This window comes from Pelophylax lessonae (genome assembly GCF_965119305.1).
Source record: "Pelophylax lessonae genome assembly, chromosome: 11".
Taxonomy (NCBI): Eukaryota; Metazoa; Chordata; class Amphibia; order Anura; family Ranidae; genus Pelophylax; species Pelophylax lessonae.
Window position 1 is genome coordinate 20,163,771 of NC_138778.1, and position 144,179 is coordinate 20,307,949.

A 144,179-nucleotide genomic window follows, 5' to 3' on the forward strand; every position below is an offset into this window, starting at 1 on the left:
TCACACTGTATATTGTAACTTTGTAGAAGGAGGAGGAAGCATTTCCTCAGTCTCCCCCTCCCCCAGTGATCAGACTGTACATTGTAACTTTGTATAAGGCAGAAGGAAGCATTTCTTAAGTCTCCCCGCCCCCAGTGATCAGACTGTTCATTAAAGAAGGAGGAGGAAGCATTTCTTCAGTCTCCCCTCTCCCAGTGATCAGATTGTACATTGTAACTTTGTAGAAGGAGGAGGAAGCATTTCCTCATTCTACCCTCCCCCAGTGATCAGACTGTACATTGTAACTTTGTATAAGGCAGAAGGAAGCATTTCTTCAGTCTCCCCTCCCCAGTGATCAGACTGATCATTGTAACTTTGTAGAAGGAGGATGAAGCATTTCCTCAGTCTCCCCTCCCCTAGAGATCAGACTGTACATTGTAACTTTGTAGAAGGAGAAGAAAGCATTTCCTCATTCTCCCCTCCCCCAGTGATCAGACTGTACATTGTAACTTTGTATAAGGCAGAAGGAAGCATTTCTTCAGTCTCCCCTCCCCAGTGATCAGACTGATCATTGTAACTTTGTAGCAAGCCAAAAGGTGGGAGAGGCTGATCTGTGTCAGACCTGTGGGAACACAGCCAAGAATTTCACAGACACCAAGAGTTAAATGACGGTGCCATCTCTGAGCCGACATTTCATCCAGGAAGTAGATGGTGACCCTATATGATGCCTGAACAAAGGTGGTGTCGTCCTTCAAGAGAGAAAAGCAGATGAAGGCGTTGTCAGGGGCAGTACTGTGATCTCTGTGAGATGTAATGAATACCTGTAAGAGCCGGTTCACACTGGGGGGCGACTCAAAGTCTCCCCGACTTTGAGCCGCCCCCGTGCAGCACGACTTCTATAATAGAAGTCAATGCAAGCCGGTCCGATGTCGCCCCGAAGTAGTGCAGGAACCTTTTCTAAGTCGGAGCGACAAGTCGTGGCAGTGTGAACCGGGACTTAGTGCCGGTTCACACTAATACGACTTGTCGGGCGACTTGGTCAGCCTGGCAAGTCGCGCACCGTCGCGGTCTATTGAGTAGTACAGGACCGGTTCTAATAGGAGCGACTGTCCTGTACTACTCAATGGACCGCGACGGTGCGCGACTTGCCAGGCTGACCAAGTCGCCCGACAAGTCGTATTAGTGTGAACCGGCACTAAGTCCCGGTTCACACTGCCACGACTTGTCGCTCCGACTTAGAAAAAGGGTCCTGTACTACTTCGGGGCGACTTGCATAGACATTCATTTTATGAAGTCCGTGCAAGTCGCGGTGCACGCGACTTCACAGGTCGCCCCTAAGTTTGAGCGACGTAGTGTGAAGCGGCACTAGTCTTGAACTGGAACATTACTTAGAATGCATGCGTATACCATGAAAAAAATATATCTGATACCAGGCCTACTTTAAGCAACAGGAACGACCATTGCACTCTTTGTACATTGTATCATATTTATTGCGAAAAACAAATAATACACAAGAAGATAAAGTTTAAACAAAGACAGAAAATAACAATAGAAAAACAAAAAAACAAAAAGCACATCATTGAGATGAAGATCCACAGACTCCAGAGGTCCGCTTTGTGTACTCTTTTTTTTTTTTTTTTAATTTAAGTTAAAAGGAAAATTTTTAAGGCCCGTTCTTTTATTTTTATGCCTTAAAAGTCATTGATTTTGGAGTGCTGAATGCCGTATTCACAAATAAAAATCACATTTCTGACAAACAAAAAATGTTCACTTTGTTTTAAGCAAAAAGTTAAACAACCATTTGCTAAAGTCGTAGATTTCCTCTGCGTTTGAGAAAAGACCCAATCCATGATTTTGTTTCCACGCGTCCTCAATAAAAAAAAATATATATATATCTTAAGAGTTATAAGCTTAAGAAAAGTTGAAAAAACACATTTTCTGGGACTCTGGTAAAAAAAAAAAAAAAGAAAAAAAAAAAAGTAATTCTCAGTATATGCTTTGCTATATTTTATGGAAATTTGTGAATCTTTAACAGTTAGATAATAGACCTTAGAACACAAAGGAAACAGTAGAGAAAAGAAAAAATAAAAGCAAAAAAACCCATAATTTAACAAACAAAAATAGAAAAAAAAAAAAAAAAGCGCATTTTCCAAAGATGGAATCAGCAGCATGCTAATAATATATAACTTTTTTTGTACAAAAAAATTAGAAGTTCGGGAGTTTTAAGTATCTTTTACAATATTATTATTTTTTTATTATAAAATAAATAATTTATGAACGTCATCTCTGGTACCATCTGCTGTTAGCAATTATTTAATCCAACTGTTTTTTTCTTTTTGATTTTTTTTTTGCTGCTGGAGACAAAAGTCTTAAAGGGCACTTGTATACAGGCTGGCACGAAACATTTTGACAGGCATCTTGTGACCGGTCATCTTCGACCGTAATGCTTAACAACTGGCACTTGGGAATGGATGTGGAAATAAAATTCCTACTTCAACGCATAACAGTAAATCTCGTTGCAGTTTATTGACCTTCTGACCATATGGCCAAAAAAAAACTTTTTTTTTTTTTTTTTTATCACGTAAGTCTAAAGTTTTTCAATTAAATTTTGTTTTTACAAAAATACTTTCAGTTGAATGAAAAGTCAAAGATATAAAACTACTCGAGCAGTTGAAGCATCAAAGAAGCAAAAAAAAAAAAAAAATTTTTTTTTTTTTAACTTTTATCCTTACAATGTATTTGTTTTTCTCTAATATATAAATGTATAAACCCCCAATAAAAATGTAATAAAACATACACAGTACATACTAAAAAATATATCTGATAGAGTCTAGTCCTCACAGAGGATGTAGAGTTTTTTTTTTTTTTTAAAAAAAAGTCTCTTTGAGAATCAAGTTGACGGTTTTTCAAAAGTATCTCCTTGTTTTATCTGTTGAGACAGGAGAGGAGGAAGTACCTTTACGGAAGAGTGACACCTATTTTGCTGGCTGCCAGCAGAGGGCGTTGCGCCATGCCTCAGAAGAGGGCACTGCTTGACCGGTGGTAGGTGAACTGTCCTTTTTCAGTAGTCTATAGTCATTAGTCTACGGTCTGGTCAGCTGTGTGTAGACCGGCTGCTCCCAGTGTTGGGGGCTGTGGGTCTGGGGGATAGATGGGACCCCTGTTGTGTCTGCAATGGGTGTGTACATGGGACGCTGAGTGGGGTTCATGTAGCTGAACGTTGAGTAGAGGCTTGAGCTTTGGCCCGCAGCATGACTGTAATAGGAGTTTGAGCCTTGGTGTTCGGTGTAGTCATACTGTGAGCGGGTAATGGTTGGGTAGGAGGACCCGTAATGCTGGAGGTTGAAGGAGGTGTAGTTGAGTTGCTGCGGGGAATGCTGTTGCTGCTGGTCGCTGTAGTGACTTGGGCTAAGCTGCTCAGTTTTGATGTGTGTCCTCTGTTGAGACTGGCTCTGCTCGTTGGTCAGAGTCGATAAACCATGCTGTTGCTGGGGCTGTTGAGGTTGCTGTTGCGGCTGCTTGGACATCCATGTGTGCCCAGCTCCGGCCGGACCGCTGGTGGCGCTGCTAATGCCATAGCTGCCCGTGTAGGTAACCTGCGTGGAGGCCACTCCGGGATGGCCGTTGGGCGGCAGGTACTGGTCAAACTCGTTGACGTCAAAGGTCTCAATGTTGGAGATGACCTCGCTGCTGAGCTCTCCAATGTCCACGTCACGGAAATCGATGTGGGGTGGCTGGCGGCCACTCTCCTGCAATGGGCGACCTTCACGTTTTAGATCCGGCTTGCCGGGCTGCACATCTGTTTTAGGGGTTGTCGGCGGGGTTGGTGGACCTTGGGACTGTCCTGAAATAAAGAAAAAAGGAACATGAGCTTTGTTGGCTTTCATGAGATGGAAAAAAACACCTAAAATTTTAATTTATGAACATCATGACCATGAACATTCTGAGATCAACCCATGAAGCTTAAGTTTTGCAGCAATCAAATGGGTTCTGGCTACAGTTGCTTGCACATTCATCAAACAGTAGTATAAAAAATATGTAGTAGTAGAGTTTGTCAGCCAGAAACTTGGGAGTTAAAGGGTTAGGAACGGTTCTTATGCTACAAGCGCCTTAACTATCTTATATCTCAGATCCTCAAACCCAACTCCAGGTCTCCTGCAAACAGGTGCCATATAACTGTAATGATAACAATGCTAATGATTAACTACATCTGCAGTTGGGTTAAGGTGTACACTGAGCAGATGGATGTTTAACAGGAAATTTCACATACAGTATAAAATATGTTTGGAGAGAGGGAGAGAGATTTATGTAGGCCTGGGCTGATATATTAAAGACGTTGAGGATCTGCACTCAGAAAACTGTGCAAATATTCACGTCAATTATCCAATCATGAGAAATACAATCTCTAGTTCACTTTGAATACCCAATCAAGTGCAGTTGCTTTTCACACAATTAGATAACTGAAGTGAACATTCACACAACTGTTTGAATGAAGAAGCTCCACTCATTTGGTAAGTCAGCCTTTATGTGCTAAACCTAGAACCCCATAGAATTTCATTAGAATAAGTACAGAGGCCAATAATAAGTTATTTACTTGACGGGTTGCTAAGAATTAGGTGACTTCACAGCTGGCTTTTCGCCTTCCTGTTGGATTTACTGAAACTAAATCCTGGACTAGTACAGTGAAAACAAATTTTGCTTTATACCCCCCAGGCCATATTCTAAATAAAGCAAAGTATATAAAGAGGCGGTTTGCTGTAGGGCATAAACTGTACACCGTCCCACATGCCTGGATGAGGATTTTTAGTGGGTGTTAAAATGAACAAAGAGCAAAAACTGGCCCAGGTTCAAGAGATTGGGAGACTCTTTAAAATTCATTAGAGTTAGGACTGCAGGTAACAGGGAGCCTTGACATGGCCCTGCAGCTTTCACATGCGTTTGCAAATGTGTGCTAACTAAACCCCTGTATTGACGCAAACTGTTAGACAGTCCAATTTGGTTGGTAAGCAAACTGGTTGGCAAATTGAACTGGGAATTTTATCTTTGTTTGTTTCAAGCACAACTGGCATTCCCTAGAATCCCTCCTGCTTGAACTTTCTTACAAAGAAAAAACAAAAACTACTGCATAGACTGGACTCATGGGAGAGGACAAGAACAAGGATGTGATCTGTGCTTTGATTGTAATGAAATCAATTCACAGTATTTTAGGGGTCAGTACCTGAGTGTTCTCCAGGAGAGTGCACTTCGCTCATGCTGGAAGCAGAGTGTGGTGATTCGGCCTGCAGAGCCTTGAAGATGGCGTTGGGGGAGATGTGGGTCTGGTCGGAGCCGTCCTCTTGCTCAGCCTGCCCATTCTTCACAGACTTTCTACGGCGGGGCTGGTACTTGTAGTCAGGGTGGTCCTTCTTGTGCTGGATTCTCAGACGCTCTGCTTCCTCCACAAAAGGGCGCTTCTCAGTTTCATTCAGAAGCCTTAAAATTAAGCAAAAATAATATGATTAGATATTTCAAGTAACTGATGTATTACCAATACAATAAAAGTTTTCTTTCTTTCTTTATTTCTCTTTCTTCCTCTCTCTCTCTCTCTGTTTACCTACTGCTCTATTTGTCTATGGATCCAGTTTCCTTTTAGACTCTATTCATACATAAATTATATTACAGACATGCTAATAACACATACACTGCAAACTCTGCATGCTACATGTACAGTACAGGAGGTTTGGAACTAATATTTTAGGTTTTTTTTTCTTCTTAATAATACATTTCTACAGTTGGTTGTCTGAGGGTAACATAGGCTTGCTCAATGAGTATACATTATATATATATATATATATATATATATATATATATATAAAAATCTACATATATATATATTTATCTATCTATCCATATATATATATATATATATATATATATATTGTACCTCTCTCTCCCTCCCTCTCTCTCTATGTATATATATATATATATATATATTGTAAGCTCTAACGAGCAGGGCCCTCTAGTTCCTCCTGTTCTGAATTGTATTGTAACTGTATTGTCTTCCCTCAAGTTGTAAAGCGCTGCGCAAACTGTTGGCGCTATATAAATCCTGTATAATAATAATAATATATATATATATATATATATATATATATATATATATACATATCTATCTATCTATCTATCTATCTATCTATCTATCTATCTATCTATCTATCTATCTATCTATCTATCTATCTATCTATCTATCTATATAAAAAAAAAAAAAAATATATATATATATATATATATATATATATATATATATATATATATATATACATGCAATGATATTACACATTGTGGAGAGTGGGACATCTGGTGCAGCTCTGCATAGAAACCACTCAGCTTCTAACCTCATCTTCTTCAGTTAAGCTTTGACAATAAATCCTGGAAGCTGGTTGCTTTCTATGCAAAGCTGCACCAGATTTTGCACTCTCCAGCCTTGGTGAAACAACCGCTAAAGCTACATATTTTAGTAAATGGGCCCTTTATGTTGGATCAGGTTGCCATAACACATACCCCCCCCCCCCCCAACACCACCACCACCATCACTTTTCTCCTAGAGCTGATATAAAGGGTTAACAGCTAACTGTGGAACTGTGGTTCTGGTCAGCATTCCCCAACCCCGCAAATTCAGCACAAACTGGACCAGTAGTAGAATCAGTGGGAAACCTTGCAGAATGCAATCAAACCAGATACCAGAAGAGAACAACCTTCCAGCACACCTAAAATCTCATTTAATGACAGCGCCGGCAATCAGATAAAGCCATAAAGAAAGTCCTTTGAAGTTCAGATGAGTAATTCCTATAGAGCCAGCAGGAATAAACCTCAGGCTATGCACACACCAGGGTCTGCTTGAGCCCTCCAGTGGTGTATTACAGAGATTAGAAGAAGAATCTGAGACAGCAGAGCTGAGAATACCAATGCAGGGCTTCAGAATACCAGTACAAAGCTATACTACTCATCTGAGCAATGCAATGCAGAGAGCCTGCAACACACGTTTTATGTATGAAAAATATATATATTATTATTACTATTTTTTTTTTAAAGAAAATAGATATTTTGGAGTGCAGTAACCTTGGATATATATATATATATTTATATATATATATATTTTTTTTTTTTTCCTAAAAAAACTTGCTAAATATCTGCTTTACACCTACATTATCTGCATCTACTGGGCTAATGCTGCCTGCAATATCTGGAACACACACACACACACATATATATATATATATATATATATATATATATATATATATATATATATATATATATATATATATATATATATATATATATAGAGAGAGAGAGAGAGAGAGAGAGAGAGAGAGAGAGAGAGAGAGAGTAACATATGCTCTCTAAAATGACCGTTTTCCAACATTGTGCCATCTGGTATATGATAAAAACACCGGAGTAACCTAGAACCCATGTCACCCAATTCATTTTTATCAGAAATAAATCTCTGAAAGCGATGATTCTGTTTTTGCGCCTTTCCTTGCAAATCCCGACAATTGCGCAGCAAAGCAATGTGCGGTACTCAGCAGCAACAGCAGCCGGAAAAATGGCAATTAACCCCTGAAATGCCCGCAAAATACTACCCAGGAAATGCCCACGTTGGCACTATACGCCTGCACCTAGCCTACTTTGATAGGAACAGATGGCAGAAACCTAAGACAGAGCTCACTGCTTGCACAAGGACATATAATAAATGCGCAGTGCCCATATTAAATGGCATGGGTGGCAGGCTGGCAATGGGAAGGTGGTATTTTGGGAATAGGAAGGTGGCATGCTGGCAATTGGAAGATGGCATGCTGGCAATGGGAAGGTAGTATATTGGCAATGGGAATGTGGCATGCTGGCAATTAAAAAGGTGGCATGCTGGCAATGGAAAGGTGGCATGTTGATAATGTGAAGGTAGCATGCCGTCAATTGGAAGGTGGCATTCTGACAATGGGAAGGTGGCATGGCACTTACCTCCACAGCTTGCCCAGGGTCTTGCTGAGCTCCGCGTTGTGCAGATGGGGGTACTGGTCTGCCAGCTTCCTCCGGGCAGCCTGTGCCCACACCATGAAGGCGTTCATGGGCCTCTTGACATGCGGTTTGTTCTTGCTGGATCCGTTCACCCTGACTGGCATGGGCACCAGGGTCCAGTCATATCCCTTCAGCACCTGGCTGACCGCCTCTCTGATGCAGACCGGGAACTTCTCATCCTCTGTCTCCTTCTTCATGTCCTGGTCCCCCTTGGGGAAGGTGTTCTCTTGGGGTCTGGTGTTCTCTGTGTCTGATCCAGACCCAGAGGGGCAGGGGGAGCCAGCTGAGTCCTCAGACATGCTAGGGCTGGGGGCCCCAGACAGGCACTTCTCTTGCTCTTCTGTCATCTTCAAGAAAGGATCCAACAGATTCATGCGAATCAGATGGGGAGTGGGGTGCAAGGAGAAAAAAATATATATGTATATATATGAAAAATGTGCAGCTATAGGCTGCTCACAGAGGTGGGGGTGTGCAGAGTCTCTTGGAGAAGGAAGGATAAACCATAGATAGGTGTCTGGGTGATCTTCCAGGCTTCTCTCCACATGCAGCACAGTCCTTCCAGCGCAGCACTCACACTAACCCAACTTCACAGTCTGCTCTGCAAGCCACTGGGCTGCTGCAATAAATACCATCCTCCTTTGTAACTTTCTGCCAATCACAGGCAGGCACTCCCACCTGACTGGGCGGAGCCTGGAGCTTTTCTAGAATTAGAAGAAAAAAGTCAGAGAGAGAGAGAGAGAAAAAAAACTCTAACTGCTGTCAGTGCTGAACCATCTAACTGCAGTCCTGCCTTTGTTTGCCTAGACAGTTTTTAAACAAACGTTGTATATTTATCACAGAGCTGTATAATGTATGGCACTGCCCACATTTCCTTACATGGCATGCAGATGACTGGTGGGTAGTCTAGTGCGCACATCTCCTAGCATATCATACAGAGGACTGTGGGTAGTCCAGTGCCCACATCTCCTAACATATCATACAGAAGACTGGTGGGTAGTCCAGTGCCCACATCTCCTAACATATCATACAGAGGTCTGGTGGGTAGTCCAGTGCCCACATCTCCTGACATGGCATACAGAGGACTGGCCCGCAGTCCAGTGCCCACATCTCCTTACATATCATACAGAGGACTGGTGGGTAGTCCAGTGCCCACATGTCCTTACATGTCATACAGAGGACCGGTGGGTAGTCCAGTGCCCACACCACCTAACATATAATACAGAGGACTAGTGGGTAGTCCAGTGCCCACATCTCCTTACATGTCATAAGGAAAGCTGGTGGGTAGTCCAGTGCCCATATCTCCTAACATATCACACAGAGGACTGGTGGATAGTCCAGTGCCCACATCCCCTAACATGGCATAGAGAGGACTGATAGGTAGTCCAGTGCCCACATCTCCTAACATAACATACAGAGGACTGGTGGGCAGTTCAGTGCCCTCATTTCCTACCATGTCATAAAGAGGACTGATGAATGGTCCAGTGCCCTAATTTCCTAATTGTTATACAGAGGATTGGTGGGTCGTCCAGTGCCCTCCTCTCCTAACATGCCATAAGGAAACTGGTGGGTAGCCCAGTGCCCTCATCTCCAAACATGTCATAAAGAGGACTGGTAAATGGTCCAGTGCCCTAATTTCCTTATATGCTATATAGAGGACTCGTGGGTCCTGTGCCCTCATTTCCCAACATGTCATACAGAGGATACAGAGAGTGCCATCCTCTCCTGTCATAGAGAGGACTGGTGAGTAGTCCGGTGCCCTCATCTCTTAACATGTCATTACGACTACTGGTGAGTAGTCCAGTGCCTTCATCTGCTAGCATGTCATAAAGAGGACTGGTAAATAGTCTAGTGCCCTCCACCCCTAACATGTCATAAGGATGACTGATGGGTAGTCCAGTGCCCTCATCTCCGAACATGTTATAAGGAGGACTGGTGGGTAGTCCAGTGCCCTCATCTCCTAACATGTCATAAGAAGGACTGATGGGTAGCCTGTGCCCACATCTCCAATGTAGCCTGTGCCAACATCTCCAATATGTCATAAAATGTCATTGCTTCCTAGTGGGTAGTCCAATGCCCCCCATCTTCAAACATGTCATAAGGAGGACTGGTGGAAAGCTCAGGAGGTGTCCCGAAAGCTGAAAATTTCAACAGAATTCTTGCTGGACTCCAAATTAATGGAAAAGGGATTAAAACATTTTATTATTATTATAAATGAACTTTCTTGGATTGCTAGTGTATTGCAAAAAAAAAATAAAAAATAATAAAATTATTGTCCAATCTAAATACATGTGCAGATGCTTTACACACGATTGGATAATTGATGTGAATATCCATGTTTGGATTGAAGACTCTACTCCTTTAATAAATCAGCCCAATATATGAAGTGATCTTACCTTGCAGCACTGGATTCAAGTCCCATCAGGGACACTATCAGCATGTTTGTTAGGTACAATAGATTGTAATCTCCAAGGACTAATGGTTGCATGCACTCTGTAACATGCTGCGTGAATTGTTGATGTTCTATAAATACAGCAAATACATAGCTGAACCCCCATTATTGCTCATACTAGCACTTTTCTTTACAACCCTCCAACCACCTAATATTTTTCATAGCACCCCTACCTTACCCAATCATTCTTTTTTGCAACAGAAGAATGCAGAGCAGTTTACTTTGCTGCAAAAGGCATTTGCTCAGATTGCAATACCTCCTTTCGCCTATAGGGGGCAGCAACGCTCCAGAAAACTGTTCCAGGCTCTCTATCAGTCTCTGGTTCTCCAGTACAGTTTTGGGGGAGGTGAAGCAGAAGAAGCTTTTTTTTTTTTTTTGTCTCAGCATTAATAAACGTTGCATAGTAACTTTGCAGAGAATAGGTAGCAATGTTTGACCACTGATTGCTGCTAATTACACCTATCTCTGGCAAACAACAAGGACACTTCTGTTGGCTTTTGCTCATCAGGCATTTGGTGGACATGGGGCTAGTATTAGCAATTCTCTGTCCTTATCTACATCGCTCACTCTGCATGGAGTTCATACATCCAATGTACTCATTATTGGTTTCTACAAGGCTTATTTTACATATGTGATACAGTTTAAAAAAAATAATATTGCATTTATTTTTTATATTTTAATAATGAAAAAAAAAAAAAAAAGCACAGTCCATTGCAGTAAACATGGAATTAAATATTTGCTCGGATCACCAGCATTTATCAAGGACTTTCTGGGCTCCCTTCACACCAATGAGCGCCTTCAAACCCTGTTTATTTCATCCGATTTTGTTTTTATATTTCTGTTCTCTGAAGATATCGGTTTAGGATATTTCCAGGCAGGATCGGGGCAAAGTTTATTTATTTTATCCGTTTTTTTTTTACAAACTTTTTTCTTAATTACAAAACGATATTAATAATATTAATATTAATAATAAACAAATAGAATAAATTCTGATGTATCAAACTTCCGATTAGACATCCGAATGTCCTTGCAGACATTAGAAAACGGATGTAGGATTTGCAGAATTCTTTATTCCATCTCCGATTCTGCACTGAAACAGTTACAAAGTTAAAAACTTAGTGTCGGGTTATTGAAGGGTTAACAGGCAGAAGGAGAAAATACAGATAGAGCATCAAGAAGGATTTAAAAATATATAAAATATATTATATAAAATGCAAAATTACACACACACACACACACATATATATATATATATATATATATATATATATATATATATATATATATATATATATATATATATATATATCAAAACCATAAAATAAATTTAACAATCTTGCAAAAAATAAGTTCAAATAAAAGTTTTAAAGCTGCAAACCTCAAACAGGAATATCTGAAACACACAAGGAGAGTTGCAGTCAGTCCTTTGTTGCCTCTCCACATGTACCAAAGTCATCTATTATACTAAATTGCCTCTCCAAATGTGCTAATTTCAATTACTGGAATCATTTTGCAATCAGAGCCGCATCAAACTGCCTTACAGCAAACTGCTAACTTTTCTTCCTAACATCAAATGCACGCAAGAAAAAAAAAAAAAAAGGGGGGGGGGGTTAAAAACAGTGCTGGGACATCGAAAATACAAACACAATTACAGCTATTAATAAATAAATATTGCAAATCAGATTTTTTATTACATTTTATATTGCATGCTTTTGAAAATCTTCCTTTTTGACTGTTTGTTATCTATTTTATGTGGACCTGTATCAAGCTTTTGGTAAATGTATAATGATCAAGAATAGATACAACTATCAACTCTTATTATAATATATAATAATCATGAAGAGATACAACTTGACATTTTTTTATTAAATATATAATGATCACGAAGAGATACAACTATAAACTTTTATCAAATATATAATGATCACGAAGAGATACAACTATGAATACTTCTAATATTTGTAAAGATCTACACACACTGTGCAGATAAATGAAACACAATAGCAACATGACAAAATTCATTGTTTTTAAAGATTTCATGGCAAATTTACAAAACTCACTCACAGTGCAACAAGTTTCCTAATAACAATAATTTTTTTTTTCTTTTTTTTTAAATTTGGTGTCAAATTTTTTTTTTTTGCTACTTAAATTTCACTTGATCAATTAGTGTGTTATGCCATTTTTAAAATTGTTTCTACTGCAGTGGAGTCTCTCCATGCAGAATGTTTAGTACAGGAAAGTGCTGCTTTTTTTAGTGCACAGTCAATAGTTGTAGTAGAAAAAAAAAAAAGTGAAGGATCTCAATGGGAGAGAGTAAAACTTATCTGGTGTACTGATGGCTCTTAAGCTTGGCAAATATTTGATGTAGTTAGAGAGACAGTGAATGCTGTTTATTGAAGGCTGCTTGCTTGTGGCACTTCACTTTCCTGCACTGATAAATCACACTGCGTGCTTGAGAAGATCAACAGATTTCCAGCCCTTTAATGTACTACAGCTCACATCATTAAAGGAGCAGGATGGGCATTGCAATCCACAAATGAATGAAGAGATGGGGTTTGCTGAAACTCTTCCTGACACGAAATTAGAGCATTTTTTATTTTAAACATAAGAATAAAAATTTAATATATTGCAGCTCACCAATGCTTTCATGCATATTATATTATTTTATTTTATTTTTTTTTCCCTTTTCTTTTTTTCTCTTTTCTCTTTTTTCCCCCCTACCTAGTAACCCTGCCAGTGTAAAACACTCTGGGGTTGATTCACAAAAGGCAAATAGATTGTACACTTTGTAAAGTGCAGTTGCTCCAGAGCTTAATAAATTAGGGGGAGCTCTGATGAATTTCATCATCCAATCATATGCAAGCAAAAATGCCATTTTGTAAAAAAATTTCCTTGCGTGTGATTTGGTATTCTTAAAATGAAGCTTTACCTCATTTACTAAGCCCTGGAGCAACTGCACTTGCAGAGTGCACAGTCTATTTGCCTTTAGTAAATCAACCCCATTTCCTGCCCTAGGGTGACAACAATCAACTGCATCTATGGAGGAAGAATATTGTCACCTTAGGACAGTGGCAGGGCCACCAGTTGAAAATAAAGGAAAAAAAAAAGAAACATAAATATATACAGTGTAATACAATTTTTGTTTCTATTTTAGAAGGGGGAGGTGTACTGTGGTACACACAAGGATTGATTTACTAAAGGAAAATAGGCTGCACACTCTGCAAGTGCAGTTGCTCCAGATCTTAGTAAATGAGGTAAAGATTCACTTTTGCAAAGAATGCCCAATCACATGCAAGGAAAATGAAAAAAAAAAAAAAAAGGCAGCATTTTTTGCTTGCACATGATTGGATGATGGAAGTCCACAGAGCTTCTGCTCATTTACTAAGTTCTGGAGCAACTGCAATTGCAGAGTGCACAGTCTATTTGCCTTTAGTAAATCAACCCTGCAGTGTTGCTGACAATACTACTAATAAGAGCAAGAACAGGCAGAGAGAACATGAAGTTGTCAGTTGACTGGACTTCTGGCAGGATCAACATAATTTTTCTTGCATCTATTGAACAGATATGACAAAACACTTCTAACTGTATATTTAAGGCTGGGTTCACACTGGCATTAAAAGCATGCGTTTGAGAGGCGTTAAAAAGGCCCCTCAAATGCCTATGCACAAGATACAATACTATACAATATACACATTGTGCTGTTCACACTATCAAAACTTGAAGCGTTAGCGTTGCGTCGCTTCAAAATGAAAGCCTCGTGTCGAGTCAGGAGGTGTTTGAAGCCTTTCAATGGCTCCCATACCAAGTCTATGGTAAAGCTTCGCAAATGCTCTGGTAGGAAGTAGTGATCGACCCACATTGGTTTTTCATTGCCGATACCGATATCAATATTTTGGTCAATGCATATCGGTATCGGCCAATATCAGCCGATATTTTTGTACATTTAAAAATATTTTTTTTTTTTTTTTTGTTGACAGTTACTTTTGAGGAGGGATCCCAAACCCCTCCTCTGCACTTTAAATCATTCGAAATGGCAAGTTTGGCTGTTTTGAATGCTGTAATTTTTTTTTTAATCTGGCGCCGAATACTCGGAAGTGATGTCACTCATGACATCACTTCTGGGTTTTTGCATGGAGACCCGATCAGAGCCGAATGTGGCTTTGATTGGGTCTTCAGCGGTCGTGCAGGTAGGATGCCCGGGTCTCCCGGTGGGACGGGAGACTCGGGCGAGCTGTGGAAGGCGGCAGGAGGGGGGGGGGGGCGTCCCCTCCCGCTCCTTATAATGACAGCCGAGCAGCTTCTCAGCCGCATCGGTTGTCATTACAAGACAGCCGACCGTCGGCTATGGACGCCGGTACCGGGGTGATGCTTCTAGCTGCAGGCATCACTCCAGTACAAGCACTTTCCGAAATATCGGTAACCCCAGGGGCCGATTCCAAAAAGTGCATATCGGCCCTCGATATATCGGCTTTGCTGATAATCGGTCGATCCCTAGTAGGCAGTTGTGGGGCATTAAGATCAGCTTATTAACTGTAATGGAATAGGCTTTGTTGAGCCGTTTTATGGTAACGCTCGTCAAATGCTTCAGAACTGCCCATAGGGCGTTTGGGGAGAATTTTTAACTCCTCACTAACGCTCGTAAAATGCCTGTCTAACGCTCATACTAACGCTCATTAGTAGTCTAATGCCCATACCAACACTTTAGGAGCGTTTGTTAAGCGTTAGAAATTTAGTCAAGTGTGAACAACCCTAAGAGACCAAAAGGGAGAAAAACAAGAGAAGGTTCTTGTTGGGGTTTACATAAATTTTAAGACAGGTGTTTCTGGGTCATAGGAGCTTACATTTCATTTTAAAATAAATAGTGGGCAGAGCCATGCAGATCCTCCCTTGGTACCCCAGTGACCAGCCATGCACCCAGAACCTCCAGTGTACAGCGCAGATACGCCCTCAGATTATATTTTTATTGCAACTTGTTTGGGCTGTTTCAGGCTTATTGATCATCATCAGTGGCAGGTATGGATAACACCATATCTGTAAGAAGGCAAAGTGCGGATATCTATTAACCACTTGCCAACCAGCCACCGGCGGCAGGTCGGAAGGTTTCCACGAATCTTTGTACCCGTACAGCGGTTCGCAGGGAGCGATCCTGTGGGCGCGCCGGCGCCCACTCGCTCATGGGGTAGCCGAGGCGTGGGGCCGCCGACCGCGATTGCCGCCGACCGCGATTGCCGCCGGGCACCTGCGATCACTCCCCGTGAAGAGAGAACAGCGGTCTGCTGTTGTAAACACATCAGATCGTTGTTCTCTCTGCTATCAACACAGAGCCCCTGTGTTCCTGCTATTTAGGAACACAGGTCTCTGTTTCGATATTACAAGCCCACCCCCCTCACAGTTAGAAAACACTCCCTAGGCTCACACTTAACCCTTTGATCAACCCCTGGGTTAACCCCTTCCCTGCCAGTGTCATTATTACAGTAACAGTGCATATTTTTAGCACTGATTACTGTAGTAATGTTACTGGTCCCCCCAAAAGTGTCAAAAATGTCAGTTAGGAGTCCGATCTGTCCGCCGCAATGTTACAGTCCCGCTAAAAATCGCTGATCGCCACCATTACTAGTAAGAAAAATAAATAAATAAAAATTACATAAATCTTTCCCCTAGTTTGTAGACGTGATAATTTTTGCGCAAACCAATCAAAATTCACTGGCATTGGGATTTTCTTTACCAAAAATATGTAGCAGAATACAAATTGGCCTAAAATGATGAAAATATTTTATTTTGAATTTTTTTTTTTTTTGTGAATGTTTTATAGCAGAAAGTAAAAAAATATAGTTTTTTTTTTCAAATTTGTCGCTCTTTTTTTGGTTATAGCGCAAAAAATAAAAATCGCACAGGTGATCAAATACCACCAAAAGAAAGCTCTGTTTGTGGTGAAAAAAAGGACATCAATTTCATTTGGGCACAGTGTCGCACGACCGCTAAATTGTCCGCAAAATATGGCGTGGTCATTAAGGGGGTAAAATCTTTCCATCCAGAAGTGGTTAAAGCCTTGACCAGCAGAAGGTCCATTTGTATGCCAGCACCCTTCCCCTCCCCCATATACAAATTAGTTTGAAAAAGCTATTTATAAGTAAACTGCCAGCATGCCCCCCCCCCCCCCCCAAAAAAAAAAAAAAAAAAAATTACCTTTACTCCAGCCTCTAATGCTTTAATCGAATGCACAATCCTGCCAGAATACACTCTTGCAGTGGGCTAGAGACCTGACACTAAGCGCTGTTCACACCTGAGCATAATGGAAACCTGTGCAAAAATGCGCGTTTCTGCGCACGGTTCTGATATGCACCAAAAATGCACTAAAACATGCAGTGCGCATTTGTAATAGCAGAGACATTTTTTGTTGCAGAACAATATGGCACAAAAATGTGCTAAAACACACAAATTAAAAACATGCCAAAGAAGCCTCCAAAAAAGGTACAGGAGCTAAGTAACTCCTGTACCTTTTTTGGAGGCTTATTTGGCATGTTTTTAATTTGTGTGTTTTAGCACATTTTTGTGCCATATTGTCCTGCAAAAAAAAATGTTGCACATTTTTGGAGTGTAAAAAAAAAATGCAAAAAAAGTGAAAAATTGATGCAGGAGCATTGCTAAATAATAGTGGTATTATATGCAGTCACTAGGCAGGAGGGCAGATCAAGCTGCCTAACTACCATAGTTGAAGTCTTCAGTTGACTGTCTCCTATGCTGAGGCCTCTATCCTTTTGTATTGATAGACCAGGAGCTCTGATTCACTTGCTGCATGCTTATTGCAGTTCAGTGACCCAAACCACTGAAGCCAGAGGCAGCCAGGCGAATAGTATGTTCAGAAGGAGGTCATTAACAACAGACCCAGTATTCATTTCAGTGCAGATTTCCTTTCAAATCTTTTTTATAAAAGAAAAATAATACTTATCTGTGACTTGCATTTAAAGTATTAAACCCCAAAGCAAACATGTATTGTATTGATTATTGATTATTTTAGCACCCTTTATATTTATTCTTTTTATTAATATTATATTTAGATTTATACACTCAAAAAAATGATATGTTGGGTTTAATTAACTTTTTTTTTTTTTTTCCATAAGAAGTTTTTATTGAAAAAGCAACTAATACAAAGAGAAAAAACAGTATGATAGCACTTGAAACAAATTTTTCTATCACAAGAACAGCAAATGAAATGTTTAGCGATATAGGCCATACTACATAACATACATGTATGTTCCTCATAGACGGTTCCAGAGACCTAGCTAACTTTTTTATGTCAACAAGTTGCACGTAACTGGGCTACATTGAATTTAAGTAAGAGCCGGTTCACACTGGGGTGACTTGGTCGCCTGACAAGTCGCCGTGGGTCGCCTGCCATAGATTAGCACAGGACCCGTTCTAATAGGAGCGACACAAGTCGCTCCGACTTAGGAAAAGGGTCCTGTACTACTTTGGGGCGACCTGGAGCGACCTGCATTGACTTCAATGATATGAAGTCCGTGCATGTCGCTCCGAGGTCGCGGTGCACGATGTGCACCGCGACTTCACAGGTCGCCCCGGCAAGTCGGGTCGCCTGTATGTGAACCGGCTCTAACATGGTCTATTTCAGTAAGTTACTTAAATTCAACGTAACCCAGTTATGTGCAACTTTGTTGACATAAAATAGTTAATTAAATCCAACATATCATTTTTTTAAGGCCCCGTTCACATTGCCGCGATCCGACTTGGGGGGGCGACCTCCGAGGTCGCGGTGTGAGCAGCGCGCCGCGACCTCGGAGCGGCCGCCACGGACTTCATAACATTGAAGTCTATGACGGTCGCCTCCGGGTCGCCCCAAAGAAGCTCCGGACCATTTTTCTAAGTCGGAGCGACTTGTGTCGCTCCTATTAGAACGGGTCCGCAGCTTCCCTATGGAAGGCGACCTACGGCGACCTGTGAGGCGACCAGGTCGCCTCACAGGTCGCCTTAGTGTGAACGGGGCCTGAGTGTACAATGATCAGCTTTTATTTATTTATGTAAAAACTTTATCCCAAAAATAAACTAAAAAACTGTTGCTGTGACTGCTTATAAAGTGTGAGCTGGAGTTGTGGCTTCAATTCATTAGTGTATTTAAATCAGCCAGTGCATCTAACACCCCCCCCCCCCAAGACTGATAGTGCTGCTGCCCAAAGTTGCCACCTGTGCTCCTTCATCCAGAGTGTGTGTGGGAGGGGGGGAGGGGGGGTAGTTCTTATACAGGTGGTGTGTTACTGGCCAGATCACCAGGTGAAAACAGGAGGGAAAAAAGCCTAAAAAAAAAAAATAAAAGAAAAAAAGAAAAGAAATGCAGCCGCCACATCTAATGATTGGTAAGCTGCAATATATGACATTTTTGGTTTTGAATTTATTACTGCTTTAAAACATGTCTACATTAAGACATTTAGCATTTATTTGTGGAGGCACTTCAAAGGACATGACCTTCATAAAGAGCCGAAAATGAAGATCCATGAAAGATCTGCTGAAAACATTTAAAACTCGGTCCAATTTCCTGACATGGATGAGCACTCAATGTCTGTGCTGATTTGCTGTACAGTCTATTGGTCTGTGTAAAGGCTCGTACACACGTACCGATTGTCGGCCGAAAATGTTCGGCCGCTGAACGAACGGCCGGCTTGTTAGTATGATGCTTCCGACAGCCGACAGCGCACTTTCGGCCGAACAGAATCTGTCGTGCAAGCATTAAAATTTTTGTATGCCGACACCATAACGGCCGATTGTTCGCCAGTCAGTACAGATTTCGGCCGACAGACAGCAGATTTGCAAGACTGGGCATGCTCAGAAAAGAAAAAAGACAAGGAAAGTTAACCATCACATGACATCACTTCTGCAGTCGGCTGTTGTTGGCCGACAAAATTAGTGTGCAGTCTTTTGCAGTTTTCAACAGACAGGACAGCCCTGGACAAAAGACGGCCGATCGTTCGGCCGACGATCGGTACGTGTGTACGGGGCTTTAGCTGCCATTTGGGGCTGAAGAAGGCTAAAAGGAAATCATCACCTGAGAACAAATAGGAGAGAGCGAGTGAACATGCAACAAATCACTCAACAAAGAAAAGAGGCTGCAACACTTCTAAAGTGCTTTATTAAAGTAAAAAGAAAATGTGATAGCTGAGTGCTGGACAGGATCCATTAAGAGGGACTGGATCCATAAAGAAGGATCAGATCTTTAAAGAGGGACTGGATCCATGAAAAGGGACTGGATCCTTAAAGAGGGATTGGATCCATGAAAGGGACTGGATCCTTGAAAAGGGGCTGGATCTTTGACGAGGGATTAGATCCTTGAAAAGAAATTGGATCCTTGAAGGGGGATCAGATCCTTAAAAAGGGACTGGATCCTTGAAGAAGCATTGGATGCTTGAAAAACGATTGAATCCAATAAAATGGGATTGGATCCTTGTAAAGGAATTGGATCCTTGAAGTTGGATCGGATCCTTGAAAAGGGACTGGATTCTTAAAGAGGGATTGGATCAATGAAAGGGACTGGATCCTTAAAAAGGGGCTGGATCCTTGAAGAGGGATTGGATCCTTGAAAAGGGACTGGATCCTTAAAGAGGGATTGGATCCTTGAAAAGGAATTGGATCCTTGAAAAGGGGCTGGATCCTTAAAGAGGGATTGGATCCTTGAAAAGGAATTGGATCCTTGAAAAGGGGCTGGATCCTTGAAGAGGGATTGGATCCATGAAAAGGGATTGGATCCTTAAAAAAGGGATTGGATCCTTGAAAAGGAACTGGATTCTCAAAATGGGATTGAATCCTTGAAAAGGGTTTGGATCATTAAAGAGGGAATGGATCCTTGAAGGGGGATCAGATCCTTGAAAAGGGACTGGATCCTTGAAAAAAGATTGTATCCAATAAAATGGGATTGAATCCTTGAAAATGAATCAGATCCTTGAAAAGGGACTGGATCCTTTAAAAGGGAGTGGATCATTGAAGAGGGATTGGATCTTTGAAGGGGGAACAGATCCTTGAAAAGGGACTGGATCCTTGAAGAAGGATTGGATCCTTGAAAAACGATTGAATCCAATAAAATGGGATTGGATCCTTGAAAAGGGACTGGATCATTGAAGAGGGATTGGATCCTTGAAGAGAAATCAGATCAGACAGCATCATGTATAGAAATATTGTCGAATTCAACCATGCAGATAGTATGGCTGAATTCGCATCACATTCGCACCAAAGTCGCACTGTACCCTTTTTTTGGTCCACACCAGAATCGGATCGCATGGGTGTTCACACCCATGCGTTCCAATTTATGTCCGAATTGACAGTTCACACGCGATATGCGAACCGATCTGGGGGTGTTGTTAACTTTGTATTGACACCCCCAGCGATTTGCATATGGCAGTGTGAACTGTCTGCGAGTCGAGTGCAATGCGGGAACCCACAGTGGATTCGCAGGGTTCCTGCATCGCATATGTGTGAACCGGCACTCACTGGAACTAAGGGGCCAAGTCCAACCCCTGAAAAGCATCCCCACATCATAATCCCCCCTCCACCAACTAATTTGGACCAGAGCACAAAGCATAAAAATTATAAAAACTTTGCTTGGGCGCAGTGTTGCATGACCGCGCAATTGTCATTCAAAGTGTGACAGCGCTGAAAACTGAATATTGGCCTGGGCAGCAAGGGGGGAAAAGTGCCCAGCAGGCAAGTGGTTAAGGGCCCTGCAACAATGCATCAAAAGAATAATGATTTGATTTATGAAAATTAAGAATTTCTTACTTTTTGTTTAATAATATTAGTAATATTGTTAAACCGGTTCAGAACCGCCCACTGCAGTTTTACTCTATGTAGCTCTATGTCGGTCGCAAGCAGGGTGCTGGGGGGAGCTGATTCATGGGGCCGGTGGCCGCGATTGCCGCCGGGCACCCGCGATCGTTCCCCGCTGACAGAGAAGGACGGTTGGATGTTGTAAACACATCCGACCGTTCTTCTCCCTGGAATGATCACAGAGCGCCTGTGATCCTTCTATTTAGGATCACATGTCTCTTTGATCATTTCACAAGCCACGCCCCCATACAGTTAGAAAACACCCCCCTAGGCTCACACTTAATCGTTTGATCACCCCATGGGTTAACCCCTTCCCTGCCAGTGTCATTATTACAGCAGCAGTGCATAATGTTAGCACTGATTACTGTAGTAATGTCACTGGTCCCCCCAAAAATGTCAGCCAGGGGTCCGATCTGTCCGCCGCAATGTCGCAGCCCCGCTAAAAATCGCAGATCGCCGCCATTACTAATAAAAAATAAATTAAAAAAAAAACATAAATAAATCTTTACACTAGTTTGTAGAAGTGATAACTTTTGCGCAAACCAATCAAAATACACTTATTGTTTTTTTTGTTTTTTTTACCAAAAATATGTAGCAGAATACAAATTGGCCTAAGGATGAAAAAAAATATTTTTTTGGGGGGAATGTTATATAGCAGAATGTAAAATTTTTTTTTTTTTTTTATTTTTATTCAGAATTGTCGTTTTTTTTGTTTATAGCGCAAAAAAATTAAAATCACACAGGTGATCAAATACCACCAAAAGAAAGCTCTAGAAAAAAGAATATCAATTTTATTTGGGTACAGCATCGCACGACCGTGCAATTTTCCATTAACCACTTACCGCATACTAACGTAGGTCTACGTCGGTAAACTTTGCGGTAGTGTACCGGGAAGATGCCTCTAGCTAGAGGCACCATCCCGGTACCGTGGTTTAGAGCCGACGGTTGGCTTTCCGTCGGTACCGACCGATGCGGCTCGGGAGCCGCTCGATCGGTACCTGGGGGGGCGGGAGGGGACGTCCCCCCCCCCTCCCGCCGCCTTCCGTGGCTTTGCCCGGGGCTCCCGTTCCACCGGGAGCCCCGAGCACCCAGCCGGCACGTCCGCCGGCTGGACGGAGTCCCGATGAATGCCGGAAACAGCATCGATCGGGTCTCCGATGACGTAACCCGGAGGCGGCGTCCATGACGTCACTTCTGGGTTACTGTGCTGCAAAAGGCGGCAAATTTGAAAAATGGCTGTATGCAAAAATGCAGTTTTCGTCGTTTTGCATACAGGGAAGTGTAGTGGAGGGGTTTGGGGTCTTTTAGACCCTCGATCCCTCCATAAAGTGTACCTGTCACTACATATTGGTGTCACAAGGGATGTTTACATTGCTTGTGACAGCAATAAAAGTGATCAGATTTTTTTTTTTTTTAAAACTTTAATAAAGCTAAAAAAATAAATAAAATAAATGGGAAAAAAAAAAAATTTAGCCGCCCCCGTCACCGTTAGCTCGCGCACAAAAAAAAACGTATACGGAAGTCGAGCCGCAAATGAAATCGCTGTTCAAACCACACATGTGAGGTATCGCCGCGATCGCCAGAGCGTGAGCAATAATTTAAAAAAAAGAGCTACACTCTAACTCAAAACTGGTAACCGTTAAATAAATTTAAAGTGTCGCAGATTGAGATCTCTATTGACCGTAGTTTGTCGCGATCCCACGGGGGGGCTCAATTTTAAACCGTAACATGTTGGGTATCTATTTACTCGGCGTGACATGTTCTTTCACAATATACAAAAAAAAATGGGCTAACTTTACTGTTTAGTATTTTTTAAAATTAGTGAAATGTGATTTTTCAAAAATTTTCCAAAAAAATGGCGCTTTAAAGACCGCTGCGCAAATACCGCGTGATAAAAAATATTACAATGACCGAAATTTTATTCTCCAGAGTCTTTGCTAAAAAAATATATATAATGTTTGGGGGTTCTAAGTAGTTTTCTAGGAAAAAATACTGATTTAAACTTGTAAACAAAAAGTGTCCGAAATAAGGCTGGGGCTTAAGTGGTTAAAATAACGCAGTGCCGAATCGTAAAAAATGGCCTGGCCATTAAGGGGGCAAATCCTGGTCCAAAACTGGTTAATAAATATGCCATAGTACTACATCACTTCATCAGCTGTATGCCACTTGCATCATTCAAAGTCCCAACCTCTTCCTTTTTTATCAGTCCCGCTATAAGGGGCTAATTGCCACCATTACTAATAAAAAATAAATAAATAGAAATTCCATTAATCTATCCCGTAGTTTGTAGATGCGATAGCTTTTGCGCAAACCAATCAATATACAATTAATGGGATTTTTTTTTTTTTTTAACCAAAAACATGTAGCAGAAAATATATTAGCCTAAATTGATGAAGAAATTAGATTTTATATATATATATATATATTTTTTTTTTTTTTATAGCAGAAAGTAAAAATAATGTTTTGTTTTTTTTTTTTTTCAAAATTATCGGTTCTTTTTTATTTATAGAATAAAAAATAAAAAACCGCAGAGGTGATCAAATACCACCAAAAGAAATTTTTTTGTGGGAAAAAAAAAGAACATTTGTTTGGGTAGCATAATAGCTTTAGGCTCGGTACACACATCTGCGATGACAGACATCGCATGTGATTCGGAGCGCACTGCTCTGAAAATCACATGCGATGTCTGTGCGATGCGAATTCAGCCATACAGATTGTATGGCTGAATTCGCATCTGATTCGGCACAAACACGCACAGGACCCTTTTTTTTCGGATCGCATGGTGGTTCGCATGTCCGAATGTCAGATCGCATTGCGATATGTGAACTGATCTGGGGGGGGGGGGGGGTGTCCTTAACTGTGAATTGACACCCCCAGCGATTCGCATATGGCAGTGTGAACTGCCTGTGCTGGGAATGCGATGTGGGAACCCGCAGCAGATTCGCAGGGTTCCCGCATCGCATAAGTGTGAACCGCGACTTCTAGAATAAAGTAAAAAATATTGTCTTTTTTTTTTTGTTTCTTTTTTGCTAGTTTTAGTGCCGGTTCACATTTGTGCGATCACAGAGATCGCATGTAATTCGGAGCGCACTGCTCCTAAAACTGCTTCTAAAATTACGTGCGATCTCTGTGCGGTGCAAATTTCAGCCATACAGTTTGTATGGCTGAATTTGCACCGCAGTCGCACTAAAACACTCACAGGACCCTTTTTTTGGTACGCAGCAGAATCGGATCGCATGGTGGTTCACACTAGTTCGATCCGATTCTGTGCGAACTTGCGCACTGCAATATACGATCCGATCTGGGGGTGTTGTTAACTTTTAATTGACACCCCCAGCTATCGCATATGGCAGTGTGAACTGCAAAGGGGTGCAGATGCGATGAGGGAACACGCTGCATATTCGCAGCGTTCCCGCATCGCACAAATGTGAACCGGGACTTAGGGGTGCGGATGCGATGCGTGAACACGCTGCATATTCGCAGCGTTCCCACATCGCACAAATGTGAACCGGGACTTAGGGGTGCGGATGCGATGCGGGAACACGCTGCATATTCGCAGCGTTCCTGCATCGCACAAATGTGAACCGGGACTTAGGGGTGCGGATGCGATGCGGGAACACGCTGCATATTCGCAGCGTTTCCACATCGCACAAATGTGAACTGGGACTTATTTGGGTGCATTGTCACACGACCGCGCATTTGTCAGTTAGAGTAATGCAGTGCTGTATCGCAAAAAATGGCCTGGTCATGAAGGGGAGGAGGGGGGGGTAAATCTTCCGGAGCTGAAGTGGATAAAGCAAGATAAAAGGGATGTGCAGGAAGGATTAAGAGCCGGTTCACACTGGGGCGACTTCAAAGCTGCCCGACTCTGAAGCTCCCCGTGCAGCGCAACTTCAGCATGACTTGCAAATGACTTCTTTAATAGAAGTCAATGCAAGCCCCTCCGAAGTCGCCCCCAAATAGTGCAGGAACCTTTTTCTAAGTCGGAGCGACTTGAGTCGCTCTGATTAGAAAGATTCCATTGCACTAAATGGAGCACGACTTGTCAGGCGACTTAGTCGCCTGACAAGTTGCGCTCCATTCAGTGCAATGGAAACATTCTAATCAGAGCGACTCAAGTCGCTCCGACTTAGAAAAAGGTTCCTGCACTACTTTGGGGGAGACTTGCATTGACTTCTATTACAGAAGTCGTTTGCAAGCCATGCTGAAGTCGCGCTGCACGGGGCGCTTCAGAGTCGGGCGGCTTTGAAGTCGCCCCAGTGTGAACCGGCTCTAACAGGTAATAGAACCGTTGCATTATTTTCCGTGTAATAGTGGCGGGCGGCGTCACGTTCGTCATCTTAGATTTTCCGGCGGATCCACTGGAAGTATTTCTGTCCAGATAAATTCGTTATATTCTAGACAGATTAAACGGCGATTATTATTTTTTAGAGATCCCGCATGAACTGACGCGTGTTTTACGTTTCGGGGGTCCTCGGTGACAGGCGTATCACAGGCCGGCTGCCACTCACCATCAGAGCCCGTATCTCGGTGTGTGCCTTTGCCATAAATATTATTTCAGCGCGGTATTCCCAGCGGATCCCGGGAGCGAAGGATTGAGTATCTGTCTCTGCTTCCAAAACACAGAGAACAATGACGCAGTCATGGCTGCCAGCGGCCGTACACAAGAAGGCTTTGCATGGCCGTGAAACGCACGCAGACTGCTGGGCTATCGCCTGCTGTTTACACTAAAAACATAGGGCTATGGAGGGGCTCCGCATCCACGCCACTCACCTGTCTGTAATGGTGGAGAGTATAAAGGTACTCCACTCAAACATGGGCGTTCCATGCCAACCCCACTGAGCAGCACTGCCCAACGCAGTCCCAGATGTCCACAGAGGTCACATCAATACATTCAATAAAAGTAAGAGGGGCGCATTTTACACACCGATCAGCCCCTGCTGCGACCTCTCACCTTGCCACTTGCTACAAAGTTACAATGTACAGTCTGATCACTGAGGGAGGGGAGACTGAGAAAATGCTCCCTCCTCCTTCTACAAAGTTACAATGTACAGTCTGATCACTGAGGGAGGGGAGACTGAGGAAATGCTCCCTCCTCCTTCTACAAAGTTACAATGTACAGTCTGATCACTGGGGGAGGGGAGACTGAGGAAATGCTTTCTCCTCCTTCAAAGTTACAATGTACAGTCCGATCACTAGGGGAGGGGAGACTGAGGAAATGCTTTCTCCTCCTTTTACAAAATTACAATGTACAGTCTGATTACTGGGGGAGGGGAGACTGAGGAAATGCTTCCTCCTCCTTCTAAAAAAGTTACAATGTACAGTCTGATCACTGGGGAAAGAGGAGACTGAGGAAATGCTTCCTTGTCCTTCTACAATGTTACAGTGTACAGTCTGATCACTGGGGGAGGGGAGACTGAGGAAATGCTTCCTCCTCCTACAAAGTTACAATGTACAGTCTGATCACTGGGGGAGGGGAGACTGAGGAAATGCTTCCTCCTCCTACAAAGTTACAATGTACAATCTGAACATCTGGGCGAGTCAGCTGCAGGGAGACCATAGACAATGCTGGTGAGTAGTCATGGTCAGATTTCCCAATAGGCGCTGTAGGCATGTGCCTACGGGCACACTTCCTAGAGGGGCGCCCATCTGTATGTTTTTTGCTTTTTCTTTTTCTCCTCCTCTTTTTGCTTCGACCCAGAAAGCGACTTGTATGACATCACTTCCTGTCACTTTTCCCGTCTAGCATAGCATGATGGGATTTGTATTGCATTACATTCAATGGAGCCCAGAGGAGACCCTGGATGTCTCATTAAAGAGAATCTGCCTTCTAAAAATCATCACATTTTGTCTCCTATGTGATGAGAAAAAAAAAAAAAGGTTAAGCAAAAATATTTTTTTTGCCAAAAAGTTACACCCAAGCATATAAAATCCACCCCCCCCCCCCAAATTTTTTTTTTTGAGGCCCTCACCCCCCCACATATACGCACTTATGAACATAAACGCTTGTGTTGATGGCGCTGATTGCGATACACATGTTGCATATCGCCGCGCACGCCAGAGTGAGAACAATATTTCTAGCACCAGATCTCCTTTGTAACACTAAACTGATGACCTATAGGGGGCTTTTGAAGCGCCCCCTATAGAATATATAGGGTACTGAACTTTGTCACCATTTCACGGGTGCACACAAATTTAAAGTTTGGCATGTTGGGTGTCTATTTACTCGATGCAACCTCGTCTTTTATATTTTACCAAAAATGTGGGTTGTTTATTGCATTTTTTTTGCCCTAAAAATCAAATTAATTACATTTATGCATATGTGGTTCGTTTTGTTCTGAATAAATGTTTGGACAGATTTTTTGGTATTTGGACATTCGGGTATGTCTGAATACCAGAATTACAGTATAAATGAAGTTTACCGAATGCTCCGAATAAGGAAACAAAATTTGTTTGAATTTCCGAAATTCAAATTCTTCCACCAGATCTCCTCCGTAACACTAAACTGATGACCTATGGGGGGCTTTTGAAGCGCCACCTATAGAATATATAGGGTACTGAAGTTTGACGCTTTTTCACGGGCGCATGCAAATTTAAGATTTGTCACGTTGGGTGTCTATTTACTCGATGAAACCTTGTCTTTTATATTTTACCAAAAATGTGGGTTGTTTATTGCATTTGTTTGCCCTAAAAATCACTTTAATTAAATTTAGACATGTGTGGTTTGTTTGTTCCGAACAAATGTTCAGACAGATATTTTGGTATTTGGACATTTGGATATGTCCGAATATCTGAATTACAGTATAAATAAAGTTTACTGAATGCTCCGAATAAGGAAACAAAATTCGTCCAAATTTCCGAAATTCGTCCGAATCTCCGAAATTCTATTTGAAATTTCAATAGAATTTTGCATTGAATTCCAGTCAAATTGGAACTGTAAATATATTTCTGAAATCTAAGCCTGTGTGTGTTATTAGAGTACCATTTGGAAATAATGTTGTTTTTGTTAAGCCAAAGATGATTAAGTGCCCATTCAGACTGGCGCGACAGGATTTTGTGGGGCGACCTGTGAAGTGCACCTGCGACCTGTGAAGTCGCGGTGCACAGCGTGCACCACGACCTTGGCGCGACTTGTACGGACCTCATATAATTGAAGTCAACGCAAGTCGCCTCCAGGTCGCCCCAAAGTAGTACAGGACCCTTTTTCTAAGTCGGAGCGACTTGTGTCGCTCCTATTAGAACGGGTCCTGTAATATTCAATGGCGACCGACCGACCGCGACTTGTCGCCTGCCAAGTCGCGCTAGTGTGAATGGACCCTTAAAGAGCCATCATTTGATGAAGATTTTTCTTACGTTTGTTCATTTTGTCGCATTTTAATCGAAAAAAATCTAAAATTTTCGATTCAACCAATTCAAACGTTTCGAATTGAAAATATCGGTAAATTCAAAGAAAATTTGAAAAAGTCATAAAACGAATTCTGAATACGAATCCCAAATACGGATTGAACAAATCCGGCTGGTCGGCAAGTGGTTAAAGGAGATTTTTAAGTACCTTAGTTTGTCGCCATTCCACAGGTGTGCGCAATTTTAAAGCGTGACATGTTGGGTATCTATTTACTCGGGGTAACATCATCTTTCACATTATAAAAAAAAAAAAATGGGCTAACTTTACTGTTTTTTTTTTCTTTTTTATTCATGAAAAATTTGTGTTTGAAAGACCGCTGTGCAAATACAGTGTAACATAAAATGTCGCAATGGCCGCCATTTTATTCTCTAGGGCCTCTGCCTATATATAAACATATATATATAATGTTTGGAGTTTGAAGTAATATTCAAGCAAAAAAGGCTTAGTCTCCAAGGGGAAATCTTTTTACTGTGACCCCACAGGGGACATATGCACTCACTTCCTATCTTGGTGACACCTTCATTGTCAAGGTATGATGGTGTCACTGGGGCAGGAAGTGGGTGGAACTCTTCAAAACCGGAACGCATAAAACTAAGCAAAAAAAAAGTTTTGTTCTCTCGGTTTCAGCCATTGTTTATCGGCATCTTCAGAACGATCTGCAGCATTAAAAAAAAAAAAATCCACAGAGGGCTCTGGACGCATGAATAGTTTAAAGGGATCTGTTTGTTTTCGAGTCGATTGTTTTCCTTGCGGTGAACATGTTTCTCGCTCTTGTTTTATCCCCCCCCCGAAGCTTGTTTTGTAAATAGGGACTTGTGCTCTTCTCCTGGTTCAATAATAAATACGCCGGCTACAGGATCGCACAGGGGAAGCTTTGTACTCCGCCTGGCAGGCGTGTTTATACCGTATCATCACCGAACAATGACACGAATAATCCAAATACCGCCAGCAGGTTCCATTCAGCAAATAATCCCCGCGTACCCCGGACCGGCACGCCACAGCTCTGTTTTTGGATAACAACTTGCCAAACATAAAAATCTCATCTTTAAAGGGAAAGGCAAATCTTTTCCAGCCCAGAGAAAGATAAAAATACAAAATATAACTAAATTAATATTAATAACAACAATAATAACCACTTAAGGACCCCCTGCCTGCAATGTGCTGCAGACGGACGATCCGTATAGGCAAAGCAACATTTTGGTACTTCGCTGCCTGTTTCCGGGGATAGGGCAGGGGTAGGGCGCCGTACAGGCAAAGCAACATACTAATATGTCCCTGCCTGTTTCCAGGGTTAGGGCGCGCGCATGCACGCACCTCCTGCTGACAATGCTGTGATTGTCCAAAGCGGGAGTCTGTCAGCAGATCTCGACCAATGATTTAAGTCCAGAACCTGCTGACCTGCAATGTACTGCAGACGGGCTGCCGTACAGGCAAAAAGACGTACTGGTACATTGCTGCCTGTTTCTGAGGTTAGGGCGCGTGCATGCGCACCCCCTGCTGACGCCCGCTGTGATTGTCTGTCAGCAGGTCTCGACCAATGATTTAAGGCCGGAACCTGCTGTGCTGCAATGTACTGCAGACGGACCACCGTGCAGGCAAAGCAACATACTAGTATGTCCCTGGCTGTTTTTTCCGGGGTTAGGGTGCGCGCATGCACGCACCTCCTGCTGACACCCGCTGTGATTGTCCAAAGCGGGAGTCTGTCAGCAGGTCTCGACCAATGATTTAAAGCCAGAACCTGCTGACCTGCAATGTACTGCAGATGGATGCCCATACAGGAAAAGTAACATACTGTTATGTCCCTGCCTGTTTCCGGGGGTTAGGGCGCGCGCATGCACGCACCCCCTGCTGACAATGGCTGTGATTGTCCAAAGCGGGAGTCTGTCAGCAGGTCTCAACCAGTGATTTAAGGCCGGGACCTGCTGGCCTACAATGTACTGCAGACGGCCTGCCGGTAAAGGCAAAGAGACATATTGGTACATTGCTGCCTGTTTCCGGGGTTAGGTTGCATGCACGCACCCCCTGCTGACACCCGCTGTGATTGTACAAAGCGGGAGTCTGTCAGCAGGTCTCGGACAATAAATCACGGCCTGGACCTGCTGATCGGCTGTGTCCAATCACAGCCCAGAGCCAGTGCTGTATCTTGGCCTAGGCCAACAAGGCCTAGGCCTAGGGCAGCACTTTGCAGATGGGAAGCATAAAAGCTGCACTACGCACGAGAAAAAAAAAAAACAGCCTCCTCCCGGCTCACCCACTAAAAAGGGTCCCTGCTGGCTTGCGCTACACACTTTTAGTATAGTGCCAGTCTTATAGGGCAAATTGGGCTGGAGGGCAGGGTCCAGGAGGCAAATCAGTCTGGCACCCCCCATAAAGCGGTCATACTGCTACCTCCTGGTATGATATGATGGTATGATGATGGGCACTGCTGAGGCTGACCTTATGGGAACTGATGAGGCACTGATAGACTGTGGCTGTGGTTTACAGATGACAGGGCGGGTCATAAACAGGAAGAGGTGTGGCCTTTACAGGAAGGGGTGCGTCATATTTAAATTAGGGGGTGCACCAGTTTAGTCTGGCCTAGGGATGCACAAAACCTAAATACACCACAGCCCAGAGCCCTGTGTTGACAATCAACACAGGGCTCTGTACAGAGGGAACAATCTCTACCTGCCAAGCAGGGATAAGAAACAAAGAGATCTTTAGTAAAAGCAGCACACATTACACATTATTAGGCTCACAGTTAACCCCTTGATCGCGCCTAGATGTTAACCCTTCCCAACCAGTGTCATTAGTACAGTGACAGTGCTTTTTATTAGCACTGATCACTGTATTAGTGTCACTGGTGTTGTCAGTGTCAGTAAGGCCGGGCATAGACAGAGCCATAAAAATTTGCTCGATTCCCCCATCAACACAGATAGTGTTGATGCGTAAATCCTTCCTGCCCGGGCCCAGCGGGGGACGCTGTCCTCCCTGGGAGAAGACAGTGATTTTCGCTAGCAGCTATAGCAGCCTCTAGCGATAATCGCAGGATAATCCAGCAGGCTGGTTGTACCCAAGTTGATCAATCGATCTCTTTGGTACATTCTGCCTGCCCATTAATGGTTCGAATCTCGGCCAGTTCCTGCTGAACCGGCCGGGATTTGAACTGTGTATGGCCGGCCTTAGTTCCCATGCAGTGTCAATTATTGTCAGATTTCCTGCCGCATTATCACATTCCCACTATAAGTCGCTGATCAGCACCATTACAGTATAGCGTCTCTAGCTGTGTGAATTCCAGTATATACCCCATAGTTTGTAGACGCTATAACACAAACCAAAGACATGGAGCAGAATACATTTTGGCCAAAATTTAGGAGGACATTTTATTTTATTTTTCTGTTGGTTATGTTTTATAGCAGTAAGCAAAACATGTTGTTTTTTTTTTTTGTTATTTAATTTTTGGTCTTTTTTCATTTATATTATAATTAAAAAAAAAAACACCCAATGATGATCAAATACTACCAAAAGAAAGCTTTAAATGTGTGAAAAAAAAGTGATAAAAAGTTTGTTTGGGTACAGCGTTGCATGACTGCGCAATTGCCAATTAAAATAGCGCAGTGCTCCTGATTTTGCAGGCACCGCCACTGAACAAAGGTTGATCATTGCTGCCCTAGATCATAATAGATTGGAATGTCCTTTAGTTTTTTTTTTTAATTAATTGTAGTAAGTATATATGGGTGACGGTTTGCTGTTGGATATGATCATCATATAAAACCAATAACTTACTGTGCCAAAAAAAAAGTCAACTCTCTTTATTGTGATTTAATTTTTTTTATTGGGATTTTTTTATTTTTATTTTATTCAACCAAAGACATGGAGCAGAATACATTTTTGGCCAAAATTTAGGAGGGAATTTTATTTTATTTTTCTATTGGATATGTTTTTATAGCAGAAAGCAAAACATGTTATTTTTTTTAATTTTTGGTCTTTTTTCGTTCATATAATAATAAAAAAAAAAAAATACCCAATGATGATCAAATATTACCAAAAGAAAGCTTTATATGTGAGAAAAAAATGATAAAAGGTTGTTTGGGTACAGCGTTGCATGACTGCGCAATTGCCAGTTAAAATAGCACAGTGCTCCTGGACGTCCTTTAGTTTTTTTTTTTTAATTAGTTGTAGCCAGTATATATGGGTGACGGTTTGCTGTTGGATATGATAATCATATAAAACCAATAAATTACTGTGCCAAATCTCTTTATTGTGATTTAATTTTTTTTATTGGGATTTTTTTTTTTTTCCAACCAAAGACATGGAGCAGAATACGTTTTGGCCAAAATTTAGGAGGGAATTGTATTTTATTTTTCTATTGGATATGTTTTTATAGCAGAAAGCAAAACATGTTTTTTTTTTTTTTTTTTTAATTTTTGCTCTTTTTTCGTTCATATAATAATTTAAAAAAAAAAATTACCCAATGATGATGAAATATTACCAAAAGAAAGCTTTATATGTGAGAAAAAAATGATAAAAATGTTTGTTTGGGAACAGCGTTGCATGACCGCGCAATTGCCAGTTAAAATAGCGCAGTGCTGAATAGCAAAAAATGGCCTGGTCATGAAGGGGGTAAAACCTCCCAGAGCTGAGGTGGTTAATAATAATAATAATAATAAAAATAATCATAATAATAATAATAATACTAATAATATGTAGTAATAATAATAATACTAATAATAATAATAATAATAATATGTAGTAATAATAATAATAATAATAATAATAATATTGGTTGATTTGCATAGGAAAACTCTATACAATGAGACGAGATGTCAAAACATGTAAAACAGATTTTGGATCAACAAACACATTAACCAATCTGAATATATCCCCAATGTAGGATCTCTCTGTATAAATCTATAAATTGGTCCGTAAAGGAAACTTGGTGAAATGTTTTTCATTTTAAGGGTTTTGCAAATAATAGGAAGGGAAGGGGTTTAATCTCGAAATAATTCTTTACTGTAAGAGCTGTGCAAATGTTCAGCAGGAGGTAATTCTATCCAACTCTATAGATTGTTTCCATAAAATCCTGAATATGTTTCTAAATACACAGAGTATAACTAGCTAGTAATATTTATAGGGCTGACATCAGATGGGGGATTCATTCTCCCCTGCCTATAAATTATTGCTCAGATTAAGATTTATCGTGTTTTGTGTTGGTGGAAAAATCGCTAATGATGACTGCTCTTTATTCATCTCTATGGGCATTTCAGCAAATCACTAGGCTTAGCTAAAGATTGCAGTTAGATAGCAATCACTTCCCTAGATCAGTGTTTCTTAACCAGGAGGGACGCTGATATTATAAAGAGCTTCTGATGTGATAGGGATACTCTGATGTGATGGGGGACCTCTGATGTGATGGGAGGTCTTCTGATGTGATGGGGGACCTTTGATGTGATGGGGAAGTTTAATGTGATGGGAGGACTTCTGCAGAGATGGGGGACCTCTGATGTGATGGGGATCTTTGATATGATGAGCGGGTTCTGATGTGATTGGGGATTCTGATGTGATGGAGATCTCTGATTCACCTGTCATGTGAAGGGGCTCTGATGTGATGGGGGGACTTCTAATGTGATGGAGGGCGACCTCTTATGTAAAGGGGGACTTCTGATGGGATGGAGGACCTCTGATGGGATGGGGGACCTCAGATGTAAAGGGGGGTCTCTGATGTGATGGGGGACTCTGATGTGATGGGGGACCTCTGATATGATGATGGGTCCCTGATGTGAAGGGAGAACTTCTGATGTGATGGAGGACCTCTGATGTGATGAGGGACCTCTGATGTGAAGGGGGTATCTGACATGAAGGGAGGATTTCTGATGTGATGAGGTTCTCTGATGTGATGGGGGACCTCTGATGTAATGGAGGGACCTCTGATGTGATGAAGGAACCTTTGATGTGATGGGGACCTATGATGTGATGGGAAGATCTCTGATGTGATGGGAAGACCTCTGATGTGATGGGGAGACCTCTGATGTGGTGGGGAGACCTCTGATGTGATGGAGGGGACCTCTATTATTATGGGGGGGGGACCTCTGATGTGATGGGAGACCTCTGATGTGGTGGGGACACCTCTGATGTGGTGGGGAGACCTCTGATGTGATGGAGGGGACCTCTATTATTATGGGGGGGGGGACCTCTGATGTGATGGGAGACCTCTGATGTGGTGGGGACACCTCTGATGTGATAAAGGGGACCTCTGATATTATGGGGGGACCTCTGATGTGATGGGGACCTATGATGTGATGGGGGTCCTCTGATGTGACGGGAAGATCTCTGATGTGATGGGAAGACCTCTGATGTGATGGGAGACCTCTGATGTGGTGGGGACACCTCTGATGTGATAAAGGGGACCTCTGATATTATGGGGGGACCTCTGATGTGATGGGGGACCTCTGATGTGATGGGAGGACCTCTGATGTGATGGGGAGACCTCTGATGTAATGGGGAGACCTCTGATGTGATGGGGAGACCTCTGATGTGATGGGGAGACCTCTGATGTGAGGGGGGACCTCTGATGTGATGGGAAGACCTCGGATGTTGTGGGGAGACCTCTGATGTGATGGGAGGACCTCTGATATTATGGGGGGGAAGACCTCTGATGTGGTTGGGAGACCTCTGATGTGATGGGGGACCTTTGATGTGATGGGGAGACCTCTGATGGGAGGGGGAATTTTGGTCTGATCAAATAAGCACTTCCATTTTTTACATATTAGACTGGTGGTGGGGGGCTCCAGATTTTGCATACTTTTAAAGGGCACCGCCACTGAACAAAGGTTTATAAATGCTGCCCTAGATCATAATATAGAAGATTGGACGTCTCTTATTTCTTTTTAAATTATTCGTAGCCAGTACATACGGGTGATGGTTGCCATTTGATATGCTCATCATATAAACCAGCAACTTACTGTGCCAAAAAAACGTCAAATCTCTTCATTGAGCAAGAAGAAGAGATGACACCAGGAAAGTCAAACAATAGTTTTGTAGCAACAAATCTCTTATGAATGATAAATCACTAGCGATTCCGATGATTAGGTTGCTGCCTACAAGTGACAAGCGATTGCTGACATTAATGATTTGTGTCGGTTATTATCTCTGTTATGAACGTCTGACATCAGCTGAACTCTTTAGGTTGATCAGGGGTAGATCTGTCAAGTCTTTTATATTTGAGTGCTGACAGGACCTCTTTATTAATATTGTTTTACTTGTTGGACCTCATTGGGAAGGTGAACACATCATCCAGGACGTAACAATTTTGGGACGGCAGATAAGCGGCGTCCTCTGACACTGATAATAAGTAACACGCTGGAATGTCATAGACGCGGGACGCAGAGGACACGATTGGATACAATACACGTCTCCGCTGTCCTTGTGGACAAAGTAACAGATCTGTTTTTTTTTTTTACCTATTAACATATTAACTTTTCTCCCAGCAAATTAACCAGCGCTGAATGATTTATGGCCGGGTTCGGTTCTAAAGGCCGCGTCCCGTGTTTAAATATCAGAGATGGAATTTGTCAAAGGTAACAATGTACTAATCACCCAGAGCAAACCTGGGCAGTTCTCTGATACATCCAGGAGCACAAAGCAGCTTGGCTGTCCTAAGCTCTTATCTCTGATTTCTGCTTGTTGGTGCTTTGAGAGCTGTCTGCACAGACCTGGCTATTGCAAACAAAGCATTATTTACTTTGATTAATACAGGAAAAAAAAACAAACTGCGCTATAGTGTACAGTTCAAAGCAGCAACTCAAAAGTGAGGTATACACCAATAAACAATAAAAAAAAAAAAAAATGAGTTGCGCTATGTGCAAAATATAAAAGTGATAATAGCATAGGTTAAAAATGTAGTGACATAAAACCGTAATTCATGACATTTATAAAACAACGTGATTAATGACATTTAAAAACCAAAAAGTGGTCCATTTGCTTATTAATGTGAACACCTGTGCAAGTCCAACAAATATTAAACACGTATGTCTCCAAGCATGTGATTATTATCAACACATGGATATCCCCCCGTGAGAAAAAAACCTTCCACCAATTGTGATATCCACCACCAAGACAGGATGACCTGCTTACCAGAAATATTGACCTCAATGGGTTCATAGCACATCCCAACCGAGGCCTCTATCTCCAAAGGAGTATGTAAATGGAAGGAGTCTCCTTGTATACTTGCAACCATAAATCCAGCTTGCCTGTCCTGGTGCCCCAGGGTGGCATCATCTGTGACGAAACGCGTCAGTTTCTGCAAAGTGCTGACGTCACCACGCTGGATGGGTGATAATTGATAGGGCACTATTCCACCCACTGATACCAACACAATAGGGCACTATTCCTTCCACTGTAACCAATGATGGATTACTATTCCTTCCAATGTAACCAATGATTAGGCACTATTCCTTCCAATGTAACCAATGATGAGGTACTATTCCTCCCACTGATACAAATGAAGGACCACTATTCCTCCCACTGATACCAATGATGGGCCACTATTCCTGCCACTGACACCAATGGTGGGGCACTATTCCTCCACTGATACCAATGATGGGCCACTATTCCTGCCACTGACACCAATGGTGGGGCACTATTCCTTCCACTGACACCAATGATGGGGTACTATTCCTCCCACTGATACAAATGAAGGACCACTATTCCTCTCACTGATACCAATGATGGGCCACTATTCCTGCCACTGACACCAATGGTGGGGCACTATTCCTCCCACTGATACCAATGATGGGCCACTATTCCTGCCACTGACACCAATGGTGGGGCACTATTCCTCCCACTGATACTAATGATGGGGCACTGATCCTCCCACTGAAACCAACACAATGGGGCACTATTCCTTTCAATGGAACTAATGATGGGGGTCCTATATCTCCCACTGAAACCAATAATGGGACACTATTCCTCCCACGGACACCAGTGATGGAGAACTATCCCTTCCATTTACACCAATGATGGGGCACTATTCCTCCCACTGACACCAATGATGGGGAACTATTCCTCCTTCTACTGACCATAGGCGCTACATATTTTTTTTATTCACACTGACCACCAAGCCTGAGGTATTGTTTACTCCCGCAGATGACGGGACATTTTCTACTCCCACTGGCCACAGTCCGGCCCCCTATAGTATGAAGGAGCGTAAACTGGCCCTTTGTTTGGAAAGTTTGGAGACTCCTGATGAACAGTACAGAAATCAACATGATAACTGGAAGAAGGCAACCATTGCACAAGTTTAGGTAGGTGCTGGAAATCTCCACTTCCCATGTGATTCCAAGCTGCCGATTGTGACGTCAAAAGCTATGGGATCTGTGAAGCCTTGTATTGTTCTCAGTCCTGGTCTGCAGGCATGCGTCTCTCTACACAGTATGATGCAGACTGAGAACAGTGAAATGTAAACAAAGCCATGTTTACATTGTCATGTCAGGACAACTGTCAAGTGAGAGTTAAATGGTCATTTTTAGTGTTCCTGTTATTCTCTCCCATCTCACTGTCCTTCTCCCTTCTCCAACAGTCCTCTCTCCTTCCTCTGTCTTCTCTCCTTCTTTGCATTCCCTCCTTTTCTTTTCCTACTGTTATCCCTCACTCCTTCTCTTTTTCTTCTCATTTCCTCTCATCCTTCGTCCCTATCCCCTTCCCCACTGTACCCCCCCCTCCGCCCCCTTCTTTGTCCCACTGTCTGCTTTCTTCCTCTCTCCCTACTCCCCCCTTATCATTGTCCACTATCACCCCCTTTGTGCCCCCCTACTCCCCCCTTCCCACTATCCCCCCATCTTTACCCCCTTCTCTACCCCCCCACTGTCCTCTCCTCTCTTCCTCGCCCCCCTTCCCTTGCTTCTCTTACACTCTGCACTACCCCTCCCCCCACTTTCCACCCCGCTTCTCCCCCACTCTATCCCTATTCCCTACTACTGTCCTCTCCCTCTTTCTCACCCCCTTCCCCCTACTCCTGCTACTTACCTCCTCTTCCACTGTCCATTATTCCCCCATTCCTTACCCCCTTTTCTATCCTCTCTCTCCTTTCCCCTCTTCCTCACTTCCTTTTCTCCACTCTCCCACTGTCTGCCATTCCCCCCCCCCCGCTTCAGCTCCCTCCCCCCCCCCCCCCACTGTCCACTATCACCCCATATCTCAACCCCTCATTCTTTCCTCTCTCCTCCCTCTACTTTCCTACTATCCCCCCATTCCTCACCCCCCTTTTCTCTTCCCTCTCTATCCCCCTACTGTCCTTGTCCTCTCCCCTTATTCCTCACCCCCTTTTCTTCACCCTCCCACTGTATGCTACCCCCCCCTGCTTCAGCCCCCTTTTCTCACCCCCCCCCTACTGTCCACCATTACCCCCATATCTCAACACCTTGAGTTCCCCTCTCTCCTCCCTCTACTCTCCCACTGTCCTCTCCTCTCTCCCACTGTGGCCCCTCTTTTCTCTCCTCTCCTCCACTGTCCACTACCCCCCCCCCCCCTCATTCTTCATCCCACTTCTCTCTCCCTTCCACTCCCACCCCCCCATCTCACACCTCCACTCTCCTACTATACTCTCCCACCACCCACTACCCACCACTCTCACTATCCACGATTCCCCCATCCCTAATGCCCCTTCTCTATTCCTTCTCCCCCTTCCCCCACTGTTCTCTCCCCTCTTCCTCAACCCCCCTCCCTCTCCCCTCTTCTACTCTGAACTACCCTTCCCCCCATTCTTCACCCCACTTTCTTCCCTCTCACATCCCCACTCTACTCCTCCTACTGTCCTCCCCCTACTCCCGCCACTTACCCCCTCTCCCACTATCCCTCCATTCCTCACCCCCTTTTCTATCCACTCTCTCCCCCTACTGTCCCTTGTCCTCTCCCATCTCCCTCACCACCTTTTCTTCACTCTCCCACTGTCTGCTATCCTCCTTCTTCAACCTCCTTTTCTCTCTCCCTACCCCATCCCCCTTTCTACTGTCCGCCATTACCCCTATTTCTCAACCCCTTGTTCTCCCCTCTCTCCTCCTGCTACTCTTCCATCGTCCCCTCCTGTCTCCCACTGTGGCCCCTCTTTTCTCTCCTCTTCTCCACTGTTCACTACGCCCCCCTATTCTTCATCCCACCTCTCTCTCTCTTCAACTCCCACCCCCCACCCTACACCTCCCCTCTCCTATTGTACTCTCAACCCCCCCCCCCCACTACCCACCTCTCCCACTATCCACTATCCCCCCATTTCTCCTCCCCCTTCTTTATCCCTTCTCCCCCCTGTCCTTTCCCCTCTTCCTCAACCCATTCCACTCTGAGCTACCCTTCCCCCGTTATTCACCCAGCTTCTCCCCCCCCCCCCTCTCTCTACCCCTCCTACTGTCCTTCCCCGCTGCCCACTCTATGCTAGCCACTTATCCCCTCTCCCACTGTCCACTATCACCTCATTCCTCACTCCCCTTTTCAATCCCTTCTCTCTCCCCCTACTGTCCTTTGTCCTCTCCCATCTCCCTCACCCTTTTTTTCTCCACTCTCCCACTGTCTGCACTCTCCCTGCTTCAGCCCCCCTTTCTCTCTCCCTCTACCCTCCCTCCCATGCTGTCCACTATCACCCCCATATCTTGACCCTTTTTTATCCCCTCTCTCCTCCCTCTACTCTCCCACTGTCCTCTCTTCTCTCCCACTGTGGCCCCTCTTTTCTCTACTGTACCCCCCCACTACCCACCTATCCCACTGTCCACTATTCCCCTATTCCTCATCCCCCATCTCTATCCCTTCTCCCCCCTCCTCCCACTGTCCTCTTCCCTCTTCCTTACCACCTTTTCACTCCACTTTTTCCTTCTTCTACGCTCCCCTCTTTCCCTGTCCTCTCCCCCCAATTTGCTCCCATCCCCCAAGTCTCTCCAGTGATATTTTCATTTTCCTACATTCATTTACATTAAGGTTTTTTGCTCCACAGTTGCTACGTGTTACAGAACTTTTCATATCTTCTTTTCCTTTCTTCTATCAATGAATTTTCATGTTCATCAGGTGAGTCATGTTATTCCAGCAGCCACAATGATGTCAGATACATGCGGTTTTCATGTACAGCGCTGATAAAAATATTACTAATAATGTGATAATATTTTCTGCTAACATGGGGCAATTCATTATTAGGGATGATCGAACTTTTGAAAAGTTTGGTTCGACCAGAACACCCGAATTTCCCAAAAGTTTGGTTCGGATTCCAGAACCCCATTGAAATCAATGGGACCCGAACTTCTGGAATCAAAAAACACAATTTTGAAGCCCTAAAACCCAATAAATGCCCCTAAAAAGTGCCTAGGGTTCTGGTTCATGCCCCAGGGACTATGAATCAGGCAAAAAAAAGTTCTTAAAAATTTTTGATATGTATATATGTATACCCCTAACCCAGAATCTGCATAGTGGGGTCACCCTGACATGGCAGAGTTCGGTCACCCTGACATGGCAGCGTTAGTTCACCCTTAACTACACTACGGTCACCCTGACATGGCAGCGTCAGTTCACCCGTAACTACACTACGGTCTCCCTGGCATGGCAGAGTCAGTTCACCCTGAACTACACTACGGTCACCCCGACATGGCAGCGTCAGTTCACCCTTAACTACACTACGGTCACCCTGACATGGCAGAGTTCGGTCACCCTGACATGACAGCTTAAGTTCACCCTTAACTACACTACGGTCACCCTGGCATGGCAGAGTCAGTTCACCCTAAACTACACTACGGTCACCCTGGCATGGCAGAGTCAGTTCACCCTGAACTACACTACGGTCACCCTGGCATGGCAGAGTCAGTTCACCCTTAACTACACTACGGTCACCCTGACATGGCAGCAACAGTTCACCCTTAACTACACTACGGTCACCCTGGCATGGCAGAGTCAGTTCACCCTTAACTACACTACGGTCACCCTGACATGGCAGCAACAGTTCACCCTTAACTACACTACGGTCACCCTGACATGGCAGAGTCAGTTCACCCTAAACTACACTACGGTCACCCTGACACTTAAAGCTATCCCTACAAAAGCTAGATTTTTGAATCTAACTATAGTGGTATATAGTACCCTAACTACACTGCATATCCCTTTCCTCACACTAATAATTGCAAAATGACACTGGAGCAACACAAATGCTTCCACTCTCTTCCACAGGCTCTGTATTACAGTGCTAGAGTTTAGGCGGGGCTATGTTATATACTGGGGGGTGTATGGGGGGGTATTCACTCCTCATTGGGCTCTGGATCCCGTAGTCACTCCAATCACATTTTACTGATGTTTCTGGGCCAATCATGAGCTTTTAAAGCCCAGTTCCTGTCCCATTGCATTTTGGGTGGTTCTGGTGGCCGAATTCCGAACTTTTACCGCAAAAAGTTTGGAATTCAGCTGAATTTCGAACACCCAATGTTCGGGTCGAACCGATGGTCAACCCGAACCGCTCGATCATCCCTATTCATTATCATCATTATAGAGGAGATATGAATCCAACATCTTCTGTACAACCCTACAATGTATAGAGTCACTCCTCATTATGGGGGAGATATGAATCCCGACATCTTCTGTACAACCCTACAATGTATAGAGTCACTCCTCGTTATAGAGGAGATATGAATCCCGACATCTTCTGTACAATGCTACAATGTATAGAGTCACTCCTCATTATAGAGGAGATATGAATCCCGACATCTTCTGTACAATGCTACAATGTATAGAGTCACTCCTAATTATAGAGGAGATATGAATCCCGACATCTTCTGTACAATGCTACAATGTATAGAGTCACTCCTCATTATAGAGGAGATATGAATCCCGACATCTTCTGTACAATGTATAGAGTCACTCCTCGTTATAGAGGAGATATGAATCCTGACATCTTCTGTACAATGCTACAATATATAGAGTCACTCCTCATTATAGAGGAGATATGAATCCCGACATCTTCTGCAGAACCCTACAATATATAGAGTCACTCCTCATTGTAGAGGATATATGAATCCCGACATCTTCTGTACAACGCTACAATGTATAGAGTCACTCCTCATTATAGAGGATATATGAATCCTGACATCCTCTGTACAATGTATAGAGTCACTCCTCGTTATAGAGGAGATATGAATCCCGACATCTTCTGTACAACCCTACAATGTATAGAGTCACTCCTCATTATAGAGGGGATATGAATCCCGACATCTTCTGTACAATGTATAGAGTCACTCCTCATTATAGAGGAGATATGAATCCCGACATCTTCTGTACAATGCTACAATGTATAGAGTCACTCCTCATTATAGAGGAGATATGAATCCCGACATCTTCTGTACAATGTATAGAGTCACTCCTCGTTATAGAGGAGATATGAATCCCGACATCTTCTATACAACATTACAATGTATAGAGTCACTCCTCATTATGGGGGGGATATGAATCCTGACATCTTCTGTACAATGTATAGAGTCACTCCTCATTGTAGAGGAGATATGAATCCCGACATCTTCTGTACAATGCTACAATGTATAGAGTCACTCCTCATTATAGAGGAGATATGAATCCCGACATCTTCTGTACAATGTATAGAGTCACTCCTCATTATAGAGGAGATATGAATCCTGATATCTTCTGTACAACCCTTCTGTATAGTCACTCCTCATTATAGGGGAGTAATGAATCCCGACATCTTCTGTACAATGTATAGAGTCACTCCTCATTATAGAGGAGATATGAATCCCGACATCCTCTGTACAATGTATAGAGTCACTCCTCGTTATAGAGGAAATATGAATCCCGACATCTTCTGTACAACCCTACAATGTATAGAGTCACTCCTCATTATAGAGGAGATATGAATCCCGACATCTTCTGTACAACGCTACAATGTATAGAGTCACTCCTCATTAACCGACAACAAGACAGAAAAAGTCAAACTGTCCTGAGGTTTTATACCAGGTACTGATTGGGTGGGCCGTTTGGGCAAACCGCTGCCACATAATTCTACGCTGCCCGGTGTTATTTTCAATTGATTTATTTTTTATGCAATGTACAAATAAAACGATTTGCTGACCATTTTACAGCCAAAAAAAACTTCAAATGGTTCCATGTTTGCAGTAAACCGCGTTTCACTAAGATACTTTTCGGGGGGGGGGAGATGGGGGGTTATTTTCATTATTTTTTTAAATATATAATTCTTTTTAAATTGCTTATTTATAAAGATTTAAAAAAAAAATACCAAAGACACACGAGAATACAAAATAAACAATTATTAGTCCTTTAAACTAAAATTAAATAGTAAATCATTAAACCCATGGGGACAATTTTGAAAGAAATTGTGAGCTTGATTGAATTAAAAACCCAGTTATCCTTTTTCCCACATAGCAGGCAGGAGGAAGCATTTCCTTTTTATCATTAGAAAGTCATCCATGAACTCCAGTCGGTGAAATCATTCATTTGCTGCAGGCAGAAGGAAGCATTTCCTCAGTCTCCTTTCCCCCAGTGATCAGACTGTACATTGTAACTTTGTAGAAGGAGGAGGAAGCATTTCCTCAGTCTCCCCTAGGATGATATCTGAGGAAGCTAGCTTTGTTAAGGGAACTTCCAGATTCTGATAAGCCCCCTGCACACAGACCCCCACAAACACCGGGCCAGGGTTGTGGGGAAGATGTCCTTGTCCTCATCAACACAGGGACAAGATGCTTTGCCAGAGGAGTCCCCATGTTGCAAGGGCCCCTCCCCTCATGTTCCCCAGGGCAGTGCCTCCCGATCACATGATTAAATATTTGGGGGTACACATGTGGAAGTGTCACAGTCCTGATTCAATGTATGACTTCTGATATGCAGCACTGATGGGCACTGGTGAGGCTGCATTGATGAGGCTGTAATGATATGCAGCACTGATGGGCACTGATAGGCGGCACTGATGGGCACTGATAGATGACACTTATATTCTGCACTGATAGGCAGCACAGATGGGTAATGATAGGTGGCACTGATAGACCTCACTAATAGGCACTTACAGGCAGCACTGATGGGCACTGATAGGCGGCACTCATAGGCGTGCGCACAGGGTATGCCGGGTGTGCCTGGGGACACCCTAATCACCTAGGGCACATTAGCATTATCGCTCTGTTTGCCAGTGAGGAGATGGGAAAGATCTCCCTCGGACCTGCTCTGCCATAAGAGAAGTGCCACACACTTCTATTTCACTTTGCCAGCAGGGAGAGTGACGTACCGGGGCCATATACATGTAGGCAAACACATGCATGTGTATTTAAACTTTGGGGTGCACACCCTAATGCAATAGGCTGCGCACACCTATGGCGGCACTAATAGACTAAACTGATAGGCGGCATTGATGGGCACTTATAGGTGGCACTGATAGACAGCACTGATGGGCACTAATAGATGAAACTGATAGGCAGCACTGATGGGCACTGATAGGTGGCACTGTTGGCACTAATAGATGAAACTGATAGGCAGCACTGATGGGCACTGATAGGTGGCACTGATAGACATCACTAATAAGCACTGACTGTCAGCATTGATGAGCATTGATTGTGACCATAATTTGTGGTGATCAGCACCTTTTGGTAACACCAATTGCTAATCAGCCAATCACATGGCTGCAGCTCAATGCATCTAGATGTGGTGAAGATGACTTTCTGAAGTTCACAGAGCATCAAAACGGGGAAGAAAGGGGATTTAAGTGACTTTGAACGTGGCATGTTTGTTGGTGCCAGACATTTTTTTCAGATAATTGGTTATAACATTTATTTTTGGCGCACTAAGGAGAGTACACATTGGGGGTGTGTGGACTTGCTCATTACTCATTTTGCATTTAACACCTTGTTGAATGGATGCCACGAAGAATGAAGGCAAAAGGGGGTCTAAGCCGGTACTACCAAGGTGTACCTAATAAAGTGGCCTTAGGCTGGCCATACATGTTCAATGTTCTTGTACATGTTTATGTTAGATTTACCAAAAACCATATAATATGAGGTCAAAACTACACAACACTTTCAATTGTATTCAATTAGACAGGCCTTTGTACTACATAATTGAAGGTAAATCTAAAGAAAATTGTACAGAAATTTGTAATACAATTGTATAATCTATGGCCAGCCTTAAAGTGTACAAACTCCATGCAGACGGCGCAGACGGCGCATTTGCAAGAAGTCAAATGCAAAAAGCCCACAAGGCCAGCGGTGCTAACTGACTTTGTCGCTATTCTACCCCCCCCCCAACCCCCCACCTCTGGGTGAAAGCGCTGGATTTAAACAATATTAAAACAATATTAATCTGTCAGGCTGAGGCTGTACATGACGCTTCCTATCTCCCGTCAGACAAATAAATGAATCTGTCTGCCTAATCTAAACCTGGCCGCCTGTGTTTTCCAAAAAAACAGCTCGGATCACGGTCGGGCACCAGGCGCGAGGGAGACTGCACAGTTTGGGTTTCAAAGAAAACTCACATTCCCCGTACCTGTTTGTGCAGATTCCCGGCTAATGTACAGGGAACATAATTGTTTATTTGGAGAGGTAAAGTTGTGGAAATGTCGTTGTAGAGTGTAATGTGGTCAGCATATGTTTGTGCGAGCTACCTGTGTTCCCTTAATAGCTTTCAGATGTGGCAGCACAAAAGAGGCTTCTATAGGGCAAGATGGCCGCCACAAACTGCCGCCAGAGCCTTGGCAATCATGTGTGTGAGGCTTGGTTTACAGCTATGTGCGTCGGGGGGGGCATGCGCAAAATCGCGCACTTTCCCATCACGCACAGAAACGCACAGGGAGTGCCATTATATTTTCATGGCACCAGCAGCCTCCTTCGCCAACCGTGCAACTGTTACAAAAAGGTTGTGGCCTTATTTCCCTGCTTTTCTCATAGGTTGGGGAAGACCACCGAAATTAATGGGCTACCCTACTTGTGATGCATGAGACTGCGCTTAAACCTTACACGCACCCATGCAAGCGCACGTGTTTTCACGCACGCCAAACCAAATGGTGCTGGTTTAGTGCGGCACGATTTTACAAAAGGGTAGCCCATTGAATTGGCCACCATATATGGGATGAGCGAGACCATGATTAGAGCAAGCGCCCACCTGCGCACGTTGCATAGATTTGAACCAAGGGTAATGGCATCCCCTACGAAATCGGCAATCCCAAGTGTTCTTTGCACACACCAAACTGCATGGAGCTGCACCCCGCGGTTTGGTGCGGCAAGATTTTAAGGGTCAGGGACCATGGGCGTCTGCAGAACTTTTTTCAGGGGGGGGGCATCATTTTAAGGTCACCCATGCTCCCCCCCTTTTTGCCCCCATAGATCCCCCTTTAGAGCAGGGCAGGCTAGGATCCCCCATAGATCCCCCTTAGAGCAGGGTCCCCATAGATCCTTCCTTAGAGCAGGCCAGGGTCCCCATAGATCCCTCTTTAGTCTTACCTTTTCACCTATATTCCCCGTGCTAGCAGATTTTCCTGCACCACCAGGTACACCAGGCACTCCCTGCACAGAATATATATATATATATATATATATATATATATATATATATATATATTTATATATATATAGCCAATATGACCCCCTTTAGAGCAGGCCAGGGTCGCCATAGATCCCCCTTTAGAGCAGGCCGGGCCATGGTCCCTATAGATCCCCCTTTAGAGCAGGCCAGGCCATGGTCCCTATAGATCCCCCTTTAGAGCAGGGTTCCCAAAAATTCCCCTCTTAGAGCAGGCCAGGAAATTTCCAGGGGGGGGGGGCACTTGCCCCCCTTTGCCCTCCCTTGCGGACGCCCATGTCAGGGACTCCTTTTCCCGCATTTCTCATGGGTTGGGGAAGACCATCAGAATGAATGGGCTGCCCAACTTGTGATGCATGAGACTGCGCTTAAACCTTGCACGCACCCATGCAATCGCACGTGTTTTCGCGCACGCCAAACCACATGGTGCTGGTTTGGTGCGGCACGATTTTACAAAAGGGGCGTATTCCTCGTATGCAGGGCAGCCCATTGAATTGAATTGGCCACCATATATATGGGATGAGTGAGACCATGATTAGCGCAAGCGCCCACCTGCGCACGTTTTATAGATATTTGGTGTGTGTTTTTTGCACACACCAAACTGAATGGTGCTGCATGACATTGTTTGGTGCGGCAAGGTTTTAAGGGTCAGGGACTCCTTTCCCCGCATTTCTCATGGGTTGGGGAAGACCATCAGAATGAATGGACTGCCCAACTCGCGAGGCATGAGACAGCGCTTAAACCTTACACGCACCCACGCAAGCGCACGTGTTTTCATACACGCCAAACCACATGGTGTGGGATTGGTGCAGCACGATTTTACAAAAAGGCCCACATTCCTCGTATGCATGGCAGCAAATTTAATTGAAAGGGCCGCCATATATGGGATGAGCGAGAACATGATTAGAGCAAGCGCCCACCTGTGCACGTTGCATAGATTTGAACCAAGGCTAGTGGCACCCCCTACGCAATCGGCAACCTCATGTGTTGTTTGCATACACCAAACTGCATGGTGCTGCACCACACGGTTTGGTGCGGCAAGATTTTAAGGGTCAGGGGCTTCTTTCCCCTCATTTCTCATGGGTTGGGGAACACCATCTGAATGAATGGGCTGCCCAACTCGTGGCGCATGAGACTGCACTTAAACCGCACAGGCACCCACGCAAGCGCAAGTGTTTAAGCGCACACCAAACCACATGGTGCTGGTTTGGTGCAGCACAATTTTGCAAAAGGGCCGCATTTCTCTTATGCAGGGCAGCCCACTGAGTTGAATGGACCGCCATATATGGAATGAGCAAGAATATGTTTGGACCAAGCACCCGTTGCATAGATTTTAACCAGGTAGTGGCACGGCACCCCCTACGCAATCATCAACCTCACACATTTTTTGCGCACACCAAACTGTATGGTGCTATACTACGTGGTTTAATGCAGCAAGATTTTAAGGGCCGGGGACTTCTTTCCCCACATTTTTAATGGGTATGGCAGCCCATTGAAAAGAATGGGTTGCCATATATGCAACCCCCAAGAACATGTTTAAACCATGCAAACACCCACGCGTGATGCATAGATTTGAATCAAGGGTAATGGCACCCCCACACATCGGCAACCTCATGTGTTGTTTGCACACACCAAACTGCATGGTGCCGCACCCCACGTTTTGGTGCAGCATGATTTTAAGGGTCAGGGACTTCTTTCCCCGCATTTCTCTTAGGTTGGGGAAGACCATCGGAATGAATGGGCTGCCCTATTTGCGACGCACGAGACTTCGCTTAAACCGCACGTGCACCCATGCAAGCGCACGCAAAACCACATGGTGCTGGTTTGGTGAGGCAAGATTTTACAAAAGGGCTGCATTTCTCGCATGTAGGGCAGCCCATTGAATTGACTGGGCTGCCCTACATGCAACACGTAAGAACATGTTAAGACCATGTGCAAATTTGCGCACACTGCATATATTTAAACCAAAGATAATGGCGGAAAGACTTTAAGGGTCAGGGACTTCTTTCCCCACATTTCTCATGGGTAGGGTTGCATTTCTTGCATGAAGGGCAGCCCATTGAATTGACTGGGCTGCCCTACAAGCAAAACACGTGAGAACATGTTAAGACCAAGCGTAAATCCGCGCACGCTGCATATATTTAAACCAAGGATAATGGCGGCAAGACTTTAAGGGTCAGGGACTTCTTTCCCAACATTTCTCATGGGTAGGGCTGCCTATTGAATTGAATTGACTGCCCTACATGCAACATGCGAGAACACCGTGATTTGAAATACGTGCACCCACCCGCGCACATTGCATAGATTAGGACCAAGGGTAATGCCACCCCCGACGCAATCTGCAATCTCATTTGTTTTTTGTGCACACCAAACTGTATGGTTCTGCACCATGCGGTTTGGTGCAGCAAGATTTTAAGGGTCAGTGACTTCTTTTTCCCTGAGTTTCTTGCGGGTAGGGCAGCCCATTGGATTGAATGGACTGCCCTACATGCAACATGCAAGAAATGGTAAAACCGTGTGCCCACCCGTGCACACTGCATAGATTTGAAGCAAGGGTAATGGCACCCCCACGCAGCGCCAATCTCATACGTTTTTGCGCACACCACATTGTATGGTGCTGTATTAGGCCACTTGGAGTGATACACAAGAATGACCTTAAACCGAGTGCTCACCCTTGCATGCATAAATGCGAGCAAAGGATAACATAGGGTCCCTTCCGATTCACGAGCGATAAGTTCGTGTCTGAATCTGGTTTTTCAGACCTGAACAGAATGCAATGGATGTAAATTGACATCAGCGGGCAGCCGTGTGTCCATATAGGTGGCCAGATGTGAATGCATTTCCGTCCATTTATTCCCCCCACCGACACCAATGATGGGGCACTATTCCTCCCACCGACACCAATGATGGGACACTATTCCTCCCACTGACACCAATGATGGGACACTATTCCTCCCACTGACACCAATGATGGGGCACTATTCCTCCCACTGATACCAATGATGGGGCACTATTCCTCCCACTGACACCAATGATGGGGACTATTCCTCCCACTGATACCAATGATGGGGCACTATTCATCCCATTGACACCAATGATGGGGCACTATTCCTCCCACTGACACCAATGATGGGGACTATTCCTCCCACTGATACCAATGATGGGGCACTATTCATCTCATTGACACCAATGATGGGGCACTATTCCTCCCACTGACACCAATGATGGGGACTATTCCTCCCACTGACCAATCATGGGGCACCATTCCTCCCACTGACACCAATCATGGGGCACCATTCCTCCCACTGACACCATCGATGGGCATTATTCCTCCCACTGACACCATCGATGGGGCATTATTCCTCCCACTGACACCATCGATGGGGCACTATTCCTCCCACTGACACCATCGATGGGGCACTATTCCTCCCACTGACACCATCGATGGGGCACTATTCCTCCCACTGACCCCATAGAAGTTGCCCCTTTTTTTTGGGCTACAATCTTCACACAATTTTTAATGGCGCAATTTGCCACGATTGCTGCACAAGACTGTTGGAAAATTTTGGGCTGTCATGTAGAATAAATGCACATGGCGTGTTTTGCAGCGATTGCCACGTGATTTGGAATTGCAGGCAAAATCACGCCGATTCAAACTCTGATTCCAAATTGCAAAATGTGAATGAGCCCTCAATGGTAAGCCAATCACTCACATCTCTTATAAGTACTAATTAACCTAAAAGTAACTTTGTTTCAATTAATGCCACTTTTAAAGTGATTTTCAATTTTTTTTTAAATCTTCAACTTTTATTTAAAACATTCCCTGGTGAGTCCTTGTTCAGGTACTTCCTAATATAGGGTGACAGCACTTGGCTCCTGACTCCCCATTATGCTGCTGCGTTGTCACCCTGTCACATGGGCTTCTGATGAAGTGGCCATTTATTGCCGTCTTCACTCTGGGAAATGCCATGCGGCCATCACTGGAGCGCAGGTTGGCATGAAGTGGCTGCAAAAAGGCTGCAGAAGATCAGCATCACTGGGATGTAACAAAGAATGACAAAGAAGGTAAAAACTGTATTAAAAAAATAATTAAATAAATGGCAAATGTTGATGGTGCTTTAGCAAACTAAATAGGTTTAAATCTACATTTTAGGTGTGATAGTTATATATGGAGGTTTTCTATTTGCTATTTTTTTTTATTTTTTTTTTATTGGTTTTATAACCAATTTATTGTTGGCTTTAAAAACTGTATTAAAAAAAATAAAACTAAATGGCAAATGTTGATGGTGCTTTAGCAAACTAAATAGGTTTAAATCTACATTTTAGGTGTGATAGTTATATATGGAGGTTTTCTATTTGCTACTTTTTTTTTTTATTGGTTTTATAACCAATTTATTATTGGTTTTAAAAACTGTATTAAAATAAAAAATAAATGGCAAATGTTGAGGGTGCTTTAGCAAATTAAATAGATTTAAATCTACATTTTAGGTGTGATAGTTATGTATGGAGGTTTTCTATTTGCTAATTTTTTTTTTTTTTATTGGTTTTATAACCAATTTATTATTGGTTTTAAAACCTGTATTAAAAAAAAAAATAAATTGCAAATGTTGAGGGCGCTTTAGCAAATTAAATAGGTTTAAATCTACATTTTAGGTGTGATGGTTATATATGGAGGTTTTCTATTTGCAATTTTTTTTATTTTCTTTTATTGGTTTTATAACCAATTTATTATTGGTTTTAAAAACTGTATTAAAAAAAATAAATAAATGGCAAATGTTGAGGGTGCTTTAGCAAATTAAATAGATTTAAATCTACATTTTAGGTGTGATAGTTATACATGGAGGTTTTCTATTTGCAATTTTTTTTTTTTTTTATTATTGGTTAAATTAGATGGACTTTTTTCAACCTGAATATATAATTCACTTGAGCGGAAATTGCTCAGAAAGCAGCCAAACCATTTTATTTTTATTTTTTTAAATAAAAATACGAATCAGAAGTCCGAACGTCAGAGCCTGCCCATAACTAAAACATTAATTTAAGGTGGCTGAATTTGATCATTAAAAATAATTCCATTTCAGATTTTAAAAAAAAATTATGAAGTAAAAAAATAAATAAAATAATAATGATATAAAAATAATATAAAAACATTTCTGTACTTTCCAAAATTTGCAGAATTTAAATCAATCGCGACATCTGACGGACTGATTTTTTTTTTTTTTTTTTGCACCCCAGCGTCACTCGGGTCTGCGGCGGCCCCCAGGGCTCAGAGAGAGAGGTGGGCTGACGGCTTCTGGAACTTGTAAAAATGTTTGTTTTGGTTCTGTTTTAGCCGGCCTCGCCGATCCTCGCCTTTTCCACCGCGAGTCACTTGGAAATCTTATCTGCTCGGCTCGGGTTCATTTGAAACTCTGATTTATTTGAAAAATATCGAGAGCTGCTCCCGGATCAGCTGAGTTTTGCCGCGGGCGGGGGCGGTTTATTTATCCAGGGCTTATTTATTTAAAAACTTCACCTTTCTGCGCCACTGCATAATAAACACGATTCCAGATTATTTAACAGAAAGACGGGGCAAGCGGCGGCGCGGAGGAATATCTGTTGATGTAGCCCGAGGCTTAACCCGCGATTGCCCGAGGGGGGGGAGGGGGGTTGGGGGGAAACTCCATTATAGAGGCTGTCTGACCTTCGGGCCTCCTTTATTGTATTTATTTACAGTTCTCGAGGCCGGCAGGAAGGATATAATACCGCGTAATCTTCCAGGAGCTCGGAATTCCAAGATCAACTGAAATATTGCGCAGATAATAAATCCGAGATTCCAAAGAAGTGGCGGGTTAAGAGGAACTGGAGGCTGCAAAATTAAACTTCATAATATTATTGTGCCCCCATTCACGCTGGTGCGTTAGCGAATGCGCGTCAGGATGGGCGATCATGGGCGGTTGTTGCTAGAGTGGTCGCCACCTATAATCGCCCCACAAATAATGATTTTTTTTCCTTATTAAATATATTGTACTATTTTATTTACTCATTTAAATTCAGAAATTTTTTTAAAAAAATAATTCTATGTAAAATAAATAAAATGAAAAAAAAAATAGAAACAAAAAAATACAAAAAAAATTTATCTAAAATAAATAAGTTGTACAAATATAAAAAATAAACATAAAATAAATAAAATGTTCAAATATAAAAATAAAAAAATCCAAAAAAATAGGTATAAAATAAATGAAATGTAAAAATATATATAAAAAAATAAAATAAATAAGATGTAAAAATATATAAATAAATACAAACAATATATGCACATATGAAAATGGGAGAGGCCACATCCTATTCCTATTTGAAACAAAAAATTATGGAAAAAAAATGTAATATAATATGCTAAATTGTAAAAAAAAAATCTCTCTTTTGTATGAACAGGATATATCTCTGTATCTATTATCTATCACCAAGATAAAAGGTCCTGAGGATTGGAAGCAGACTTTGCGAAACGCGTCAACCTCTTGGATGTTATGATAGAGATATCTTGTAAACCCTATACATGCTTTATGAGAGCATTACTCATGTATTGTTTTTAGTCATGTCCTTTTTATATATCTTTTTGTAATAAATTTAGTTTTTTATATTAATACACAGCATTTTATTCTGGTACCAGTAAAGTCCGCATCCCTGCCCCCCCCCCTTTTTTTTACAAACAATATATATATATATATATATATATATATACTGTATATATATATATATACTGTATATTATCTAATGGCTGCCATCGCACACAAATCAGGGATAAAAAATGGGCCAGGTGCACAGCAGTCCATTACTGATTCTGGGTGCAGGATGCCGGTGCCCCCTGCTAAGTTGCGCCCTAGGCGGCTGCCTAGGTTGCCTTACAGGTAGCGCCGGCCCTGGAGAGGTTATCCAGTGTTGCATTCGGAGGTAGCAATATTGTTTTCTTTTTTTTTTTTCAAAATTTTCCTTTTTTAATTTATATATTAAAAAAAATTAAAAAAAAACAGTAGTGATCAATAACCACCAAAAGAAATCTCTATCGGTGTGAAAAAAATATGATAAAAATTTCATTTGGGTACAGCGTTGCATGACTGCACAATTGCCAGTTAAAGTAGCACAGTGCTGAATAACAAAAAAATAGCTTGGTCATGAAGGGGGTAAAACCTTCTAGAGCTGAAGTGGTTAATCCCTGAATGTCTCTGATGAGCCTAAAATGTGGGACTGTAATAAAATGAAATGCCGCCCGTATTCTAATTGTAACAATGTATTCTAAGAAAACTTCCTAAAACTTCTGAATTGGTTGGAGTTCTCTGTACACAAATAACAATCGTTATCTTTGTCTGGGAGTCAGAAATGAATTGGGTACAATTTAATTGTTGCCTCAAGCAACAGAATGGTCATACCCCCCCCCATTCCCCTCCTCCTATGCAAGTAGCTAATTACTGCAATAACACTGGTAATTGTGATGTCTGAGCCATGGACATGCAGGTGGGAGCAATGGGCCATGAACCGCCGCCCTGGGATTGGCTGATGGATAGAAGCTACACATAGAATTGGTGTGCCAATAGTGGTGAAAGGAATATATTCTGCTTGGATAAAATCTAGAACTTTTTTTCAAATATATTCACGATCAGCCAAAACTTTATGACCACCCACCTAATATTGCGTAGGTCCCCCTTTTGCCGCCAAACCAGCCCTGAGCCCATCGAGACATGGTCCCCACTAGACCTCTGAAGGTATGCTGTGATATCTGGCAACGAGCCATCAGTAGCAGATCCTTTAAGTCCTGGAAGTTGGGGCCTCCATGGATCGGACTTGTTTTTCCAGCACATCCCGTAGGTGCTTGTTTTGATTGAGATCTGGAGAATTTGGAGGACAAGCCAACACCTTGAACTAGTTGTGTTCCTCAAACCATTTTTGCAGTGTGGCATGGCACATTATCCTGCTGAAAGAGACCACTGCCATCAGGGAATACCGTTTCCATGAAGTGGTGTACTTGGTCACCAACAATGTTTAGGTAGGTGGTACGTGTCAAAGTAATATCTACATGAATGGCAGAAGCCAAGGTTTCCCAGCTGAACATTGCCCAAAGCATCACACGTCCTCCACCGGCTTGTCTTCTTCCCATACCGCATCCTGGTGCCATCTCTTCTCCAGGTAAGTGACGCACACGCACCTGACCATCCACATGATGGAAAAGAAAACATCGTTCATCAGGCCAGGCCACCTTCTTCCTTTGCTCTTTGCTCCAGTTCTGAGGCTCACGTGCCCATTGTAGGCGCTTTTGGCTGTGGACACGGGTCAGCATGGGCACCCTGACCAGTCTGCGGCTACCCAGCCCCATACAAAACAAACTGTGACGGCCATTTTTTCCTTCTTCAACTTCAGGAACAACATGTTCACTCACTGCCTAATATATTTGACCCACTTTCAGATACCATTATAAGGAGATAACCAATTTTATTCACCTAGCTCAGGGGTCTCCTCCTATAGACTTTAGGGAGGCCGGACTGTGCCCAGTAGGAGTAAACAATGCCCAATCTTTGGTAATTGGCGTCAGTGGTAGGAATTGTGCTGCATTGTTGGTTTCAGTGGAAGGAGTAGTGCCCAGTGGCGGCTGGTTCATTGGGGGCGCAGGGGCGCCGCCCCCCATCCATGCATCCGGCCCCCTAATCTACATGCAGGGCGCCGGATGCATGGAGTTCAATGGGGTTTTTTTGTTTTTTTTTAGTTTAAAAAAAAAAAAGGTGGGCTCTGTGCCCCGAGCCCACCCAGCTGTGTGACAATAGAGAATGAATATTCGCTATTGTCACACGGATCCTTCTCCTGGTCAATCAGGAAGCGGGTCTGAGACCCGTTTTCCGATTGGCCATAAGGAGAAGCCATGCCATTGGCCATGGAGGAGGAGGGAGGAGACTCAGAAGACTGAGGGGGAAGAAGCCGAAGCCGAAGCCACCACCGTCATCACCGTTTGCTGCTGCTGCCTGCCCTCCCTCCACATATCCAGGCAGGGTGAGTGAGCCGGTGACGACGGGGGGCCGGGATGGGGTTTGGGTATGGTGTGTGGCCTGGTGTGGTTCGGGGGGGGGGGTGGTGGTATGATGCAGGCAGTCTGCAGCACCCCCCGGCCCATGGAGCACCAGCCGCCAATGGTAGTGCCCCATTTTTGTTGTCAGTGGGAGGAATAGTGCCCCATTATTGGTGTAAGTGGGAGGAATACTGTCTCATTTTTGTTGCCAGTGGGAGGAATGGTGCCCCATGGTGGTGTCACTGGAAGGAGTAGTGCTCCATTGTTGGTGTCAGTGGGAGGAATAGTGCCCCATTGTTTGTGTCAAGGGCAGAAATAGTGCCCCATTGTTGGTGTCAGTGGGAGGAATAGTGCCCCATTGTTGGTATCAGTGGGAGGAATAGTGCCCCATCGTTGGTGTCCTTGGAAGGAGTAGTGCCCCATTTTTGTTGTTAGTGGTAGGAATTGTGCCTCATCGTTGGTGTTAGTGGCAAGAATTATGTTCCATTGTCTGTGTCAGTGGCAGGAATAAAGTCTCAAGGGCCAGATAAAGGCAAGCAAAGAGCCACATCTGGCCCCAGGGCCACAGTTTGGAGACCACTGAACTAACCTGTCAGTGGTCATAAAGTTACAGCTGATTGATGTAAATGTAACAATGGGGGGGGGGGGGCATTTAGCCCTTGTTCACATTGAACGCGGCTTTGAAATCGTGCGACATTATTTGAACTTACACGATTTCAAAGCCGCATTTCAGTCCGACTTCGGGGGCGACTTGAAAGACATCTGTGCGGGGGCATGCGCAGATGTCTATTGAAATTGCCCCCGAAGTTGCCAAAAGTAGTGCAGGAGCCACAAAGTCGGCGTTGCACCAATTGGGACGGTGCCATTGCCGGGCAATAGGCTGTGATTTGTCATGTGATTTGACCTGATGTGAACAGGGACTTACTAACACTGGAGCACACAGAGCCTGGTACAGCTGTGCATGGTAGCCAATAATTATTTTTTTTATTTTTCTTTAAAATCATTTTGCCTTTTTTGTTAATGGTGCAAAAAATGTAAACCCCACAGGTGATCAAATAGCACCAAAAGCTCTATTTATCGGAAAAAAAGGACATCAATTTTATTTGGGTACAGCGTTGTACGACCGCACAATTTTCAGTTAAAGCAACGCAGTGCCGAAACGCAAAAAAATGGCCTGGTCATGAAAGGGGGTAAAATCTTCCAGAGGTCAAGTGGTTAAAATGCACTGACTGTATTTCCCTGTGTATGACTCACTTAGATGGAGTGTTCATCTCCAATGTAGGCACAGCCCTGCACAACACACACCAGCGGGTGTGTATTACAAGGGCCTACTGGTATGAATGGGTCCAGCTGACGTGTATTACACTGGCCTACTGCATAGTTGCCAACATTTAAAAAAAATTTCCAGGGACACTTTGCATCACAGATATCAATGACCACACCCACTTCCCTGAAGCTCCGCCCACTCTGCATAATTAATCTCGCCTACTTATCAGATTATAGAGTCTACTCAATGTGGATAAATAAATCCGCGCTAAGGATATCAAGGGATTGTAACAATATATGCACAAATAAGCTGCAGCCTCCCTTAAACTATAGCCAAAGGCTATAAAGAGATAAATAAAATGGAAGGTGATGGCGCTGCTTATTTAATAAAGTGCAAATAAATATAAGATGCTAAAGTATAAATATGATTGAGGAATAAGTTAATAGATAAAAGATGCGGAGGTGAAAAACCAAGTAAAAAGATCAAACGTATAGTGTTATAAGGGATATAAATTATCTAAAAATAAATTTAAATATATAAAAATATTCCAAAGGTATATGAGAGAAACAACCACCAGAGGGCGTAATAAATGGCAAAGTGTGACAATAAATATGCTTGTGTATATGCCAAAATAAAATAAACAATGTGAATATATGACAATGCTAAATAAATAAATAAAATATATACAAGGTGTATATTCCACAAGTGATAATATAAATAATAGTGAATAGGTAAGTAAATAAATAGGTGATAAATGTGCGGGAAACTATTAAGCACGGGATGGGTGTGCAAAACAACAGCTGATATACAGTGCAACAAAAGTGATATCAATAAATATATCAAGGTGAGTCAAAGATAAATGTGCCAAAAATAATTTTTTATATATAAATATGCAGGTGAATGTAAAAGTGCGGGAAGTCTATTTGTGCAACGTGCAAAAAAATCCAAAAAATTAGTCCATAAAATAATGGTGATAGCAAAAAATATATAGGTGTACAGGATATCTTACGGTGACCCCCAAGGTGGGTGACTGGTGAGTGGCTAAGTGGCCCCTGGTAAAAAGACCTACTCACCAGATGTACCCACCCCACACAGGGGTATAGAGCGGGTACTGAAGAGGTATCTTATGAGCCTGGATCTGTGTAGTAGTTCCCTTCCTAGGGTAGATGTGTTATGGAGTCCGGAGTGTCCTGAGTGGGGTCCGGTGGTGAATTGTGGTATCCAAAATCTCGTGGGTAAATCAAGTGTGGCCACTCAAGGGTATATGGATGGAGGAAAAAAAGGAGCTCGATAGTGTATTATCGTTATGCTAGAAAGTTTATTGTAAATTACAGCAGCAAAATGGGTACTCACATATACAATGTGGGAAAACAGCGAGGTATCAGCGTCCCGGAACGCAATGCGTTCCAACCAGAGACCGGAACCGGAAGTGACGTGACGGCGCTGTACGCGTTTCGTCATGTGACGTCTTCTGCAGCGTCCTATCACTTCCAGCGTAGGCCCTTTTGTACATGGTGGTTGCTAGGCAACAAAGTAGGCGGAAATCAACAAAGGAAGAATGATGCCGTGGGTCGTAGTATAGGGAACAGGGCGTAAGATAATCTTAGCCAAATAGAAATCAGATGGTAAGTATAAATAGCAAAAACCCAGGCTAACCATTGTTGAATACTAATTAAATGAATATAAAATATAACAATATAAGAAATGTAATGTTCCGTGCCTAATAATTGAACCACCGTGTATACATACAGGGAAGGATATCTCGTACATGTTATTACAATATATACAACAATACTTTATTAACAAATAAGATTAAGAATATGTTAAAATAAAAAAGTATTAGATTAAAATATATTACGCCATCTGGTGGATAGAGTAAATAAATGAAGTACATTTGGTTTAAGAACGTAGACATTGCGCCATCTAGTGGATAAATTGTTAATTGTATAAACTATTCATTTGATATAAAAAGTATATATACGATGTAAAGGTTATTAATGTTGTTGCCATGAGTTTGTTAGTATGTGATTACTATCAGTATGTACCAATTTATGGAAAACATGATAGATAAAATATATAATTAAGGAGGACATCTGATTTGATATATGCTATATTGTAAAAAACATTATGGATAAAATTAGCATCAATATAAATTATTGTGTAGAAACCTTATTGGATAAGATTTTATGATTAAAAAATATTATGAATAAAAAATATATAATAATATTTTATAGGAGGATAGTACATCTAATGTGTGGAAAAATATATGTCTATTGATTATTAGAAGGATGTATCAAAATATATATAGAAAGATGTATATAAAAATAAAAAATATATATATATATAAAAATTAAGAAATGGAAGGTGAGATGACAATAGTGTGTATCGAACATTAGAATCCAGTATAATATATTCAGTTTAATACATATGAATATGAATACATACAGTGTAAGAATGTAATAAATGTGAATATAAAAATTAATAAATGGGAAGTGATATAGTAAAAAATAGTAAACAATAAAAATATGTGATTATAAAATATATTGTGATGATAGGATGGATACTATATTCATATATAAAAATTGATAGGAAAAGGATTAAAAATTAGAAATAAAACAGTTGAGGTCTATATCTAGGTTTAATCCCCTAGGCTGGAGTGTATTAAGCCGATATATCCAGCTGGTTTCATTTTTGGAAATTTTAATTCTTTTATTTTCACCTCTCCAGTGTCCTGTAATAGAGTCAATTCCAACAAATGTAAGTCCCCTGGGATCCTTGTTGTGTGCCTCTGCAAAGTGCCTAGAGAGGCTATGTTTCGGGAATCCATTTCTTATGTTCTTGATGTGTTCTCTAATACGCACGAAAAGAGGTCTGGTGGTCCTACCGACATACTGAAGTCGGCATGGACACTCTACCAGGTAGGTCACATGGGTGGTCTGACATGTAATTAGTTTGTTAATCTTGAATTCCTCTCCACTCCATCTGGATTTAAAATATAACGTCTTTCTGGGTTGTTTATTCGTTGATTTGCAAGGTAAACATCTATTGCATCGAATAAACCCTTTTAAATCAGGAAACAGTTTCACTGGTTTGGGGGGATCAATAGCATTATGTACCAATTGATTGCGTAGATTAGGGGCTCTCCTATAGATAAACCTCGGTTGTCTAGGGAGTAATTTGGACAAGGTCTTGTCGGATTTTAGGATAGGCCAATATTTTTTCATAATCTTCTCTGTTTGTCTGAAATTTAGATGGAATCCCGTAATAAAAGCTAGCTCATTAGATTTTTTGTTGGGGACATTTTTCTTTTGTAGGAGTTCTTCCCTATTGATATTTAATGTTTTATCTCTTGTCATAATTAACTTTTGTCTGTCGTAACCCTTTTCCTCAAATCTTGTTATTAGAACATCCGTTTGTGATATATAATCTTCCACATTGTCACAATTTCTCCTGATCCTGACAAATTGGCTCTTTGGGATTCCTTCTTTCCATACAGGATGGTGACAGCTGTTAGTAGGTATGTATCCATTCCTATCTGTAGGTTTAAAATAGGTCCTACTTTTCAGTATATTATTGTCTTTAAAAATATTAAGATCCAAATAATTTATTTGATTAAAACTCCAGTCTCCTGTGAACTTAATGCCATATGGATTCTCATTCATTTTTAAAAAGAAATTATTCAAAGATTCTTCTTCTATTAATTTTTATATTCACATTTATTACATTCTTACACTGTATGTATTCATATTCATATGTATTAAACTGAATATATTATACTGGATTCTAATGTTCGATACACACTATTGTCATCTCACCTTCCATTTCTTAATTTTTATATATATATATATTTTTTATTTTTATATACATCTTTCTATATATATTTTGATACATCCTTCTAATAATCAATAGACATATATTTTTCCACACATTAGATGTACTATCCTCCTATAAAATATTATTATATATTTTTTATTCATAATATTTTTTAATCATAAAATCTTATCCAATAAGGTTTCTACACAATAATTTATATTGATGCTAATTTTATCCATAATGTTTTTTACAATATAGCATATATCAAATCAGATGTCCTCCTTAATTATATATTTTATCTATCATGTTTTCCATAAATTGGTACATACTGATAGTAATCACATACTAACAAACTCATGGCAACAACATTAATAACCTTTACATCGTATATATACTTTTTATATCAAATGAATAGTTTATACAATTAACAATTTATCCACTAGATGGCGCAATGTCTACGTTCTTAAACCAAATGTACTTCATTTATTTACTCTATCCACCAGATGGCGTAATATATTTTAATCTAATACTTTTTTATTTTAACATATTCTTAATCTTATTTGTTAATAAAGTATTGTTGTATATATTGTAATAACATGTACGAGATATCCTTCCCTGTATGTATACACGGTGGTTCAATTATTAGGCACGGAACATTACATTTCTTATATTGTTATATTTTATATTCATTTAATTAGTATTCAACAATGGTTAGCCTGGGTTTTTGCTATTTATACTTACCATCTGATTTCTATTTGGCTAAGATTATCTTACGCCCTGTTCCCTATACTACGACCCACGGCATCATTCTTCCTTTGTTGATTTCCGCCTACTTTGTTGCCTAGCAACCACCATGTACAAAAGGGCCTACGCTGGAAGTGATAGGACGCTGCAGAAGACGTCACATGACGAAACGCGTACAGCGCCGTCACGTCACTTCCGGTTCCGGTCTCTGGTTGGAACGCATTGCGTTCCGGGACGCTGATACCTCGCTGTTTTCCCACATTGTATATGTGAGTACCCATTTTGCTGCTGTAATTTACAATAAACTTTCTAGCATAACGATAATACACTATCGAGCTCCTTTTTTTCCTCCATCCATATACCCTTGAGTGGCCACACTTGATTTACCCACGAGATTTTGGATACCACAATTCACCACCGGACCCCACTCAGGACACTCCGGACTCCATAACACATCTACCCTAGGAAGGGAACTACTACACAGATCCAGGCTCATAAGATACCTCTTCAGTACCCGCTCTATACCCCTGTGTGGGGTGGGTACATCTGGTGAGTAGGTCTTTTTACCAGGGGCCACTTAGCCACTCACCAGTCACCCACCTTGGGGGTCACCGTAAGATATCCTGTACACCTATATATTTTTTGCTATCACCATTATTTTATGGACTAATTTTTTGGATTTTTTTGCACGTTGCACAAATAGACTTCCCGCACTTTTACATTCACCTGCATATTTATATATAAAAAATTATTTTTGGCACATTTATCTTTGACTCACCTTGATATATTTATTGATATCACTTTTGTTGCACTGTATATCAGCTGTTGTTTTGCACACCCATCCCGTGCTTAATAGTTTCCCGCACATTTATCACCTATTTATTTACTTACCTATTCACTATTATTTATATTATCACTTGTGGAATATACACCTTGTATATATTTTATTTATTTATTTAGCATTGTCATATATTCACATTGTTTATTTTATTTTGGCATATACACAAGCATATTTATTGTCACACTTTGCCATTTATTACGCCCTCTGGTGGTTGTTTCTCTCATATACCTTTGGAATATTTTTATATATTTAAATTTATTTTTAGATAATTTATATCCCTTATAACACTATACGTTTGATCTTTTTACTTGGTTTTTCACCTCCGCATCTTTTATCTATTAACTTATTCCTCAATCATATTTATACTTTAGCATCTTATATTTATTTGCACTTTATTAAATAAGCAGCGCCATCACCTTCCATTTTATTTAGAGTCTACTCAATATAGAGAGAATTACGGGAAATTAAAAAGGGAATTTCAAACGTAAGGCCACAGTAGCAGAGTTGGAATAATTCTCCCATTCAGCTGCGCTACTTCTGCGTAACATTTATGGGCAGCCCGATTAACAGGCGCTTCCAGGGACAATATAAATTACCTGGGACAGGCTCCTATTTGCAGGGACTGTCCCTGGAAAAAAGGGACAGTTGGCAAGTATGGCCTACTGGTGTGAGTGGGTCCAGCTGGTGTGTATTACACGGGCCTACTGGTGTGAATGGGTCCAGCGGGTGTGTATTACACAGGCCTACTGGTATGAATGGGTCCAGCGGGTGTGTATTACATGGGCCTACTGGTGTGAATGGGTCCAGCGGGTGTGTATTACACAGGCCTACTGGTGTGAATGGGTCCAGCGGGTGTGTATTACACAGGCATACTGGTATGAATGGGTCCAGTGGGTGTGTATTACACAGGCCTACTGGTGTGAATGGGTCCAGCGGGTGTGTATTACACGGGCCTACTGGTGTGAATGGGTCCAGCGGGTGTGTATTACACAGGCCTACTGGTATGAATGGGTCCAGCGGGTGTGTATTACAGGGGCCTACTGGTGTGAATGAGTCCAGCGGGTGTGCATTACACGGGCCTACTGGTGTGAATGAGCCCAGAGGGTGTGTATTACACAGGCCTACTGGCGTGAATGGGTCCAGCAGGTGTGTATTACACGGGCCAACTAGTGTGAATGAGTCCAGCGGGTGTGTATTACACGGGCCTACTGGTGTGAATGGGTCCAGCGGGTGTGTATTACACAAACCTACTAGTGTGAATGAGTCCAGCGGGTGTGTATTACTCAGGCCTACTGGTGTGAATGGGTCCAGCGGGTGTGTATTACACGGGCCTACTGGTATGAATGGGTCCAGCGGGTGTGTATTACACGGGCCCACTAGTGTGAATGAGTCCAGCAGGTGTGTATTACACGGGCCTACTGGTGTGAATGAGTCCAGCTGGTGTGTATTACATGGGCCTACTAGTGTGAATGAATCCAGCGGGTGTATATTACACGGGCCTACTGGTGTGGTCCTAAAAGAACAGTTAGTGGTTCCTCATAACAGCTGGTGATAGTGACCACCCTGTTCTCACTAGGAGTTAATGGAAATAATGCAGGGATTAGTATTGGGTTTGTCATAAGACCCCATTGAAGCTCCAAAACACTGTAGAGTAAAAATCTATTATTTTCTATGGAGATGGTTCACATCTCCACTATAAGTCGCCTGAACCTCAAAACAGTTCTGGAATTTTTTTTTGTAACTCAAATGCGCGTTTTGTTGCGTGTTTTTTGCGATTTTCTGCTCAAATGAAAAAAAAAATTAAAAATAGTCATAATATATGTATAAATAAATGGAAAAAAGTACACAAATAAATAAAACTCATCATAAATAATAATAAATAAAACAAATGAATAATATGTAATAATAGATAAAAAAATAATAATTAACACCTAGTCATAAACAAATAAATAAAAAATAAATAAATAATTAATTTTTATATAATATTAATAATAGAAATAATAACAATTAAGCACCCAAACCTGAACAAATAATAATAATAATAATAATAATAATAATAATAATTTTACTATTATTATTATTATTATTATTATATTATTATTACTATTATAATTAATATGAATATTATTATTATTTAATTTATTTATTTGTGTTAGGGTATTTAGATATATATATATATTTTTTTTTTTTTTTACATTAATTTAATTATGTATTATTATTATTATTAGTAGTAATAGTAGTAGTATTAACACCCTAACCCTAACTAAAAAAATAATAATAAACCTAAACACTTTCAAATTGTATGCAATCAGGCAGTCCCTTGCACTACATAGTTGCAGGTAAATCCAAAAGACATTGAACAATAAAAATGGTATAATGTGTAGCCAGCTTTACTCTAACACTTTACCCTGACAAAATATTAATAATAATATTAATAATGATAATAAATAAATAATAATAATAATAATAAAAAAAAGCAATAAAAGCTGATGAAAAAGCTAAAAACCCTGAAAAACCTAGAAACAAATGATGCAACAGATAAAAGTTTTCTCTATTGCCTAAAAAAAAAAAAAAAAAACCCGAAGTATAAAGAAAAGTGCCAAATTATGCATAAAAACACACCAAAACCATGCAAAAAAAGAAAAAGCGCTGAAAAAAGGCTCAAAGATGCTATGCTCAGGTGTGAAGTTTTGGTTAAAAAGATGTCAGCTTCACCACCAGAAATAAGGAACTCCCTATAATGTGGTACAAAGCCTTCTCCAGGTCAGCTGAGTCCCAGGAGCCAATCATTTTGATGAACGAATAACCCATTAGGGAGAGCTGACTATTCTGTGTAAGGAGAAATAATATTTTTTTAAATTTATATTTAATTCTGACATTGGTATAAGTTCCCTATGGCAGTGCCTGGCTTCCTGTACCTATTATATGACTATTAATTGTTTTCCGATTAGCCCTATACATGGTCAGAATAACAAGATTTGCCTCCCATAGACTTCAATGAGAATCACCGCAAATTCAGGCAAGATTCGCAAAACTGTTCACGATCCAAACCCAGGCAGATTGACTCCTCCCCAAAACCATACTGTGTACCAACATCCACCGCTGACCGCTGTGGAATGTTCTATAGGAGAAATAACCACACACATTCTAATTTCTCTTTAATTCTTCCACATGTGTCTGACTGTTAGTCATGGGAACCCTGCGTTCTGAAGTTACTATCATTAGTGGGTGAGGTTAGCACATGAGTGTTATTCTTCTGCATCTCAGGGCTGAATATATATTTTATACTTGTATTAAAAAGGATTGTGCGGGGGGGGGGGGGGGGTGGTTAGGATGGGGGTCTTCAGCTGATGCATTAATGTGTAATCGTGTGAATGAGCCTTATAAATATATTCAGTATTTGTAAATCCTTCATTCCAAAACGTTGTGAACATTGACAGACAGTTTAAGAGATGGATGGATGGGAGGGAAGGAGGGGTGGATGGATGGATGGGAGGGAGGAAGGGGTGGATGGATGGGAGGGAGAGAAGGAGGGGTGGATGGATGGATGGGAGGGAAGGAGGGGTGGATGGATGGATGGGAAGGAAGAAGGGGTGGATGGATGGATGGATGGATGCAGTCCTTTAAGTGGCCCAAAAGAGGTGCCGGTACTCTATTATAGCCTATACATTTCCCCCCCCCCCCCCACCCCACATTAGGGTCCCCACAGAGCACCCCCTCCCTGGCCTGGGTTGGGACTCCAGAGCAGGGGGACTCACTGGTGGTGACTGGTCTGGCTCTGGAGTGGGAAATATTCTTGGGGGGGGGGGGGCAATTGAGGGCGCAGATGTCCAAAATGAGCGTACTGGTACACTAAGGCGCACGGAGAGGTGGCGGTATGCTCAAGAGCCATATTTGGAAGTGGCGGTACTGAGTACCAGTGCATACCGGCCCACTTAAAGCACTGGATGAATGGATGGATGGATGGGAGGGAAGGAGGGGTGGATGGATGGATGGGAGGGAAGGAGGGGTGGATGGATGGATGGGAAGGAAGGAGGGGTAGATGGATGGATGGGAAACATAGATGGATAGATACAATGGGGTTGATTTACTAAAGGCAAATAGACTGTGAACTCTACAATTGCAGTTGCTCCAGAACTTAGTAAATGAGCAGAAGCTCTGCTGACTTCCATCATCAGATCATGTGCAAGCAAATATGCTGTTTTTTTTTAAATTTCCTTGCATGTGATTGGGTATTCTTTGCAACGTGACGTTTTACCTCATTTTCTAAGCTCTGGAGCAACTGCACTTGCAGAGTGCACAGTCTGTTTGCCTTTAGTAAATAAACCCCATAGATAGATAGATAGATAGATAGATAGATAGATAGATAGATAGATAGATAGATAGATAGATAGATAGATAGATAGATAGATAGATAGATAGATAGATAGATAGATAGATAGATAGATAGATAGATAGATAGATAGATAGATAGATAGATAGATAGATAGATTATTAATCCTTCTCTTGGAAAAGATAGAACATCGTCATCAAGATGTATCGTTTTCTACATTACCAGAATCTATCAGCGGAAGAAGTAGAACACAGAGAACACGAACGGTTACTTTTCCTTTATACTAATCTTTGAAAATAATTCAATTTATTAAACTGTACAAGTAACTTCAACTTTGTTTATTTTATTTAGCAAAACATTTTCTTCCACAAACTTTATATTTACAAACTTGATTTTTTTCATAGATGTCTAATTAATATTCCTTCCCATGTAAACATTGTTCAACTATTATTTAACCATCATAAGCCTTTCTATCTCTTAACCATTATTTGATCTTTGGTATGTCAATTGGTTTATTTATCCCAAAAGACATCTAACAGATCTTCACACAGATCACCGGTCACCTAGAGGTACACAGGGAGCTAAATATAAGAGCAAGAATACATTTTATAAATTAATTGTTTGATAAAATTATTGTTTATTTAAAAAAAAAATAATAATAACAATTATAAAAATGAGAGAATGACACACACTTTTCCAAATACCAATGTTTTAGTGAACTGACCCCATGTAATCATTTAAAAGTTGCACTTGAAATTTAAAAATTAAATTTAAGCTCTCTAATGGAAGTCTTTCATTCCTGACCTCCTTCTGAAAATGCTACTTGCCTGGTTCATACACCTACCACTGACTTTGATACTACAATGTGCATCTGGCCTAGAAAGATGTTGGCAAGTGAAGCCAAAGAACAATAAAAACATCTCTGAGTAATTATTCTGGGTTAATGACTCAACAGAAGATCAACAAAAAAGCCAGGAAATTCAAGTTTTCTGAACGGGAAGTGAGCAATGGCAGTCTCCATGTCTCTCTTCGAAATGTTTCCTTTAAATACTACAATTATTTATCTAAGGAATTTGTAAATGCCTCTCAAATAAAAAATGTACAGCGGAGATTTTAGCTGATTTTCTAAAGGTGTTGAGAATCTTCACACCCAAAAAAAAAAAAAATTGTGTGAATGTTTACTTTAATTATCCAATTGTGCGCAGGAAAAATAAGTAAATAGGGATTAGCCTTTCACAGGATTGGATAATTCAAGTGATGTGGATTCCCAACTAGTAAATTAGTCATGAGATAATAATTACTAATAAGGCGTTATTGAATGTCTAGCTGTGATAAATATGTAACATAAGTAAACCAAGGTTTTTTAACTTTTAAAATGACTAATAATGAATTAAATATTACGTTTAAAAAATAATGAATGAAATGATAATAAAAAAACAATAATACATTAAATAATTTAAAAAAAATTAAGCGATAAATAATAATAAAAAATTAAATAATAAATTAAGCAATAAATAATAAAAAAATTATAACACATTAAATAATAGAAGAAATTAAGCGATAAATAATAATAAAAAGTTAAATAATAAATTAAGCAATAAATAATAAAAAAATATAATACACTAAATAATAGAAAAAATTAAGCGATAAATAATAATAAAAAATTATATAATAAATTAAGCAATAAATAATAAATAATAAAAAATTAACGAATTCAAAAGTACATAAAAATAATAATGAATTATGCAATAAATAATTAAAAAAAAACAATGAATTAAATAATAAATTAAGCAATAAATAATAAAAAATTATAACACATTAAATAATAGAAAAAAATTAAGCGATAAAAAATAATAAAAAATTATATAATAAATTAAGCAATAAATAATAAAAAAATGATAATACATTAAATAATAGAAAAAATTAAGCGATAAATAATAATAAAAAAGTAAATAATAAATTAAGCAATAAATAATAAAAAAAATTAACGAATTCAAAAGTACATAAAAATAATAATGAATTATGCAATAAATAATTAAAAAAAAACAATGAATTAAATAATAATAAATAATAATTGAATAAATAATACAATGAATATATTACATTTGAAATACTGATTAATAATGAACTAAATAATTAAATTACTCAATTAGTAAAGCAGTCACTGTCTCAATATGTGATTGGCTGGTATGAGAAACACAGTTCAAGCTTTGTAGCTCACAGGGCAGATATACTGTGAACTTTGATTTAAATATCCAGTCGTGTATAGAAGTTTTTTTTTTTTACATTTTTTTTTTTTTTTAATTCTTCTGCAGATGAAATTTGAAGCAAGCTTTGCTTCTGCTTAGTAAATCAGCCCCTGCTTTATCCCTCATCCTTTCCTATGTAGGGCAGCCGCAAAGCAGGGAGCTGTAAAACATACCTTGTGCACTTAGTTTCGGCAATCCTAGCAGCTCTAGGTATTTTTGGAAGAGCGGGTAATGGTAGATCCGAGCGGGGCTGACTCAGGCTGTGTGTCACACGCCGACCTGCGCTGTGCAATGCACTCTCTCTGCTCATATACACCGAACATGAAGGAAAATATTGTTGAAAGTCATTGCCTGCCTACTCTTATCTGTGCTAGAAGGGCTCGAGCTTTGTGGTGCCTTGGCAGTGTGTGAATAAAGGTATTGTTACTGTACAGTATAGGCCGGGCGAGGAACAAAGGCATCATCTGCCTTCGCCTGGTCTTCTTCAAGCTGTGTTGGCGTTCCTGGAAGAAAATGAAAAAAAGTTCTTTATTTTCCCGTATTTCATGTATTTCATGTATCTGTCGATCGACAGCCTCCGTCTTCCTGTTCTGTAAACCATTTCCCTCTAGAAGGCTTGTAAACAGAAACTAAAGGCCAACTCCAGGCTTTTTTTTTATTGCTTTGGATAGAGTTGGGAAGGGTTACAATCCCCTTTAAAGCGGTTGTATCCCCCCCCCCCAAAAAAAAATAAAAACAAAAAAAAACCCCTGCAGGACAATGGCATAATGTGCTAGTATGCATTGCATACTAGCACATTATGAAATACTTACCTTATAACGAAGCCCCAACACAGCTGACCTGTTCCCTCTGCGTCTCTTTGGGGTTCGGCGGCTCTGGTGCTGTGAGTGACCGGAGCCGCGATGACGTCACTCCCGTGCGCATGTGCAGGAGTTCACTTTCCGGCAAGGAGCCGCCAAGGAGCTCTGAAGGTCCAGCAAGATACGCCGGACCTTCAGAGCGCATGCGCCGCTGGTGTCAGCGGCTGCATGCAGGGTGAATATCTCCTAAACCGTGCAGGTTTAGGAGATATTCATTTTACTTACAGGTAAGCCTTATTATAGGTCTTATTATAGGCTTACCTGTAGGTAAAAGTTAAAAAGCGGAGTATACTACCACTTTAATTCATGGCAGTTTTGTGTGGTGACGGATTATCACCCCTGTCATGTTTTACTCCAATCCAGGGCCTGGTTAAAGCTGAAATCCAGATGCGTTTTTTTTTTTTGCACAGCTATATGGTTACAACTTGCACCTATGTAAGTCGGAATATTCCATACCTGGCTGATCCATTAGACATGTGCATTACATAAAAATGTAGTTTCCTTTTCATTCATTAATCTAGTTATTTAGCTTTGATAAATACGGTTGGTTCTTTAATTTCATAATCGGAATTCATTTTATTATTTATTTTATTTCAGGTACTTATATAGCGCTGTCAATTTACGCAGCGCTTTACATATACATTACACATTCACATCAGTCCCTGCCCTCAAGGAGCTTACAATCTAAGGTCCCTAACTCACATACATACACAGTAAGGCCAATTTATACAGGATCCAATTAACCTACCAGCATGTCTTTGGAGTGTGGGAGGAAACGGAGTACCCGGAGGAAACCCACGCAGGCACAGGGAAAACATGCAAACTCCAGGTATGTAGTGTCATGGTTGGGATTCGAACCAGCGACCCTCTTGCTGTTAGGTGGAAGTGCTAACCACTACACCACTGTGTCGTTTTCAAATTGTTTTCAAATTGTTTTCAAATTGTTTTCAAATTTTTTTTTTATTTTTTTCAAATTTTTTTCAAAATTTTTTTGAATTTTCTTTAAATTTACCATTTTTTTAGTTTGGAAAGTTCGAATCAATAAATTTTTAATTCGTTTGAATCGAAAATTTCAATTTTTTTTTATTTTTTTTAAATTCAAATTAGGCAAAGTGAACAAACAAAAGAAAAATCTTCATCAAATGATTACAATGACTCTTTAACCACTTGCCGACCGCCCACCGCATATATACTGCGGAAGGCTGGCTCAGCTGCGCAAACGCCGTACCTGTACGGCGGTTTGCGAGAGCGCTCCTGGGGGCACACGCCGGCCCCCATGTAGTAGCAGTGGGTGGCTACTATAATGATTCTCCACTTTCATAGGGATCAGCCAGATATGAAGTATAAATACTTTTATTGGTCCAAGCTGCAACAATGTAACTATTGAAAAATAAAAGGCTCCGTTCACATCTTGGCATCCCTGATCAGGGACAGAATTGCCAAGAATCGTGGGGGGGGGGGGGGAATAGCAAATAAAGAAAAAACAATATAACGTATACAATTGCGACACAAATAATACTGTAATTGAATGTTTCCTTTTCAATCTGCAGCTGTTGTATTTTTCTGAAAATGCAATGCAATATGGCCGCCTGGAGTTGTACATTGCAGAATGTATACTGACCACACCCCCAGAAACATAATTTCCTGCTTGTGTGATTGGCTCACCAATTTTCCCAGAAGTCTGCACTAAGATACAAGTCGGATTTCTGGCATCCCCTGCAACAAAGATGTCATTTTTGGTGAGATACTCCCAATAGGAACACTTCTAAAGGGATGCAGGCCCAGCAGCTTTACTCATTAGTGCTCTGCAGCTGCCACAGCTGATAGATAATTATGAAACCACTCCCATTTGACCTGCTCAGCACAGAAGAACAAACAATGATTTCTTCAGCATAACAAAATGTAGGAATCTGCAACAAAGTTTGTTTTAATCCTCGCAATGTACAGAGATCACCCAGAGGGGAAATGTTTTTTTCTTAACAAAAGTGGAGTTACGCTTTAAACACTTGCAGATTGTATCCATATTTTTTTTAAGCAAATAACTTTTTTCCCTCCTAAAACTAGCATGGTTACGCCTTAATATCACTTTATTGGTTAACACTTGAGTCCGGCAGTTCAAATTCCAACCAGAACATTATCGGCATGGAGTTTGCATGTCCTATTAAAGTGATTTCTCAGCAAAGTAAAGCATGGAGACATGGATGGATGGGGGGAGATTGCTTGGAATATTAACAATTAATTAAATAGCATTTTTGGTTTGTGGTGCTCAGATGCAGCGCAGTTCCGCTTCAAGCTGGCCATTTTTTAAATTTTTTTTTGCAAATATTCATTCAAAACTTCTCATTACATTCTGTGACTTCACAAATGTCAGAAGTTTATTTTCCTTTAAACGTTCGCTTTTGGAATTAATGGACTTCCCCGAATGAAAACCATAGTTGCTGGTTTGTTAGCTTTAGAAAATAATTTTCAATGGGCTCCTTCGAATTTCCTTGTCACTGCGGTCAAAAATGAATGCCGATTTTCTGTATGTTTCTTACTTCCATGCTTTTCCCCATATTCTGTAAAATCCCTTCTTTTTCAATAAACTAAGATTGAAATAAAATAAAAAAAATAAATTAAAAAAATGAATGCCGATATGACCCCACCATCCATCAGAAAATGACTTACAAAACTTTCTTGAAAAATATGTTGAATAAAATTTGGTTAAAATTTGGTTAATTTATAGCTAGCTATAGTCCTTACCATGATTTATAAAAAGTACAATGTATTCATTTTGATGAAAAATGACTTCTGATTGGCTGGTTTGAGTAATGCAGAGTATACATTGTTGCATGCTTTTATATTTCTTAGCCACTACATTAAATTGGTAACAATGTGATTGCATCTGGGGATAATCTGGACCCAGCCTAATATTTTTTCTCTCTACTGTGCTTGGAACTTTCCCCAAAAGACGAGTCCCATCCATCTTCTTCACTGACCTGTCCAGGTGACATCTTCCCTCTGATCTCTGACCTCTGACAACCTGGCTCCTTACACCCCATGACCTGGAAGCTGGGTTCAAAGAGGCCGTTTGACGTTATCTGTCAATACATTTCCCCTAATTAACTCCCAATGACTGTGTAGTCTTCCCCCAGCAGTCAATCAGGGATCCTATCTGGCTTGTCTAATTGGCACTTTGCTGGCCCCTCCCACTCCTCCTCTGCAAGTAAACTGGAATTAATTATTTTCTTTTACTGGTAATTAGGAAATATTTTGAGGCTGGAAGGAAAAGTCAATCACTGGCTGAAAAATCTCAGAATTCCATCTACAAAAGTGTTGGGATTTTTTACATTTTGAATCGCCTCTTTTTTTTTTTCACTGGGAATGTTTCTTATTTTTTTTGTCCGTCACAAAAATGTTGAAATGCAATGATGCAAAATGGGAAAAAAATTGAGTAAAAACATAAAATCAAAAAAGGTTAAATACTTGAAGTGACCCTGTCACCAGGACTTCAAAGAGCAGCCCCCTGACGGTTCATACTTACCTCTCTAGTTGAAACGTTGAAGATCTGAGTGCTGTGCGATCTGATGCCTATGGGGGTGTTGGATAGCGTGACCCCCAATTGGGCAATATGGTCATCCTCATTGACCCCCTACATTATTACTGGGTCTTGTAGTGATGACTGGAGGATAATATGACCCCAAACTTGGCAACATGGTTTCTCCTGTTGATCCCTATAACAATATTACTGGAGGATAGCATGCCCCCTCAATGGGCAATGTGGTTTCTCTTATTGACCCTTACATTAATTCTGTGCCCTGTAGTGACTGGAAGATGCCATGTACCTCAATGGTTTCCCTCATTTGACCACTACATTACTACTGTGTCCTGCAATGACTGGAGCATAGCATGTCCCCCATTGGACATCATGGTTTCAACCATTGATCCCTACTTTGTGACTGTGCCCTGTAGTGACTGGAGGATAATATAGCCCCAAACTGGGCAATGTGGTTTCTCCTATTGATCCCTACACCAATATTACTAGAGGACATCATGTTTTACAATGGTCAATGTGGTTTTCCCTATTGACCCCTATGTTATTACTGGGTCCTGTAGTGACTAGAGGATAGCATGTCCCCCATTGGACATCATAGTTTCTAACATTGTTTCTAACATTGACTAGGGATCGACCGATTATCAGCAAAGCCGATATATCGGGGGCCGATATGTACTTTCCCTGATATATCGGATGTGGCCGATATTGCCAATATTTCAGGAAAGTGCTTGTACGCCGGTACCGGGGAGATGCCTCTAGCTGCAGGCATCACCCGGTACCGGCATCCATAGCCGACAGTCAACTGTCTTGTAATGACAACCGAGAAGCCGATCGGCTGTCATTACAAGGAGCAGGAGAGGACGTCCTCCCCCCTTCCGCCGCCTTTGTGGCTTGCCCGACTCTCCCGTCCTACCGGGAGATCCGGGCAACCAGCCTGCACGGCTGCCAAAGACCCGATCAAAGCTGCATTCGGCTCTGATTGGGTCTCCATGTAAAAACCCAGAAGTGATGTCATGACATCACTTCCGGGTACTCGGCGCCAGATTAAAAAAATGACAGCATTCAAAACAGCCAAACTTGGCATTTTGAATGCTTTTAAGGGCAGAGCAGGGGGTTGGGGTCTTTTAGACCCACAGATCCCTCCACAGCAGTACCTGTCAAGTTCTAAAAATAAAAAAAATAAAAAATGTACGAAAATATCGGCCAATATCGGCCGATACCGATATTCAATGTCCAAAATATTGGTTTCGGCAATGAAAAACCAATATCGGTCGATCACTAATATTGACCCACAATTTATTACTGTCTCCTGTATTAACTGGAAGATAATATGACCCCAAAATGGGCAACATGATTTCTCCTGTTGATCCCTATATCGATATTACAGGAGGTTAGCATGGCCCCCAATAAGCAATTTGGTTTCCCCAGTTGACCCCTACATTATTACTGTGTCCTGTAGTGACTGGAGGATAATATAGCCCTCAACTGGGCAACACTGTTTCTCCTGTTGACCCCTAAATCAATATTACTGGAGGATAGCATGGCCTCCAATAGGCAGTCCAATGTAGTTATTCCCATTGATCTATATTTTATTACTGTGTTGTGTAGTGACTGGAAGATAATATGACCACCAACTGGGCAACATGGTTTCTTCTGTTCATCCAAACTTCAGTATTACTGGAGGATTGCATGGCCCCCCTGGGTATCACAGTTTCTCCCATCAACTCCTTCTTTTTTACTGTGTCTTGTGGTTACTGCAGGATAATCTGGCCCCCAACTGGGCCACATGGTTTCTCCTGTTGATCCCTACATCAATATTACTAGAGTATAGCAGGGCCCACGATGGACAATGCGGTTTCTCCTGTTGACCCTAATGTTTTTATTGGGTTCTGTAGGGACTGGAGGATAGCATGTCCCTCACTGGGCATAATGGTTCCTCCCCTTGACTGCTACTTTATTACTGACTCCTGTAGTGTCCTTGAGGATTATATGACCGCCAACTGGGCAACATAGTTTATCCTATTGACCCCTATATCGATATTACTGGAGGATAGCATGGCCTCCTATGGGCAATGTGGTTATTCCCATTAATCTCTCTCTATCGGTCGATCACTAATATTGACCCACAATTTATTACAGTGTCCTGTATTAACTGGAAGATAATATGACCCCCCCCAGGGGGAAACATGATTTCTCCTGTTGATCCCTATATTGATATTACAGGAGGTTAGCATTGCCCCCAATAAGCAATTTGGTTTCCCCAGTTGACCCCTACATTATTACTGTGTCCTGTAGTGACTGGAGGATAATATAGCCCTCAACTGGGCAACACTGCTTCTCCTGTTGACCCCTAAATCAATATTTCTGGAGGATAGCATGGCCTCCAATAGGCAGTCCAATGTAGTTATTCCCATTGATCTCTATTTTATTGCTGTGTTATGTAGTGACTGGAGGATAATATGACCACCAACTTGGCAACATGGTTGCTTCTGTTCATCCAAACATCAATATTACCGGAGGATTGCATGGCCCCCACTGGATATCACAATTTCTCCCATCAACCCCTTCTTTACTCCTGTGTCTTGTGGTTACTCCAGGATAATATGACCCCTAACTGGGCAACATTGTTTCTCCTGTTGATCCCTACATCAATATTACTAGAGGATAGCAGGGCCCCTAATGGACAATGTGGTTTCTCCTGTTGACCCTAATGTTATTACTGGGTTCTGCAGTGACTGGAGGATAGCATGTCCCTTACTGGGCATAAGGGTTCCCCCCATGGACCCCTACTTTATTATTGACTCCTGTAGTGCTCTTCAGAATAATATGACCGCCAAATGAGCAAGAAGGTTTCCCCTCTTAATCCCTACATCAGTATTATTGGAGGATAAGCATGTCCTTCATTTGGCATAGCATGTCCTTCATTTGGCATAGCATGTCCTTTATTTGGCATAGCATGTCCTTCATTTGGCATAGCATGTCCTTCATTTGGCATAGCATGTCCTTCGAACACACATTTTCCAGCAAGACCATTTATAAGTCGATCTAATTGATATTGAAAGGGAATAGCCATAGCTGGATCGAAATTTGGGTGCTTCAGCAGAGACTGGACAAATTTCTCTTAATCTATGGCCAGCTTTACTTATTTAGCTCACCTTATTCACTAAGCTCAGTGAACATTCTCTTTGCCATGAGTTTGTTCCTTTGGTAAATCAATCCTGTTATCTTTCTCAGATATCTGATGAGTATCTTGTTGATTGACCTGTAGTTCCAGGAGATGTTATCTGTGTATCTCATTAGCTCTGAGCCTAAAAGCAGACAATGGGGAGATGGATAGCTACCACTGAATGATCAATTTGGGTTCATGCATTTAAGGTACAATACAATCTGCATTCTATGTTAGAAAATTACTTAGAACCCCCAAACATTATATATTTTCTGAAAACAGAGGCCCTGGAGAATAAAATGGTGATTGTGAGAACTTTTTTATTTTGTACTATATTTGCGCAGTCAAGTCATGTATAAAACCTAAAAACACTAAATTACCAAAAGTATTGGGACGCCTGCCTTTACACCCACATTAACTTTAATAGCATCCCAGTCTTAGTCCGTAGGGTTCAATATTGAGTTGGCCCACCATTTGCAGCTATAACAGCTTCAACTCTTCTGGGAAGGCTGTCCAAAATGTTTAGGAGTGTGTCTATGGGAATGTTTGACCATTCCTCCAGAAGCGCATTTGTGAGGTCAGGCACTGATGTTGGAGAGAAGGTCTGGCTCGCATCATTGGAATCAGTGGGGAGGAATAGTGCCCCATTGTTGGTGTCAGTGGGAGGACAAGTACCCCATCTTTGGTGACAGTGGGAGGAATAGTAACCCGTCATTGGTGTCATTGTGAGGAATTGTGTCCCATTATTGGTGTCACTGGGCCCCATTGTTGGTGTCATTGGGAGGAATTGTGCCCCTCCACTGCGGTCATTGGGCTCCATTATTAGTGTCATTTTGGAGGAATTGTGCCCCATCGTTAGTTTCATTGGGAGGAATTCTGCCCCTTCACTGGCGTGGGGAATTATACCCCATTGTTGGTATCCATGGAAGGACTAGTGCCCCACCCTTGGAATCAGTGGGAGAAATAGTGCCCCATTGTTGGTATCAGTGGAAGGAATAGTACCCCATCTTTGGTGTCAGTAGGAGGCAAAGTATCTGATCTTTGGTATCAGTGGAAGGAATATTGTCCCGTCCTTCGTGTCAGTGGGATGAATTGTGCCCCATTGTTGGTGTCATTGGGAGGAATTGTGCCCCATTGTTGGTGTCATTGGGAGGAATTGTGCCCCATTGTTGGTATCAGTGGAAGGAATAGTACCACATCTTTGGTGTCAGTGGGAGGCAAAGTATCTGATCTTTGGTATCAGTAGAAGGAATATTGCCCCGTCCTTTGTGTCAGTGGGATGAATTGTGCCCCATTGTTGGTGTCATTGGGAGGAATTGTGCCCCATTGTTGGTGTCATTGGGAGGAATTGTGCCCCACTATTGATTTCATTGGACCCCATTGTTGGTGTCATTTGAAGGAATTGTGCCCCATCATTAGTTTTATTGGGAGGAATTCTGCCCTTTCATTGGTGCCAATTGATGGAATTCTGCCCCATTATTGGTTTCAGTGGAAGGACTAGTTGGAATCAGTGGGAGAAATAGTGCCCCATTGTTGGTGTTAGTGGAAAGAAGAGTACCCCATCGTTGGTGTCAATGGGAGGAAAAGTACCTGATCTTTGGTGTCAGTGGGAGTAATATTGCCCCATCATTGGTGTCAGTGGGAAGAATTGTGTCCCATCATCGGTCTCATTGGTAGGAATTCTACCCCTTTATGGGTGTCAGTGGGGGGAGATTATGCTTCATTGTTGGTATCAATGGATGAAAATAGTGCCCCAAGCAGGGACATCTTACCGAATGGGCATGCTGCGAAGTTGCCCGGGGGCCCCACTTGGCCGGGGGGCCCCACCTGCCCAGTGACCCAGCCAAGCATTAGTCCCGATTCCCATGTGGATCCCGCCACCAAACTTAGCAGGTGGTAAGCAGTCCGCATGTGCCCTGCATTGCCCGGGGCCCCTTAATGCTCTTAAGATGGCACTGGCCCCAAGGGTTGGAAAAAAGTAAACAAAGGGCCCATTCCGGTCCCTGGGCCCCAGTTTAAAGATCCCTGTTCTATAGGAACCCTGGTTGAGATCCCTGAATGAAAGGATATCCACTTTGGGCAAAGTGTGTCACTTCCTCCCTCTGTTGCTTCCTACAACAGTTATGAAGTTGCCACCAGGACAGTAAATGAGAGGAAATCTCTATATTGGAATATACGTTAAAAAAAGACTTGTCCAGTACATATTTCAGTGCCAAGGACATATATTTTGGGCAAATTGTGTCACTTCTCCTGTTTGTCAGGCTAATCCCTCATCTAGGCCACAATCCAAGATGTCCTACATAGGACGTTAAACCAGGCCATCCCTTCCCATCCAGCCGGCCTGATGAACACGTATCAGAGTCATGTCTCAGCCCATTAGGCTGGTTGTCACGTCCAAGACAAACAGGCCGTATAGCGGTGACGTCACCCTGCTCTGCAGATTCCCACGCGTTAGCAATGCGGAATCTGGAATCTGCGATGTGACTTCAGAAAGCGCCCGTGGCTCTGCCTTATTTATCGAGCCTTGCCGTCCAAGCCCCGCCACTATTACTGGCAAGGCGAGCTCCTTGATGAGCACTTGCTTTGTTATTTTTCCAGGGAACATATTTGGTGTGACCTCACAGACACCACAAATGTTTGCAATAACAGCCTTGGGGAGTCGGCAGTAATTGCACGGGGTTTTGTTGTGCAAAGCTTCTGGCGTGGGTGGAGGAGACGCCCCGGAGAGGGGAGAACGATGGCACGGGTGGGACGCGGGATGGAGAGTGTGCGATGCACGACGCACGTCCGCCAGCCCTCCCATGCACAAGCCACCATCAGGTCCCGCGGTTACTGTGGTCGCTGATAGGGATGAGCAAAAATGGGGAGCTTTCATCCCCCCCCCCCCAATCTCTGCGAAAATCGGGAAGTTTCAGGTTGTCATTGGAGTCAATGGGGAGGGCGAAGGTGAACCTGAAACCCAACTTACTAAGGGACACAGGAGTGGAGTTTGGGGACGGCCGGAGGAACCACATGGGGGCCGGCTATGTGACACGCTAGGAAATGTGAAACCAATGGTGGTCAGAGATCTGTTACTCTTCATTCACACGTCAGACCAAGCGCCGGCGCGCGGCTCGGCGCATTGTTCGGCGGTTTTCTTGTGATTCTTCTGTGCACGTTCCCCCCACAGTAGTGTGACCCTCGCCGTAAAGTGAACCTGTCCTCCATAGGAAACACATTCACATCACAAGAGGACTTTTCAGGGACTTTTCAAGTCTTGATCTGTCACAATATTCAGCAACATTATCATTTTGTAGCAAAACTCCACCTTTTATCATTTAAAAGCTATCCATGAACTCCAGTCAGTGAAATGAAATGATGTTGCTGCAGGCAGGAGGAAGCATTTCCTCAGTCTCCCCTCCCCCAAGTGATCAGACTGTACATTGTAACTTTGTAGAAGGAGGAGGAAGCATTTCCTCAGTCTCCCCTCCCCCAGTGATCAGACTTTACACTGCAACCACCCCCCCCCCCCCAGTGATCAGACTGTACATTGTAACTTTGTAGAATGAGGAGGAAGCATTTCCTCAGTCTCCCCTTCCCCAGAGATCAGACTGTACATTGTAACTTTGTAGAAGGAAGAGGAAGCATTTCCTCAGTCTCCCCACCCCCAGTGATCAGACTGTACATTGTAACTTTGTAAAAGGAGGAGGAAGCATTTCCTCAGTCTCCCCACCCCCAGTGATCAGACTGTACATTGTAACTTTGTAAAAGGCAGGAGGAAACATTTCCTCAGTCTCCCCTCCCCCAGTGATCAGACTGTACATTGTAAATTTGTAGAATGAGGAGGAAGCATTTCCTCAGTCTCCTCTCCCCCAGTGATCAGACTGTACATTGTAACTTTGTAGAAGGAGGAGGAAGCATTTCCTCAGTCTCCCCACCCCCAGTGATCAGACTGTACATTGTAACTTTGTAGAAGGCAGGAGGAAACATTTCCTCAGTCTCCCCTCCCCCAGTGATCAGACTGTACATTGTAACTTTGTAGAAGGAGGAGGAAGCATTTCCTCAGTCTCCCCTCCCCCAGTGATCAGACTGTACATTGTAACTTTGAAGAAGGCAGGAGGAAGCATTTCCTCAGTCTCCTCTCCCTCAGTGATCAGACTGTACATTGTAACTTTGTAGAAAGAGGAGGAAGCATTTTTCCAGTCTCCCCTCCCCCCAGTGATCAGACTGTACATTGTAACTTTTTAGCAGCAGCGGCGGAGGCGGCTTCCCCCTCAGTCTCCTGCATCTCCTCCCCCTCCTTGGCCAATGGCATGGCTTCTCCTTTCGGCCAATCGGAAGATGGGTCTCAGGACCCGCTTCCTGATTGGCCGGGAGGAGAATCCGTCTGACAATAGCGAATATTCATTCGCTATTGTCACACAAATGGGTGGGCTCAGCGTGCTGTGCTCTGCGCCCCGAGCCCACCCTTTTTCGAAGCCTATAAGAGCCTCTGGCTCTAATCACGTGCTTAAAAAAAAAAATCCATTAGAATCCATGCATCCGGCGCCCTGCATGTAGATTAGGGGGCCGGACGCATGGATAGGGAGGGCGGCACCCCTGCGCCCCCAATGGACGGGCCGCCACTGGTCAGCAATAAGGCAGTACAGCTGCTCGACAGGTGCCCTGGCCCCCCTTTTGAACTTATGGGACCCGGGCCCAGTACAGGAGGGCTGGCTATACTGCCTTATCAGTGGTCCTGCATAGAGAAGGTGCGTTGCCATACATCATGTGGTCATTCACTGGTAAATGCACATGCGTCAATGGGAACTACGCGGGCGCCGGGATTTACATGACAGCATCCCAGTCCAGGAAGTAGTTGGTGACCCTGGATGATGCCTGAGCAAAGATGATGCCGTCCTTCAGGAGAGAAACACAGATGAAGGCAAGGTCAGGGGGGGTCCTGTGATCTCTTTGAGAGGGAATAAGTACCTGAAAGTCATACACTGACATGTTACTCAGCATGCATGGACAGCAGATCTGATGACAGGTCCACTTTAAGGACCCTTCGCCTGTATCTGCGGCATTTTATCCTAAAGGTCCAGATCACATCTGCAGCGAGTTTCTTATTTCTTTGAAATTGATACAGGTGACCATCGGCATTCCCTTCGACACCGTCAATCCGAGCGCGTCATATACGGTGAACCTTCGCGCTCTGCGCAGACCATCTTTGGTGAAAAGTCTGACGTTCCCTGCAGTGATTCTTTTTTTTTTTACTCTCATCCTATTTACAGCGAGCGGAATAGAAGAGACAATTAAGGTGAAGACAATGCGCCATTGTTCCCGCTCCATAGATTCTGGCGGAGAGATGAATGTTGGGCAATGAGAGACAACACCCTCTCCTGTAGAAGAGAAGGAATGTTGGATGCCGATGCGGCAGGTGGGTAGACATGAAAGCGCTAGGAGGATGGAATGGCGTTTCACTCTCTGTTCCTGTCTGGGGTTTTTGTCTTCTATCCAGCTGGAAAACAAACAACAAAAAAAAAAGCTTCACTCTGCACTAAAGTTCACAGTGTTAAAGGGGTACTCCACTGAAAGGTGGAAATTTGGCATTCAACCACTTGCTGACCGCCCTTTTACTGCTACAGGGTGACAGCTGTGTGCCAGATTACGTATATATACGTGATCCTGCACTTCCGCCTGCAGGGGGCATGCGCGTGCTGCCTGCGGGCCGCTTCTGCTGTGAATATCCACAACAGAACCCGATCTGCAGGTGTCGGGCACTTGATGTCCGCCGGCACCCGTCAGTCATCGGGCAGAGGCTCAGAACAGAACTCTGCTTATGCAAACAAGGCAGAGTTCCATTCTGACAGGGGGAGGGGAGGATGCATAGCTTCCAACTGTACTAATTTCAAGGGACAGTCCCTGATTTAGAAAAAAAAGTCCCTCTGTCCCCCTTTCCTTCATATTTGTCCCTCATTTTGGTTTGCTCTATATAGTTGTATATAAAATGCACTATTTAACTTTCGAAAAGCTTGTTCTCATCTCAAAAAGTTGGTATACAATATATATATATATATATATATATATATATATATACAGAGAGAGGGGGTGAGAGGGAGGGAGAGAGAGAGAAAGAGGGGGAGAGAGAGATGGGGAGAAAGAGGGGGAGAGGGAGAGCGGGGGGGGGGAGAGATGGGGAGTAAGAGGGGGAAAGGGAGAGGGGGGAGAGAGAGGGGGGTGAGAGAGGGGAGAGAGAGAGGGAGAGAGAGAGGGGAGAGGGAGATGGGGAGAGAGATGGGGAGAGAGAGAGGGGGAGATAGAGAGAGAGAGGGGGGAGAGATGGGGAGAGAGAGAGAGAGAGAGAGAGAGAGGGGAGAGATGTGGAGAGAGAGAGGGGGGAGAGAGAGAGAGAGGGATGGGGAGAGAGAGGGGGTGAGAGAGATGGGGAGAGAGAGAGGGGAGAGAGAGAGAGAGAGAGAGAGGGGAGAGAGAGGGGGAGGGGCAGAGAGATGGGGAAAGAGAGGGGGAGAGAGGGGGGATAGAGAGGGTTGGGGAGAGAGGGGGGAGAGGGAGAGAGAAGGGGGTGAGATGGGGAGAGAGAGGGGGAGAGGGAGAGGGAGGTGGGGAGATAGAGATGGGGAGAGAGAGAGGGGGGCGAGAGAGGGGGAGAGAGAGAGAGGGGGGGAGATGGGGAGAGAGAGAGGGGGGAGAGAGAGAGAGAAAGAGAGAGAAAGGGAGGGAGGGAGGGAGAGAGAGGGGGGAGAGAGAGAGAGGGGGGATAGAGAGAGATGGGGAGAGAGAGGGGGGAAGAGAGAGAGGGGGGGATAGAGAGATATGGGGAGAGATAGATGGGGGAAGAGAGGGGGAAGAGAGAGAGAGGGGGGGATAGAGAGAGAGGGAGAGAGAAATGGGGAGAGAGAGGGAGAGAGAGAGGGGGAGAGAGAGATGGGGAGAGAGAGGGGGAAGAGAGAGAGAGGGGGGATAGAGAGAGATGGGGAGAGAGAGGGGGAAGAGAGAGAGGGGGGGATAGAGAGATATGGGGAGAGATAGATGGGGGAAGAGAGGGGGAAGAGAGAGAGAGGGGGGGATAGAGAGAGAGGGGGAGAGAAATGGGGAGAGAGAGGGAGAGAGAGAGAGGGGGAGAGAGAGATGGGGAGAGAGAGGGGGAAGAGAGAGAAGGGGGGATAGAGAGAGATGGGGAGAGAGAGGGGGAAGAGAGAGAGGGGGGGATAGAGAGAGATGGGGAGAGATAGATGGGGGAAGAGAGGGGGAAGAGAGAGAGAGGGGGGGATAGAGAGAGATGGGGAGAGAGAGATGGGGAGAGAGAGATGGGGAGAGAGAGGGGGAGAGGGAGAGTGGAAGAGGGAGAGGGAGAGATAAATAAAGAAATACAGGTACAATATATTATAATAAATAAATAATAACGATAAATATTATAAATAATAAAATAATAATTTAAAAAATATTATAATAACAAATTTAAACACAATTTTTTATATAATACATATGTATAAATGTACTTATTTAAATATATTTAACTTTATATATTAAGTTGGGAGGTATGGTGATGGATTCTGTGTTCCTGCAAAGCAGGGACTAAAATCCATCTCTTCCCCTAGTAAAAGCAGCACACATAAGGGTTGATTTACTTAAGGCAAATAGGCTGTGTACTTTGCAAGTGCAGTTGCTCCAGAGCCTAGTAAATGAGCAGAAGCTCTGCTGACTTCCATCATCCAATCATGTGCAAGCAAAAATGCTGTTTTTTTTTTTTAAATTTTCCTTAAACGTGATTGGGTAATCTTTGCAAAGAGAAGCTTGCCCTCATTTACTAAACTCTGGAGCAACGACACTTTGCTAAGTGCACAGTCTCTTTGTCTTTAGCAAATCAACCTATAGTACACACACGAACACTGTCCAGGCATACAGTTAACCCTTTGATTGCCCTGGATGTTCAATCCCTTCTCAGCCATATTGCATATTTTTAGCACTGATCACTGTACACACGATCAGAAAATCCTACGAAAAATACTGCTTTCAAAACGATTGTACTATAATTAGATCGTTAGTACAGAGCTTTCGAGAGCCGATCACAACAGTTCATTCTTTATTATCCGATCGGACAATCACAAACATTTTTTTCATGCAATACCAGATCATATGTTTTTCATGTAATCAGTACAGTTGTCGTTCGAAAAATGCAATACAAATACACTACAACACATTATCTCACTTCCGAATTTTTATTCTGTCATACAAGGAATTTCGTAACTTTAAAGCAGATCTTCAGTCATTTTTTCATCTTTCCATCTATTAAATCCTCTGCCTTTGTTTTAACTTTGGATAGTAAAAAACATTTTCTGCCAGTAAATACCTTATGCAGCCCACTTCCTCTTTCTTGTCTGGTACTTAGCCTAGGTTAATGACATCATGCACAGCTCTCTCTCACTCTTGTGAGAGGTTGCCAGCAAGGGAGGGAGGGATGAGTCATAGGAGGGCCAAGGAGAGCTGCAGAGCTGGAGGGGGCTGGATGAGGGCGGAGATAACAGGAGACTGGAGAGATCCATGTGTATTCATCTAGAGAGGAGAAATGTGCAGGCAAGCAGTGAGGTGAGTGTGTCTGTCTGTATATATATATGTGTGTGTCTGTGTGCCTCTGTGTGTCTGTGTAAATACAGGAAGTGAACAGGCAGCAGATTCAGTTGCCCACAATTAAAATGGCTGCAGCCAGACTTAGTGGAGGGAGATTTCTGCAGCATATTCGGCAAGTACAGAATCACATTATATATAAAATAATATGCACAGTGGTTGGAGGGAAGTTTCAGAATGACAACTATGTTTTTATTACAAATTATGTGAGCAGACTGCAGTTCCTCTTTAAGTAAACTCTTCATCTTTGATATGAGATTAGCATGCAAAAAGAATAAAACATTGGATGCTCATTCGTCCGATAATCTCATTGTGTGTACCAGGCATTAGTGTCACTGGTTCCCACAAATGGGGTTAATTTAATAAAGGGAAAAGACTGTGCACTCTGCAAGTACAGTTGCTCCAGAGCTTAAAGCGGAGTTCCACCCTGGGAAAGTTTTTTTTAATAAAAATACCCCCGGGACAGTCAGGGCTAGTGCATTCCACAATGGATAGCCTCTGATCTGTCCCGGGTTGCACTTACCTTTTAGGAGAAATACTTACCTTGAAAAAGTATTGTCCAGCGCTGCCGTCTCAGGTGTGGGCAGCTTGAAGCCAGCGCGTCCTCTTCTGCGTCCTCTTCCGTGTTCTCTTTGTCCCAGAATGCCCTGCACCGGCCCCACTCCTCACTTCCCGGGCAGGCGCGTCATCCCTCCACATGCCCAGAAGCTGTTTAGAAGGGAATGACGTGCCTGCACAGGAACTGACGTCGGGCCGGTGCAGGCGCATTGATTCCTGGGAGCGATGACGTTCAGCTCCCAGGAATCATTGCAAAGCCAGGAAGTGACAACGGGCCGTGGCCGCCGAGGGGAAGAAGAAGGAAGTAAGGTGAGTATATTTTCTCTACAAGGTATGTAAAAAAAAAAAAAAAAATTGCAATTATCCATTTGTTTTTCAGGTGACCCGGAGCGAGAAGATGGAGGTAAGTATAAATTTAGGGTGGAACTCCACTTTAAGAAATGAGTAGAAGCTCTGCTGACTTCCATCATCCAATCACGTGTGAGCAAAAATTATTTTTTTGTTTATTACTTTCCTTGCACGTGGTTGGGTACTCTTTGCAAAGTGAAGCTTTACCTTATTTACTAAGCTCTGGAGCAACTGCATTTTGCAAAGGGCACAGCCTGTTTGCCTTTAGTAGATCAACCCCATAATACACACAAACACTGGCTAGGCACACAGTTAACCCTTTGATCGCCATAGGTGTTTAACCCCTTCCCAGCCATATTTTTAGCACTGATCACTGCATTAGTGCCGGTTCACATTTCTGCGATCACAGAGATCGCATGAATTTCGGAGCGCACTGCTCCTAAAATTACATGCGATCTCTGTGCGGTGCAAATTCAGCCATACAGTTTGTATGGCTGAATTCGCACCGCAATCGCACCTAACTCGCACAGGACCATTTTTTTGGTCCGCAGCAGAATCGGATCGCATGGTGGTTCACACCAGTGCGATCCGATTCTGTGTGAACTTTCAGGTCGCACTGCGATATGCGATCTGATCTGGGGGTGTCGTTAACTTTTAATTGACACCCCCGGCGTATCGCATATGGCAGTGTGAACTGCCAGGGGTGCGGATGCGATGCGGGAACACGCTGTATATTCGCAGCGTTCCCGCATCGCAGAAATGTGAACCGGCGCTTAGTGTCACTGGTTCCCACAAAGTGTCAAAAGCGTCAGATAGGAGTTGATTTACTAAAGGCTGATAGACTGTGCACTCTGCAACTGGAGCTTAGTAAATTACGTAAGGATTCACTTTGCAAACAGTACCCAGTCACGTGCAAGGAAATGAAAAAAAAACTGTATTTTTGCTTCTGCTCATTTACTAAGCTCTGGAGCAACACTTTGCAAAGTGCACAATTTTTTGCCCTTAGTAAATCAACCCCTTAGTGTCCGATGATCCGCCACAATATCACAGTCCCGCTATAAGTCCCTGATCGCCGCCATTACTAGTATAAAAAAAAATTAAAAATTCCATACATATATCCCATAGTTTGTAGGCATTATAACATTTGTGTAAACCAATCTATAAACACAGATTGGGATTTTTTTAACAGAGTACATATTGACCTAAATTAATAAAGAAATTAAATTTTTTTTTTTGTATAAAAAAAGAAAGTAAAAATATTGTTTTTTTTTTTCAAAATTGTTGGTCTTTTTTTTTTTTTTTTTATAGATTAAAAAAATAAAAAACGCAGGGTGATCAAATACCACCAAAAAAAAGTTATATTTGTGGGGAAAAAAGGACATAAATGTTATTTGTGTGACCCCGCAATTTTCAATTAAAGTAACGTAGTGCCAAGTTGCAAAAAAAATGGGCTGGTCATGAAGGGGGGTAAATCTGCCAGAGGTCAAGTGGTTAAAGGGGACCTTCGGGCATGAAATTGACTTCTATTTATCTCTTCCTCCTGCCTCCCTCTTAAAGGGTAACTCCACTTTCGTGGAGAAAATTTCAGCAAATAAAGAAAAAACAATATAGCGTAATTGCGACACAAATCATATTGTAATTAAATGTTATTAAAAAGGATCTTTCCTTTTCAATCTGCAGCTGTTGTAAATTTCTGAAAATGCAATCCAATATGGCCGCCTGGAGCTGTTCTGTACACAGAATGTATACTGACCACATCCCCAGAAACATCATTTCCTGCTTGTGTGATTGGCTCACCAATTTTCCCAGAAGTCTGCACTAAGATACAAGTCAGATTTCTGGCATCCCCTGCAACAAAAATGTCATTTTTGGTGAGATACTCCAAATAGGAACACTTCTAAAGGGATGCAGGCCCAGCATCTTTCCTCATTAGAGCCCTGCAGCTGCCACAGCTGATAGATAATTATGAAACCACTCCCATTTGACCCACTCAGCACAGAGGAACAAACAATGATTTCTTCAGGATAACAAAAGATAGGAATCTGCAACAAAGTTTGGTAAAATCCTTGTAATGTACAGAGATCACCCAGAGGGGAACGTTTTTTTCTCAACAAAAGTGGAGTTACGCTTTTAGGCCCCGTTCACATACAAGCGACTCTACTTCGCACCGCGACCTCGGAGGTCGTGGTGCGAGCAGCGCGCCGCGACCTCGGAGCGGCCGCCACGGACTTCATAACATTGAAGTCTATGGCGGTCGCCTCCTGGTCGCCCCAAAGAAGCTCTGGACCCTTTTTCTAAGTCGGAGCGACTTGTGTCGCTCCTATTAGAACGGGTCCGCAGCTTCCCTATGGGAGGCGACCTACGGCGACCTGTGAGGCGACCAGGTCGCCTCACAGGTCGCCTTAGTGTGAACGGGGACTAAACACTTGCAGATTGTATCCATATTTTTTTAAGCAAATACCTTTTTTCCCTCCTAAAACTAGCATGGTCAAACATTCCCATAGACACGCTCCTAAACCTTGTGGACAGCCTTCCCAGAAGAGTTGAAGCTGTTATAGCTGCAAAGGTTGGACCAACTCAATATTGAACCCTACGGACTAAGACTGGGATGCCATTAAAGTTCATGTGCTTGTAAAGGCCGGCGTCCCAATACTTTTGACAATTTAGTGTTTGATAATAATTAAGAATTTTATTCCTGATAGAAAGGAAAGGCCGGGGACCCAAACACACCACAGGCTGAACGATGCAGATACACAGTCCATGAGGGACCACACCCAAGGGACTGACACACTGTATCGAAATGTTGTTCACTGCAGTATCAACACTTGTAAATGGTGGGAAAGGTTATAATTGTAAGTCAGGTGGGTAAAAACTTCATCACTGCAGTCCAAAAAATAGGTCACGTAAAACCCATTTTTGCCACGCCTTACGACATGCTGCACCTTGGTGTGTTTGGTTCCATTCAAAATGATAACCAACTGGTTGATAATTAGCCAACACTCATCCACAACATTCCTGAAACACATAGGGAAAACCTTATTTTTTAGGGTTAAATGGAAGGGGTACATCCCCTGGCAAAGGCGGAGGAAGCACAGGTCCACAGAATGAATGAAGCAGAAGCAGGGAGATCCTTGCATTGTAGGTCCTTAGGTATGGCTTCCTCTCCAGCTGGAAGAACAGTGATCATCACAGATCAACAGAATGGGTGGAGTAGAAGCAGGGAGATCCTTGCATTGCAGGTCCCCAGCTACGGCTTTCTCTCCAGCAAGGAGAACAGTGATCATCACAGATCCACAGAATGGATAAAGCAGGGAGATCCTTGCATTGCAAGTCCTTAGGTACGGTTTCCTCTCCAGCAGGGAGAACAGTGATCATCATAGATCCACAGAATGGATGAAGAAGAAGCAGGGAGATCCTTGCATTGTAGGTCCTTAGATATGGCTTCCTCTCCAGCAGGAAGAACAGTGATCATCACAGATCCACAGAATGGGTGGAGCAGAAGCAGGGAGATCCTTGCATTGCAGGTCCCCAGCTACGACTTTCTCTCTAGCAAGGAGAACAGTGATCATCACAGATCCACAGAATGGGTGGAGTATAAGCAGGGAGATCCTTGCATTGCAGGTCCCCAGCTACAGCTTTCTCTCCAGCAAGGAGAACAGTGATCATCACAGATCCACAGAATGGATAAAGCAGAAGCAGGGAGATCCTTGCATTGCAAGTCCTTAGGTACGGCTTCCTCTCCAGCAGGAAGAACAGTGATCATCACAAATCCACAGAATGAGTGGAGTAGAAGCAGGGAGATCCGTGCATTGAAGGTCCCCAGCTACGGCTTTCTCTCCAGCAAGGAGAACTGTGATTATCACAGATCCACAGAATGGATGAAGCAGGGAGATCCTTGCATTGCAGGTCCCCAGCTACGGCTTTCTCTCTAGCAAGGAGAACAGTGATCATCACAGATCCACAGAATGGGTGGAGTATAAGCAGGGAGATCCTTGCATTGCAGGCCCCCAGCTACGTCTTTCTCTCCAGCAAGGAGAACCGTGATCATCACAGATCCACAGAATGGATGAAGCAGGGAGATCCTTGCATTGCAAGTCCTTAGGTACGGCTTCCTCTCCAGCAGGAAGAACAGTGATCATCACAAATCCACAGAATGAGTGGAGTAGAAGCAGGGAGATCCTTGCATTGAAGGTCCCCAGCTACGGCTTTCTCCCCAGCAAGGAGAACTGTGATCATCACAGATCCACAGAATGGATGAAGCAGGGAGATCCTTGCATTGAAGGTCCCCAGCTACAGCTTTCTCTGCAGCAAGGAGAACAGTGATCATCACAGATCCACAGAATGGGTGGAGCAGGGAGATCCTTACATTACAGGTCCTCTGGTACATCTTCCTCTCCAGCAGGGAGAACAGTGATCATAACATATCCACAGAATGGATGAAGCAGAAGAAGGGAGATCCTGGCATTGCAGGTCCCCAGCTACAGCTTTCTCTCCAGCAAGGAGAACAGTGATGATCACAGATCCACAGAATGGGTGAAGTAGAAGCAGGGATAGCCTATTGACCATGTCCATTTTTGACCACACCTACAAACCCCCTCACTCTCATGTGTAACCACACCCACAAAATTATGCCACGATTTTGGACTAGCCCAGAAACAATTGGTCACAGACTTTTGGAAAAAGAAGCAGACATTGAAGTTATTAGGACAAAATGCCTCGAACAGTATTAGCAGAGAAATGATGCAGCTTATGCAGCATACCACAACATACACAGTGGGTTGGGCTAAATTGCTTTAAAAATGGGATAGCCTTGAAGGTGTACGAATAAATAAAACCTGACCCTACTCTACTGTGGGTCAAGGGTGCATAATGCACAGAGTGCAAGGACAGGAGTTTTTTAGGGCATAGAGCACGAGGGTGCAGGGTTATGGCGATGGCGGTACACAGACAGGGGAGGACTGGGCCAGGGGGGAAATTGCCCCCGGGGCCGCTCTGATGTCCTGTAAAAAGGCTGCACCGCTTCTGCCACAGACATGCCTAAAGGATTCCTGGTGAAGAAAAGTAAAAAGTCCCCACCGCTGACCTACTTAGTGTGGATGAAGACAAGAACAGAGGGCAGACCCCCCCCCCAGCATGGATGGTGTAAACTGTGTCTGGGCAGAGGCCGGTTCCATGCCCCACTTGAGGTGGATTCTATTTATCATCATTAGTCATTTAGGTCAACATTGGATCATTCAGAGGTCCTCTCTGAACTTCTGGAGAGAGTTTGCTGCATTGAAAGTAAAGGGGCTGAATAATTTTGCACGCCCAATTTTTCAGTTTTTTTATTTGTTAAAAAAGTTTGAAATATCCAATAAATTTCGTTCCACTTCATGATTGTGTCCCACTTGTTGTTGATTCTTCTCAAAAAATTACAGTTTTATATCTTTATGTTTGAAGCCTGAAATGTGGCAAAAGGTCGAAAAGTTCAAGGGGGCCGAATACTTTCGCAAGGCACTGTATCAGGAATATGAAATGTTGGGTTTAAATATTCTTTAATCTACTGTTAGAATCATCCTGGGAAATGGCAAGAAAGGCTTGAGTGTGGCTGGGAAGTGGCTGAAGTGGCTGAAAAGAGGCTGCAGTAGAACAGCACTGAGGTTTAACTAAGGTTAAGCAGTGTTTTATTTTATTTTATGATACTCGGTGCTGTAGCCAAACAAACGTCACCCCGTTGAGGTTTGCATCTTCTTCATCTTCCTGTGTAGTACGTATGGAAGGGATGTTTTAGCCCAGGAACATATTGACGGATGATGAGGGAATGATCAGCAATGTGACAATGGAGCGTTTTTATTCCGGAAACATTGATGCAATAAATCATCTTTCTTTGCCACCCCAGAAGATTGGGGCAGAATAATTTACCTGAAGGATGAGGAGCTCCATGAAAGGACGCACAGTGTCATGAAACCGCTGTCTATAGCCTGGGGGGCCCCGAGGTGTGTTGGTGGGTGTGCAGGGAATTTCTTCTATCAATGATTCTGTAAAGAAAGAAACACACACAGTTAAAGAGACCCTGTCACCAACATAAAGAATTGCAGACAGAAGCAGTGACAAATGTATTGCCAGTGCCAGTTGCATTGCTTGCAGTGTTTTTCCTTTCCATAAATAATTGTTTATTGAGTGCGATGAATTTTAGCCTAATAAAAAATCTGACTACTCCAGAAAAAAGACCATTCCCTAAAACAGCCTCCTCCCTTTCACATCATGGCCTCCTCCTCTTCTGGGAGTGTGTCATTTCTGTCTGTGCTGGCCCAGCTCCTCTGCCCCTCACCCTTCCTAGATAACCTTTTTTTATGTTGCTGCCAGGGGAGGAGTAAAGGGGAATACTATAGAGCAGCTTTTCTCAACCAGGGCTTTGTAGAACCCTAGCATTCCTACAGAGATTGATAGAGGTTGCTTGAACATTGGTGGACTACACTGGCCACCAATGTAAGGGGGTAATACACTGGCCACCAATGTCAGAGGGCACTACACTGACCACCAATGTAAGGGGGGCACTACACTGGCCACCAATGTCAGGGGGCACTACACAGGCCACCAATGTAAGAGGGGCACTACACTGACCACCAATGTAAGGGGGTAATACACTGGCCACCAATGTCAGGGGGCACTACACTGGCCACCAATGTAAGAGGGGCACTACACTGACCACCAATGTAAGGGGGCAATGCACTGGCTGCCGAAGTAAGAGGGCACTACCCTGACTACCAATATAAGAGGGTACTACACTGGCCACCAATGTAAGGGGGTACTACACTGCACACCAATGGAAGGGGCGCTACACTGGTCATCAATGTAAGGGGGCACTATGCTGATCACCAATGTATTATGGCACTTTGCTGATCACCAATGTAAGGGGGCACTACACTGGCAACCAATGTAAGGGGGCACTACACTGGCCACCAATGTAAGGGGGCACTATGTTGATCACCAATGTATTGGGGCACTATGCTGATCACCAATGTAAGGGGACACTACACTGGCAACCAATGTAAGGGGACACTTCACTGATCACCAATGTAAGGGGGCACTACACTGGCCACCAATGTAAAATGCCACTACACTGACCACCAAAGTAAGGGGGCACTACACTGACCACCAATGTAAGGGGGCACTACACTGACCACCAATGTAAAGGGCCACTACACTGGCCACCAATGTAAGGGGGTACTACACTGACCACCAATGTAAGGGGGCACTACACTGGCCACCAATGTAAAGGGGCACTACACTGGCCACCAATGTAAAGGGACACTACACTGGCCATTAATGTAAGGGAACACTACACTGACCACCAATGTAAGGGGGTACTACACTGGCCATTAATGTAAGGGAGCACTACACTGATCACCAATGTAAGGGGGCAATACACTGGCCACCAATGTAAGAGAGCACTACACTGACCACCAATGTAAGGGGGGGACTATGCTGATCACCAATGTATGATGGAACAATGCTGATCACCAATGTAAGGGGGCACTACACTGGCAACCAATGTAAGGGGTCACAACGCTGGCCACCAATCTAAGGGGGCACTATGTTGATCACCAATGTATTGGGACACTATGCTGATCACCAATGTAAGGAGGCACTTTAGTGACCACCAATGTAAGGGGGCACTACACTGACCACCAATGTAAGGGGGTACTACACTGACCACCAATGTAAGGGGGGGACTATGCTGATCACCAATGTATGATGGAACTATGCTGATCACCAATGTAAAGGGACACTACACTGGCCATTAATGTAAGGGAACACTACACTGACCACCAATGTAAGGGGGTACTACACTGGCCACCAATGTAAGGGGGGGAATATGCTGATCACCAATGTATGATGGAACTATGCTGATCACCAATGTATGATGGAACTATGCTGATCACCAATGTAAGGGGGCACTACACTGGCCATCAATGTAAGGGGTCACAACGCTGGCCACCAATCTAAGGGGGCACTATGTTGATCACCAATGTATTGGGACACTATGCTGATCACCAATGTAAGGAGGCACTTTAGTGACCACCAATGTAAGGGGGCACTACACTGATCACCAACAGCAGCACTCAGCAGCAGTCTGGGACTTTTGGATGTCTACACAAGGGAGGATTTGCAGCTAAATAACATAAATAAAACACACTAAATACACATATATTCTTATGGGGAGATCGTTGTTAAAATGCATTGCCTTTTGACAGGTTCTCTTTAAAATTGTAGCGTCCTCCTTTAGCTTTGCATGGCCTGGCAGACCTGATCTCTATCAGCACTCACACATAAACCTTGTTCTCCAAGCAATCAGACCTCCTAAGTCTCCATCGTCTGAAGCTTAAACAAGAAAGCCTTCCCGAGTTAGTTTGTCCCTTCGAATCACTTTCCTCGCCGCGTGACAGAAAGCATGGAGTCACGCCTGCGTGGGGCGAAGGGGCCGGATGCTTCATGTCATGGCAGCTCCGGGCCGGGATAATTACTCTTGAAAGGTGTGATTGCAGCGGACTTGGGTCTAATCAGCCGCTGATTTCCCTGTTATGTCCCAGGTCGTTTTGAAGCAGCTTGACAAAGCACTGGAGAGAATTACGCTCATTGCCCAGTATCCCCTTCCAAATATAAACAGCGGCCAATTAGAGCTGGAGGTCGGGAGACATGGAGATGAGTATGAACAAAGTTTGGGATTAGGATTGAGAATTGTTTCAGACGGAACGTGGAAGACTGTGGTTAACCCTTTCCATGTGGACAGTTGGTCACCTTCACTCTACAGCGGCCTTTACCAACCTTTTTTTTTTACCCCATAGAAACCCCTAAAATACGTTTTTAGTTCTTGGAGAACTCTTAATAAAACAGATTCAACAGGGGTCCATGGGAAAAATTACCCTTACTTTGGGAAACAGTAGGAAGAACGCATCCCTTACAGTGTTGGTCAGACTGCCACCCTTACATACAGCTAAAAACAAAATTAGTCCTATGCTCCTGGCTTAGAAACATAGAAACATAGAATGTGTCGGCATTGGTTAAATAAATCTGTTAATGGTTTTGCCAGCTCACCACTAAGCTCTTTTAATAATTTTGGGTGTATCTCATCAGGCCCCTGTGACTTATTTGTCTTCACTTTAGACAGCAATCTTAGAACGTCTTCCTCTGTAAAGACACATGCATCAAACGATTCATTAGTCATCTTTTCAAGTGGAGGTCCTTCTCCTTCTTTTTCTTCTGTAAAAACTGAACAGAAGTATTCATTAAGGCAGTCGGCTAGCCCTTTATTCTCTTTATTCTCTTCTACATACCTTCCGTCCTTTGTTCTTAATTTAGTTATTCCTTGTTTTAATTTCCTTTTTTCATTTATATATCTGAAGAATGTCTTATCCCCCTTTTTCATAGACTGAGCTAGTTTTTACCAAGTGTTGTTGGCCCTGGAACAATGAAGGGGCTATTAAATGGAAGGTCAATGGACTACAGCACAAGGAACCCTTAGCAACCTCTGGTGGAACCCTAGGATTCCATAGAACCCTGGTTGAGAATAGCTGCTCTACAGTATAACCAGGGCAACCTTTCCTGCAACAGGAGACCTTCAAATTGGACCCATCGCAGGGGCTGAATGGAACAATTTTGGCAAAACTGATTTTCCCGAGAAAATACCAGTTGGCTTTGGAAATTCTTTTTCCCTTCTTCAGCTGCTCAAATTAAATTTGCTTGAAATGACTAAGTGCCGGTTCACACTAGTACGACTTGTCAGACGACTTGGTCAGCCTGACAAGTCGTGCACCGTCGCGGTCCAGTGTGTGGTACAGGAACGGTTCTAATAGGAGCGACACAAGTCACTCCGACTTAGAAAAAGGGTCCTCTGCTACTTCGGGGCAACCGGCAGCGACTTGCATAGGCATTCATTCTGTGAAGTCCGTGCAAGTCGTGCCGAAGTCGCGCTGCACGCGACTTCACAGGTCGCCCCCGAAGTCGTGCCGCTTCAGTGTGAATGCTGTCTTAGGCTCCGTTCACATGTCAGCGTATGGATCGTGGGCAGAACCGCCGCGGTTCTGCCCGCGATCCGGAAATCATTGCAAATCGCGGGACGCCTGTGCATTGCCCGTGATTTGCAATAGCACCCCAAACGCTGAGCGATGTTGCCGCGATTTCCGCCTGCCGAATGGCCGTAACAGCGCGCAAAAAAATCGCGGGACGCATTACGCTCCAAAGAAGCTCTTGTACTTTTTTGGGCGTAATGCGTCCCGCAATTTTTTTTTGCGCGATGTTACCGCGATTCGGCAGGCGGAAATCGCGGCAACATCGCTCAGCGTTTGGGGTGCTATTGCAAATCACGGGCAACGCACAGGCGTACCGCGATTTGCAATAATCTCCAGATCGCGGGCGGAACCGCGGCGGTTCTGCCCGTGATCCATACGCTGACATGTGAACGGAGCCTTAGGGTTACATAGTTACATAGCTAATCAGGCTGAATAAAGACACAAGTCCATCTATTTCAACCAATAAAGAAAAAAACAAACAAACAGAAAACCTCCATATACAATATGTTATACTAACAGTTGATCTTGAGCAGCAGTCTCCAAACTGCAATGGCCCTTTGCTTGCATTTATCCGGCTCTTGGGGCACTATTCCATCCACTGACACCAATGATGGGACAGAGTTCCTTCCATTGACACCAACAATGAGGCACTATTCTTTCCATTAACACCAACGATGGGGCAGAATTCATTCAATTGCCACAAATGATGGGGCACACTTCTTTCCACTGACATCAATAATGGGGCACTATTCCATCCATTGACACCAACGATGGGGCAGAATTCCATCCATTGACATCAACGATGGGGCCGAATTTCCTCTATTGACACCAATGATGGGGCACTATTCCTCCCACTGACCCTAACAATGGGGCAGAATTCCTTCATTTGACAACGATGGGGCAGAATTCCTTCAATTGCCATAAATGATGGGGCAGAATTCCTTCCTTTAACACGAACAATGGGGCAGAATTCCTTCAATTGCCACAAATGATGGGGCACTATTCCTTCCACTGACACCAACGACGGGGCTGATTTTTATTCACTGACACCAATAATGGGGCAGAATTCTCTCTATTGACACAAATGATGGGACACTATTTCTCCCACTGACACTAACAATGGGGCAGAATTCCTTCAATTGACACCAACAATGGGGCAAAATTCCTTCCATTGACACCAACGATTTGGCAGAATTCCTTCAGTTGCCACAAACAATGGGGCACTGTTCCTTCCACTGACACCAATGGCAGGGCACTCTTCCTTCCATTGACACCAATGATGGGGCCTTATTCCATCCATTGATACCAACAATGGGGTAGAATTCCCTCTATTGACACGAACGATGGGCCACTATTTCTTCCACTGACGCTGACAATGGGGCAGAATTCCTTCCATTGACACCAACAATTGTGGAGAATTCCTTCCATTGACAGCAACAATGGGGCAAAATTCCTTCCATTGACATCAGCAATGAGGCACTATTTCTTCCACTTATACCAAAAATCGGGGTTTATACCTTCCACTAACACCAATGATGGGTAGAATTCCATTCATTGACACCAACAATGGGGCAGAATTCTATCCATTGACACCAAGAAAAAGGCAGAATTCCTTCAAATGACACCAAAGAGGAGGCAGAATTCCTTCCAATGACACCAACAATGGGGCACTATTCTTTCCATTGATACCAACGATGGGGCACTATTCTTTCCATTAACACCAACGATGGGGCAGAATTAATTCAAATGATGGGGCACACTTCTTTCCACTGACTTCAATGATGGGGCACTATTTCTTCCACTGACACCAATGATGGGGAAGAATTCCATCCATTGACACCAACGATGGGGCAGAATTTCCTCTATTGACACCAATGATGGGGCACTATTCCTCCCACTGACCCTAACAATGGGGCAGAATCCTTCAATTGACACAAATGATGGGGCAGAATTCCTTTCTTTTACACCAACAATGGGGCAATTTAGAACTCCTTCAATTGCCACAAATGATGGGGCACTATTTCTTCCACTGACACTGACGATGGGGCAGAATTTTATTCATTGACACCAATGATGGGGCAGAATTCCCTCTATTGGGACAGGTCCATATTCCAGGAGTTTATTTGACTTGATGCTATACTCTGAATAAAAAGTGTTCCTTTAATTTTTTTGAGCTGTGCTTAATGTTTGATGAGCACGGTGTTTCATTTGTTCAATTTTTGACAAGACAATGCTCAACTACCCTGATATTGTTGATTACTTGCCATAGGTCATATATCTGTTCTCCTAATTGTGTATGACTGAATACTTTGAAATAATTTCCACATCGGCATTTTTATTGTAAATTTGGAAACTTTGAGAAAATTCTAATAAAATTCTTAGTAAAGAAAAAAGTGTAAAAACTGTGTAAGTCCAGAAGCGGCGGCGGCAGAGGGATGGAGGAATTCCTCGATGGTCATTGTTACGTTTTTAGCATCCCAAGGCAGATGGACCGAGTCCTTGATGTTTGCACTCCGTACCTCTGCACCCAACGGGCGAGCTTGGGAAAGTTCTCAGCTCGGATTCGAGCGGCTTTGTAAGAATTCAGAACAAACGTTGGAGGCAAACTGCTAAATCATGTTTTAAGCCCAGCGCCTAGGACTTGCACCCCCGTGCCAGATGTTTAACTTCAACAATTTAATGCCGATGTGTCAAAGTCCTAAATTAGTGCATGAGAGGTCTTCGTACCTTCTCCTCCTCTCGGCTGGTGTTTGGTGAAGAGAAAGGCGAGGATACAGGAGAGGAGAAAACAGGGAAAAGAAAAAAGAAAATATTGTTTTTTTAAATATGAAATGGTGGCTCCACCCATAGATTCTAGCTTCGGATGGATAACGGGTTCATCATCTGGTGACCTTTACACTTACAAATCGCATCATCTACCAAGGTATGTTTACCGGCATGGTAGACAGGTGGTCAGCTGTGAGCTTGGTACCGGCTTATGGAGCAGGCTAAGTGCTTTCTGATAAAAGTGATCCAGGTGACTCATTTACATTTGCTTCAACTTTAACACACAGTAAAGCGCCTACCGCTTCAACATGATTTTCTATGTATTTTTGATACCTCAGTGATGCTTTTTTAAAGCTTTAATAAAGCTTGGCAAATGCCCAATGTGAGTGTTTATTTTCTATTTGTTTTAAAGGAACCGAGTAGAACCCCCAGCTTAGTAGTACCCCCACTCAGCAGATCCCTAGCTTATTAGTACCCATGTTCAGCAGATCCCCTGCTCAGTAGTACCCCCAGCTCTGCTAATCCCCCACTCAGTAGTAACCCCAAGCTCTGCTGATTCCCCTTTCAGTAGTAGCCCCCAGCTCTGCTTATCCCCCACGCAGTAGTAACCCCAAGCTCTGCTGATCCCCCTTTCAGTAGTAACCCCCAGCACTGCTTATCCCCCACGCAGTAGTGACTTGCAGCTCTGCTGATCCCCCACTTAGTAGTAATCTCCAGCTCTGCTGATCCCCCACTCAGTAGTAACCTCCAGCTCTACCAATCCCCCACTAGGTAGTAGCCCCCAGCTCTGCTTATCTCCCACACAGTAGTGACCTGCAGCTCTGCTGATCCCCCACTCAGCTGTAACCTCCCGCTTTGCTGATCCCCCACTCAGTGGTGACATTTAGCTCTGCTAATTCCCCACTCAGTAGTAACTTCCAGCTCTACCGATCCCCCACTCAGTAGTAGCCCCGAGCTCTGCTTATCTCCCACACAATAGTGTCCTGCAGCTGTGCTGATTCCCCACTTAGTAGTGACCGCCAGCTCTGCTGATCCCCCACTAAATAGTAACCTCCAGCTCTGCTGATCCCCCACTCAATAGTAGCCCCCAGCTTTGCTTATCTCCCACACAGTAGTGACTTGCAGCTCTGCTGATCCCCCACTCAGTAGTAACCTCCAGCTCTGCGGATTCCCCACTCAGTAGTAACCTTCAACTCTGCTGATCCCCCATTCAGTAGTAACCCCTAGCTCTACTTATCCTCATGCAGTAGTAACCTGCAACTCTGCTGATCCCCCATGCTGTAGTAACCTCCAGCTCTGCTGATTCCCCACTCAGTAGTAACCTCCAGCTCTGCTGATTTTTCACTCAGTAGTAACCTGCAGTTCTGCTGATCCCCCACTCAGTAGTAACCTTCAGCTCTGCTGATTCCCCACTCAGTAGTAACGTTCAGCTCAGCTAATCCCCCATTCATTAGCAACCCCTAGCTCTACTTATCCCTACACAGTAGTAACCTGCAGCTCTGCTGATCCCACACTCAGTAGTAACCTTCAGCTCTGCTGATTTCCCACTCAGTAGTGACCTCCAGCTCTGCTGATCCCCCACTCAGTAGTAGCCTCCAGCTCTGCTAATTCCCCACTTAGTAAGACCCTCTAGCTCTGCTAATCTCCCACTTAGTAGTAACCACCAGCTCTGCTGATCCCCTCCTTAGTAGTAACCCCAAGGTCTGTTGAGGCTCTGGTTTGCTGATCCTCCTCTCTCTCTGGTCCCTGCTCACCTCCCGCTATATTGCTCCCATTCTGCACTTCATGTTGACATAGCTAGTTTCTCCCCCTGCTCTGCTGATCCTCTGCCACTCAGGCCTCTCTCTCTGGTCCCTGCTCATCCTCTGCTATAGCTTTCTCATGTTGCTCACCACGTGTGTCATCTGCTAGTTGCCCCACTCTGGTCAGGACCCAGCTCTGGTCAGGACCACCTTCCTGCTGCTCCACACTGCACACTTGATGTGACGTCTGCACCAGACACTCCTTGAATATATACACATGAACTGGTGTCTGGTAGTGACTGCTGATGACATCTTTCTGGTCCGTTTGTTGGTTTCCCAGTGCATCCTGGGATATTTCATACCTGCAATACCTCCAAAACAAAGTGAAGCTAACGCTGAATAAAAGCCTCTCAAAAGCTGCAGGTGCAAGCACGCGTTGTCATAGACTTCTATGGAGGCTTTGGAGACTCTTTGAAACACCAAGAAAGTGACATGGGGGGAGCATTTTTGAAGCAAAGCAAACACAGCGTATGACCAGGACTGTAAGGTCACCATTTTATTTAGTGATAGGAGCTTTGATTGGTATGCAGAATGCTTTAAAGAAGCGCGTCCATTGCCACATTTTGAATCAAATGTAAATGAGGCCTAAAAGTTACCGAAAGCTCCCATTTTAATAAAAAAATCTCTTCCATTGAGATCCTCATTATTCATATTCATGTCACGGATGAAGTTATTACAAATTATCGTACAATCTCAGGTTTCATTTTCCTTTGGAATAACGTTTGTCTCCGCTCCAGAATGAAATTTGTTTGGATAAACACACGCATCGCAAATGATGAGGAAAACTGGCGCGCAGTGCGTAATAGCGGCGACTCCCGCGGATCCGTTGAATGAAATTCCCCAGAATTGAGTTTTCTGCATCCCTGACTTAGTAAAATGAGCCCGCTCACGCTCAGAGGTAGTCAGCGCTCGGCGATAATTGAGACAAGATGTTTATTAAATGGGATACAACACATGGTAGCGGCGGGTCAACTGCGCAGATCCAGATTTTTAATTTCTCCTAATTAACCTTTATAGAAACAACTAATTAAAAAGACGGAACGCTGCAAAACCTCCATCAACATCCATAAAGATATTTACTTCATGCAAATCTCCGGTAATTTGGTATTAGATGGACTTGTGGACAGGTATATCCTGAATACACCACCAGGAACGGCTGATTCTATGTGCCGAGCCACGAAACTGCTAATTGATAATCTACAGATGTGGCTGAGATCAGGAGCAATGCTATTTTATTGTTCAGTCCAGATGTATCCATTGCAACAGGAATATGATGGACCATATTTATCTGCCATTTGGTAGAGCTATCATAGTTTGGTGATCGTGGACACTGATGACAGAATGAGAGCTTAGAGCAGGGGTCTCAAACTGGCTGCCCTCCAGCTGTTGTGGAACTACAAGTACCCATCATGCCTCTGCAGTGGTGGGATTCAAAAATTTTAGTAACCAGTTCCGACTTTCCCAGCAGAATGACCAGCGTGCCCCCTTTTTAATGCAGAATGACCAGCGTGCCCCCTTTCAATGCACAGTGACCAGCGTGCCCCCCTTTCAATGCACAGTGTCCAGGATGCCCCCCTTTCAATGCACAGTGACCAGCGTGCCCCCCTTTCAATGCAGAGAGACCAGCGTGCCCCCTTTCAATGCACAGTGACCACAGCATTGCCCCCAATGATTGCAGAGTGCCACAGCATTGCCCTCAATCATTGCAGAGTTCCACAGCATTGCCCCCAATCATTGCAGAGTGCCACAGCATTGCCCTCAATCATTGCAGAGTGCCACAGCATTGCCCCCAATCATTGCAGAGTGCCACAGCATTGCCCCCAATCATTGCAGAGTGCCCACAGAATTGCCCCCAATAATTGCAGAGTGCCCACAGCATTGCCCCCAATAATTGCAGAGTGCCCACAGCATTGCCCCCAATAATTTCAGAGTGCCCACAGCATTGCCCCCAATAATTGCAGAGTGCCCACAGCATTGTCCCCAATCAATGCAGAGTGCCCACAGCATTGCCCCCAATAATTGCAGAGTGCCCACAGCATTGCCCCCAATAATTGCAGAGTGCCCACAGCATTGCCCCCAATAATTTCAGAGTGCCCACAGCATTGCCCCCCAATAATTGCAGAGTGCCCACAGCATTGCCCCCAATCAATGCAGAGTGCCCACAGCATTGCCCCCAATAATTGCAGAGTGCCCACAGCATTGCCCCCAATAATTGCAGAGTGCCCACAGCATTGCCCCCAATCAATGCAGAGTGCCCACAGCATTGCTCCCAATAATTGCAGAGTTCCCACAGCATTGCCCCCAATGATTGCAGAGTGCCACAGCATTGCCCCCAATAATTGCAGAGTGCCCACAGCATTGTCCTTTATTAAAAAATAAAAAAACAGTGTCCCCTGATGTAAATCTATCGTCAATCACGCCGCTCCGCCGACCGGAAAAAGGTGCCCATCATGCAGCAGTCTATGACGTCACCAGTGGGCACCAATTTATTTTTCCTTTTTTTCTTACCGGCATTGACAGCTGATAATTCCTCAGTTGTTAAGGACACTGTGGCCAGCTTCCCAGCACTGCTCCTTAACCTTCCTAGCGGTATTCCCGAGTGTGACTCGGGGTAAGATTTTAGTGCCAAAAGCGGTAACCCCGAGTCACACTCGGGGTAGCGCTAAGAAGATCGCTGGATGCTGGAGGAGGTTTTACTTACCTTTTCTCCGGGATCCAGCGAAGACTGCGAGCGGTGTGCGGCGGCGGAGCTCTCTCCCGATCGTCTGCGAGCCCCGGCTTCCGTCTCCGGCGACGTGACGTCCGCCGGGGGGTGGAACCGGCGGCAAATTCGAATGTAAAATGCACCAAACACACTGATATCGTTCAAAATAAAATAAAATCACATTACATTACCCCCCAGTGCCCTTTCCTGCAGTTTTACTGTACTTTTTATGTAAATATATGTATATATATATATATATATACAGTATATATATATATATACGTATATATATACACATATATATATATACACACACATATATATATATATATATATATATATATATATATATATATATATATAAATATACATATATATGTATATATATATATATATATATACGTATATATATATATATATATATATATATATATATATATATATATATATATATATATATAATATATGTATACATAATATATGTATACATACATATATATATATATATATATATATATAATATGTATAATAAATGTATACAGTTGGTTTGGGCTGCTCATTCACAAGAATTACATGCTTTCAGCACCTAAAATAATGGTACCGCTTTCAGCACCTAAAATCCAAAAGAATCATACCGCCAGGGAGGTTAACAACCAACTTTTACTGCACCCTGATTGGGCAAAACTTTGCCCTGTGCATTCCAGGACATTGTATTGTCCTGGAATAAAGGGGCTGGGACCCGGGACAAACCTGTAAAATGTGGGACTGTCCAAGGCAATCCATGACACATGGTCACCCTAGTTGCCAGTGCCTGGGGCAAGGCAAATATTGTACCTCCTTACACATGGACCATTAGCACTCCCTTTCCTTCCACCAGAATACATATATATATATATATATATATATATATATATATATATATATATACTGCACACAATATGTACAGTATATGATACATAATCAATGCCTTACTTGAATTCCCTTGTGTTCCCAGCTTTCTCATCCACTCCATGCAACCTCCTAAGTGCGCACTCACCAATCTATACCCTCACCTCCTCATTGTGCATCCCCACTCCCTTCATCTCTTTATTGGGCCTTCCAACTCCATACACCCCTCCATTGTGCACTTCATGTGTCCCTCCACCCCCTCATCATGTTCTCCAACGCCTTACACCCCTCCATTTTGCAGCCCAGTTATTTTTACCCCCTCATTGTGCCCTCCAACTCCATACATCCTTCCATTGTGCACCCCCTGTCCCTTACCCCCTCATTATTCCCTCCAATGCCATATAATTGTCCATTGTGCACCCAAAGGCCCTCCACCCCTCATTGTGCTCTGTAACTCTATATGTCCCTCCATTGTGAACCCCCCAGTCCCCCCTCATTGTGACCTCTATTTGCATGCACCCCTCCATTGTATATACCAGTCTCTTCACTCCCTCATTGTGCCCTCCAACTCCATACACCCCTACATTGTGCACCCCCAGTCCTTCCACCCCCTTATTGTGCCCCCAACTCCCTACAACTCCCCTTTCCCCACAGACTAGCTGGTCGTTGGAGTTCCAGTGCATGGCATGCCAGTTGGTGTTGGTCCCAAGGAGGAGGTAGGAGAAAGGAGAAGGTAGATCAGAGCCTTCCTCAACTGCACCAAGCAGCGCACTGTAACCCATTCTGCAGGAGTTCAGTGCTCGCTTTCCTCAACTCTACCCACTCCGACCTAGAACCACCCAGCCGAACCAGTGCACACAGCCTAAGAGGGGTAGAGAGAGGAGGGAGCGCACTGCTGACAGGATCAGAACAGGAGCACTCACAGACAGATCTGTCTCTTCTCACCCTGAATCCCTACTAATTGGTAGGGATTCAACCACCCCTTTGGCCCCACCCATGAGGAACTGCCAGGAGCAACTGCCCCTATGACCCCGCCCAGGCTATACCATTGGTATACTGGACACACAATTGTAAGGCAACACAAGGTTTAATGACCTTGGTACATTCTGCTAGAGATAACACCACAGTCATTATACCTTGTGTTGCCTTACAATTGTGTGTCCAGTAGAAGCTTTTATGGCAGGCAGCTCCCAGACTCTAAAGAAGGGGAGCCTTGAACCCTGCAAACATGTTGGCTTGTCCTCTGCCTTTTTATTAGGATTAATAAACTTTTTGCTGTGCAAAGCAGAAGGAAGTTGACAACACTTTCTAGAACATGTAGTTCGGCAGCCTCCTAGGCACTGCTCCACCTCCTTCCTGCTCAGTAGTAACCATTGCTATGTTCCTAATGCCCACGGGGAGCTCTGTTCTTCTTCCCTTTGGCCTAAGATCCTCCCCCACCCACATACCAGCATACAGATCAGATACTCCTCATACCTGGGAACTTTTGAAAATTATTGTTTCTGAGATTGGGGGTAAAGTGGTGGGTGGGGCCAATCCTGGCATTCCCTATGTGTAATGCACCAAACAGTGGGTGTGGCCAGATTGTGGGAGGGGCTTAACAGATAGGTCCAGAGTCTATAGTAAAATACAGATTGTAAAATATAAAAACACACAGCGGCCTCGACCATCTCATAATGAAGAAAATAGAGTTGTAAAGTCACTGCTTCGTCCAAGTAGGACTGGGTACCTCCACAACTGGAACAAATGCTATAGAAAAGACGGACCCCAAGAGAAACCCAGTGAGGGTACTGAAGGGAAGTAGTTGTAAAGGAGGACCAACAACGATGTAAAATAAACTTTACACCGTTGTTGGTCCTCCTTTACAAGAAGAGAAGGATCCAAAGAGAAACCCAGTGAGGGTACTGAAGGGAAGTAGTTGTAAAGGAGGACCAACAACGGTGTAAAATAAACTTTACACCATTGTTGGTCCTCCTTTACAACTACTTCCCTTGAGTATCCTCACTGGGTTTCTCTTGGGGTCCTTCTCTTCTCTAGAGTAAAATACAACTGAAAATAAATTCTCACAGATGGTGCTAAGCCTAGCCCACTACACCCGGACTTTGCCAGCCACACCTTGGCCCCATTGGGCAGGATTTTCACCACTTCCTGCCCCTATGACCCCTATACAAAAAATGTGGGGAGCTAATCAGAACCGGCAGACACAGTCAGTTCTAGCCCTGCCCCACTCTATTAAAGATGAGTATTTGTTTCTGCCCGCTTTATAGACGGGGCGATTTCCCTTCACTTCCTGTCCCAACAGAAAGTGAGAAGAAATCTCCCACAGAGGTCAATGGAAATCTGACAGAGGCTCTAACCCATTTACCTAACATATAAATGTTTAGGCTGGAACACGACTTTGATTAAACTGGGTGAGCTGAAAAATTATTTGACGCAGGAACACATGAGTCACGAAGATGTTTCTTCACACCGTGTACAACAAACTTTCTTTGATGCATCATGGTGACTAAACAGCTGCAGCAAAGGATTCTGGGTAGGCCTATAATCCGTCCAATTATTTTTTTTTTCTAGTAATTCTTCTGCTTCTGGGTTGTTTTAAAATGGAAATTTGCTATAATATAGCCGTGTGGTTAATTTTACTACAGCTAAGAGCGATTTGAAGCCGCCCTCCCTCCCGCTTGTGTTTAGTCTCTATGAGCTGGGGAGTCTGGTGGTCCCGGCTAGTGGCGGGGACTGGGGTGAGGAAAATAGGTCCCTCCTCAATCACAGGACAGATGAGCCTGCCTTGAGTAATTACTCCGCTGAGCGAAACATTAGCCGATGTCGCTTCTAGAACGACACAGGCACAGAGTTAACCCCTTCGCTGCACGAGGGAGTGCAACTTTGCTGGGACGTTCAGGTGGCGTGTACTAAAACAACGACAACGGCGTGTTTGGGTTTAAGTAAACCCCTTAAGCAAGAGTTTGCGGTTGAAGTGAGAACATTTGTTTTTACAGAAAGCTCACTGAAAAAATAAATAGGAGCTAAACTAAATCACCGAGCTTCATTAGGTGGCCTGGCTCTCATTATAGGGTGGTTGGGTGCTGCTTCTTGTGAAGGTAATATGAATACAGGGGTAGATGTTTCTTTAAAGGTTGGGTCTCCTAGATGTCTAACCTAACCTAAAGTCTTGGTACAAATTATTGGAAAATTACTATAAAATGACTAAAAAATGACTACTGTTCTTGGCTCAGGGTAGGACTTGGATCTGGGATAGGGGGACAGTTCTAATAAGATATCAAGGGCAGGTGGACCTTTTTCGGGAAACTTCACTATTAGGACCTTAATCAATTGAGGACCGTAGTCAGCGACAAATGCTAAGTATTTTATAGGTACCTTGAGACTTTTTCATGCCTGTAATAACCGTATCACACAAAGGGAGGTCTTCCAATACCAACAGGGTTGTATAAAGTACTTGAAACCCATACTTGAGTAAAAGTACAAGTGCTCGATCAAAAAGTGACTTGAGTAGAAGTGGAAGTGCTCATTCAAAAAGTGACTTGAGTAGAAGTACTAAAGTATTCAACATTTTTTGTACTTAAGTATTGCAAGTAGTTTTTTTTTTTAATTTTGCTACTCAAGTACTGAAAGTAAAAGTACCAGTAGTTTTGAAAAAAAAATTGCTTCTCAAGTACTAAAAGTAAAAGTACAAGTACTGTGTTATGTAGTTATTAAAGAAAGAAGTCAAAAGTTTTAACATCATATTGTTTTTTATTATTTCAAATGAAGGCTTTTATTTATACATACAGTAGCATTTATTTTCGTATGCACTGATACTATACATGTTTTGAGCTTCATGAAACCTGACATCTACTGTTCTGGCAGTGGTCATTTTTATAATTATAACTATGCAGCACAAAAAAAAAAAAATATATCGGAGTAGAAGTATTGAAATCATCGAAAAAATGTAGTGAAGTAAAAGTGGAAGTAGGAGAAAAAAATTCTACTCTAGGAAAGTACAGATACTGCCTTTCGGTACTTAAGTACAGTAGTGAAGTAGTTCTACTTAGTTACTATACATCTCTGAATACCAACCAGTGGCTCTGAGATGTCATGTGACCAAATGCAAAAGAAAGGTGATGTTGGAAGGTGTCAAAAGGTGTTATCATAAACCATGTTCTTCACCATACCCAACAATCAATGAGGCACCAAGGCACAAAAATCTGTCCACACCACGAAGTGGTTGAGTTGGTTGGTTGGCTGGCTGGCTGGCTGGTTGGTTGTTTGGTTGTTTGGCTGGCTGGCTGGTTGATTGATTGATTGGTTGTGTTTTCCTCCCTCTTCCATGCCGAAGGCTCTTAAGCTGGGCATAGGTGGCTCAGCCAGCTGACTAAATGAATAAAATCAGGAGCAATTCCCCATCCACACAACTGAGGTGAATTAAGTAATCCTTCCCACTCCGCTATTGTATTCTGACAGCAGAATCAGAATACACTGATCAGCACTGCAGCTGATTGGCTGCAGCACTGATTGAAATAACTTTTCCAGCACGCCTGCTCAAGAGAAGTCAATTAGATCAACTTCTCTTGAACAGGATCAGCCATAGATGGATCTAAATTCCCCTGGTCCCGGATGAACCGGTCAACTTTTAAACCAGCTTTAGTCTTCCCTGCCTTGGGTCCCTCTTACCAGGGACAGCCTTGGACTATTATGATAGCTTGAAAGGAGATCTTGTCATTCTATAGAGGAATTCAGCCACACAAGCCCAGCTCAGTTCATTTTTTTTTCCCTGTGACTCCTTTTGGGAGATTTCCCCTCATTTCCTGTTCTGGTGACAGAAGGTGAAGAAATAAAGACAAGCAATAAAAACTTGACAAAGATTTTAACTCACTCTACTCATACTGATAAAAAAAATGTTTGGCTGGGGCTGGGTTTTGACATAACTGGAAAACTGAGTCTACAGAATCTGAGCACTCAACTGAAAATACTGTCTACTTTGCCGGATGTGCTCCAGGTGACCAAAACCAAGAGTCTGCTAGTATGAAGTCCTGCTGTGCCCGGTACCTATGCCACATGTATGCTTTTCACCCTGGTCAGTCCACCCAAAGTTATAATCATTACTCAACGAATACTGTAGAGTTAAAGTTTAATCTGCTTATATTTCTCCTACCCCAGTTCCTCCTCTACTTTCAGGATTTTTTTTTACCTGTCAAAAAACTCTTTAGCCTCACCAACATACTTTTTAACATTGCATAGTGCCACAGTTTGCACGGTCATGCCTTGCAGAGGGACTTACATTTTGAGCAGAGTAGCCAAAAAGTCGAATTTCCTGAACGCTCACTTAAAGTTTCAGTTTGAATTAGATAAATGCCTTCCAGGTCCAACAGAACAAAAGTGGTGAAAAGTTTTTACCGTAGGTGTTCTTCAGAATAGAAGCTACAGCCTGAGTAGAAAAGCCTGTCCTCTACCAGAATGTTATAGAAAAGGATACTTATTTCCTCCATGAAAGCAGCGGTCTCTCTGCACAGCTCCAACAAACCCTCTGCTGAGTTAATAGATTAGTTCAATTTAGTAAATCAGCCCCAAAGTCTTACAACTAATGTCCTTTAAAAAGTAGCCACAGCCTTAGTAGAAAAGCCAATCCCCTGCCAGAATGCTGCAGAGAAGGACCCTTTCTCTCTGTGGGAAAGCAGTGGTCTCTCTGCACAGATTCAGCAGGCCCCTTCCTGAGTAAGAGCTGCCGCTCTCAAAATCAGCAGGGCACATGAGACTTGCCTATTTGGGAGCTCTTGCTTTAAAGTGCTAGTTTACTTCAACAGAAAAAAATGTAAAGGTGAACTTACACTAGACACCCCCACCCCCCGTTCTACTCCTCTTGTCCCCACTGTACTTACCTCCAGGACTGCCGAGCTGTCTGCCTTCACAGCTGGGTCCAGTGGTCTGGGGATTTGAAATCCCTGCTCCTCTCTCTCTTCTCCATCAGCACTTATGGGATTCTGATTGCCCAGTGTCATCGCTATGACAGCATTGACCAATCAGAATTGAGGGAGAGGGGCGGGGATTTTGAATCTCCATACCACTGGTCCAGCTGTGGGGGCACAGACAGCTTAGCATTCCTGGAGGTAAGTGCAGCGGGGACCAAGGGGGGTAGTAAGGGTGTCCGTTGTTAGTTCAATTTTGCATTTTTTCTGTAAAAGTGAATTTACACTTTAAAGCAAGAGCTTCCAAGTAAACAAATCGTATGTGCCCCCTGATTTTGGGAGCCCCAGCTCTTACTCAAGAAGGGGCCTGGTAAACTTCTGCAGAGAGACCACTGTTTCCCCGCAGAGAGTAAGGATCCTTGACTGCAGCATTTTGGGAGGTGACAGGCTTTTCTATCAAAGTTGAGGCTGTTTTTTTAAAGGGCATTAGTTGTAAGACTTTGGGGTTGATTTACTAAGTTTAACTAACCTATTAACTCAGCAGAGGGTGTGTTGGAACTGTGCAGAGAGACTGCTGTTTCATGGAGGGAACAAGGATCCTTCTCTACAGCATTTTGGTGGAGGACAGGCGATTCTACTATTCTGAAGAACACCTATGTTCAGCTCTGCTGACTTAAATCATCAAAATCATGTGCAAGCAACAATTAGAGATTAGGTATTCTTTGCAAAGTGAAGCTTTGCCTCATTTACTAAGCTCTGGAGCAACTGCAGTTGCAAAGTGCACAGTCTATTTGCCTTTAGTAAATCAACCGTCATCTGTCCTGATGCACCTGGAAGATATTTTAAACTGGAAATTCAGTTTGGCTTTAATTCCAAACTTTAGGTATACCTAAGGAGCCAGGGAATAAGTACTGCAGTATGAACCAACGCTTACAGATGGAGGGATGGGTCACTAAGGTATATGAAAGAAAGGAAGGGGGATCACTATGGTACATAGAAGGCAGGAAGGAAGGATCACTATGGTACATTGAAGAAAGAAATGAGGGATCACTATGGTACATGAAAGGCAGGAAGAATCATTATGGTACATGGAAGGAAGGATCACTATGGCACATAGAAGGCAGGAAGGAAGGATCACTATGGCACATGGAAGGTAGGAAGGATCACTATGACACCTGGAGGGCAGGAAGGAAGGATCACTATGACACCTGGAAAACAGGAAGGCTCACTATGGCATATTAAAGGCAGGAAGGATCACTATGATACCTGGAAGGCAGGAAGGAAGGATCAATATGGTACATGGAAGGCAGGAAGGATCACTATGACACCTGGTATGCAGGGAGGATCACTATGGCACATGAAAGGCAGGAAGGATAACTATGGTACATGGAAGGCAGGAAGGATCACTCTGGCACATGGAAGGCAGGAAGGATCACTATGGCACATGAAAGGCAGGAGGGGCGGGTCACTATGGCACATGGAAGGCAGGAAGGATCACTATGACACCTGAAAGGCAGGAAGGATCATGGTGGCACATGAAAGGCAGGAAGAAAGGACCGCTATGGCACATGGAAGGCAGGAAGGATCACCACGGTACATAGAACGCAGGAAGGAAGGATCACTATGGTACATGGAAGGCAGGAAGGAGGGATCACCATGGCACATGGAAGGCAGGAAGGAAGAACCACTATGCCACTATGGCACATGGAAGACAGGGGGGTAACTATGGTACATGGAAGGCAGGAAGGAAGGATCACTATGGCACATAGAAGGCAGGACAGAAGAACCACTATGGCACATGGAAGACAGGGGGGATCACTATGGTACATGGAAGGCAGGAAGGATCACTATGGTACATGGAAGACAGGAAGGAAGGGCCACTATGGTACATGGAAGGCAGAAAGAAGGACCACTATGGCACATGGAAAGCAGGAATGATTATTATGGTACATGGAAGGCAGGAAGGAAGGATCACTAAGGCACATGGAAGGCAGGAAGACTATGGCACATGGAAGGCAGGAAGACTATGGCACATTTAAGGAAGAGAGAGAGGGTAGCGTTCACTCACCCAAGGCTGCATTGTCTTCAGAGGCTCAGAGAGACATCAGGACAGGAGCACTGGGCGCTTTGAAATCTCCCACCCACACCACCTTCCCAGGCACAGATTGGCTGCACGTGGGGGTTGTGGGCAGGCAAAGGGGGGACATGGGGAGGAGGTAAGGCTGACCTAGTCTACCTCCTTCTCCCTCCTATTACGGGATATACAGAATACAGAGGGCGGGGGATGTACAGTGGGCAGGGCGTGTGCAGTGGGTGGGGATGTACAGCAGGTGGGGGATTTACAGCGGGCATGGGATGTGCAGTGGGCAAGCTGGCAGGCAGGTGAATGGGCGGTGACACTGAGCGCCCCCAACTGATGTGCGCTCTAGGCTGGTGCCTACCTTGCCTATAGGTAGCACCAGCCCTGCTCCAGTCTAGTCTGTTACCCCCCCCCCCCGTTGGGTTCTCTCCAGTCTAGCCTGTTACCCCCATCCCCGAACCCCGCTATTGTACTTTTTCCAGTCTAGTCTGTCATCCCCCCCGTCGGGCTCTCTCCTGTCTAGCCTGTTTGGGGACAGCAGAGCACGGTCACAGTGCACACCCCAAACCAGCCCTTGATTGTGTCACCCCTCTGGCAGGTGTCACCTGGGTGCGGTCTGCACCCCCATAGTGATGCCACTGGATGGAAAGAGATAATCTGATCGATTTTATTACTGAACTTCCCCTCTGACACATTGATGAATGTGGCCTCCAGCCCAGGATGGGTTAACAGCCTTGAGTGTGTGTGTGTGTGTGGGGGGGGTGGGGGGGGTACAGGATGTCTGTTAGGCGTCTCCGAAGGCCCCCAAAACCAAAAGTGATTATGGAATATAATCCTAAATGTCACTTCTTCTCCTCGGGAGTCGGTGGCCCTCCCCATGAAACAAGACTCTAATCCCATCTCAGCGTTGAGCCTGGTGTTTCCCATCATCCTTGTTTATCTTCCCCCGGCTTCAGCTGCATCCAGCGTATGCATTACATTTCACTACCATGTCAAGACAATTAGGGCGCCTTCAGCCGGACCGCAATGATAGGTCGGGACGGCTCAGATGGATACGTTTTCACAAAAGTTCTGCACAATTGAGAGCGGGGCTGGGGGGGGGGGGGGTGTAGGGGGCAAATCACAGGAGGGAGAAAACATGTCATTGCCAAGTGACACAGATTTCAAGGACAGCTCCGGGGTCTGGAGGCTTGGCCCTGAAAATGTCTGCCCCTATAAAGGTCCCAGTGGTTTTCAAATACGGTTCAGAGATCTCTTTTCTGCATATTCTATACAATGTTTGGTGTTTAACATTTATTGGAGAAAATAATTTAAAACTGAAACAGCAAAATACCCGAGTAATATACATACTGTATGTGGGGCTCTTTGTCCTGAAAAGGTTCACTTTAAACTAGCCAGATACCTTACAATCTGATTGTACAATCTCTTTTAGATCTATAAAAACTATGTAGCAGAAATGCTACCGAGACCATACTTTCCTTTTGTATCCAATCAGATAGACTTTCGTACTACATAGACCAGTCTTTCTCAACCATTTCAGTGTAGAGGAACCCTTGAAATAACTTTCTGGTCTCAGGTAACCCCTGGTAAAAGTTACTATATCTACAACTCCTGATACATTAGTGTGATGGTCAGTGGAAATAATGCTCCTTACATTGGTTATCAGTGGGAAGGATGCTCCTTACATTGATGGTTAGTGGAAAAAATGTCCCTTACATTGGTGTTCAGTGGGAAGAATGACGCTTACATTGGTGATCAGTGGGAAGAATGCTCCTTAAATTGGTGGTCAGTGGGAAGAATGCTCCTTACATTGGTGGTCAGTGGGAAGAAGGAGGAGGACACACCCAAAGAGCTCTCTGTGAGAACCAGCCCTTTTCAAGCCTGGGCCTTGCTTGCTAGCTTGGCCCAGGAACAATGCCTGATCCTGGGGGAGGCCCTGGGAGGGATCCCCCTGATGACACGGGGCCTAGTGAGGAGGAGGTGGAGGACCTGTCTGTGGGTCCAGGCCCTGGTGAGAATGCGGATGTCTTCAGCCAGAAGATTATCAATCGTTTTAGGGCGATTGGGAGAGCGGAAGAAAAACTTAAAGTTTTGAAGGCTGAACACAAATCCTTCAAAACCAAGTATTTCCAGGCCTGGAGTAAAAATCGCACAGCCATGAAGCCTGAGTTACAGGAATTGGAAGAAAAGGTAAAGGAACAAACTTTATTATTGGAAAGGCTGAAAGACAGAAGTGGAGCATTTAAAGAAAAATTTGACAATGAGAGGCGATTTACCAGCCAAGCATCAGCAAGTTCTGTGGATCAGCAGCCTCAGTTAATGGATGACCAGGCTCCATCTGCCTCTGCACCTCTCCCCCCATGCCAGAACTGGGAATCACCAGCGGCAACCAGCCAGGGGGTTGAAAGTGGACATGGATCCCTGACATTCATCCAGCAGATGGAGTCACCCCTGAAAGCAGACAGGTTTGTATTTTCTGATGATCCATCAGAAATCCCTGAGGATGGGCAGAGGAGATTCAAGTCAGCAAAGCCAGTAATGGTGGAGAAATCCCAGTACACCATGCTGCCATCCAACATGTCTGCCCCATCTGCTGTAGTGGATGGTGTCCCAGGTGAGAAAGAGCTCTGCATACAGCTACCTATTGGAGTTACCGCTGTGGAGAAACCGACAGACATGCAAGCCCCGGACCATCAGACGAATGTGGATGGACCTGCATTAAACACCCCAGGCATGGATTTTGCTGGTCTGGCTGAGACCAGTAGTCCCACGGCAAGCAAAATGGTTGCCAGCTCCAAAAAGCCTGCTTCATGTTCACCTGAGCCTCCCAGTCTTCCAGTGCTGATTGCTGATGGGGGAGGGGATCAACATAGTTCTGGAAGTGGAATGGAAGTAGCAATGGAAATATCCTGCAATGCTTTACCTGCTGCTGTGTTAAAACAGAATGCTATTTCCACAGCTGAAAACCCTGTCCTAGTGGAAGAGAAGATGACAGCTGGAGTTCTTACCAATGCAGCAGCAACTATGGATTCTGCTGTGAAGACAACAGCAATAATAAGTATCCCAGCAAGTATAAAAAATGACAATGTTAAAGCAATGAATGTGGTGGGTGGTGGTGAAGGGGTTAGTAATGCTGGGAAAAATAAAAATGACATTTCTCCTCCTGCTCAGCAGAGGAAAGATTCGATTGCACAGATCAATCCCGAATCTGTGCAATCGTTATCTGCTAAGTGTGTGTCAGATAATTTAAAAAAAACTGATGGATTTTCTGCTGGGAGGAATGTTGGAAGCTATGCTTCAGCTTTGGGGAGTCACACCAGGGTGGGTGGTGGGAATTCTGTTATTAGTCAAAATTCAGGGAGGTTTGGTGGGTATAGGAGGAGGAATGTGGTACAGTTGAGGTGGGTGGGGGATGGAACTCCACCTGTAAGGGGGAGGGTGGCTGAGTTGATTTTGGAAATGGGGTTTAAAGCTTGTGATATTTTTGCTTTAATTTGTCCGGTGGGGAGTTATGAATTCGATTTGTCGTTTGTAAAACCTGAAAGTTTGGATCTCTTCTGGGAGAGATTTAGGAGGTGCAAGGGCCTTCAGCAGTGGAGTGGTTTGGTGCCAAAAGTGATTTCAAGGCAGCCTCTGATAAAATCAGTGACCATTTTGGTGCGTAACGAATCCATACCAGAGGCTGATTTATTAGTATGGCTACGCCGATATGGCGAGGTCCTCACTCCACTGCGGAAGGTCCTTGATGAGCATGGGATATGGACAGGGGCCTGGACAGTGTCGCTAAAATTGGGGGTGCTGGGCGATGTAGTTCAGCACCTTCCCTGCTCAGCCTTTCTGGGTAGGGATAGGCTGACCTTTTTCTACCAAGGTCAACCTAAGGTATGTAATAAATGTGGTGATAAAGGCCACTTTGCATCGTCCTGCACCCACAAGAAGTGCTCACTGTGCCAGGATTTAGGCCATTTGGCCAGAGAATGCACCCAGATTCGGTGCAATTTGTGCCAGCAGCTGGGTCATCCATATAGCCAGTGCCCAGAGGCACTGCATAACTTGCCAGGATTGGAGACTGAGCTGCAGAGGCTTGATAAAGAAGATGAAGCAGCTGAAGTTAGAGAGGAAATTGTTGTTGCCCCTCCTGTGTCTGTTGTGTCAGATTCTGTTTCCCCTAGTGATGTGGTCCCTGAGTCTGTGTCTGTTGTGTCAGATTCTGTTTCCCCTAGTGATGTGGTCCCTGAGTCTGTCCCTCCTGTTGTTCCTACATCTACTGTGCGTAGATCCTCCAGACTAGCGGAAGCTGCTGGGGGGGCGGGTATAGTGGATCTTCCCCCTCGGCCTACTCCACCTCCAGTCCCTGTCTCTCGACACCGCAAACGCGGCCAAGAGGGTGCAGGGGTGCTGGATGGTGGTGGGGTCGATGGGGTTGAGGGAGGGGTGTCCATGTCCCATGTCTCACCCTCTGTTGTGGAGGATTCGGATGATGAGGGGTGGGAGAGGACAAAGAGGAAGAAAAAGAAGAAGAGGAAGACCAGTAAAGCGGTCACTTCTTCCTTACAGTTAGAGCCAGGAGGGGTTCCTCTTGGCAACACATTTTCGGTTTTATCAGGGGAGGAGTTAGTATCCGATTTATCTACTTTATCATCTATGGATGAGGGGGAGTCACATAGTGTAAAGAGAGCTGTTTCGGGTGATGAGAGTGTGGTGGAGGTTAAGAAACGACTACCCCAATCATCCTGATGGCAGTGCCCGCTCTGATAAAGGTGGCGACCATTAATGTCGCCAGCGTGAAATCTGCAAGAGCTCGTGATATTGCCTTATTTTTGCTCAGTGAGTTTGATGCTGAGATTTTATTTTTGCAAGAGACCTGGCTCAATACTTTGGCCGATGTCCATCTAGCAAAAAGGGAGTGGAGATGCGGTCCCTCCTTTTGGTCTCTTGCGGCTGAGCCTTGCAGCGGAGTTGCGGTTCTTTTTAAAACCGATATGGTAACGTGCCGGCGGATAATTGAGGTAGAAATGGGGAGATGCATGGTCTTAGACGTCTCTGTTAGGGGGCAGGACCTGCGCCTGATCAATATCTATGGACCGCAGTCAAAATGGGACAGGAAATGCCTCTTCACAAAGATCAAGCCCTTCCTTTTTACATCCCAGCAGGTTGTCTTTGGAGGTGACTTTAACACCATAATTAGGCCTGAAGACAGGAGGGTCTCCATAGACAGGCTGGGTTATGATAGCGTTTTTCTTAGAGATATGGTTAGACAAGCAGGCCTGGTAGATGTGCACATTAAGCACTGCCCTGGCAGCACGGGATTCACGTTTCAGAGAGGGAATAGTCAGAGTAGGATAGATAGGTTTTTTTTAAAGGAGAACTCTGCTTTCTCGGCTCCTGAGTTGAGGGCGGTGGAGTTCTCTGACCACTGTATGCTGTCTGTGACTCTGAATGCCTCGGACACTCCACCCAGGGGAAGGGGTACCTGGAAACTGAATTCGGCTCTCCTGGAAGATGTAGAGGTAAGACAATCCTTTGAGGATTTTTTTCAGGCACAGGTTTCTATTCTGGACTTTTGCAGCAGTAAGTCAGAGTGGTGGGAGCTTGTGAAACAAAGGGCGATTGGACTTTTCAAGGCCATAAGTAAGAAGAAGCAGCTTGGTATGTATATTGCCTACCAGCATTTGCGGAGGAAGCTTGATCGTCTTGTCTCGTATGGAGGAGATCCAGGGGAGATCTCGGAGGTAAAGCTTCTTCTTAGGAAGTGTCAATACGACCGGCATGCCTCCTTGGTTCTGGAGAGAGATTATGGGAAATATCACTCGCCTGATCCTTACCAGAACTGTAAGCAAGGCATAGCAGTTAAGACGGTCATAGGTCTGAGGGATAGTACGGGTTCCCTGGTGAAGTCCAGATCAGGGATCCTGGAGATCTTCAGGTCATATTACGCAGACCTTCTGGGAAGAAAGGACCTTAGTCGGGACAGGATGGAAAGCTTTCTGGATTCTACTCCAGGATTGGGAAATGATACATTGCCTTTGATGGATTTGACAGAACCAATTTCAGCGGATGAGGTAGTTCGTGCTATAGAGAAGCTGGCTACCAAAAAGTCGCCTGGGCCAGATGGGTTGACAGCTGAATTTTACAAGTGTTTTAAGTCCATTCTGGCTCCCTTTTTAACGGAGGTTTATAACAGCTGTTTAGATGAGGGTTCTCTCCCTCCCTCCATGAGGCAATCCGCTGTGATTCTTCTGTCAAAAGGTAAAGACCCCTCAATAATTGAGAACTGGCGCCCCATCAGTCTTCTCAATGTTGATAGAAAGATCTTGGCGAAGATTCTTTTTTGGCGCTTGTCGTCAGTAGCAGGCGATTTGTTGTCCAATCATCAGCACTGCTCGGTCCAGGGCAGAAGTACCTTTTCAGCAATTTTAGCTGTCCGGGAGGCTTTGGAGCGATGCAGGGCTGCTGGATGGAGAAAGTACTTGCTGGCATTGGATCAGGCGAAGGCTTTTGATCGAGTCAATCATGAGTACCTGTATTTGCTACTTGGTAGATACGGCCTGCAGGGGAGGTTTATTGATTGGCTGAAAACATTATATAAAGGGGCTGAGAGCTTCCCACTTGTTAATGGTTGGGTTGGACGGCCTTTTGAGGTTGGCTCTGGGGTGCGCCAGTTGTGTCCTTTGAGCCCCCTGCTATATGTATTCGCAATCGATCCCTTCATAAGAAGGTTAGAGAGTGGATCGTTGTGTGGGGTGCCTTTGGGCATTGCTGGTGTGCCGCCTTTGAAGGTCGTGGCCTATGCCGATGATGTGTCTGTTATTATCTCTGGGATGGAGGAGGCGCAGGAGGTGGTCTCTGTGATAGAGCAGTACACTGAGGCTTCTGGCTCTAAAATCAATCATGAAAAGAGTGAAGTTTTCTGGATGGGTGAGGAGGGTGAAAGCTTCGAACTTCCGGATGCCTTCCCAGAGCCCCAGCAGGAAATTAAAGTGTTGGGCATCAAATTTGGTCCTGGTGACTATGGTCATCGAAATTGGGAAAGCAGGTTGTTGAATGCCAATGCCAAGGTGGCAAGCTGGAAGAAATGGAAACTTTCCTTGAGGGAAAGGGTTGACTTGATTAAAACTTACCTGATCCCAATCTTTTTATATGTCAGCTTTGTCTGTATCTTGCCGGAATCTCTCTATGCAAGGGTGTACAGCTGCTTTTTCCAACTGTTATGGGGAAATAGGCTGAACCTGATCAAACGCAATGTAACTTACCTGTCCAGGCGGGAGGGTGGTCTAGGAATGGTCAACCCTATAGTTTTCTTTTCTCTGCTTTTTTTAAAGTATAATCTTGGTAATATGTTAGCAGAGACCCCGCCGGGATGGGTGGGTATTTTTCAATCTTGGTTTAGGCCTTTTCTGCGATGCTGGGAAGATGGCGGGCCAGTGAAAAGTCTGAGAGTCCGACATGGCAAGCTTCCGGCTTATGTTGCCCCGTGTCTGAAAATACTTAGGCAGTGGCAGGTGACAGTGGGGGATATCAAGTCCCTCCCCAGAAAGCTTCTGGAGAAGAGGATTTTGGGCTCTGCTTTCAGTGTGTCGCTGACCTTAAGGGATTGCCCAGGCCCTGTAATGAGGGAGGGGTTGCGTTTAATTAACTTAGGAAGAATCCCTTTGAAGTTTAGGGATCAAGCCTGGCTCGCTTTCCATGGAAGGCTCTATGTGAGAGGGAACCTGAAGCATCGCCCTGTGGATGATCGGGATTGTCCTAGAGCGGAGTGTGTTGGTAAAGTGGAGTCTATGGACCACTTTTTGCTCCAGTGTCCCTTTAACATAGAGGTGTATAAAAGGGTGGGGAGGGCTCTAGGCATCCCCTTTCTCTATCGCATGAGTTATGCGGAGTGGGTGTACGGGGCATTCCCGACTCTCTGGGATTTTGATTTGGATACACTTTTTCTAGTTAGTATAGTTGTCCGTTACTTCACGTGGAATGCACGGTGCCAGATTACCTTGCGGAAGAAAGTCCTCCCTGTCGAGGTGGTGGTGTACGATATTCTGGGTGAGGTTGGGAAGATTCGGGGTCTTGAGAAGGGCAGGGAGCCTCGAGCGGTCTGGATAAGGGCGTGGAGGAATATCAGACCTGCTTTTGGTGAACTGTCCATCTCTGGGTGAAAAGCTTTTTTCCTATGCTATTTCTTTCACGCCCTTAGCTTTTGTTAGTTAATATCTTCATTTTTGAAGAAGGGCTGCATGCATAATGGGAGTGGTTTTTGTTTCTTGACCTCGCAGGTTTGATGTCTGGTGTGGTGGTGTGAGTCTTATTAAGATTATTTTTCCCGGTAATGATGTGTTTCATGATGTGAGTTTTGTTTTTGCTGTAAAGCCATTCTTTATTTGAGAGCAGAACTTGCTATGTTTTTTTTTTCCCTTTTCATGTAAATATGTATATATTTATTTATGTATATTGATTTTATGATTATTGATTGCAAGACTTTTAATAAACAAAAATTGGGAAGAAGGAGGAGGACACACCCAAAGAGCTCTCTGTGAGAACCAGCCCTTTTCAAGCCTGGGCCTTGCTTGCTAGCTTGGCCCAGGAACAATGCCTGATCCTGGGGGAGGCCCTGGGAGGGATCCCCCTGATGACACGGGGCCTAGTGAGGAGGAGGTGGAGGACCTGTCTGTGGGTCCAGGCCCTGGTGAGAATGCGGATGTCTTCAGCCAGAAGATTATCAATCGTTTTAGGGCGATTGGGAGAGCGGAAGAAAAACTTAAAGTTTTGAAGGCTGAACACAAATCCTTCAAAACCAAGTATTTCCAGGCCTGGAGTAAAAATCGCACAGCCATGAAGCCTGAGTTACAGGAATTGGAAGAAAGGGTAAAGGAACAAACTTTATTATTGGAAAGGCTGAAAGACAGAAGTGGAGCATTTAAAGAAAAATTTGACAATGAGAGGCGATTTACCAGCCAAGCATCAGCAAGTTCTGTGGATCAGCAGCCTCAGTTAATGGATGACCAGGCTCCATCTGCCTCTGCACCTCTCCCCCCATGCCAGAACTGGGAATCACCAGCGGCAACCAGCCAGGGGGTTGAGAGTGGACATGGATCCCTGACATTCATCCAGCAGATGGAGTCACCCCTGAAAGCAGACAGGTTTGTATTTTCTGATGATCCATCAGAAATCCCTGAGGATGGGCAGAGGAGATACAGGCCAGCAAAGTCAGTAATGGTGGAGAAATCCCAGTACACCATGCTGCCATCCAACATGTCTGCCCCATCTGCTGTAGTGGATGGTGTCCCAGGTGAGAAAGAGCTCTGCATACAGCTACCTATTGGAGTTACTGCTGTGGAGAAACCGAGTGCAGACATGCAAGCCCCGGACCATCAGACGAATGTGGATGGACCTGCATTAAACACCCCAGGCATGGATTTTGCTGGTCTGGCTGAGACCAGTAGTCCCACGGCAAGCAAAATGGCTGCCAGCTCCAAAGAGCCTGCTTCATGTTCACCTGAGCCTCCCAGTCTTCCAGTGCTGATTGCTGATGGGGGAGGGGATCAACATAGTTCTGGAAGTGGAATGGAAGTAGCAATGGAAATATCCTGCAATGCTTTACCTGCTGCTGTGTTAAAACAGAATGCTATTTCCACAGCTGAAAACCCTGTCCTAGTGGAAGAGAAGATGACAGCTGGAGTTCTTACCAGTGCAGCACCAACTATGGATTCTGCTGTGAAGACAACAGCAATAATAAATATCCCAGCAAGTATAAAAAATGACATTAATGTTAAAGCAATGAATGTGGTGGGTGGTGGTGAAGGGGTTAGTAATGCTGGGAAAAATAAAAGTGACATTTCTCCTCCTGCTCAGCAGAGGAAAGATTCGATTGCACAGATCAATCCCGAATCTGTGCAATCGTTATCTGCTAAGTGTGTGTCAGATAATTTAAAAAAAACTGATGGATTTTCTGCTGGGAGGAATGTTGGAAGCTATGCTTCAGCTTTGGGGAGTCACACCAGGGTGGGTGGTGGGAATTCTGTTATTAGTCAAAATTCAGGGAGGTTTGGTGGGTATAGGAGGAGGAATGTGGTACAGTTGAGATGGGTGGGGGATGGAACTCCGCCAGTAAGGGGGAGGGTGGCTGAGTTGATTTTGGAAATGGGGTTTAAAGCTTGTGATATTTTTGCTTTAATTTGCCCGGTGGGGAGTTATGAATTTGATTTGTCGTTTGTAAAACCTGAAAGTTTGGATCTCTTCTGGGAGAGATTTAGGAGGTGCAAGGGCCTTCAGCAGTGGAGTGGTTTGGTGCCAAAAGTGATTTCAAGGCAGCCTCTGATAAAATCAGTGACCATTTTGGTGCGTAACGAATCCATACCAGAGGCTGATTTATTAGTATGGCTACGCCGATATGGCGAGGTCCTCACTCCACTGCGGAAGGTCCTTGATGAGCATGGGATATGGACAGGGGCCTGGACAGTGTCACTAAAATTGGGGGTGCTGGGCGATGTAGTTCAGCACCTTCCCTGCTCAGCCTTTCTGGGTAGGGATAGGCTGACCATTTTCTACCAAGGTCAGCCTAAGGTGTGCAATAAATGTGGTGATAAAGGCCACTTTGCATCGTCCTGCACCCACAAGAAGTGCTCACTGTGCCAGGATTTAGGCCATTTGGCCAGAGAATGCACCCAGATTCGGTGCAATTTGTGCCAGCAGCTGGGTCATCCATATAGCCAGTGCCCAGAGGCACTGCATAACTTGCCAGGATTGGAGACTGAGCTGCAGAGGCTTGATAAAGAAGATGAAGCAGCTGAAGTTAGAGAGGAAATTGTTGTTGCCCCTCCTGTGTCTGTTGTGTCAGATTCTGTTTCCCCTAGTGATGTGGTCCCTGAGTCTGTGTCTGTTGTGTCAGATTCTGTTTCCCCTAGTGATGTGGTCCCTGAGTCTGTCCCTCCTGTTGTTCCTACATCTACTGTGCGTAGATCCTCCAGACTAGCGGAAGCTGCTGGGGGGGCGGGTATAGTGGATCTTCCCCCTCGGCCTACTCCACCTCCAGTCCCTGTCTCTCGACACCGCAAACGCGGCCAAGAGGGTGCAGGGGTGCTGGATGGTGGTGGGGTCGATGGGGTTGAGGGAGGGGTGTCCATGTCCCATGTCTCACCCTCTGTTGTGGAGGATTCGGATGAGGAGGGGTGGGAGAGGACAAAGAGGAAGAAAAAGAAGAAGAGGAAGACCAGTAAAGCGGTCACTTCTTCCTTACAGTTAGAGCCAGGAGGGGTTCCTCTTGGCAACACATTTTCGGTTTTATCAGGGGAGGAGTTAGTATCCGATTTATCTACTTTATCATCTATGGATGAGGGGGAGTCACATAGTGTAAAGAGAGCTGTTTCGGGTGATGAGAGTGTGGTGGAGGTTAAGAAACGACTACCCCAATCATCCTGATGGCAGTGCCCGCTCTGATAAAGGTGGCGACCATTAATGTCGCCAGCGTGAAATCTGCAAGAGCTCGTGATATTGCCTTATTTTTGCTCAGTGAGTTTGATGCTGAGATTTTATTTTTGCAAGAGACCTGGCTCAATACTTTGGCCGATGTCCATCTAGCAAAAAGGGAGTGGAGATGCGGTCCCTCCTTTTGGTCTCTTGCGGATGAGCCTTGCAGCGGAGTTGCGGTTCTTTTTAAAACCGATATGGTAACGTGCCGGCGGATAATTGAGGTAGAAATGGGGAGATGCATGGTCTTAGACGTCTCTGTTAGGGGGCAGGACCTGCGCCTGATCAATATCTATGGACCGCAGTCAAAATGGGACAGGAAATGCCTCTTCACAAAGATCAAGCCCTTCCTTTTTACATCCCAGCAGGTTGTCTTTGGAGGTGACTTTAACACCATAATTAGGCCTGAAGACAGGAGGGTCTCCATAGACAGGCTGGGTTATGATAGCGTTTTTCTTAGAGATATGGTTAGACAAGCAGGCCTGGTAGATGTGCACATTAAGCACTGCCCTGGCAGCACGGGATTCACGTTTCAGAGAGGGAATAGTCAGAGTAGGATAGATAGGTTTTTTTTAAAGGAGAACTCTGCTTTCTCGGCTCCTGAGTTGAGGGCGGTGGAGTTCTCTGACCACTGTATGCTGTCTGTGACTCTGAATGCCTCGGACACTCCACCCAGGGGAAGGGGTACCTGGAAACTGAATTCGGCTCTCCTGGAAGATGAAGAGGTAAGACAATCCTTTGAGGATTTTTTTCAGGCACAGGTTTCTATTCTGGACTTTTGCAGCAGTAAGTCAGAGTGGTGGGAGCTTGTGAAACAAAGGGCGATTGGACTTTTCAAGGCCATAAGTAAGAAGAAGCAGCTTGGTATGTATATTGCCTACCAGCATTTGCGGAGGAAGCTTGATCGTCTTGTCTCGTATGGAGGAGATCCAGGGGAGATCTCGGAGGTAAAGCTTCTTCTTAGGAAGTGTCAATACGACCGGCATGCCTCCTTGGTTCTGGAGAGAGATTATGGGAAATATCACTCGCCTGATCCTTACCAGAACTGTAAGCAAGGCATAGCAGTTAAGACGGTCATAGGTCTGAGGGATAGTACGGGTTCCCTGGTGAAGTCCAGATCAGGGATCCTGGAGATCTTCAGGTCATATTACGCAGACCTTCTGGGAAGAAAGGACCTTAGTCGGGACAGGATGGAAAGCTTTCTGGATTCTACTCCAGGATTGGGAAATGATACATTGCCTTTGATGGATTTGACAGAACCAATTTCAGCGGATGAGGTAGTTCGTGCTATAGAGAAGCTGGCTACCAAAAAGTCGCCTGGGCCAGATGGGTTGACAGCTGAATTTTACAAGTGTTTTAAGTCCATTCTGGCTCCCTTTTTAACGGAGGTTTATAACAGCTGTTTAGATGAGGGTTCTCTCCCTCCCTCCATGAGGCAATCCGCTGTGATTCTTCTGTCAAAAGGTAAAGACCCCTCAATAATTGAGAACTGGCGCCCCATCAGTCTTCTCAATGTTGATAGAAAGATCTTGGCGAAGATTCTTTTTTGGCGCTTGTCGTCAGTAGCAGGCGATTTGTTGTCCAATCATCAGCACTGCTCGGTCCAGGGCAGAAGTACCTTTTCAGCAATTTTAGCTGTCCGGGAGGCTTTGGAGCGATGCAGGGCTGCTGGATGGAGAAAGTACTTGCTGGCATTGGATCAGGCGAAGGCTTTTGATCGAGTCAATCATGAGTACCTGTATTTGCTACTTGGTAGATACGGCCTGCAGGGGAGGTTTATTGATTGGCTGAAAACATTATATAAAGGGGCTGAGAGCTTCCCACTTGTTAATGGTTGGGTTGGACGGCCTTTTGAGGTTGGCTCTGGGGTGCGCCAGGGGTGTCCTTTGAGCCCCCTGCTATATGTATTCGCAATCGATCCCTTCATAAGAAGGTTAGAGAGTGGATCGTTGTGTGGGGTGCCTTTGGGCATTGCTGGTGTGCCGCCTTTGAAGGTCGTGGCCTATGCCGATGATGTGTCTGTTATTATCTCTGGGATGGAGGAGGCGCAGGAGGTGGTCTCTGTGATAGAGCAGTACACTGAGGCTTCTGGCTCTAAAATCAATCATGAAAAGAGTGAAGTTTTCTGTATGGGTGAGGAGGGTGAAAGCTTCGAACTTCCGGATGCCTTCCCAGAGCCCCAGCAGGAAATTAAAGTGTTGGGCATCAAATTTGGTCCTGGTGACTATGGTCATCGAAATTGGGAAAGCAGGTTGTTGAATGCCAATGCCAAGGTGGCAAGCTGGAAGAAATGGAAACTTTCCTTGAGGGAAAGGGTTGACTTGATTAAAACTTACCTGATCCCAATCTTTTTATATGTCAGCTTTGTCTGTATCTTGCCGGAATCTCTCTATGCAAGGGTGTACAGCTGCTTTTTCCAACTGTTATGGGGAAATAGGCTGAACCTGATCAAACGCAATGTAACTTACCTGTCCAGGCGGGAGGGTGGTCTAGGAATGGTCAACCCTATAGTTTTCTTTTCTCTGCTTTTTTTAAAGTATAATCTTGGTAATATGTTAGCAGAGACCCCGCCGGGATGGGTGGGTATTTTTCAATCTTGGTTTAGGCCTTTTCTGCGATGCTGGGAAGATGGCGGGCCAGTGAAAAGTCTGAGAGTCCGACATGGCAAGCTTCCGGCTTATGTTGCCCCGTGTCTGAAAATACTTAGGCAGTGGCAGGTGACAGTGGGGGATATCAAGTCCCTCCCCAGAAAGCTTCTGGAGAAGAGGATTTTGGGCTCTGCTTTCAGTGTGTCGCTGACCTTAAGGGATTGCCCAGGCCCCGTAATGAGGGAGGGGTTGCGTTTAATTAACTTAGGAAGAATCCCTTTGAAGTTTAGGGATCAAGCCTGGCTCGCTTTCCATGGAAGGCTCTATGTGAGAGGGAACCTGAAGCATCGCCCTGTGGATGATCGGGATTGTCCTAGAGCGGAGTGTGTTGGTAAAGTGGAGTCTATGGACCACTTTTTGCTCCAGTGTCCCTTTAACATAGAGGTGTATAAAAGGGTGGGGAGGGCTCTAGGCATCCCCTTTCTCTATCGCATGAGTTATGCGGAGTGGGTGTACGGGGCATTCCCGACTCTCTGGGATTTTGATTTGGATACACTTTTTCTAGTTAGTATAGTTGTCCGTTACTTCACGTGGAATGCACGGTGCCAGATTACCCTGCGGAAGAAAGTCCTCCCTGTCGAGGTGGTGGTGTACGATATTCTGGGTGAGGTTGGGAAGATTCGGGGTCTTGAGAAGGGCAGGGAGCCTCGAGCGGTCTGGATAAGGGCGTGGAGGAATATCAGACCTGCTTTTGGTGAACTGTCCATCTCTGGGTGAAAAGCTTTTTCCTATGCTATTTCTTTCACGCCCTTAGCTTTTGTTAGTTAATATCTTCATTTTTGAAGAAGGGCTGCATGCATAATGGGAGTGGTTTTTGTTTCTTGACCTCGCAGGTTTGATGTCTGGTGTGGTGGTGTGAGTCTTATTAAGATTATTTTTCCCGGTAATGATGTGTTTCATGATGTGAGTTTTGTTTTTGCTGTAAAGCCATTCTTTATTTGAGAGCAGAACTTGCTATGTATTTTTTTTCCCTTTTCATGTAAATATGTATATATTTATTTATGTATATTGATTTTATGATTATTGATTGCAAGACTTTTAATAAACAAAAATTGGGAAGAATACTCCTTACATTGGTGGTCAATGGGAAGCATGACCCTTACATTAATGGTCAGTGGTAAAAATACTCCTTACATTGGTGGTTAGTGAGAAGAATGCTCTTTGCACTGGTAGTCAGTGAGAGGAATGCTCCTTACATTGGTGATCAGTGGGAAAAATGCTCCTTACATTGAAGGTCAGTGGAAAAAAATACTCCTTATATTGGTGATCAGTGGGAAGAATGCTCCTTACATTGGTAACCAGTGGGAAGAATGCCCCTTACATTGGTAACCAGTGGGAAGAATGCTGCTTACATTGGAGGTCAGTAGGAAGAATGACCCTGACATTGGTGGTCAGTGTAGAATGTTCCTTACATTGGTGGTCAGTGGGAAGCATGATCCTTACATTGGTGTTAAGTAATTAGTAGGAAGAATGCTCCTTACATTTGTGTTCAGTTGGAAGAATGCTCCTTACATTGGTGGTCAGTGGGAAGAATGCTCCTTACATTGGTGGTCAGTGGGAAGAATGCTCCTTACATTGGTGGTCATTGGGAAGTATTCTCCCCTTACAGATAGCTAAAAAGATCAATGGTGTCAGTGGAAACTTATCTGAGAGGCAGAAATCGGTCATTGCTCAAGGAACCCCTAGCCACCTCTGGAGGAACTCTTTCCATGGAAGCCCCGTTAAAAAATCCTGACATAGATATTGGTTGAGCTAAAAGAGATTCTAAAATCAGTATACAAGGTGTACACTCAGCTTTAAAGTGTGACTTCAGAAATAGTTTTTGTTATCATTGGGTCCCTCAAATAGTGCAGATCTTCACTTGCCCTCTCTATTCTCCTGAGCTGTCCCCAATCTGCCACCTGGTTCAGATTTGGTGGCCTTCTTCACAGTAGAAAGCCTGTCATTTTGCTGCCCATTTCTTGTGACTTCAGCCTCCAGGGGGCACATCATAACTCAGGCTGGACTCACAGTACTCCAGGGCTTAGCAGCCTTCATACGTCTTTACATAGGCACCACCCAGCCCTGGAAGAATGCCCGCCCCTCACCCACCAGAGGAAAAAAGCAGAACTGGGGATAACATCACAGGGCCTGCAAGAATACTTCAAGAAAAAAGGTATGTAAAGGGGGCATTAAAAAAAAAAAAATACAGAAAGCCAAGGGGGGGGGGGGACTTTGGGGAATGGGGGGGGAGGGGCAGTTGAGTGGAGGAAGGAAAATTCTGGATTGTGGCGCTAAGGTTTATTCCAACATGACGTGTCAAGGAGGAGGAGTCTATTGATGAGTGCAAGTCACAAAGTAACTGTCCACTATGCTCTTAGCCAGGGTACTCTAAGGATGGTTGGTTGATCAATGACCCACTAGAAAACCAAATGCCTCCAATACCCCACAGTAGACATTACTTTTGATTATTCCAGGCTCTCTAAAGGTCATGCAGAACTCTTTTTATTGCAGATTTTATTTTTTTACAATGCAACTAGTCGGGTCATTCTGAATCATTGGAAATCCCAATGGTTGAGTGGTTGAGTGGGTTGCTCCAAATTACATTAGGGACCTGGAACAACTGGTAATAATTGACAATGATAAAATAGGCCGTTTTCATGCCCTATGGACTGCATGGATGTTATATTAGGAAACTACCAAACTGCCCAATCTTTTTTTTTATTTTTATTTTTATTTTTTATTTTACTATTATTTTATTAATTATTATTATTGTATCTATTTTAGTTATTTATTTTAATATTTTCTTTTATATTATTACAACATACTATTTTATTATAATATTATTTGTTTTTACTCGAAAGAAGGCCGAATGTTCAATAGAAAGAAACATTTCAGTTGCTTCACATGTATCTTCCCCCTTCTATTTTCTTTCCACAATGTTGGATTGATACAGCATATATATTTCCTATGCTGTAAGACTGTCTTGCTGACAAGTTGCCTCATCCCCTAATAAAGTCTCAGTGAAATTAAAAAAAAAAATGGCAATAACCAAATTTTTCTTTTGGTTTACTGAGATTTTGTTGCCCGGGTAAGAAGACTTCTTTAAGAGTAGCACCCAGGTCTTCTCAACCACACAGATAGGATCTCACACATCCAGCGGGGTTGCATCTTCAAATTCCTCCACGTTGTGTGAAACTCTGAGCTCCGCTGTTTACTCACTGCAGTCAATAAACGGATGATTGATGTGGGAAAGGGATTTGGTTTCAAACATGACACTTTCCCCCTCTATACCTTCATTACTTTTCATAATATTTGTTTATTTTAATAATGACACAAAGTCATTAAAAGAAGGGTCAGTTGATGGATTTCACCATCATTAGGTTGCTGATTGGTTGTTACCATTTTTGGAAGGATTTTCAAGAGTTTAGCAAAAACTGGTACATTTTGGCAAAAATTTGCCATTGGGACCTATGGGAAAGAGGAAAATAATAATAAAATAAAAATAAAATAAAAAGTACAAATATTTGTAGCTCTGTACTAAGACATCATATAAAGAGTATTTCCAGACATTGCCCATAATAACCTTCAAACCTGCCCTGTCGCCTTTTCATTGCTCTCCGATTTTACCTTGCTCCTGTCCAAGAAAAAACACCTTTTATTACTCCCCTATGACATCATCACTAGGTTTGTAAAATTTTTGCAAGAGCAGTTTTTCAAAGGTCAGTTCCTACTGACTTGGGCTCACCCCCAGAACTACATCTCCCAATGGCCCATTCCCCACACACAGTGTGACAAGACAGCAGCATTATTTTATAGGTAAAGAAATGAATGTGTGCACGTGAAGAGGCCCAGGGATAGGTGGAGTTCTGTAGTCCAGCAGGGGGGCTGATGACGCAGGCTGAGATTTCAATTCAGCGGTGCGTTTGCAACCCAACAGGTATTTAGGAGCTCACTGGACTTCTTGCAGATCAACAGCATGTTTCCATAGTTGAAGCATGTTTAAAGGGACAAAAATGGGGAAATGTACACAATATTGCAAAATTGTAATTATATTTTTATTTTGTCATGACATAAAATAGAATGTATTAATTGCATTCAGTCAGAAATTAATCACATGGGGAAACAAATTTTTCAGCCAAAATTACTCTATTTATCCTTAGTTGTTATTGGAAAGGCACACTATTACTCTTTAATAAATTAGCAAAATGCGCAAATTTGTCCAGTTTTGAAATCGAAAAGAAAAGTGTCTTACTATTGTTTTGGTTTGACCGAAGAAAGGACTTGGTCATGAACACATTTTAAAATGTTGAGGTGTCCCATAGGGTCATCAAATCCCTGCTAGGGTGCCCCATGGGGTTTCTGAGTTCTGGCTGAGATGTCCCATGTAGTCTCCATGTTTTTGGTGATCCCCTATGCAGTTTACAGGTTCTTAGTGAGGTGCCCCATGAAGTTTCCATTTTGTTGGGGAGGTGCCCCATGCAGTCTACTGGTTGTTGGTGAGGTGTCCCATGTAGTTTTCAAATTCTGAGTTAGGTGCCCTATGTAGTCTCTAGGTTTTTGGTGAGGTGCCCCATGCAATTTGCATTTTTTTAATAAGATGTCCAATGCAGTCTCCATGTTCTTGGTAAGGTGCCCCTTGCAGTCTTTGTGTTCCCAGTTAGGTGCCCCATGCAGTCTACAGGTTGTTGAGGAGGTGCCCCATGCAGTTTCCGTGTTCTGAGTGAAGTGCACTATGCAATCTCTAGGTATTTGGTGAGGTGCCCAATGCAGTCTTCATGTTCCGAATTAGGTGCCCCGTGCAGTCTACTGGTTGTTGGTGAGGTGCCCCATGCAGTTTCGATATTCTGAGTTAGGTGCACTATGTAGTCTCTAGGTTCTTGGTGAGGTTCCCCATGTAATCTTCAGTTTTTTAGTAAAGTGGTACTACAGCAGAAACTGTGATAGTAAATACTGATTGTGACATTTCTTCTATTTCAGGTGTTCTGAATAATCCTACTAATGTGTGTGTAATGGACAATCCTGCTGGCTCAGTACAAGCAATTAATAATAATGATAATAATAGTAATGTACTGGCTAAAGTTACATCGGTGTGGGGTCTTGGCCCTGATAAGCCTTCTTTTGCTCAGGTGGTACGCTCTGCACCTGGTAATATTATTAAGCCAGGGCTGCAGCCAATGAGGAACCCTGCTTCCAGGCAGATATTTACACCACAAACTGCCACTTTGAGCGCCCCTGGTTCAGGTCTTATGTCTCTGGCTTCTGCTGGGGGTCCAAGACGTAATGTCGTTATACTTAAAACAGGCTCCATGGTCTTGGTCAGGTGCCCCATGCAGTCTTCATGCTCCGAGTGAGGTGCCCTATGCAGATCACAGGTTATTGGTGAGGACCCCAATGTGGTTTCCATGTCCTGAGTGAGGTGTACTATGCAGTCTCTAGGTTCTTGGTGTGGTGCCCAATGCAGTCTATATGTTCCGAGTGAGGTTTCCCATGCAGTGTACAGGTTAATGATGAGGTGGCCAATGCAGTCTTCATGTTCTGAGTCAGGTGCCATATACAGTCTCTGGTGTTGTTACTGAGATGCACCTTGCAATCTACTGTACATGTTCTTGGTGAAGGTTCCGCAATGCACCTGCCAATCCCAGGCCAGGAACCTCGTGCAGTCACCTTGGTTGGTGGAAGTTTTTTTCATCACAGTGACCCTATAAATTCTCACTTGTGGTCTTCATGTTCTTGGGATAGGGAGCAGCTGGTGGCACAATATACTTTCTTCATAGAGATTGAAATTTCTACTTATACAATATTTGAATGGGAATCCTCCAAGTACTTTGGCTTCCTTACAGGATCTCATAGGTTAAAATGCTAAAGTTTGAAGGGACATTAGATCAACAAAGTACCATTTGGGAATGAAACAAACTAGGATTCTACTAATCATCAACTCACATGTATGTTTTTTAGGTTTCCCAAATAAACATTGTATTTTCTTCCATCCAACTCTTAAAAGCTGCTTGTTGCCTTATTTATTTAGTTTTTTATTTTATTTTTTTAATTATTTATTTTGCCTATTTTACACATAACAGAAAAAAAAAGACTTTTACAATTATTTTTTTTTATTTTTAAATGTATGCATTTTAAACCATTGTTTGATATCTATCTTTTTGCTAACTATTCCATCTATTGTTTTACAAATAAGCATTTTCTTATGACACAGGATCACACACATGGGTCATCTAAAAAGAAGGCACAGAACAAGTTATTTTCTTTTGGACACTCCCCGTCTCTGATAGAAGTTTCAAACAACAGCGCTGTATGGAGGGAGCTTGAGCTACTGATCTCTGTAAACAGTGGGTTTTTCACAATAGGATAACCTGGAGCTCTCACTGTTGGCTGGTTAGATATGAGGATAAAAAAATATTATATACAATATTCCATTTGGATTTATTAAATATTATATACATATTTTATTTGGGTTTATTTAAATACTATACAGTATCTCACAAAAGTGAGTACACTCCTCACACTTTTGTAAATATTTTACTATAACTTTTCATGTGACAAGACTGAAGAAATTACACTTTGCTACAATGTAAAGTAGTGAGTGTACAGCTTGCATATCATTGTAAATTCGCTGTTCCCTCAAAATAACTCACACAGCCATTAATGTCTAAACCGCTGGCAACGAAAATGAGTACACCCCTAAGTGAAAATGTCCAAATTGGGCCCAATTAGCCATTTTCCCTCCATGGTGTCATGTGACTCGTTAGTGATACAAGGTCTCAGGTGTGAATGGGGAGCAGGGGTGGTAAATTTGGTGTTATCGCTCTCACGTTCTCATACTGGTCACTGGAAGTTCAACATGGCACCTCATGGCAAAGAACTCTCTGAGGATCTGAAAAAAAAAAGAATTGTTGCTCTATATATATAGATGGCCTAGGCTATAAGTAGATTGCCAAGACCCTGAAACTGAGCTGTAGCACAGTGGCCAAGACCATACAGTGGTTTACCAGGACAGCTTCCAATCAGAACAGGCCTCGCCATGGTCGACCAAAGCAGTTGAGTGCACATGCTCAGTGTCATATCCAGAGGTTGTCTTTGAGAAATAGACGTATGAGTGCTGCCAGCATTGCTGCAGAGGTTGAAGGGGTGGGGGGTCAGCCTGTCAGTGCTCAGACCATACGCCGCACACTGCATCAAATTGGTCTGGATGGCTGCCGTCCCAGAAGGAAGCCTCTTCTAAAGATGTTGCACATAAAAGCCCTCAAACAGTTTGCTGAAGACAAGCACACTTAGGACATGGATTACTGGAACCATGTCCTGTGGTCTGATGAGACCAAGATAAATTTGCTTTAGATGATGTCAAGCATGTGTGGCGGCAACCAGGTGAAGAGCACAAAGACAAGTGTGTCTTGCCTACCGTCAAGCATGGTGGTGGGAGTGTTATGGTCTGGGGCTGCATGAGTGCTGCCGGCACTGGGGAGCTACAGTTCAATGAGGGAACCATGAATGCAAACATGTACTGTGACATACTGAAGCAGAGCATGATCCCCTCCTTTCAGAGACTGGGCCGCAGGGCCGTATTCCAACAAGATAAAAACACCAAACACATCTCCAAGATGGCCACTGCCTTGCTAAAGCAGCTGAAGGTAAAGGTGATGGACTGGCCAAGCATCTCTCCAGACCAAAACCCTATTGAGCATCTGTGGAACATCATCAAATGGAAGGTGGAGGAGCGCCAGGTCTCTACATCTACCAGCTCCACAATGTCATCATGGAGGAGTGGAAGAGGACTCCAGTGGCAACCCATGAAGCTCTGGCGCACTCCATGTCCAAGAGGGTTAAGGCAGTGCTGGAAAATAATGGTGGCCGTAGAAAATATTGACACTTTGGGCCCAATTTGGACATTTTGACTTAAGGGTGTACTTACTTTTGCTGCCAGCCGTTTAGACATTATTGGCTGTGTGTTGAGTTATTTTGAGGGGACAGCAAATTTACACTGTTATACAAGCTGTACACTCACTACTTTACATTGTAGCAAAGTGTCATTTCTTCAGTGTTGTCACATGAAAAGATAGAATAAGATATTTACAAAAATGTGAGGGGTGTACTCACTTTTGTGAGATACTGTATATATATATATATATATATATATATACCTGTATATAAATAGATATTATTATTTTTTTTAAAATTCTGAACATATGACCAAAAACCTTGGCACATTCTCCCACTAGGGTAATAGTTTTGTTATTATTGTACTTTATATATATATATAAAGTAGTTACAGCTGTTTTTTTCATCATTGTGGAGAGCAGACTGAATGTTCTGTAAATCTGTAATATTGCCAACTGTATTTTCAGGATGAGCGGCGGCGACATTAGATTGTAAGCCCTATGCCAAGTGTTTTCCTGCAAGTCAAGTGCTTGTATTTACAAAGGGGACCACAGGAAGCACACTCACCTGAAGTCATGTCCTGAGAAGGAAATTATTTGCCTTTGAAAGTGAGTCAGATGTTCGTGGAGAACGCTGTTTTTTCCTCATCTTTTTCATTTTTCACTTATAAAAATACTCTGAGGCCTCACCAACATCCTAAATCTAGCTGCGTGTTTATCAGCGGTAAGTCCGCGATTACTCGGACGCTGAGAGAAAAAACATTGCTCAGGGTGTTCTGCCATAATAAACAGAAAGACTTAAAGGGAAACTTCACCTGCACTCCACAGAAAGGAAATTAAAGAAATCCTGGAAAGAAATGTGTAAAATAATACTTAAAATGTAACTAAAGGCAAATCTTTTTTAAAGGAAAGTAAGGGAGGATTATAACCCCTGACATTTTTTTGCCATCTTTTTCCCATTGTGGAGATTTTCCTTCACTTCCTGTTCCACAGTCAATGCAGGAAGTGAGAGGAAATCCCTGCAAAGTGAGGGAATCCCAGGGTGTCACCAGAACTTGGGTCCCCATTGGAAGATTCCCCCTCTATTACTGTTCTGGTGACAACCAAAAATTTGGGGTTTTCTGTTACTTTCACTTTCAATGGTAATGGTAAACAGGACAAATATTCCGGGGCGAATCTCCCTGATGGGGGCACAGACACCAATAAAAACATGAGGGGTTCTAATCCCTCTCTACTCCATCCAAAACTAAAAAAATGTTTTGCCTTTAGTTATACTTTAAAATGTATCTATAGCTAAAATATTTGTGCCTTAGTTTTAGATAGAGCAGTGAAGGATTAGAACTGCTATCAGATTTTACTTCTTTTTGGGGCTCCATGATATTTCTGTCTATGGGGTGGCTACGCTGCCTTGCATGGTCTCCCTGGAACCCAAGTGTAAGCCGCCATGTGCACACTCCTGACTGGGACTGCAGCCACACGAGAAGCAAACAAAGCACACATGCATTGTATGATAAGTGTGCAAAGAATCATGCATATGAAGTCCCTACATCAGGGGTCAGGTGGTCCTTCTGTGATGTGCACTGTTTATGCTTTCCAGTTGGATGTTTATGGAATCACTGGTAGACATTGGTGGGAGACAGTGATGGGACACAGTGATGGGAGACAATGGTTGGGACAGTGGTAGGGTACAGTGATGGGAGACAATGGTTGGGACAGTGGTGGAGAACAGTCTTTGGGTCAGTAGTGGGAGACAATTGTTGGATATAGTGGTGTGACACGGTGGTGGGTGACAATGACTGGAGACAGCAGTGGGAAACAGTGATGCGAGACAATGGTTAGGACAGTGGTAGAGACAGAAGTTGGTACAGTGGTGGGAGATAGCAGTGGGAGACCGTGCTGGAAGACAAAAATTATTGACTATGGTTGGAGATAGCAGTGGGAGACAGTGGTTGAGAAAGTGTTAGAGACACTGGTTGGTACAGTAGTGGGAGATAGCAGTGGGAGACAGTGGTGGGAGACAATAGTTGGTGACAATGGTTGGGACAGTGGTGGAGGACAAGGGTTGGAGACAGCAGTGGGAGACAGTGATGGGAGACAATGGTTGATAAAGTGGTGGGAGACCATGGTTGGTACAGTGGTGGGAGATAGTGGTGGGAGACAGTGGTGAGAAACAATGGTTGGGAGACAGTGATGGGAGACAATGGTTGGGACAGTGGGATACAATGGTTGGAGACAGTGGTTGGAGACAATAGTTTGGACAGTGGTGGGAGACAATGGTTGGGAGACAGTGATGGGAGACAATGGTTGGGACAGTGGGATACAATGGTTGGAGACAGTGGTGGGAGACAATGGTTGGGACAGTGGTGGGAGACAATGGTTGGGACAGTGGTGGGAGACAATGGTTGGAGACAGTGGTGGGAGGCAATGATTGGGACAGTGGTGGGAGACAGTGGTGGCTAAGTTCCGTAAAGTTAAAAAAATAAGAAAGTCAGTGATAAGGGATTACAATAGTACTCTTGTATGGTTAGTTAACTGGTGCTTATGAGGTGGGCCCTTCTGTGTATGGTGGTTGAAAAAAGGGATTGTAACTACACTCAGACCGCACAGTGGCAGGAGACAATGTTTGGGAGACAGTGATGGGAGACAATGGTTGGGACAGTGGGATGCGATGGTTGGAGACAGTGGTGGGAGACAATGGTTGGGACAGTGGTGGGAGACAATGGTTGGGACAGTGGTGGGAGACAATAGATGGCACAGTGGTGGGAGAAAATGGTTGGAGACAGTGGTGGGAGACAATGGTTGGGACAGTGGTGGGAGGCAATGGTTGGGACAGTGGTGGGAGACAATGGTTGGGACAGTGGTGGGAGACAATGGTTGGGACAGTGGTGGGAGACAATAGATGGGACAGTGGTGGGAAACAATGGTTGGAGACAGTGGTGAGAGACAATGATTGGAGATAGTGGTGGGAGATAATGGTTGAAGACAGTGGTGGGAGACAATAGATGGGACAGTGGTGGGAGACAATGGTTGGGACAGTGGTGGGAGACAATGGTTGGGACAGTGGTAGGAGACAATGGTTGGGACAGTGGTGGGAGACAATGGTTGGGACAGTGGTGGGAGACAATGGTTGGAACAGTGGTGGGAGACAATGGTTGGGACAGTAGTGGGAGACAATGGTTGGAGACAGTGGTGGGAGACAATAGATGGGACAGTGGTGGGAAACAGTGGTTGGAAACATTGTGGGAGACAATGATTGGAGATAGTGGTGGAAGATAATGGTTGGAGACAGAGGTGGGAGACAATAGTTGGGACAGTGGTGGGAGACAGTGGTGGCCAAGTTCCTAAAGTTAAAAAAATAAGAAAGTCAGTGATAAGGGATTACAATAATACTCTTGTATGGTTAGTTAACTGGTACTTATGATGTGGGCCCTCCTGTGTATGGGGGTTGAAAAAAAGGGATTGTAACTACACTCAGACCCCATCACCAGGGGGATAAAAATTGATATGTTGAGGCCGGTTCCATGCCCCACTTGAGACTCTCCTCCCCTGGCCAGCCCCAACCGAGCTGTCCCAGTTCCTCCCAACCGCCCCCTGCTGGCCAGGTTGGGAACCAGGATTCAGCCGGAGAGTAGAGAGTACCTGGAGCAGGGCTTCAGCCTGGAATGAGGATCAGGAGGAGGACAGGAAGAGGGAGAGTGGGAGGGGGCCGAGTCGCTGCACCATGGGCCTCTGGTTTCTACTTGCCCTCTGGGCTGAAAGTTGCCAGTCTGCCCCTGTATGTTGCTGACCTATCAGTCCAGTTACCTGAGGGCAGAAGATAATCAGGGCATGTTTTCTACATTACTGTACATTGTTGTAGTCTGATCACTGGGGTAGAAGAGACTGAGGAAATGCTTCTCCTGCCTGCTGCAGACTGATAACATCATCTCAGCCTAGACAAAGTCACTTAATGCAGCTAAAGCACAGATTCTAAATGATAAAAGGTAGAGGTTTTTTTAACAATGATCCTGTTGCCAAGTATTGTGACATATCAGGAATACATTCATGCCGACTGGTGCAGGTATTGAAATGTTCCCTATAATGAGGGATCTGCATGTAACTTTAATGCGATTTGGGCTGTCATTCTGGTGGCGGCAGTGACGGGACAGGGTTGGGTCATTCTCTTGGCACAGGGGGAACCCAGATACATTTTGGAAGGGATTAGTTGGCCCCGGTTACCCTTCGCCCACTCCTCCAGGAGCCATATCTCGTTCCAGTACTCAGGCTCACATTCGGACCGTCGCCAAGCAAACACCTCATCACATGGTCCTTGGAAAAAAAAAAAAACGGGGGCATGAAAACAGTTGATAAGGAGTGTGGGAAAAATCTGCAAAATCGATTATCACAGAGCCTGCAGCCCGGGAACAGCCACTGACATGAGCTCACCCAGCTGAGAATGTGGCGGACGGTGTTTGAGCAGAGCGGTTAAAGACCTTGTGAAATATGAGAGGAATTCCACCCCATCCACACTGATAGGTGACGGCAAGGTGACAGTGCTGGGGGCAGGGCGGGCACCTTACACCTGGACTGGACTTTCCCGAACAAATAACAGAAGAGACGACCACAGGGGTCACCCCACAAAATAGACGCTATGGAGACACGGCCTGGATCTGCTGCACACCGCCATTGTACTGGGTATTCTCCATGCTATCACACAATACACGTTACAATCTGATCGTACAATCTTTGCACAATTAACCAAAACTATATAATATAATAATATAAGGGTCTACCTAAACTATCCAAACACGCTGTATCCAATCAGACCCACTATTGCACTCCAGTCTTGCACAATGGTACCAGTTCCTCTCCTGGACTGAAATGGTCTACACTGATTTCACTGCACACTGTGAGCTTCTCACAATGTGCATTAGAAGCTGCAGAAGGTTAGACAGAGCCTGCCTCATTTCCTGGCTGGAGGACGCCCAGCATCATCTAACATCTTTCCTCCCCAGTCTGACTGTCCCTCGCCCACCATTGGATTTCAATTCACTCAATCATGGAGGATCAGCATCACATGTGGTGTTCTGTATGCAAACAAAGCCTGCAGTGCCTAGGAATGCCCACTCCTGCAGCCTGACACCTACAACTCATCAAGGCATTTTATAATATGTATAACTCCTCCCACTTCTTGCATCAGGGTTGAGGGCTCTTGAGAGGAGTACTGAGGCTTTGATGTTTTCAGGAAGCTATGTTGGCCCCTCCAACTAGCCACCTGCACCTCCACGATCCACCTGCATTCCATAGCGAAGCAGAGAGACCCAGTGATTTTCTTAACTAGCAGCTCCATTCTGCAATATCGGTATGTGGGGTACTGATCACTAGGAAAGATATCAAGCTCATAAGCTTCTTCACTACCATGGCACCAGTCACCTAGGCCATGTCACCCGCTTCCTCTCTGGCTGGTTGCTTATGCACCCAGTGCTGTTCCTGTTGCTATTAGCAACGGTTATGTAGCTTACCCTGGATAGCTGCTTCCTGTCTATTAGACATGGATACAGCTCCGCACGTTCACCGGTTCAAGCCCTAGTTCTTTGATACAACATGCATGCACCCCTTTAATGACTTCAGAACAGGCAGATTGGCTGAACAATAAAATTCTTTACTGAAGTAGTTAAAAGTAAAGACGAAGAAGAGTTTACAGGAACATCTTCCATACACAGTCCTGTACAAAGTCCTCTAAATGCCCTTTTAGTGTGGTCAGAGGTGTAACTAGGGCAAATTGGGCCGGAGGGCAGGGTCCAGGAGGCAAATCAGTCTGGCAGCCCCATAAAGCGGTCACACTGTTACCTCCTGGTATTATAATACTGGCCGTTGAGGACATTCAGACAGACTGCAGGCCACTGACCACACTTAATACAACAGGCTGACAGCTGCCAATGCTAATAAGTGTGGCACTGCAGCCTAAGGCTCCGCCTCCCCTCCCCCGCCCCCAGGTATGGCTTCCATCATGTCAATAATATAATTTAATTTCTTTAAACATCCTTGTCCTTGAGCGAGAATTCCATCATATACAATTAGGACTTTTATATGTATATGATTGCAATATTATTTTGGAGCTGCTCACCTCATATGTGCTATGGCAATATGTCACTGGATGAGTAAGATTTCTCCAATCTTATAAGATATTTGGACTTGTGTTTGCTGCATCTGATTGTGGTTTACAGATGACAGGGTGGGTCATAGACTGGAAGGGGTGTGGCCTTTACAGGAAGGGGTGGGTCATATTTAATCTAGGGGGTGCCCAAGTTTAGTCAGGCCTAGGGCAGCACAAAACCTTAATACACCACTGCCCCCCAGACCCCTGGCCGGGGCCCTTCCCTTCAAGTCTGGGGCTCTTCCCACTCATCCTGGGGCCCTTTACTCTCATTGCCCTTTCACAAGTTCTGCAGCGGCTCCCTTTCTGCCATCTTGGGGCCTCCCCCCAGGGGTGGAATGCCAGGGCCCGGTCGCAAGTGTGACCTTTGCGATCCTGGAAGTTCACCCACTGGTGTCAGTAGTTTTTATTTTTTGGTATTTTAATTGTATTATTTTTTTATCATTTTAATTTATTTTTTTACAATGTCACTGACTATGACTCTGTCCATTCAGAAAAGGAAGGAGCAAGAAATTACATATTTACCGACCCCTTCCTGGTTCTTTGTTCCTCCTACAGCTACAGGAGGAAAAAGGAGGACAGTTATTTCTTTACATGCTGCCCCCACCGCCCCTCCTATCCAAGTGTACAGGGGAGCCGCACAGGCCCCCTGAAGCATGGGGTCCGGTTGCAATTTCAACCCCTGCAACCCCTGTAGTTACGCCTCTGGGGTGAACAGTTAGATGGACAAACCTCAGGGTGACTTTTAAAGCTCACCTATCATGAGTACAAACATGCTGCACTCCCTATGAAGTGAAATCAGCCAAGATTGGTTCAGGTAATCCATCCCCTGGTATTGCTGATCCGGTAGGTTCACCTGTAAGCAACACTCCTTTCCGAATAATACTTTCTCATTAAAACTTTATGACAGTCTAATCTGAGAATTATTGACCGAGCCGTCCATACAAACATCCTGCATCCTGCGCCTCATATTAGAATAATAGGACTTATAAATAAATCCAGATGGTGTTTTTTATTTTTTTTTTTCAATGCAACCACAACAAAACACCAATACAGGATATTGATCATTATTACTGGGTTGCCAGGCAATTCCAAATAATATGAACAAGCTTTTGATATTCTCAAATGCAAACTCGCATGGGAAGTTTTATTATGAGCGTCGCACTTCCCTATTGCGGGCGGTGGATGTTGATTGCTTTTGTAATGGTCTATAATGAGTTCTGCAGAAATGGGACTGAGAAGATGAGAAGGACTCAATACTGCTGTCTGTGGCTGCTAGCGGTATTACAGGGCTACTCTATCCAATATCTGCATCTATTGGCCATTTGTATCGGTTTGTATCTATTTGAGAATTTTTTTTTTAAGGACAGTTTATTCAGGTTTTTTTCTATCTGCTTTATACTTTCTATGTCAAGAGCTGCACCTGGTGCATCGCATTGACCACATTTTCATGAAGGCATAAGCCTATTTAAAGGTTCCTAAGCTCAAAAAGGCCATGCAATTTGCCTCCAGCCGTGTTTTAGAAAAGGTGCATGCACATTTTTTTGCAGAAACGCAAGCACATCAGCCCATTCAAATCAATGCCCCTGCAAACACAGCCCGCACAAAACATGGAAGTGTGAACCTAGTAAAGCTAGGTTCACACTTCAGCGTGTGGCTGCAGGAATCGTGTTTTGGCACAGATCTGGAATCGCGAGCTGAATTTAGCCGATTTCGCATGCGTTTCAAAACGGCTATATGTGAACTGAGCCTTACAGGTCTTATCCCTCCTCCAGCTTGTGATTTATCAGTGAAAGGAGAAGGAGCAGACTGATGAGCAGTGGCGGCTGGTGCTCCATGGGCCGGGGGGGTGGTAGACAAACCACACCAGCCCGCACACCATACCCCCCCTCCCGACCACCGGCTTACTCACCCTGAACATGTGGAGGGCAGGCAGCAGCAGCGGGGGCGGCGGCTTCCCCCTCAGTTTCCTGCGTCTCCTCCCTCCTTCTCCTCCTTGGCCAATGGCATGGCTTCTCCTTTCGGCCAATCGGGAAACGGGTCTCAGGATCTGCTTCCTGATTGGCCAGGAGGAGAATCCGTGTGACAATATTCATTCCCTATTGTCACACAACTGGGTGCTATGGGCCCCGAACCCACCCTTTTTTGAAGCCTATTAGAGCCTCTGGCTCTAATCATGTGCTTCAAAAAAAAAAAAAAATCCCATTGGAATCCATGCGTCCAGCACCCTGCATGTAGATTAGGGGGCTGGACGCATGGATAGGGGGGGGGGCGGCGCCCCTGCGCCCTCAATGGACGGGCTGCCACTGCTGATGAGATTATTTCTCTGTCGCTCCGCTCTCTCCTCCTATCAGCATCTGTCTCATTAGCATATAAGCACTGGAGCACTTCTCATTGGCTTCTTGCACTGATTCACCCAAGAGAAGCAGCAGGCTGTTCCTCTCTCTGTCACTCTGCACTCTCCTCCTATTAGCATGTTCCTTAGCATATTGCAGCACAAATAACTGACTCCTTGTGCTGCTTCTCCCCAGACTAGTCTGAGCTCTGCTGTACATGGACTACAAGAGACTGATGCCAGATCAAGTTTGAGTACTTACACTGCTTGCATATACAAAGAAAAAAAACTACATTTAATGATAAACTAATGAATACAAAGTTACTGGGGTCACTCCCCAAAACGCATCAGCTGCTGGAGATTCATCAGCCAGTATAGCTCCTCAAGATGATTGGCAGCACAGCTGCAAGGACACGTAAATAATACCAATATTTTACAGGATTTATACATTATTTGTTTTTTTTGTTTTTAATATTTTGTGGGTCAGTTTATATTTTAGATCCCCAAACCCAGATCTCCCGGGATGCATGCTGTATATTGAATTAGTAGTTATTGATCAGAAGCAGGTTAATGCATTACTCATTGACTTTCACCGAGCTGAAGAGTAAGATAACCGCATTCCTCCTTTATTTACTGCCGTCAGAGGATAGCAACCTTTCAGAACAACGTAGAAATGTCATTTCCCAACATTTATTTAAAAAATTCCAAAATGAAAGCTTATTTTATGGGATAATATATAGGATAGAAAATCTTTACAAGAAGACCTATTTAGAATAGAAGGGTGGGCAGCTGTATGTCAGGTGAGGTTTAATGTAGGAAAATGTAAAGTAATGCACTTAGGAGCTAAAAATATGAATGCGAGTTACACATCAGGGGGAGAACAAGAAAAGGAAAGGATCTGGGAGTCCTCTTAGATCACAGGCTCAGCAATAGCATGCGATGCCAAGCTGCAGCAAGCAA

General features: G+C 43.7%; 1 protein-coding gene across 1 annotated transcript; it reads right to left on the bottom strand.

Moving 5' to 3' along the window:
- Positions 1–2,585: 2,585 nt before the first annotated feature.
- SOX9 (SRY-box transcription factor 9) lies at positions 2,586–69,801 on the bottom strand. Its single transcript, XM_082271561.1, has 4 exons — positions 69,683–69,801; positions 7,978–8,735; positions 5,198–5,451; positions 2,586–3,823 (listed from the first exon to the last, which is right to left on the bottom strand). The coding sequence occupies exons 2-4, from the start codon at positions 8,406–8,408 to the stop codon at positions 3,063–3,065; spliced, it is 1,446 nt and encodes a 481-aa protein (XP_082127687.1). The 5' UTR covers positions 8,409–8,735; positions 69,683–69,801; the 3' UTR covers positions 2,586–3,062.
- Positions 69,802–144,179: the final 74,378 nt, after the last annotated feature.

Coding starts and splice junctions, on each gene's coding strand:
- SOX9 (XM_082271561.1), bottom strand. CDS start 8,408: ATGAATCTGTTGGATCCTTTCTTGAAGATGACAGAAGAGCAAGAGAAG. Junction 5,452..7,977: donor ACCCTGGGCAAGCTGTGGAG/GTAAGTGCCATG, acceptor CTTAATTTTAAG/GCTTCTGAATGAAACTGAGA. Junction 3,824..5,197: donor CTCTCCTGGAGAACACTCAG/GTACTGACCCCT, acceptor TCTTTATTTCAG/GACAGTCCCAAGGTCCACCA.